Raw genomic sequence first — 144,179 nt, 5'->3', positions numbered from 1 at the left:
ATGAAGCCTCTGCAAATGCACCAGAAAACCATGATTGCCATTTATCAGAGAATTGAAATATTTAAAAAGGGGGTCTTTCCTAAACTCTCTGGAACCCTCATGGCTAAACCCCCACCCCAGTATCTTATGTCTAGTGTGTCTTGGGTGGATCTTCTGCAAATCTCCAAGCCAAATTATTATATTAGATTACATATTTTTATTGTCCACTCCTGTGGAGATTTGTTCTTGGCTTCACAGAAAAATTGACTTACAAATTTCTCAGACATACACACACTAAACACATGATCTACCATGAGTAGAGGAGATGAGTAGAGTACATTGAATACGACTGTAATAATAAACAGTTGATCCTTTCCTTTATTATTTATTTAAACTGCTTGAGTCCGCCTATAGTTCTTGCTTCCCCTGCCCTTCAACCCACCTCCACTTCTGTTCAAGGCAGAAATATTGTGCCGCTGTCATGCCACACCATTTGCATAAAAGGCGATGATTAGGATAGTACCTTTATTTTAAACATGGTGTGGTAGAATCTCTGTGTAAAAGTAGCAATTGGTAGACTTTGTTCAGCACCTTGGTCTTTGCTGCTGCTCTCCCTGCCTTTGGCTTTCCATGTATGCATGGGAAAGAACAGGGCTATTCTTAAATAGAGATATACTACCAATGCAAGCTACATCAAGTTAATTTTGACTTAAACATTCCTGACTGAAATAAAAGCACTGCAGCACACAGTGGCAATGTGAACAGGTTAATATCCTGAAATATCCATCCATCCATTTTCTTTTGCTTATCCTGTTTAGGGTCACGGGGGGCTGGACCCATCCCAGCGGCTTTTGGGCGAGAGGTGGGATTCACCCTGGACAGGTCGCCAATCCATCGCAGGGCCAACATAGAGACAGACAACCATTCATACTCACAGCCATGCCTACAGTCAATTTAGAGTATCAATCAGCCTCGTCCCCTCTTGATTTAGACAGAGTAAAATATATTACTATGTAATTATAAGAAATACTGTAGAGATAAGAATCACTAGAGCATGCCCAACCGTTGTATTTCATGGTGATTAATCAATTGTTGTAGCTGGTATATTTTGACAAGTAGTCCTACGCAGTTGTGTGCCGTATGCTGGATTTCTTGGTAAACTGCCCTGATTTGATCGTTTTGTGATTTAGCAACCCAGATGTGCACATTTGCCCACTTAAATGATCTATATTATCAAATTTCTCTCCATCTTGGCTCTAAATGTTCAGACAAAGTAATGAACAAAATGCTTGCAGCAATATATGAAGTTGAAATACTACAACAGTACACGTGCAAACATACTAACTCCCTTCTTCAGTTCAATGGCGCTGTTGACTGTGTGTAAGCCCTCTAGAATAAACACTCAGTTGTGGGTGAGTGCAATGGTAGTCACTCTTTCCAAGCCAACCAGAACCATAGGCGGTGAAAACTGGCGTCTATAGAAAGTAGACAAGGTAACTGAGCTGCGATTTAAACTATGGCAGCTCCACTGTTAGAATGGTGCTTGACAAGAGATGCTAGGTTTGAAAACTGAAAACAAGATGTGCTGGAGACTAAGTTCTGTTGCTCCGTGGGATATTCATTCCCTTCCTTTTTAAGAGAACAATATGGACAACAAAGAGAAAAGTAAACAACCTCAAAGGATTTCACAATGATAATGAAGTTTATATGTTATGTTGGTTATTGCCCGTCAATAAGTTAGCTGCACTGAGCAAATGCTTTAATGTAACACCGCGCTCTCACGCAACACCATTGTGAGGAATCCAGTCAAAATGAGTGGTATGTGGAAATCCATTAGATTCCATTACAGCTTCCAAACAACTGCGGATGACTTCATTGATTTGTTGACATCCATTTAGAAAACGATGAGAGGCCTTAGCATTTATATCAACACCTCATGGCCTTAAGTGAAAACAACCACTTTAAAGGCAAAGTGTTGAGCCGCTATGGTGAAGCTGTCACTGAGGCTGAGTGGATCTCCTAGTGCCCAACTGTCCTAACTTCTGCCTGAGACTGATCCATCCTGAGCCAACTGTGGCACTGAGATAAACACTTACCAATTAGCCTACTTTGAACCTGACCCATCATCCCCCCAAATCTGCTCAGCTGATGATGCAAATATCGTGCAAGCAGCTGCCTCTAATCTGATTTACAGTTATTCAAAACCACATAAGTCCTCATATGGCCCTCTACCAAAATGCTGAAACGTGAGTCCCTGTGAAAAATTTTGTCCCCTTTGTAAACAAGCCCACAGATTGTCTCAATGCTCAAAGATGGCCTTGATGATGTCCTTGCCTTAGAGAGCCCCTTTCGGGGAAATGCAGTGAGGTCATGAGGTCATCACCTGGACAGATGAGTTGCACAGCAGCCTCATTGGCTAAGCAGGCCCTCAAAGCCCTCCAGTTGCTCAGATGACCAGAGGGATTGTTTCTGACGGGTCTGTGGAGAAACTCACCTCAGCAGATACTTTACATAATGCACAAGCACACAACTACAACCTTGTACTTGCTTGTCTCTTCAGTGCTAAGTTGCTAAATCATGAGCTGATTCGGCTTCTCTGAAGTGGAGGCCTGTGTCATACAGTTTGGTCCCTCTCCAGTCCATGTGTCCTGATAGAAAACCACATGCAAAGGCCTATGAGAAGTATTTGTTACTTGAGTGTTAATCCAAATGTGATGCAGTTTACTGGCTGTAACTACTCTATTATTAACTCTGCCACTGTCCCTTTATACAGACATCATTTATTAAAGTATTCCTGTTTGTGTCTATGTTCATGTCAGGCTCTCCAGTTTTACAGGAAACGTACATTTAACAGTGTTTATATCCACCAAACAGCACCTGGACAACACACACATAGACAGACGTGACTCACAGTGCAAACGCCAGTATTTTTTGTGTGCTTTTTTTTTCACATATATTTAACATTTATTTGCTGTGGAACTCCCTGAAAGATGACAGTATACAGTATTTAGTCTGCTTAACAACAGAGCCATCATTTATGAAGGCAAAGTAGGAGACAAAAATAACAATTTTTAATTTCTAATGTGAATTTTTGTCACAGAAAAGTGAAAAGGCAAGTAAAGACCCACTTAAAAAGCAACCATTCTATGTCAAATGCGTTCTCATGATAGGAAATGACTTTTCCTTGTAAATGCTCAAACTTTCGCTGTTTATTTCATCAAGGAAATGGTGAAAACACATCAACCGCACTGGCCTATTATTCATACCTTTGTCAAAGGGATGATCTGGGGTAAAAACTTTGAATTCAAGACTGAGTTTGAATGTGTGGTATCTGGCCCTTTTTTTTTTAATTGCCCCATCAACCTTTGAGAATGGACAGAATGGGGTCCTGGGAAATCCTGCACTTGCTGTTGTGTTTCATGATGTTGAACAGTTTATCTTTTCAGTGGCAGTTGAGGCAACGTTGCACTTCTTATCTACTATAATACTCAGACTTAAGGTCAGATATGAATCAAAAAATGAGCGGGCACAGCTCAAGGCCAAAAATAAGATTCAGTGAGGGTGGGAATAGCCTTCTAGAGCCACGTCTTCTTTCACCTATGAGATGTTTGTCTGGAAGCAATTGAAACTTTACATCATGTCTGAAGGCAAACAGAAAGGTATCCACAGACATCAGTGTTTTCCTCATACATCATATTTCAGGCATCAAGGTTGCTCCACTGATTTAAATGTTTTAATGAAATGGCAAACAAAAAAAGGAGGAAAGTGGAAAAAAAAAGAGCATGGGCTCTTGTCCCACTGCTCAAGAGTGGACATGTGTGTGAGGACATGCTGTTGAGATTTGATGGATGAATGGTAGGCCTAAATATTTTCTCTCCTTCTTTGGCCTGATTAAACATTTGCTGGCATTTCAGACCACATGTTTTCTCATGATTTTCTTGGGAAAGGGAGACAGTTTGCCATAATTAAATCAATCATTATATCATGTGGCCTGTTATAACAGGAACAAGTAAAGTAGTAGGCTTATGTGTTTATACATGGGGCTTATTTACGTTAATGTTTGTCATTGTATATTTTTATCATTGTAAATCACCTAGGATATTCAAGATATGAATTGGGCAATATGGAGAAACTTGCACTTGAAATTTGAGACCCAATATATTTCTATTGAGCATCCTGGATTTGTGATTAAGGGACCGTCCTGCAAAGAAGGACACGTGTCAGTAATTCCTCACAAAAAAATGTGCCACTAATTGAGAGTTATATCTCCTGTGATATCTGTAAAGTCGTTCATTCACTTTCCATACCACCCCCCCATCCCCGTCCCCTCCTTTTCAGAATCACAAGAGGCTAAAACCTATTATTTTTTATTACTGCAATGAGCTAATATCCCCATGTGGATGAGTAAAGTATCTCTGCACTCCATGGAAAAGATGGGTAATACATATTGACAGGTCCTCATGTGATACTGATCTGGTTTCAGCTTAATTTCACTTTGCATGCAATGTTTTAATGTGATGGTCAAATTTATACTGATGGATATTTAGCTCTCCTCCTCTGGGATTATACTAGGCCCAAACAATTAGACCAATATATTTGATAGGGGATGTCATATTAGCTGCAGTCTAATATAAAAACTAATATAACACTTTAATCTATTCCAGAGTTAAATATGACTTTTTTTGGGGAGACAACTCAAAGACAAAACTCTGGCAGAAGACAGCAATGTCTCGAAGACATTCCCTTGTAGTGATTCATAGATTCCTCTGTCTTGTCTGGCTGGGGTGAAATAGTAATTTATTTATTTATTCTTGAACAATTAAGACAGTTATGTAGGTCATCTTTGACTCTTTTAATCAAGCTTAATATTTTTAGCATTATTTTTTAAATCATTTTTGATGTATTTTTCCCTGTTATTTGTTAGATGACAATAGGAATTTTTTTTATCAGTGAAAATATTTAGTATAGAATAAATGTGATACAGGAAAATTCACCTGATGATTAAACATTGACTCTTGCAGTAGGATGTACAAGATGAGCCGAGGGGAGATGGTTGCCATGGTTTACTGTCTGTCGTCTGTCTACAAAACAACATTATCTTTGGCTCATTCAGCTAGTCCAGGGGTGCTCCAAATTTTTCCTTTCCAGGGCCAAAGCTAAAACTTAATGGTGGGCTGCAGGCCAAAAGCAAACAGACGCTGTGTTGCTTAAATGCAAAAATGATTTTCAATTGTTTTTAAAGGGATTTTACCGACTGCTAAATCGGAGTAAACAGAGAAAAGTGAAAAGATTAAATAAATACAAAATTACTTGACTTATAATAGTTAAATGACAAAAAACAAGGAATTCATTTAAAATTGTAGAGCTCCCACCTAACATTGTCCTTCATCAACTAGCCTGACAAAATGAATCGGTAAAGCAAAACAGGTCACTCTAGCGCCCACATGGACTTCAAGTCTTACTGGTTTTGTTTAGGATCATATGCATACCTTATCAAAGTGATGGGAGTGTCTTACTTTGTTGACTGCAGCTAATGTTTTTTCAGCTGCTGGAAACAGCTGCACGGATGGGACAGATGTCCTGGGAGAGCACAAACACTGTGTTGCACCAGAAAAATCAGCCTTGGAAAACTTCTAAACAAAAATTCCGCTGTTGAAATGCATTTATATTCAAAGTGGCTGGCCGTCACCAGTACCGCTAATCACTTCATTTAATTTTGCTGGAACCACATGTGTTTTGGAAACTGTTTGTCTTCAACAGTTATGCTGATTCTGTTTACCGTCAGCTCTTGCAACAACCGGACAGTAAATCGAGGACGTTTTGTACGTGACTTCTAAGTATTTTTATCAGATACTGCAGGAGTCAAAATGAATTGGAGTTAGTATACATTTTTCAAATCGAGATATATCAGGTCGACTTGGGCAGTTTTTTTGTGTCCATAGTTGTTGATGCAGAAGAGGTGAGGTACAGATTGTGATCAAAAATACAAATTTACAGCAATGGTGTATTTTGCTTCATTAAAATCCACAGCGCTAAGGCGTGAACCTGCTGCACAGACCACTTAGCTTTTATATGTCAAGTAAGAGATTTACAACTATATCCTATGAGTCACACCCCAATTTTACCATTTTAAGGGCAATACCTCTTTGTTGTTTTTTGGGGGCCACTTTCAGTGCACCAGGGCATCATGTAAGGAGATCATGACCATCAAGTTGATCAACATGTTTAAGATTATTTGCTTGAATGGCTACATGCTTGACTAACCTCATAAAGAATATACTGAAAGCAGGGCTGCCCAGTTTGTAAAGGAAAATATACAACAATAAAAGGTAATAATAATGATAATAATAATAAGTGAATTATTGCTCAAAATGCTCTTTGCTAATGGAGTGTTGAGAGTCAGTTGTATGCAGACAAAAGGCAAAATTTTAACAGCACAATAAGAAGTTTGCTTTTGGCAAAAATATTGAATTTTTAAGATTTAATTTGAGGCTTTTTTTTCACTCCAAGGGCAAAAGTTTGGCCATCCCTGCTGTAGAAGATACATTTTTATTTTGTCCATGAGAGGACGCACTGGGAGAGAGAAACAGATGCCACTTCCAGTTAAGTTCAATGAGTTCACCTACTGTTTAAATGCTAATTTGCGGTGGAGGAGTTTGATTTTGTAACTAAAACCTGGAAGTGGGCAATATAGCCCTCCCAAAAAAATGACTTGATTGATTTTTGGAAAGGTGTGTATTTGATAAACAATTGATTTTTGTTAAACAGCCATAAAATGTCTCATTAAGAAGTCAAGTCATGCATTTTTTATTGACTTTAGTAAATTATGCATAAAATTACAGATGCTGGCATATTTGAAGACGTTGAAGAGAGGAGAGCTCTGCTGTACTGTCACGTGATGTGAAGTGAAACAACAGATTTTGACCACAAAACTAAGACAGGGGGTGATGGAAACATACCATGAGGTAAAAAGATTTGTGGTCCTACTGATTCATCCTGCATGCTTAAGGTTGATCTTATTTCAGTGACTGACAGTATCTGAACTCACAGCAGTAGTGTATGTATTCAAATCCAGTTGTTGATGTCTACGTGTGACATCCTGACAACCAGTGGCTTTTCTACAATCAACATTTGCATTCCCTATTAAAGGATTTGATGGACTAAAAGTTTTCCAATCTGTTTCTCTTAAATGATTCTTGATGGGAATGGAAGATTCCTGGACCTCAGACTGATGGATGATGCCAGTAATTTGAAACTATTGTTATGCTCATAATGGCAGCATACATCTTTTTGCAAAGTTTTTGGGTCCCAAATAAACACTGAACAAAACAAGTTTCCACAAGACAGAAAGGCAACTGTACTTGTCAAAGCATCTTCTTCTTTTTTTTCAGAATAAATAATTTAGTCTCCCTCTGCACTGGTTGAAATTTCCTGTCATGCCATAATATGTCAACATTGGTGTGTGTGTGTGTGTGTGTGTGTGTGTGTGTGTGTGTGTGTGTGTGTGTTATTGTGAAGAGTTCACTTACAACCATGATTAAAGTTTTCACTGATGATGACACAAAGTCTTTATTGAATGCAGGTGCAACATAAATGTCAACCAGCCTGTTACTATTACAGCCTATTAACTAAATATGCAGACTGTGCTACCAACAACTGTAAGTCACATATGACTGTTCCAGGTGCTGAGCAGACACAGTTCAAAAACATTTTGTTGACAACATATGCAACAGCACATTATATAATTATTGCATTTCATTACGAGTCACAGCAGTGCTGCCCTAACACCATTACATTTTCCCAACACAAATAAGGAAAGCATTGAAAATAATGCTCATGTTTGAATGTTCAAGCTGCCAAACATTTAACTGGATTGTATTTGTGCATCATAATTTCTGTATGTGCCACCAGTCATAGGTGGGACCAAGTCTATACTGAACAAGTCACAAGTATTTACACCCAATTCCAAAGCCGAGTCCCGAGTCCAAAAAAAGCAAACGGCTGAAACTTTTGAGTCCTAAATAAATTCTACCTAATTTGTGCTTTACAAATGTGACACCAACACTTCCTTGTTCCTCGCTATAATCTTAGCTCACTTGTTGGAAAGACATCAAAGTTTGAAAGAATGATGTTTGAGGTGGTAGATTGTTCCCCATAGCCTTTAGCCTAGCTTGTTGCCCTATTGCATCCCATGCTTCGGCTTTGGCTGCCCGTGAATCCTCGGAGCTTGTAATCCAAACTGATCCCAGTGATAAGATGATCTTTGCTGGTATCTGCTTGCAGCCATTTGGCTGGAACAGTGTTGTGTTGCTCGGTCTGAGCCACTTTGATGTTTCCTATTCACAAAGCCAGGATTGTGTACCAGTTCTTTTTTTTTTCTTCAGTACACTTACTCAACAGCTTGCAGACCTGGAAGAGTCATTTGAATATGACACAAAGTGCACTGGATTACAATTACTGATTACACTTTTCACCAAGCAATAACATTAGCGCAGTTGGGTCATCATACACTGATGGATGTGAGAATTTAACTAATTAAATGAATTATGCATGAAGGTGAACGATAGCTCAGGCCCAGTCCTACAGTGATATTAGTTAAGAGGGGCACCTTAAGTCCTATCAACACTTCACGAGACACCATGTTACCTTTCACTCAGCCAAACGTTTGCAGTGTTAGGTCAGATGCAGTAGGCCTTTCAAAAGCAGCCATCCAGACTGCACATCTGAATTTCATTATCTAGAAACACTATTTCCCTGAATGAAATTAAGATGTATAGGGATAGAGTTTTCCTGGATCCAGACCTTTTAATCTCCCAACTCCATCAAGTTGACTGATATGACACTGGTGTCTAGCTAGAAAAATGACCGATCCGATGAATGTAGTGGGGGACTAATTAAGGCCCGAGCAGCGGCCGGTCGCTGTTCAAGCAAATGAATCACCTTTTTGGAAGGCCTAAACCTCCTCAAATCTTTGCTTGCACGTCACCTGGCCTGGTGAAATATGATATACTTTATGGGTCTTGTGCAAAGGTGTGCATAAAAACCCCCACCTTCATTGCGTCCCCAACAAATGTTTAAAGAATTAGCTCCGGCCATGAGTTATACCTATGTAAATGGAAATTGGTAGGAATGTTAATCATGACAAGACCTACAAAAAATCCATGGTACTATGACCTCAACCCGATAGAAAGTCCAACCTTTTGGTTTTAATTTTTCTAAGATTAAAGTCAAAATTTATTTGAAAAGAATCACATGTGGTCCTAATCCTCCATGTCTTTGTTTTTAGTTTTGTTTTCTTTAATTTTTCCCCTAAAATTTTTTCACATGGCACAGACCATCTTGGAAGTTTTAGATTGATTACTATAGCTATAAAAACAAGTGTTCATATCTAAATTCTAATTCTAAATGAATGCAGATTGCTGCATCACTTAATTGTTTTTTTGTTGTTGTCTAACACAAGAAAAATGTCTCTCAGTTCTAAATATTTTTGCTTGTTTGAAAGGGTATGATTTACAATTTAATTACTTCCCACATTATTGTCACACCACATCAAAACTTGGGAGCAAAAGCAAACAGGGACAGAAGCCGATGTAAAATTACTGATGCACATGAATGTTAATTGAGTGTTTGAACACTTGGAGCAAAAAAACCCCCCCAAAAACAAAAAACACTGCCCTGCAGACAAGTGTGACTCAGTCACTGGTGTGACTCACCGAGGTTATTTAATGTGTTTAAAAGGCTCCAGTTCAACTGATGAATGTCTCTGCAATCGACTGATTTTCTCTCTAGTTAATATAAACACTGTAACCTACTGTGTATGTGCTGTTGTGGATCAGGCTGAAGCTGGTTTGCGAAGGCGACTACCAAGAGCTCGGTACTGGCAATGTGAAACAAAAAGAAAACAAAATGAAAAACTACATGAGAATCAGGTGGCTCTGTTGAAATACTTTGATGGAATCAGCTCCTGCTGCATCAAGAACATTTGTTAGATGATTGGTAAATAAATAAATATCTGATTAGCGTCGGCGGTGGTGCTCAATTGGATTCAAACAAAACAAATTACAAGGATGTTGCGTTTTTCTTCAATGAAGTTTTGTCACTTTTCTGGTCAAAAAATAAAAATCGTTTTCAAAAGTCAGAGGAGTGTCTTCAGAAGGATTATTAATAGTAGAATATAACAGATGGTTATACTTGTAGGGGAAATCCCATAGGGTTTAATATTCTGTGTTTTTTATTTGTTCGATAAACTCCACTAGGTCTTTACTGTTTATTATGCAGATACACGCATCTCCAACTAAAAGAGTGTTCCAATAAGATTGTGAGAAGTTCCTCCAAAAGAGATGATTATGTCAATATCATGGAAAGAAATTTTGACAGAGTGTGGCAAACATTGCCTCCATATGAAAGTAATTTCCTGCTTATGCTCAAAGTCAACAATGTCAGAAGGGAAAAATGGCCCGAAAAGTCAAAAAGCCATGTTTTCCTTTTCTTTCGCAGCAGTGATAGAGATACATCAAATAATGGCCTCTGAATTGAAGCAGGTCAACCCTGACAAACTCCTAAGCGAAATATATCAAGATGGAATATAGCTTGAAAGATACATGAAATGATGCTGAATATGACTGTGCTGTTTGGAAATGCTCTAGCTTGTGCTTACATTTCCCTCACGAACACAAATAAAACAATAAAATGCCTCAGACCAAAGCTGAACCTGCAAAATTAGAGGTGACAGTTTACCCTTCATGTTACTACGTCTCCATGTTCTTGTATTCTCAAAAACCTAATTCACTGATGATGATGATGATATGCACCATGTGTGAAATGGTGCCGTTATTTGACATGCACATTAATCAGCAAAGCTAATACTTGGACGGGAAAACGTGTTTCCAAAACAGCAATGTGTATTTTTGAGGGCACAAATGTATTGCAGTGTTCTAACGTTGCCTATCAACACAGGGAACAACTGGTTTGGTTACCTAATGTTTGGTCTCTGTACAAACACAATTAGTCATGTAAACTGGTGGGAAGGTGGGTGTCCTGGTTATGTTTTGGGAGGAGGAACTGTTATGCCCCCCTCCCAAACTCTTCAGCTTCAGGTGGAAAGATGCAGCTGATGATTCCATGTGATCGGAGGAATCATGTGGAAATCATGTGGCAGGTACAGGGGGAAAAAAAGCAACAATACATTAAAAAAAGTAAACGAATGTGTTGTTTTACCATAATTTAATCAGCGTTGTTTGTGTAGAATGCTTCTATTCATTGTGCACACTGAGTAATAGCAGCCTCACTTACAGAACTCCTCTTGAAGGGATTGTTCTGATTTGGATTCTTCTGGGTTCTGTGAGATCATCACCCATAAACCCTCAGCAGATTTGAATCAGCTGATCTCCTCAGCGGCTCTGACGCTCAGCGTTGTACTTTTTGTTGACAAATTCAGGGAATATTTTTTACCCACCAGATACATGAATAACATCTATATTAATATTTGTTAACATAAAAATGACATTTGTAACATTTTCACTGCTTTATTTTTGCCCTTGCAGGCCCTTCACTGCAGCAGCCTCAAACTGCTGATCTGTGAGGCTGTGGGATAACGCAGAAGACGCAGTGACCCAAATCTACAGAGGGAAAGACCCTGTGACTGCTTGATACAACCCCAAATTTAAAATATCAGAACTATCCCTTTAAGTGCCTGTTATCCCTCACTTGTTGACATGTTCACCTACATTGTGGTTAGATACTTACATGCTAATCTTCCCGAAACCACACCTCATGGATCGCAGCGTAATTAGATTGGCAGTCCAACAACACGAGCCAGGGGAAAGTCCTATTACACCAAGCATTCTGTTATCATATTGGCAGGCATCACAACCACTAAGAAGGCAACTATGACTTGAACTTACACTTGATTTACCAATATTTTTCCACAGAAATCATGACCACAATGTTTTGGTGCAGTTTGTCAACACATTACATTCTTTAGCAAAACTGTAGTTGGATGTTATTTGACAGTGAATTGAGCTTAAGAGGCGGCCAACCCGGCTTTGATGTCTCCAAGGCAATTTCAACATTTAAGGCCAAACACTCAAACTGATGTAATCATTCGGTGCACTATGTGCCAACACGACCTTGAAATGAAAGAGGATTGATTCAGTCTTTCGAATATGATGCTACGCAGATGTGAATCATTTTATTCTTAACAGGGCCTTAGTACTCACGAGAAAACCCAGGTTGACATATGCATGTTTGTCTGTTTTTCTTCATAAACATCATTTATGTTTATGTAAGAGCTTAGCATGTATGTAATCCAAATTTGCTCCTTTTCACACATCAGTACTCTGGGTTACACGCCGCAAGATTTTTCCCACAGACTCAAAACGCGTCAGTCTGCAAGCACGTCTGAGACGTGACACCTTGAATACATATTGTGTTTGGATTTTAGATCGTCTATCAAAAATATGCTCTGTCATACGTGCAGAAAAATACATACTGTACTTACAAAAGTGTGATAACAAATCACAAATACAACAGAAATAGCAGAGTTAGGGTTAGGGTTAGTTCAACCCAATATACACTTAAATGTCACACCGTAGCTGTCCGATCCATATAAGATAATTACAACTGACACATAATATTAATGGTTGACTGCTTATTCCAAAAGTTTATCATAAATATATTTAGGTTGAATAATATTGACATTCTCAGAGACATTTTAAAAATAACAGTAGTTGGTGTGTTTGGTGCCACTTGCCTTGCCAGCACTGCGCCTGGTGTCTGATGATTTAAGAACTAAGGCACGAACGGACACAGATTTCCATGTGATGATGTAAAGACAGGAAACAGGCGCCTCAAATTTGGCCACAAGCGTTCTACTGTTGTTTCACACCTTGTTCGCTGTGGTGACAGATTATAGCTACGCTTGCCAGGAACTTCCAGAGTAAGGAATCGGACTGATTAAAGTAAACACAACATCAATTTTCTCTGTTGTGGTGGGTAACAGGAAATTTGAACGCATTATAACACCGCTTTGCAAAGATACTTGAAAATGTAACAATTAAGTGTAAGAATTGAGTGGTGGAGATGATAGTAAATGCCTGGATGAATGGCAATAGTTGAAATTGCTGAGTAATTATAGTTTCTAAGGTAAGAGATGACAAGCAGCATTTTGCTGTTTTGTAAAGCTGTTTTACAGACCACACAGCATGGACGAGCTGGGTTTGGACATGTGCGTTCTCAGTACTCGGCATATTTCACTGCCGCGGTGTGTGTGTTGACAGTTTCATTTTATAGTGAGACTGGTTTTTGAATGTATTCTTTAATATTGTTTTCGTCACATCTGTCCATATACACGACGGAGGCAGAGAGAAAGAGTCCTGATTAATTCATGTTATCAAACCCTTATTTCTTGGAATATAAAAAAGTCCCTGCCGTTGCAAGGCTTGCTGTTTGTGTGTATCGAATTCTCTACACCGTCTAGATGTCACCCTGACCACGACTCCACTCTTCATGTGTGCATTTAGGCAGAAAGCAGACAACTAGCACACCTATGGAAGAAGAACAGGAGGATGAGGGAAACAAAAGAGTAACTTTTCATTCAATCTCTGGAACTTTATTATAATTTTAAAACTCCTCTGTGGTATATTTACCACAACATGGCAAATGTAATGCTTTAAACTCCTGTATTTCTGTTTGAAGTCTTACTTTAAGAACGTTGCATGTCGTAGGATTTTTTTTTTTTCTTTTTTACTACGGAAGTAAAAGGGAGGGGAAAAGATTTGTTCTGGTTTTTTAATTTCTACGTTGCATAGAGCATTGAATCACCAATTTTATGTAGATGGTTCATCTAGGAAAAATTTAGAGTTATTGTTAAACATTACATGTTACTTTTCTGTAACTAGAAGACAAAAGTTCATGTTTAAACTGTGAGCATGGAACCAGCATGCCATAAGTGCTGGAGGGACAGTATGACTGCATAATGAACATCATACCCACTTTTATAGACAAACTGCTTTTCCTACGATCGATCATGAATCATTTTTTCTGCACAAAGACATATGACATGAACAAAGAAAAGCTTCAACTTCCTTCCTCAACAGGGGAGAAAGGTTGATGGGAGTCCAGCGGGAGTCAAGCTACCTATTCATCATGAGACAGGAAAGAAGGTTGTCAGAGCAGGTAGAACAAGAATTATAATTTTTAAAAAAAAGTCAGTTCCACAACGAAAACTGTCAGCAATATTATATATAAAGTGTTCACTACCAATATGAAATTGGTAGTCAGATTGGTAAAATCCTTGATTATACGGCACGTTTTCTTATAAAAATGCGACGGAATATGCAGAAAATGTATGCGATTTTATGCGATAAAATTGCGGGAACTTGCAAAAACTGCAGTTTGATGAATAAGAATTAGAATACTGCCTTAATATAAAGGGTCATTTCTAATGCCTCCCTATGATAAGCAAGCATGCTACGTCACAGAGAATGCTGGGAATAATGAAGGTCTCATCTTGTTTTGTGTCAGACCTAAATAAAAACATTATTTGTGCCGTTTGCGGCTTTCAGATAGCATCACTTCACAGCGTTCCCAAGGCAACAGGAGGAAAATGGCTGCTTCTGACTTTTTAGCAACTAAAGTGCGGGGATTACAAAATCATGCAAGCCCTGCATATTTCACGCATTTTGCGTGGAAATCTGCGATTTATGTGGCATCTTTGAAAAAATTGTGGCCCGTGCGTAACTGTGCAGACTTTGGCTGATTATGTGTTGAATTAGCCTACGCAATCGCATATTTGTGTTTTTCGGGAGGGACTAATAAGTGCCTAAGTTCTTCTCAGGACCCTTGTAACACTGACTGGAATTCAGTGACTTAAATTCATAATGACTACATGTGGGACTCAAACCCTGACCTCAAGTACTCTGCTACCTTCTTCCTGTGGACCAGCCTTCCTACACAAGTAAGTGGAAACATGGCAACTTGCCCTATGGAGTTATCAGTCCTAACTTCACGTTTAGCCTGAAGTATATATTTGTGTGGTTATGCAAAACAGAGTGTGCCATCTCCACGAGCTGATTGGGCCACCCACTGCCAAATCCCGACCCGACTCCGCCCCTGACTTCTCCTACGTCCGCAGCACGTCAGCTTGATTACGTCCAGCTGCGCTGTTGCAGCGGATGATTAAAATGATGTGGACACGCACACTCAGAGCGGCTGGGATTTGATGTGAACATAAGCCGCACCAGTGCACCTGATTAATACTGTGCGCTTTGTGGTTGATTGTTGTACATGCAGCTTAGCATTCTGGAGTACAGCCCAGACAAACGACCAGGGCAGGTATGCAGGCAAACTGTACAAACACTCCACGTCAATATACACCCAAAATGTGTTCCTTTGTGTTTTGTTTCATGCCTGCTAGGTTCGTTTTAGTTAATGTGTTAATTAGTGTTAATCGATTTGATTCTCAATATAGACACATTTAATCAGCTCGTGGTTTTTTTTCCCCCATAAGTGATTGCTAAGCTAGCTGTTGCTGCTGTTTTAAACCTTAGCGAAAAAAAACAAATACATACTCAACCTAATTAGGTGCCAGGCTTTCCTAACAGGCCCGCGATGCTCATGGACTAACTTAAAAAAAAAAAAAAAGACCCAGTGGATCTCCAGTCCAGTAGTGCCAAGTGGATCAGATAGAATAACAGGAGCAGCAACCTGCAGAGGTGCTCTGCTGGGCTGGTGAAAGCTTTACCTCAAGAACAGATCACTGTGTTCAATCTGTACCTACTGATAATAGAAAGTTCGCAAGCTGGTGTCAATTAACATTGCATTCTTGTTGCCTTCTTGGCTTGCCTCTGAGGCTCATGCAGGGTGATGTCAAACAGGACCTCTGCCAGTTGTCAAAAATCAGACTGAAACAGCATCCAGCTGGAAAGAGAGCCTGATGATGAGAATAATCAAATCTTCACTGAAAACCCTCCATATGCACTTCTGGATATGATTTTTTTTTTTTTTTAAAACAACGGCTGGTAACACTTTAAACTAAGGTACAAAACTAACAGGTTAAGTAAATGTGTTTGTGTTAACTAATGTGTTAGTGTCTGCTAATGAAGGAGTCATCTAATGTGAGCGTGCAAGTATCAATTCAACATTTCCACGTGTGAGTACGCAGGCTTGTACTTTATTGTGCCTGTGATCAAAACTTTCACATTTTGTTCCGCAGTAGTACAATAACTGTCGTCATAAATACTCGTTGATGCAGCACGTGCAAATGAAGCATGGTTAATGCTGGGGCAGTAGGTTGGATGGATGGTGATGGGTAGTGAGGCTGACAGTGGAGCGCGCGTGAGGCGGGGGACCTTGATGAGGCTGAAGTCAAGAACTCCACTGGGAGCTCTCAGTGGCAGTGGTTAAGGACAAACACCCTTTTAAAAGGACGAAAACTGGAGCCGCTTGCTGTTTGACAAAAACCCAACTCTTCCGAAGCCTTAAAAACTCTTACGCCTTATCACTTTGGTCTGAGCTCAGTCCCTGGATTCAACAGGAGAGGGCACTTTGTTTTAGAAATGTATCAAAATTAAAAAAAAATAAAATAAAAAATGATGTTGCCTGTTACTGACATCTCACATCTGCGGAGAGCATCAACCGCCTGTTACCTCAGTCCATGAAATATTGTGCTGCTTCTTTTTTTTCTTTTGCCAAAATCCATAAAAATGTGTCCTGCGGCAGAGAAGGTCGATGTTCTGTTCAAGGTTCCTTCAGGATGTCAGCTGTGTCAGATTATCATCGAAAATCAAATGAAGGGAATGTCTAATACGAGAGATCAAGACAAACATTCGCTGTCGTTTAATAGCTTATTTTGTGTGTAATCGCCATGACTTAATGCCACTTTCGTTTTAATATTATGAATCACAATTCAAGTGGTTTGACTGCTCATACTGCCACAGATATTCACCAGTAAAACAGATACCGGAGTTCAGCGAAGGAATAGACTGAGTCAGTGGTGGTCCTAACAAGATGTGTTGATAAATATTTTAGGATATGGAGAAAACTGACAACAGACATCAGCTACTACTGAATAAGGAACAAAAAAAAAAAAAACCTGGCACATCCTGGGCATATCTTTGTTCACATTTTCCTTTCGTCATTCCCTCCCAGGCAAGCGCAGCTGCTGCAAAACAAGAGGCACTTCAGGAGAACTGGAGTAACAAAAAACATGTTGGATGTTTTTGTTTCTCCAATGCCTACAATCTGACAAAGCTGGCGACGTTTACTTAATTAGCTCCCATACAGAACAATAATGCCAAACCCTTCCTGAGCATTTACAGTGGACATATCATAGACATGACGCAGTGGTCGTACCCCATTAAACATCCACGTCTTCATGCCAAGAACCACATCCAGAAATTAATTGGCCAGCTTATAGCTGTATGAATGACAGTTGCAACAATGTAGCTGAAGGATTGTCAGGAAAAAGGCCCCTACTGTTGAACAGTGCATCTGTTTCATTTGGAAATTTTCACTCCTAAAGTATTTTCTCTCTTTTTTTTTTGTAACTGCCACCCCTAGTGAACAGGACTAAGGTCTGTTGAAACAGCAGTGCCAGTAAGCATTGGCTGAATTGTGTAGTTTAAAACAAATTAATCATTAAAAACCTGGCCAAAAGGTATGAAGAATATGTGCTACAAAATGTCAAGTTCCATGATACACAAACTTGCTTTTGTGTTGAAAATAAAACGAAATAAAATAGTCCGGCCTGTTGAATGTTTGTGAAATCAATGGAAAATGTGACAAGAGCACAAACGGTGATGAAAAATGTACTAATAAATAAAAGCAGGAGTAAATCATGGAAATAACCCCGCGAAAAGTCAGTTTGTGATGGATGGGTGTGACAATGACTTTCATGTCTCGTAACCTGGACTCAAATCCCATAACGTCAAGAAGATTCCAATTATGAAACCGCAGGGAAACGTTTCCATTTTAAGATCGTTGTCCTTATTTAACCATGACAGAATTATTTAGTTAACCTCAATGAACTCAATTTAGCCATCTTAACCTAAAAGCCAACCCTCTTTGAAATATTTTTAAAATACATTTCTGTGGCAGCTGTTTAAGGGTTGTGGTGAATCAGACGTGGAGCACTGGGTGGAATGGATTACCACCAAAGTGACCTTTAAAACTTGGTAGACCAGCCAAACCCCAAAGAAACGGGCTTCCTCCTGATGGTGGGTCTATGCAGACCTGTGATGGGTCGGTCCAAGAGTTTGAAGCAATCAGAAGAAGAAGAAGGAGTGATGACATCATAGTGAAATAGAAGATGAAGCTGATTCAGCTGGTGTCATCCCACTGACCTCGCGTCTGTATGAGCCCATTCTTTTGACCTTCTACAGAGACACGCATCCATCCCCACATGCTCACACACCTCTGTGGTCTGCATTTATACATGTGTGGGAAGCCAAATGCACCAGGAGAAGATGGAGAAATGCGTCGTGCTGATGGTCACGTCTGGTACTACATGTTGCCTAACATCCTCCGACAGCTGACTCAGCTGGTGAGTAGCCTTAAATTGTAGTCTAATGGCCACGGCTCTGACCGTGGGCGCTCTGGCAAAAATAACGCCACCGCCGTCCAAGCTTTTAGTGCACTGAATGGAAGTGCGTGACAGTGCTCGGCTGCTGTTTAATTGCACTTAATATAGGCACATTTATTGGTGTTCAAATCCAATAAAACAAAACCAATTCAATGAGGGATTTAATTCTATGGCAGTGCGTCGAGTAGAAATGAGCTAAAGAACCTGGGTCCTAGTGAAGGGATCGCAACGGTCTGACACAATGGCACAACCACAGTATTTGAGTAATCTGTTGTACCGCCATCTAAATGAACTCATTTATCTTCTTCCGAGAACAGACTTGACGGAAGGCGAAATGAGCACTTTCTGAATGAACCTGTTCGTCCTAGGCAGAGAAAAACCATTTGCCTCTTATATCATGAGTCCAAAAGGGTCTAATACACGTCCAGTGGGAACTTTATTGTACAACTCAGCTGGTTCTGTTTGAAGTTCCTACTAATTCACAAACTCGGCACGCTAGATGATGCACAGCACAATCTTTGTCTAGAACATGGTAAAAATCATGCACAGCACCTCTAGGGGAAATTTGAGAACATGGGTCATAATTAACAACAGGACTGCAGAATGAGTTTTAGGCTACATATTTCGCAATGCTAAGCTGTGCAAATCGGAAATATCACAAGAATGGAAAACTGGAATGAAATTTGTGGCGCCTTAGAGGATTATAGTTGGATGATCAAACAAAGTTTATTCTCTGATTTTTCCATGAATGTTCATTTCTGAGGAGCGAGTTTGGTCATTTGTGTGTCAGTGGACAGAATCTACGAGGCAGTGGCTTTCTTAACCAGATATGAAAATGGTTTTGGTATGGGATCCAATATTCTTTGCCAAAGGTTTGATTTCCTCCGTTACACTGCAGCATTTTAAGTCTCCGTAATCATCCCTCCTCTCCACTTGAGATCCAATTGTCAATTGGTTTGCCAGATTATCTTCCAAAATCATCTTTTTTGGGGGGGGGGATCTTTTTTTTTTTTTTTTTTTAATCCTGACAGGCTTTCCTTTCATTTAATGTCAGATTTTCTTGAACAAATTTGCGGTATCTTGATAGAATAGGCAATATGGAGAGGTAAAGAAACATGCCCCTTCGCATCATATTTCAGCGTGTAAGCCAGTGTTGCTGCAGTCCGAGCCGTCTACATCCATGTTCGAATATGTCACTGATTCTTTTCATTCTGTGTGTCAGACGTTCCCACCCAGATTAAACCCCTAATGTTGATGCAGCTCGAATTTCCTAAATTTGAGTCTTTTTTTAATTACATCATTATGTATGACAAATGATGATGTATGCATATAAAGGAAATGTTTTCAGTGTGAGTGCATATATAAAGCAGTCACTGCTCGTGTCTTGGGTGTGTATGAAGAGGGTTGAGCGATCATTTCCGCAAGCAACATACATCTATACAGAGCTTGTTGTGTCCTTGCTCGCTCCAACTTCAATAAATCACTACAAAATTAATAAATCAAATCAATTCAATAGCTGTTAAATTTTTTGATTCGTGTCCCAACACAACCCATCTGTTCAGCAAATACAGATCTGACCTCAATAAAGCATGACAAGCAGATAAAAAATAATATTTATTTGACAACAGGTTTCAAGCTGTCTTCTACCAAAGAAGGAGAGAAGAATTTCCTTCAATCTTTTTCCTCTTCAAAATTTTATCTGTATTCCACATCAATAATACAAGATTGATGACAGCCATTTACAATTCTGATACTCCAGTCTGGCTGCCATCATTCAGTTTGCTGTTATTTCTCAGTGGGAGCAATTAAGTTAATTTTTGCAGGGGATTTAACTGCTCTTCTACTTTGATAATGATTTATAGCAAACATTCAAGTATAGGCCAGAACAACATTTGCTAACGTGTTTGAGCTCAGTTCACATTCTTACTTTACATTGTTCTCTCTACAACGTGTACAGAATCACCATGTAAGTATTCTGTAAAGCAATCCTCCCTCCACCCTGGGCATCAAACTGTGTCATGTAAAAATTGGATCTAATATGCGAGAGAGCACAACTTAAAAAGAGAAGGAGGCAGGAGAGCTTAAACAGAGTGCATTGCAAACAAAACTGGAGCTCCCGAAGCTGGAAAGATTCAGACTTCTTTAGAAATTAAGATGCGATGTCTGGCTGCTGTGTTTGCCATCACAGATTAAAACTTGCTGGATCAGTAACTTTGAAGCGATAAAGTTGCCAAGCACGACAGATGACATTTGTCTCCCTGTGCAGCAGACTATGACATGAGGGTGATGTGGGACTATCAAGAAAGTGCAGCACCGGCGAGCAAAGAAAAGTATGCATGACAACTTTCAGTTACACTGTAATGAACAATTACACTTTTGTAGAAACATTGTTTAGAATGTGAATATCGTTTGATGCACATGTGATTATGTGAAAAATATTCTTGGAACAACTAACTGCTGGCTCATGGCTGCTCCCTTTAAAACAATCAAATAAAGGATGCTTGAAAGGATGAATAAGTCACAAGAGGTCAAAACTGCTTGTCTTGATCTACGTAATCCTACCAGTCAGCTACTGAAAAGGTCAATTAATGGCTTTTTTAGGTCGACTTAAAATGGTGTCAAACCAAATCATTCACCGCAATGTGAAACTAACCAAGCTCAATGAACTTTTTATTACGCTTCTTTTGATTTAAAGGTCTCATAAATTGTGAACAATGCAACTGGCAGCTTCCGCAGACAGCAAGTTCACTACGCTTTCACTGCTGTACTTCAGCGTACCTCTGTGGAGTGAGCTGGAGTGAACGGTGAGATGAAGAGAGATTCAGAGAGCAACATTTGATTATCAAGTGTCTCTGATTGATTAGAACAAACATTTTTGGAAAGCGTCTCCTTCGAGGGTGTGATCAACTCACCCACCGTGTGAGAACTTACTGGCTTATCTACAGTTTGGAGTCAGTTTGTCACATGACATTGATTAATTTCGCACTCTCGGCACACAAGTAAACTAATGTACTTATCACACATGGTAAACTCCCTTCTGTTGGCCCCGAGAGTTCCGTTATGGAGGACATTAGGAAGTTATAACAATGTTGAGGAAGTGCGTTAGTGTGCATGCTGGAAATTCGTGTCACTGCACTTTACGTTGCCCTGAGAAGTGGGTTATACAAACTGCACCCGAAATTCACCCGGAGGTATTTTGTGCACTCATACCTTTGATATGCAGCAGGAAATTTTAGCAGTTTAGTGCTTTGCTGATCTCACTGTTGGCTTTTGAAGCTGTGAAAAGTTGGTGAAATGCATGAGAATACAGATTCCTTTAGCCTCACTCAATCAGTGTTCCCATGTCTAAGGTAGAGCCACAACAGTATCTTGTTAAAAATCTTACTTAATTGTCGTGGCATCCTAAGCATGTCTTTCACTGGGCACCAAATTACATGATGAAAAGTTATTTCAGCAACATTTTACACTGCCCAGGAATTCCACTTGTTGTGCACTGTCTCATTTTTTAGTGGCATGTTGCTAGAACTTTCCAACTCTCAGTGCTAAAGACAGCCTGAGAAATGCTGTGATGAGCCCCAAATGAAATATCTGACACACATTTAAATGGCTAATTGGAATGTGCTTTACTCTGTTTAATCATTGTAGATGTTCAAAATGTAGCTCCAAAATCTTGTACAAATTCATTGGTGTTGTTGTAGGTGTTTATCAAATCTGTCTATGACTCAATTTTTTTTTTAAAAAGTAATATTTTTATTGATTGGGGAAAAAAAAGTTAAAAAAACAACAACCTTTAAGCGTAAAAGCATAAAAACTTTAAAACTTAAGCGTTGGTCCTAAACTCCTTTCATAACTGAAGCTGCTTTGTGTCTCTACCTGAGCTTATACTGATACATGAAATGACTCCAACATGGTAACAGGGTACATTATGTGGTAGAGACACAAAATCTGTTAAAAATGATTTGCTGGTAAAATAATGATCACAAATTCAAATAGATTCTTTCAAGGTGGACCAATAAAGTTCCCAGTTCAACAACTTGCTTTACGAAGCAGCCAGTGTTTTTTCTTTTCTTTTTTGCAGTTTTGAAAAAAAAAGTTTTACTACTACTCACCGACAGCTTCTTGAAATTATATTCACTGTTTGGAAATAATGTTTTATGATGCGTCAATACAGTCTAGGTCTGGTTAGATTTAGGAACAAAGAAAAACAAAAATCAACCGGCTAAGATGTTTGTGAAACATAATATCAAGTCTCCTGCTGCAGAATAAATTTTGAAACAAAACTGACCTTTCCAAAAGAAATAATATTCCCCCCGACTCCTCTCTATTTTGTGAGTTTACCACCAAAAATTTGGCTGATTCTTGATTGCTGGGACCTCCGAAGCCTAAATCCAACTCCAACTGCATGTGTCGCTCCCAACCACTGTGCACTTTGCATAAACGCACAAACAAAAACAGACCCACACAGTTTCTGTTGAAGTGCTCCTCCCATAGAACTGAGTGGGAATTACTGTCTCAGTAATTTGAGGCAGGTGTGATGAATTTATATTAATCATAATATTTTATTTGCAAACTGATAAGCCCGTTTATCTTGGTAAGCCCTGCTCTGAACGGAGAAGCTACACATGTAATACAAACGGCTTTATCATCATCAGTTTTTTAAAGCTTGCATTCTTTTCTTTGGATGCATGATATATGTAATTGAAGTTTGAGCCTGCTGCGTTTGCATTTGATCACTGAAAAGGTTGAAGGACAATGGATACAGAAAGTTGGATGTTTTACTTGAGTGCAAGCAAGTCTCTCTTAAAGATCAGTCGTGAAACTTTAATGCCAAACATGAGTCACCCTGCTGCCTGGTCTGGCCCACACTAGAACTCATCACTTTTCCCTGGGTGCCTGGGCTTGGATATGATGTTCACTGGAGCCTGTTTCAAATGTGGAGTAATGTTAACTGCTGAGAAACCACATCTGGAGTGTGGTCTGGCTGTGTGTTTCATGCTTTGGAGGGAAGCCAGTCTGCTTGTCTGTGTTTCTTAGTGACACCACAGGTCATTAAGAGAGGGGTGTTTGCACTGCGCCGCGGCACTTGTCACCTGCCAGTCTGTGGTTTTCACTGTACAGTATCCCACTGGCCCTGGACAGCAGCTTGAAGAATGCTCTCATTGGTTGCCTAACCATGGTGAGTTTTTCTTTTATATGTTTTAGGTAGCTTACTGTATAACACATGCAGCCTCAATAGGCCTGAAACCAATCTGAACAGTATCACTTGTAGCTCAAAAGACAATCCAAGAATCTTGGCATACCGTGATGCATATTATGCTAGAACCGCCCAAACGGGCTGGCCAGCTTCGCTCTGTGATCATTGCATGATAACGATCCCAGAGCTGATCCAGTGCAGCACCCCACGGCAAGATATAAACACTTACCCAGTGAACAAGGGTTCCTTGTACCAATGGCTGTCCATGTGTGGAGTTTAACACAGTAATTTCCTCTCATGCTACAAGGAATACACAAGAAAACAACACCATCTGTGGGAGCATACTCGATGTTGAACCTGAGAGCATCACAGGCAGTGAAATCAGTCCACCATGGATGCCACCAATACAGATAATATGTTACTGCTTAGAGAACAGATTTTGGTTTTATCTCAGGACGTCATGTCCATACATGACGATGAGGCTAGAATGGGAGAGTGGTGTGGTTGGCGCCATGCTTTGTTACCTGTCTTTACAATTTACATTCAACAGAATGAAATTGCAGCTTATGGTGTAATTAATGACGCAAAGCTCTGTTTGACCTCCTGTCATTCCTCACCAAAAACGATGTTCAATCTCAGCCTTTTTGGCAAAAACACGATTCAGCTTAGCCCAAAGGAGGAGTACCAGACTAAGCTAAAATAGAATGCAAATAAAAGAAGAAAAACACGTCCCTCATCCAGAATACACTTCTGCTTCCCAAACAGACTAGTCAGCTGAGCCCATTGGTCTTAAATCAAACATGGAAAGAATACTAGCATGCAGACTCCAACATTAGGTCAATGTCCTCTTGATGTTTGGTGTATAACTAATGATTTACTATAATCATAAGAGCAAGGTTCAATATTTCCCATTTGTTGACTATGAAAGACTATTTGTACATATTCAGTGTGAGTTTGAGTTTGTTGCATTTGTAAGTTTGGCTGTAAGTGGTGTGGTAACCTAGCACAGTGGGACCTTGGGTGTTCACTGAGAACAGCACACCTAAATTGAATTGATTCATTACATTTAATCAATTCAGTGAACTTAGAAACACCCACTAATTCTTAGTCAAAACCAGGTCTGGCAACACAGCGTATTAGTAGGCCTCTTTGTTTGAGTGGTTGAGTTTCTAACTTCTGGCATTTACGTCACAGGCCCTTCTCATCCCCCCCATTGAGATTCAATGGAACAATAATGTTATTTGGCCTCTTGCAGTTCCTCAGTCTGTGGTAAAGTAATGATGTCATAATTTACAACATGGTTGTTTGCTTTACATGGCATGTCTCTAAAGTAGGAATTGCACGATATTGGATTTGTTTTTGCAGATATGCCAATTTTTTTTTCAACTGGTTTACCTGTGTCAATATTATATGAAAAAAGGTTATGATTTTTTCTACATGAGGCACGGTAATATCAGAATGCCAATATTTACCCTATCTCAGCCCAGTTTTTAAGTCTTATCATTAATGAGGGAAAAACTGTAAATGTATAATAAATGGGCTGCCAACTATTTGATTTTTTTTAAGTTCAGTGTGTTTACATGATTTTTTTCAGTAAGTATAAAATGTGAGTATCATATGAACTTGCACATCAGTTGTGAAATATTAGCTTATTGGATATTGGCAATAAAAATCTAATGTTTTGCTTTCATAATATTTATTTTTGAATACTGAAAAACAAATTAAAATGGAAATTTGAAAAAGCAATGCTTTTTTATGTTTCTTACATCACATTGCATCCTCACATACACAATAGAAGAAGGAACTTAAGCAAAAATACCAGTATGTGCTAAGATACATTTTGGGTTGTTTCAAATGTAAGTCAGTGTGAAACAGAAAGTATTGGAGGTGTGCCTGCTCAAGTTGATCTTGCTTCCTCTTTGGTTAAAAGCAAACCTCAAGCTGTGAAACTCAAGTAAAATGTGCTCTGCACTGAGCTGATATGTGGATGCCTGACTTAGCTCTAAGGGAGCGCTTGAACAACATCGAGCCAGTCCCTTTTGTGTTTTAATGAAACTTTGTCCTTCTTAAGGACGTAAGCATATCCTATGTAATGCCAAGGAGCTGTAGCTGCACCAGAGGGTTGCGCCTGTACTCGTAAAACCTGGAGTGGTGGTATATGACAAACTATCTCTCCCATAGCTCTGCATGCTGCGGCAGTTAGAATGTAGCAACAGGAGGGAGCCGTGGCCAAGGCCAGCCACCCTACAGACAAACTCATTTTGCTCGTTCACTCACTACTCAAAGCTCCTGAACATATTGGAAGATAAATCAAGTGGTAAATTTCACCCTCAGCTCATCTCTTTAAGTGTGAGTGGACACCCAGATACCTGGTAATATGCCTCTATTTGGAGTATGATAAATTACCAGTTTATTCAGATCAACTACAAATTGTGCCTTTAAAGAAATAAGCGTAAGGAAGTGTGCACACTAATGGGGGATGTCACTACTATGAAGGATACTGTGAGTCTTGGAAAACACAACCCATTAACATATGTGCAACAGACACATCTGTCAGGTTTGTATCTGAAGGAATTATGACTTTGGCTGCTGCTTTCGCCAGTAAAAAGTACCTCTACTCAATCTCTTCCACTTAAAACCCCCAGAATGTAGCCCAGGGTAGAATAAAAAGACAATGACGGCTTTGTCAGTAGTGATGTGTTTCCTAAGTAATTACTGCAGCTCGAGCCAAGCAAAATCAGGTGTCTGGAGAGGATGTGGCCTGTTAGTTACAAAGCTTGAGTGCAAATCTCCTTTTGACACAATATCTGTGAAAGTCAGTCAGGGATTTGTTGATACTATTTGTCATTATATCTAAAATCCCATTGAAAACAAAGGGAGGTATCTTTTAAGCTGTCCGCTCTCTGGAGTGTGCATATATTTAGCTTGAAGCTAACAGTAACTTACGACAGCTAAAACAACTACAAAATACAGCAAAACTGCCCAAAAATATTGGTTTACAAACTCTAAAGTGCATCTTTCAGTATAGCCCAAATCTTCTGCATCCAACCGCATGCTTAGTAATCCCCAAACACTTTGATTTGAGCTAAAAACAAACAAAGCTGCGGTTCAGCGCCATATACATGGCGGGTTCTTTCTCCATTGTGGTGTCACAAGTAATAAAGCAGGGAAAGACATCTTTGTGAGCTCAAGATACATATTTGTGAAGTCTTTAAATGCAAAATACACTTTCTGGGTTCAGTAATGCCTTAAAAGCACACTCAGAAGGTTCTACTAGTTGAGAAAGAATTCATACAATACAAAAATTAAAGATTGCAATCAATTGACTGTTGATAAGCGGCTCCAAAACCCTGCAATGACTAGACCACTGGTGTTGCGTGGGTTCTAGGCTTGCTGTCTTTGCTGTGTGATGCCAATAATTTTGTCATTTCTTTACTAGGACCTCTAAGGCTGGCTCCCACCCATGGACTGCCACGCAACAGTGCGCCGCTATTTCCAGTTTCTTCATGCAGCCAGTGACTTCATAATGTCTTGTTCTGATATTTTGTGGACACATGCTGACTGTTGCTGTGTTCTTTTCCCCTCTGCCTCAACATTTTCTGGACGGAGTCCTAAAGAAAAACAACGAGAATTAGTGTTAGTGCTTGTGCTGAAAAACAACCAGCTGAAAACGTAGAAGGCCAAAGAGAACAGGTAATTATCTGGGTATGTAGTTTGCTCTTCCCTAGTTTCTTTCCTGACTTTTACAGATAAGTATGCTCTGTGTCCATGCAATTGCTTGGCAGACAGTTCAATTCCTTCTGGAGGGGGACGGGGGGGCTGTCTCTCACTCTCTCCCTTTTGAATGTGTCTCTTTCCCTCTCTCTCTCCCTTTCCTTGCTGGCAGCAGCGTCTGTACTGTTGGCAGGAGTGACCAGAATAAAAACAGCAACACCAGACATAGAGGGGGGAAAAAAAGCAAAGTGATCCATTGAACCAGAGTCTTTGCCCTCTTTTAATTACGTCGAGTCCATATTTTTTTCACCTTTTTTTTTCCTCCCACTCTTTAAGACTTTGGGTTAATGTTAATTAGCTAGAGGAGAATAAAACCAGCTGATCTGGAGAGGGGTGGTGCATTTTGGAGCGAGATGGCTAACAGAAACATTCCGTTGCTCTTCTGTGGACTCTTCCTCCTAGCACTGATTCAGCCCTCTCTTCAAGGAGGTAAGTGTGTGTCACGGGGAAACCGAGCAATGACCTTCGCTCCATCAATCACAGAGTAAGAACAGGTGCAATCTTGTTGTGCCTCTTTGTCCTTGTCAGACATAAAACATTAGATCTCCAGCAATTATAGCAAGTTTGATTGTTGCTTATCAGCAACAAGTAGAACCTTAAATGAAACCTTTTCAGTGTTTGAGCCATATAATTTATTGTTTGCAGTTTGATTTACTGTCAATTGCATGATATAAAACAAATGTATTCAGCGCTGGATTTTATTGTTTACAACATTCCCTGTTCATCTTTACCAAAGAACATTCTGTAGTTGCATTATGTCTTATTTTGGGTTTGTTCGGTGATTTAAATGTATTTGTACATTTCAGATCCCTTGCTGCAGGCATGAAGCATGTTAAGTCTGAGTTATGTCCTGCACGCTTACTGAATCCCTGCAGTGTTTACACTGAGATAAATAATTAGCATCATATTCACACTAGTTTGAGGTACAGTTCATTATCACCCAGCCCTTGGTTAGATATCGGTATCCACAGGCTTGTCATAGCTCTATATTAAGTGAGCCGTTCTATGTTGTGTCCAAACACACTTCATCCTTTCTAAAGTTTTTTTCTCACTATTTATGGTGAGATAGTTGCAGGGATGCTTTCTTTTTTGTGGGTGGGGAAACTGAACACATTGTTGGCCGCCATTTGCACATATTTCATCCAATCTTCACCAAGTTTGGTGCTTACTATATTTAGGTGTCCCCAAACATGACTTATGAATTTGTTTTGGTTTTGATTGTTTGTTTTTTTCATTTGATTGTTCTAATGTTTTCAATCCAAAACTAGGATATGCAACCAACCCCATTGGACACAACTAAATGAAGTGAGGCTGCTACGTCAATAATGCTACTAAAAGTGCAGCTGGAGAGAGCAGACCTCCGCCAAGGTCCATATAATATTCCCTGAGAAATTAATGAAAATATCCAGAGAAAAGAGTTATTGCATGTTTAATATTGTTTTATGAAAATTAACATTATGATGCAATGTCTGATCGCCACAGCGATGTTTGAGTAACACGGGGTAAAGTGGCCCCATCCCTGGGATGACGATGGAAAGCAGAACTGCAGCTCATTACTCAAAGTAAAAGAGGATGAAACGTGTTAAAACAGTAACATGAGTTAAGATACACAGATCTCAGACATAAATGTCAGTCAAGCATTTGGCAGAAGCCAAAGACATCAGAGACGCACTTCAGTCCATTGATCTGAATCAGCTGGGAGGCTTCAGAGCACTTCAGTTACTGAGGGAGACCATGAATCAGCTGAGAGACACCTCGCAAGCGTTGGCTTATCACTGAAAGGCCATTACTGCCGTTGCCTAATTTTTATGTGAAGAAACAGGAGGTTGCTTGACTCAATAATATTATTTTCATGAATTGGAAGAAATAGAATGTTTCAAAAGTGTTAGTAATATGTGTATTTTCTGCTTTGATAGCAGCGTTATGCAAGAAGACAAATTTAAGCCTTTTGGCAAAAAACAAAATCTGAGTGGAGGAAAAAAATGTAGCCGTAAAAACAGAAAATTGTGTTGTAAAACCTTCTACGGCACTAGTCAGGTTTCCATTAATGTATTTTTATGCACATTTTGAAATATTGCATTTGAAAAGATAATCTTTTGATATTTTTTTTCCTTTTCAAAAAAAGTGATGGACAAAAGTGGGAGATAATAGCGTAAAGCATAATGTTGCAGTCTTTGATTTACGTAGCCTATTTGATACGATCTTCACCAGTTGATGGAAACAATACAACACAATATTGCAATGCAATAATTTGGCGATACACATATTTTTTTCTATCTTGTTTCTATCTTGTTTCAAAATTTTCTTGGCTCATTCTCCTTCCCTGCACCAACTTGTACTTAATGGTATGTTTCGCACAATCCTGCAAAAAGACAAACGTATAAATGACATACTAAAGTAAGTAAGATAATTTACATTTTCAATTTAATCAGTAGGATGGAACTTGGCGCACAGCTTCTCCCAAAGCATGGTACCAGTATGTTGGCATTGGGTTTTTTTTGTGCAATGAATTCTAGATATAATTTAATCTCCTACACACACACACACACACACACACACACACACACACACACACACACACCAATGCGGGTTTACTTGCCTCCAGGCAGTATATATGGGCCGTGTGTAAAGCTCAGGGTCAATCCTACGACGTATTAGGGAGAGAATAGTCATACCCTCGTTGACCTTGCAGGTGGACTGACAGAGAGTGTGAGTACCCACATTGACAGCTTGAAGCTTCCCAGTCTATCAAAAGCCAGGAAGCAGCAACACACAGATTTGACTGGTTCATTTGAAGTGCTCAAGTGCAGTTTGAAGCTATAGCTTATCTGTTTCCGACAGAGAGAGGGGAGGAGAAAGCAGGGCGGTGGTGATGGTGTGTGGGGGGGGTCATGCCTTTCCTCCCTCTCTCATTCATTCGGAGTTTGCTTTTTCTCTCTCTTCTGCATCATTTTGTTTTTTATCTCTGTCTTTGTTTTGGCTGAGATTCAATTCATTAAGAACTGGAAAATATGTTTAGCCTCTCAGACTATTGGTCAACTCCACTTTTGTTGTACTTACTTGCTTAAAAGTCTGAACTGTTTATGTTTCTTATCTTCTAGTAGCCTGAAGGAAATAATTTGTCCATATAAACCCTTACTTCTGCAAGCTGCTCTGCTGAGTTGCTCTCTTTAGAAGACAAAGTTTTATCGAAGTTGTTCCTGTCGGATCACAGATTGTATCGTCTAAAAGAAAGGAAAAAAAAGTGCATTCCCCGCATCTGTCTCATGGCACATTTAATCCTCTTTTCTGTGCCAGGTACACTTCACTCAAGATATCAAGATGCATTCAGACAAAATATGGAGCAGGAAATCAGCCAAGAAATATCGATATTGGCTTCGGACCACAGCGTCACATAAGTGTTGAATCTATCCCTTACATTTATGTGGTACTCAAACCAGCTCCATCTGTGCTCTCTAACTTGGAGAAAGGGAAGAAAGAAAAAAAAAAACCCTCTCGACTTGGTCCAAGGGTCAATTATCTGTGAATAACATGAACCTCATTAACACCCAATCTACTCATTTAATGCCTCCGCACAGAAAACACCTCATCTGCTTGTGAAATTCAGCGCTTGAATTATGATAGAGTGCAAGTCCTATCTGAATGTTTCCCTCTGTAGAGTTTAAATGAGTTATGGTCCGAGTGAAAACATCTGGGAAGGGGGTTTGTTAATAGATATGCCCCCTGACATTTTATTAAACCATGTGCAGGTACTCTATGTTTGGTTCCCCCTCATGCGATGAAGGACACATGGTTGCAGTGAGTTGGATGTCATTCTTCTCGCAATGATTTCATGCTGATGCAATTTAGACTTGGTGACCACAGTTTTGTTTTTTTTTACCGCCGCATGAGATAGCTGAAGCCAGGCTTACACTGCTGATAGAATTATTTGAAAAGATTCCCAAAGGACTTAAATCGAGCTGATTTTTCAGTGCCTGAATAATAAATGATTGAGCTGAGTCTTTCAACCATATAGCCAACAATAAGTCTGCTAATAACAGAACACGGCTCGAAGAGGTGAAGTGAAATTACCATAGTGCTTTTTGTTTGAGGGACCCAGCCGTAGGTTATGTGATGATGCCACAAAGCATTAATGCTTTGAGTCTTGACGGTTATCTCTGCTTTTTCCTTTAACTTTTATCTCAGAAAAACTCAGGATCAAATGGGGGGGGGGGGGGGGTAACTTTTGGTTACAAAACAATGGGAAATGCTCATCCAAAAAAACAAACAAACCAAAAAAACCCAACCTTTTCAGCACTGACATCTTGTGACATCAGCAATGCCCAATTTTGGCAATGCTCAGATGGCCGGCTCTTCATATAATTGAGAGACAGTCAGACGAGCACAGAGGGATTCCTTTATGGATAGATGTAAGAGCGTGATAGTGTGTGTGGCTTCTGGCCGGAGGAGGGGGAAAAAGAAAATATTAGTGGAAAATTTGACACAAAAGCCGACAGAGATTGGTCATTATGTATTGAAGTATTTGTACACAATTAAGAAACTGCAGCAGATACAAAAATTTCTACATTTATCAACTATTTTTATGAAAATAATGGACATAAGTGATATATAAATTGAGTCCATAAAATTTGTGCGATCGCCAAATGAAATGACCACGAGAATCATAATTTTAGAGACCCAGGGTGGAATTACGACATTTTTACAAAGTTTTTTTCCTACTCTTAAGTCATCCTCCAACCATCGAGTGTATGTCTGTCTGATGGTCTATGATTCTCTTTCCTCTCATCCTTCTTTGCGTGGTTCTTTTTCCTTAGAGCAGGACTGTTTTCACAATTCCCCCCGTTGAAGCCATCCCCACTAAGTTACCTGGGGAAAGTTAACGATTGCTAATGGGAAGAAAACTTCACTCTCTGTCTGTTTCGGTTGGCATGATATGCAGTGCCATAAAGTTTGGATTGCAGGATTACATGTAACTTTTTTTTTTTTACCTTGATACATGTTGCATTAATCCAGACAACCTCAACAACCAGCTGATGGTCGAGCCAAAGTTATTAATTCAATTTTTTATGATGGACACATTTAATGGTGCACTTCTGACAAGCCAAAGGAAGATGAAAAGAGCAAAAAATAGCTGCTCTGTTACTTCATTGTCTTGAAAGAATTAAAGAAGCTGTGTGAGCTTTAGTAGTACTTGAGGCCAGTTTGCCTCATTTGGCATTGGCCTCATTCAGCCCCGAGACTTCAGAGGAATTAAATACATTAATCAGTGACTGACAGTCCCCTGGGTATTACTGAAGTTTGATGAAATCAAGGCAAATTGGATGGCATGCCATGGGTGTCTGAAAACATTATTAACGTCAGCATTACCCTATGACTGCTGGTAGACACTCAAACGCTCTTTATTCCTCGAGTAAGTGCTGCTTCAGGCTTTATTGAGTGTGTTGTGAACACCTCTCTGGCTCTAATCCCTTTTTTGGCAAGAGTGAATGGACCACGGCATACTGGATGAATGTGACATCCCAGAGTGCAACAACACTATCCTGCAATTAAAGAAATAGACCAATTCAAACATCACAAGAAAAAGACACAGCAAGGGTTCTGTTGAATTTCCTCAGCTTTTTTTGTTTTTTTTAAAATGCTGGACCCACAAAGGCATTTTAATTTGGTGATGTCGAGTGGTTTGGTGTAATTTGCAGTGAGGTGACCTCATTCAGTGCTCAGCGAAACACTGAAAGAACTTGCTATTGTGAAAGAACTGTTATTCCACAGTTTTCATGTCCTTCTGGCACCCGTCCTGGGAGAGTGTTATGGGATTCAAAAGTTCTATCTGTAGTTTTATGTGAAAGCATATTGGTTGGCTGGGAAGCACCTCTATGCATCAAAATGTCGAGCCATAAGTGGTTACCAACACTTTGGCCCACAGTTTCTCTATCACCATATTCAGCACAGCTACTGTGAGGAATTTTGTATGATACAGGTCAAAGGTTTATGATTACTTGCTTTTGTAGACACATAACTCAAAAGGACTGCACTGTCGAGGATATGACACGAATGATTTTGGTATTGGTAGTTTTATTTTTGTGAAACCAATGGGCTGTTTCTCACCAGAATGCTTACCTGACAGTCCAACATGCTTGGGTTTGCCTTAAAACCTTGGCTTACATGTGTGCATGGTTATTGAGTTGATTTTCATATAAAGTTATCCCCACTGCTAAAAATACAACAGTTGATAATAAAAAATAAATGTCAGCTCCATTAACTGTATAAAAGAAGTGGACATAGCTTCCGGGCCTGAGAGCTTGTGCCAGTGCTTAAGTGCGTTAAACCTGCATGTATAGTATACGGCCAGCAGGGGGCACAGTAACAAATACAATTGATTTCACTTCATTTATTGCATCGTTGCAATATTTTCCTTCTTAGTTTATGGCCCCAGTAGCTAGCTTCAAATCTTTTTTCAATATTGCATAATGTCACTTTCATAACCACCTTGTGATTGTCATCTCACTACCAAGGTGATGTGGAGCCAGGATAGAGGTGCTCCACCTGTCCAAATGCATCATATTCCTAAAAAAAGAAGATGGTCTTAGACAAAACGGCAAACGTAATGCTTCCAAACTGCAGTAGATAAACCCGTGGGTGATATCATGTGGCTACGTCCACTTCTTTTAAACAGTCTGTGGTCGCAGTCAGATGTTTGGTCTGTGATCAAGCAGTGCCAAGTGTTGAACAAAGTAGCACATTAGCTAAGGTGATTCATTCCAGCCACTCGGAGCAGCCCCTTACTAGCAGAGGTCTAGCAGAAGTCTCTGCACTGCAGGCTTGCAGTCTGAAATGGCTCCTGTCAGGAATGTTTTCATCTGGACTCGCCAACCCCCTATTGATATCCAGTGTGCGTCTTTGTCTAGACACAACATAAAAACAATTCTAAATTAAAAGCCTGAACCTATGATGATAAACTGATGAGAAAGATGGCAATAAATTGAAGTCCTGAATAAACACATTACATCAGTACAATCAAAACCTTATGAAAACCATAAATGCTTTGTTGTATTAGTTTCAGTACATTTTTTTTTGGGGGGGGGGGGTCTTTCAAATCCTCCCAGGTAATCTTCAGTGTGCAGAGAATAAGTCAAGCATCCCGGAATTCTTGCTTCCTCAATTTCATGGGGAAGGATGATTGAGCCACTAAGTGATTTTTAAAAATTTAATTATTTGTTTTTTTATTTTGCTCATTGAAGAATGTGTTTGGTTAAACATTGCGGCTTTAGACAGTTGGCATCAATACGCTGGTCTTAGCCAAACAGTGAGTTTTAGTAACACGTCTACTGCAGAACATGACAGCTTCACTTCCCACAAACACTTTATAAAATGTCTGCATATTTTCAGGTGTTGGATCAATTAAGCAGAAGGGAAAAAGATATTTCACATTGTGTTTAGTCTGACATTTTGGATGGAAGTTATATAAGAAGGCTTCAGAAACCAAAAGGCAAATGAAAGGCGAAACAAAAAAACTATCTAAACAATTACCCGTAAATATATGGGACTCTGTGGATTAACTTTGCTTCCATAGCAGCGCCAGTTGTTCTATCCGATACAATCACATGAAACAGTTTCTGGGATGTAGTCATAATTTGTTTGTTCCACTCGCTTGCTCAACCATGGCTTATTCTTTCATCATGTTCAACTCTTTGAAACTTTAACAGGAGAATCCACAGCTATCACAGACCTTTTTCCTAGTTTACTAATCCTGTAATGATCCCCTGTCCACTGTCAGCTTCCATTAGAAAGGCTATACCCAAGACACCCAAAGGCAAGCAAGAGAACAACAACAAGATGAGAACCAGGTCCTCCTAAATCCTTAAAATATTGTCATCTGTGGGCTGTGTGTTGGTGTGCCAGCGCATACCTCACAGTGAGGCTCTGCTTCAGAGACGTGTCACTGGGACAAGTCTGGGCCATTGTAAAAGGGAATAAAGTTAGATTAGGCTGTAATGATAAGATGGATGTTCCCATTTAGATTTTTACCTCTTTAGATGCTCCACACGCTTTCCTCTTTTGTCTGCTGTGGAAAAAAGACAGTGCAAGGGTTGACTGATAGTAGGTCAGCTGTCACATGTCTGATAACCGGCAAATGAAAGGTTGCCAGGAGCCATAGTGTTTGTTTCACCACAGTGTTGCTTTGGTTCTGCAGTATGAAAGCTTTCCAGCAAGAGAGAACCAAATATTCTCTTCTGGGACGGTTGTTTTGGATACGTCTGAACACAGCAAACAGTTTTCCAAAATCATTTATTTTATCAAGAGTGATGGAAAGAGTGGTGCAGATTTGTGAGTCAGGTGGTATCAACACATCAACATTAGGACAAACAATGTTGACCGCAATGATCGAGAGTGGTAATGGTCCTGAAAGTCCTAAAAAAAAAAGCACAGGGAACGCGGCAATTAATGCTTGTGAGTTCTGTCCAACTAAATACTATGAGAATTCTTTTATCAAATCTTCTTCCATCCATCTTCCATAACTGTGTTCATTTATTTTGTAAAAAAACAAAAAACAATTACTGAAAAAACGTAGCAGCGGGTCAGAGAAATGTCTCATTACTCACTAGCTTGTTTTAAATGAGGTGAAACTAAACTCTTTCAGTTCAAAAAGAGCGTTATGTGCTATAGAAAAACACATTATTGGCTCTGGTTTGATCATTTCTGATATAAGATCTCCTATTTTGTCATGCTGTTCAGTCAAATGTGGACCCCTAACCTCCGTTGTGTAAGGTTTTAAGCCACTTTCTCTCCATAGAAACTTAAAATTTATTTACTAAACATGCATACCGGTATATTCTCTTGTAATGGCTTTATTTCCAGTATCAGTACCTTGAGGCCAATATATCAAACAAAAATACCTTGCCAGGAAAAGATTTATTGATGCAGAGACTCAAAATATGATACAACACAAAACAATATCTTCGAGGTGTTGTTTTAGATCTGCCCACCTTATTACTTGTGTGCGATGGACAATTTCAACTCATCAAAATTTGAAAAACAGTAAAATTTCCAAAAGAAGTGATAGAAACACTTCTTTTGGGAATAAGCTCTGATAGTAATTGCAAGCCTCACGTGATTGACCAGCTGTTTTTGCAGCTGGCGTCTTCCTGGATAGTCCCAAACTTCGTCTTTTTCTCCAGACAGCATGCAACATAGCTAATACCAGCTGGCACAAATGAACAGTTACAACTAGCCTGACTGAAATTAATTCCCCAAGACAAGTTTTTTTTTTTTCTGTAGATTGTCTAGACAGCCTTTTTTTACACCCTGTTACAGCCATGAAGAGCCTGGCCTATACAACCATCTTCTAACAAAAAAATCCCATGGCGTAGCTTGGTTTATTCACTCCAAATGAGTTGATGGAAATACACCAAATTTGCATTTCCTTTTTTGCGACATTTCCAGACTTCACTTAAAATTAGCAGTGAAATCGAAACATTACTACTGTCGTCTGGAAATTCTATCCTCTAAAAACTGGATTCTGATCATGGAATTTCTCAATTACTGGGTTGTACTATAATAGGAAATATATAATAATAGGAAATATAGTAGTTTATGACAATTTCAAACTGACAGAAAATTAGATTTTCTCCCCTAAAAATGTCACCCATGTAGTGAATGATCCAAAATTGTTAGATTTCTCATTAAATATAGGTTATGGTAGACAGATTAAAATTCTAAAAGAGACATATCCTACTTGGCAAACAAGATTGTTCATTCTGGACTAAATTCATAATCAACATGGCATTTTTGCTTCCCCAAAAGGGACCTCAATGGCTGCCAATCAATACCTCATTGGAAACCCATGTGAACATTTTGGATGGGAAACCAGGTGTACAATTCCAGACACTTGTTCTTCACATTATGATTGACACAGGAACTTCACAGCGAGTAGAAGTGTGTATGATTATGTGTTACTTCCCGTCTGCTGATGACTAGCAGACACTTCGTTCAATGTGAGCCCTGGATCACATTGAAATCCAAAGCAGAGTGCTGATAAATCTAAATCACTGTCAGGATTCCTGTGGGTGGATCAACACCATCATCCACTTAGTACACTTCATTTCTGTAGCTTTAAGAGTAAGCACAAGGGGACTGTCCTCCCGAGAGAAGACAATAACAGCTGTGGTAATTATGGCAGGAGGAATTCCATTAATGTGAATGTGCAGCAGCAAAGTCCCAATGGGTCAGAGAAACAATTTACTTGGAAACTTGCGTATTTCCATGGAAAGAAAGCTTTGCTTGCTTTAGTCGTATTTCAGTCTGAAACTACGATTTTTCCTCAACCTAACTACTCACAAGCAAACCGCAGGAGTATAATTTTTTTGTTCCTCAATTAGATTTTAACGTACATGAAGAAGACTTACTGGTCCCATGTTTTCCTTTTCTCACATTCCCCATCCAAACAAGTTGTAAAATAGTCCCACATTTCTTGCTCAACTCACTGCTGAACCTGCTCCAGACTGAATAATGTAATTTTAAGTAATGACCTTTACCGTGTCATGCTGAGAACACGGGGCTGTGTGTGATGACTGCTTCGCCTACTTCAGGAAATATAAGATCAATAAAATCACTACAAGGTCATTGATTTTCAAATCTTTTTCCTCTGTATCATTAATCATTCCCTAACACTCCAACTGTTGGCTCCAGTCAACTGTGAAATAAATCCTGCCTCATCTAATCCCTCGTGCTCTACAAGTCAATCTCCATCTTTCACATTAAATTCCAGGCCATTCTCATAACCTGGCTGAGATCATTACATACGTATGATGATGACGATAGTTTGAAGAAATCATAAATGTATTAATGTGGGTCAGGTCACGTGGCAGAGGTCATTGTGCGCCTTATTTGGATGTGTGGCCTCAATGAACTTAATGCACTCGGTGGAAGTGGTACAGTAGCATGATGGGATTCCAAGCAGAGGAAAAACGGAGCCTGGCTGCCGATGGCGAGACAGGAAATCCTCCTTTTGATTGTGAAACGAAGGAACAATCACTCCACCCTCTATGTGTGGTGCCTGCACCTGAGACGGAGGCAATGGCATCGGTACACCAACCCACAAACACACTTTTGGGTTTCAATTAGGTGCGTGGTAAATAAATACTGAACTATGGAATGGTCTTCATTTTTATTTGAGCATGAAAGATTTCCAGATCTTTTTAATCAGCACTCAGTACTACAAGAACAAACCGCAGTCCCCATGATCTGTCAGGTTCAGATGAGAGTCATCCTGCCTCTCATCTGCTTGTGGGTTTATTCATGGAGTCATTTATAATCCATGACATAATTCTTCCCATTTACCACAATGCTTTCTGCTTGAGCAAAGTTAGCCACTACTGATTATGTAGCTGGGTTAATATAATACTTATGTTTCTATATGGTCTACACAGGCAGCCATCGCCCAACAGCTTAGCCATTTCACTATCCACACAAAATCAGACAAAATGCAAATTATTGAGCTTAGCCGTTAATGTCAGTAGGGCAGAGCAAGAAAAAAAAAAAGATTAGAAAAGAAAAACTGCTTCCAGGCTCATTTGTTCTGTCCCGCCAAACAGCACCGAACAGGGGCCAAATCTGCAGACTTTATGTCATTATAAATGCCTGGAGGACTGTTGTTGCATGATGGGGACAAAAAAAGTAAACCAGCTGCAAAAAATTGTCTTGTTGTGCATGACTAACATGTAGCGGCTTCAACTGATTACAATGGAAATTGTCTGCACCAGCCACTAGTTGAAAAACTGACGTGTTATATTCTTGTCCTTTTGAAACGAACCAGTACCAAAACAATTTTCCCCAGGACTTACTTAGCTTACTTAAGAAAATAGATACATTATATGATCATTATGTATCCTGCATCCAAAATTTGTTGCATCCCTGGAGGAACGTGAATCAATATCTTCACAATACCATGCAATGATGGGCGTGAGAAAAGCAGACTTGGGAAATGCAGTTGCTTTTGGCCAGAGGAGGCGCCACTGAGTAGAAAAACTCAACATTCCCAGTAACAGCTTCAGTCAAAGGCAGGCCCATGATTTTTGTTCTTTCTAATCAGATTGGATTGTTGTCCTTGCTACTTCATCTTGGACAACTCCGTTATATCAACAGGTTTGAGTTAGTTTGAACTGCAGAGGAGACCTTCAACTTTAATGAAGAGAATATTGCAAACTTCTTTGCTCATTTTATTTGGGTCATCCAAGACTTTTTTGTTTAACTTAAATGTTGTATCCTGTATATGTTATAATTCCTTGACAACCTTTCCAGCAGTTAATTCTTACAGCATGTTTCTGTATTTGGCACCTCGCTGATTAGCACTGACTGCTCATCATCTTAACTGTACAACATAAATAATACAGACATTATTATGACAGAAACCCATTAAATATGTCAAAGCTTGTTAGTGAAAAGGGCAAAGCTGTCTTCATTGCCATGGACCAATATGCAGGCATGCTTAATAAATATAAAATTCTCAGTTTTTTATTCACACTTTAAACCCAGCTGACGCTGACTCATATTGGAAAGACACTGAACAAACATAAACCTTGAAAAATGACAATCACGCTGACATGAAAATCCAACATTGGAGCTAAAATATCCAAAGACATAAAAGTTTGGGTGTTAAAACTGTTTTGAGGGGCAAAAAACTTAAACCATAACCTAAAATAAAGAGAAATCTATGCAACCAGATGTGCATAGCACATGCATTTTGTCACCTGATGTCACAACCTATATTACCGGCTAACCACGTAGGAAGGAAGTCATGAATTGTCATTAGATCGGACAGTAACACTTTGTAAGATTCTTCCTTTAATGTACACAGACAAAATGCAAAGTGAAATTTTCACATCATCTTTGCTAATAAACACATGAAAGCCTTTTACATATGGTTTACATTAATTGGCCTTCCAACAATTGTAAGAGTCTTTAGTCAAATAAACTGTGGTCGTGCTGTCCCATTCTCTCCATTTTGTTGTGTTTTTAGTGATATAAACCAGGTTTCCCCCCTGAAAAAAATTTGACTTTGTAATTTTGGCCTTAGCTCACAGGTCCCACTGGATTTAGTCGTTACTTGTCCCAGAACAACTGATGTCTTTTTTTTTTTTTTGGTCCTCCCTCTCTTTTATTTCCGTTGTTACTTGTTCACATGAGGCCACCATGTCTGGGATCCAGAACGACCATCTCAGGAGTTGCTTCGGGCCCCAGCCAGAAATCAGGCAAGAAAAGAGTCCAGGGGATGTAGGTGGGGGTTGATGGTGTCCACAGAGCTGCAGCAACTTTCTAAAAGAGGGGTTCCAAATGCAATACCTCATCAGAATGAAAACAACTGGAATTTTCTCCTAATCAAGCCTATAAGGTTTCTGTTTTTTTCCTCCTGCTTGAGCAGTTGTATTCACGTTTCATTGTCCGGCCCATCACCGTCATGACCTGGGGCAGCTGCGTATGCCAAGGACAGACCTCAGTATCGCTGTCTGGGTCACACATGATGAATGTGTTTTGGAATGTTTGTCTAATAAATGGGGTCATTGTTTAGAACTGCTGTTTCAAGCGTTGCAATGAAAAAAAATGCATGGCTGTCAAGTATTTGGACACATTTGTAGGTTGTGTCAAAATGGTTGTTGATAGAGAATGACCTCTTGCGTTTTTTTCTGCTGTGTGTTCCAGGCGTGTATGTACCACCTGGTGCTGGGATAGGACCAGGAGGAGCTGGAACTGGATTCTTTCCAGGTAACAAAGCCTTCAATGTCCATCAGGATCGATTCAAAATAATCCAGAACAGCCACAACAAACAAAATCTGTTTGTCTTTAGCCGACATATTGCTGTTAATTCAGACTGCTGCGGACCAGACGTTTATACAGACAAACAAAAGCATAAAAAAATAACAGAAAGTGAACCAGAAAATCCACTAAAGCAAAGAGTATGTTTTATTTATCGCATTTAAAATGTGTTGTTCATGTCAAACAATAATAAAAATGTGAAATGTCTGTATTCCTCATCAAAACTAATAATAATGTACCTCTCATGGCCCAAAATAACAAACGTAATCTTGCAGAATGCCCACACTGATCTTACCCTTCGCTGTTCCCTGTTGGGAAACATTATTAACAATAGGACAAGTAAAATGTTGATAAAATGTCTTTGCCTGAACTGATAATTGCCAGGTGCAAAGATTGTGGTATATGTTTTGTAAAAACATGAATTGTATCTCTTTCAGTAATGCCCTTCATTGATATTATTTCCTCTTACATTGTAGAGTGTTTGGAGTTTCTTTGCTAACAGTTTTTTTGTATTAATATCAACTCTCTTATTGAATCTTGTGGATAGAAAAATGTATATCTACAGTGAATAATTCACAGCGCAGAACTTTCACTCATGTTCACGTTTGAAAAATATAACCTGAAATCGATATGAACGCCAAATGTTTGGAACTCTGCTCCATTTGAACATTCAAGCAATCACACATATATTTAAATACAGTGTATAATCATATAAAGACACATTACCCCAAAGGACACAGTATGTTATCCCGGTGTCCACGGAGGAGGAGGAAAGACAGCCGATGGAAGAAACGATGAATTACTGAGCCAAATAACTCCATGACATCATTACATGTAGGCAGCATACCATAACTCATGCTCTGTACGATTGTTGTTTTACAAGGATCCACTGGAGGAGTCCCTGCAGGCTATAAACCAGCCAAAGCAGCAGGTGAGTATAGGAGACTTTTGATTTATGGTTATTTTTTTCTTTTTCTTTTTCCTTAAAGAAAAAAAACGTTTTTTTGGAATCCCATCTGGTTCATCATGAACTGCTGCATGAGCTACTGCATCAGCTGTTTTGATCAGTGTGGTCAATTGATGAAAGAAATGATCAAATTAATTACATGCTCTTTAATTAATTAATCTATATGAATCACATTTATTGATTGATTGATTATTAATATTTCTGACAAGGATTTAAGAAATTTAATTTCAAACAAGAGTAAATGTGTGACTAAATGAAAGGATAAGGCGGCACGGTGGTGCAGTGGTCAGCACTGTCGCCTCACAGCAAGAAGGTTCTGGGTTTGAGCCCCAGCTCAGGCACAGGATCTTTCTGTGTGAGTCTGCATGTTCTCCCTGTTCCTGTGTGGGTTCTCTCTGGTACTCCAGCTTCCTCCCACAGTCCAAAGACATGTAAATGGGGACGAGGCTGATTGATACTCTAAATTGACAGTAGGTGTGGCTGTGAGTGTGAATGGTTGTGTGTCTCCATGTGTTGGCCCTGAGATAGACTGGTGACCTGTCCAGGGTGAACCCCGCCTCACACCTGCAGGCTGCTGGGATAGGCTCCAGCCCCCCTGCAACCCTTAACAGGATAAGCGGAAGAAAATGGATAGATGATAGGATGAATTTTAAAAGATGTTCTTCTTCTTTGAATTTGTGGCAGACAAGATGGAGCAAAGGCATATTTACTGCCCTCTATTGGTCAATTAAGGGGCAAAGTAAAATTATTTTTTTATTTTGCTAGGGTTTTAATTGAATGGAACTGAATCATTCTAGCTGAGGTACTGTAGGAAAATTAATTGATTAAAAACACTGTGAACATGTATGTCTAAATGTGCCATAACACTTAGAACCTTGGTATGAATTTGTTCTCACTGTGGGTGGGAATCTTTTTTACTCTCAATTTAGTCTTTCAGATGGAAAGGAAAGCCTCATGAGTGTTTGTAACTCCTTGCTCCTGACAGCTGTTATGTACCTCTTGTAAGTGTCAATCATTGAAGCTCTCAAATACTGCAATGTTACAAGACAATAAGATGTCAAAAGCAAGGAGTTAAAAATAATCTTTAGGATTTATTTTTTTATTGGTGAGACTCATCGAGGGTTAACAAAAATCTTCAAGAGTGTAAGAGCCAATTTCATGAATGAGACCTAATGAGCCTCGAGAACTGTGCAACTTCCTACAACCCACACGCCCAAAATCAGCAAAGAAAAAAATGGCAAGCTTTCTCCAGCAAATCTTTACGAGGTCAAGACAAAGTAGTAGAAGCGCTCCTGGGTCTTTGTGTTGATCACATACAGGTGTTCTTCGTAAACTTCAGGTGCACTGTGTTTATTCCAGCTTGTGAAGGGTTCATTGCATCGGTGAGGTTTCAGTAAAAATGTAGAAATCCAAGGCACACCCTGAGAATGAGTGTTGAATTAAAATGTCTTTATTACGCATGGCCGCATCTTCAAAATGACCAACAAGTTATGACCTCTCTCGTCTTCATCACTCAACCATGCAATGAACTCTTCACAAGATGCAATCATCTTTTAGAAGTTTTCTGTGAAATAAATGGTGTTGTCAAATGTAAAGAAATCAGTGTTAAAGGTTCATGTTAAGCCAGGTTGTCTTCCATATCGAACAATGGGAGTCTTTAGGTTTGGGGCTTTAGCTAAACTATTTTCAGGATGAAGTCAGTGTTTGATTCAAGTATGAAAGTAATCTAATCAACTTTAATCCCAAAATTTGTATTTGAAATATGCTCTTTTACTTTCTATACCTATTTCCCTTCTTTTGAACATGCTAACAGTGATAAGGAATTTGATCCGGTAAACTCTGTTTGCACTTTCTTGTACCTCAGCCTCATAATTCATCTGGAAGGTTAAAAGCTGGTCTGACCCCAGGGCCTTGACCTGGGTCTGGTAGTGAACCTGTGGTGCCTTTCATCATTCTTTCATAATCGTAAATATGTAGTCAGAACACTCACTGATAGTAGCTGACAATCGCTGCGCTAGCATTGTCCATGCTTCGCTGTGTGTAAACTAGGTGAAGGTCATATCAGTGCAGGATGTTATTGATCCGTTATTACCGGATCTTGCCCGACATTACAAGTATATGTGTTTACGAGGGGTCCAGTAAAGTGTCCAGTGGAAGCCACCTCTGAGTCTCCAGCCTGGTTCTTGTTTCTGACGGATTCCTTCATCAGTCAAAGTTCTTCTTCACCGTGCCCTCCAAATGGCTGTGGCCTACATTGTTCTTATTGCACAGCCACAGATACTCTATCGGGTGTTTGTAATTTCACACATTCATATCAGATACTCTCAGCTCTGCTTGAGCATTCCACTTTGGCATCAGTTCATTAATTCTGGGCACTGCCTTAGCATAGCATCAGCTGCCATTTGCTGGACAAGTTTGACTTGTTTTTTTTTTAGTTTGAAGTATCAATCCCATGAAATTGAACAGATGTTACAAGTCTATTAAATAATGATAGCTTTATGCTTAAGTTTCACACACAAGCTGAAGTTGGAATGTTTAAAAGTGCTATTTGTTTAAAAAGAAGAATAAAACAGATTGCTAATCTTTAGTCAAGTTCCCTGTCAACGCTCGACTTTGATTCAGTCAAATCTGGAGGAAACACACGGTGAGACTTCCTCTACACGTCACTGTTGGCAAAGAATAATTCAATCCAGGGGATATTGCTGTGGCAGTCAATGATGTATTCAGAGCCAGGCACTATTGTCAGGCCAGTTTAATGGAAGATGTTATGAGTTTTGAAAATGTGAGGTCAGTATTGATCTCACCTTTTTCTTTGTGGCCCTGACAGGAGGAGGTTATGGAGGTGGAGGGCTTGGTGGGGGCGCAGGTGGCTTGGGGCCAGGAGGTGGTGGGCCTGGTGGCTTTGGCTTTGGAGGCCTGGGAGCAGGTAAATTATAACCAAAAAAAACCCCTTAGAGCTGATACTTTTAGCTGTGTGTATCAGTGGGAAGCTGCACTTATGAACTTTCCCATCATGTTTCCCAACATCTCAATATATCTAATCAAAAACAGTCATGCTGCTAGAATAAAAAAAACAAATATACAAATTTTAACTGTCTTTTTCACTATGTCTGAAAACTACAACACATGCACTTACATCTCCCACGCTTGAACAATGCTGCTAATTCTCTATGACTTTACAGTAAATCAAGATCATCAGGGCGAAAGCATCTTACATATTTTAACCTTTGTCTCACCTCACAGGACAAGGTGGAAAACCCCCTAAACCAGGTGAGTTGGATCATTCATATGCTGTGTTCTGGAAAGTGGTGTAACATGTGACAAGAATGAACAAGGCTTATTGTTTTTCATCACATTTATGAAATATTTTTAGGATTTAGTCACAGCCCTGTTTTCTTTCACTGTGTACAGTCATAGATGTTGAAGTGGCCGCAATGGAAGGGAAAAGAATGTTGGGTGGATAAAGCGTGTTAATGTATGGACTGCATTAAGTTCACACATTAGCAGTATAGGACGACCTGCGCAGATTCTGGGCAAACACCCCTTTGACTGGTTGTCACCAGGTTTCTCTTATCACCCTGTGTTATCACCAGTATTGGTTTACACTGGCTTGGCAGCTGGTTGGGGCGTCCCGATTGGGTGGGACCTAACAGAGATTACCCACCTACATCTCTGCTGTATTAAAGAGTGATGACTGGCAGGATATAAATGAACATCAGCGCCTGCCAAAAAATGGTGCCAGAGTACTGATTAGTGTTATTGTAATGTTAGACCCTTACAATATCTGGAAACCTACTTGTTGAAATTCACCGTGGCCCCTCTTTGCCATACTCCACAATAAATATTTTCCTTTGCTGTACTTCTGTCTGCACTGCATTGGTGCTTTAGCAATGTTTAGCTATCGTTAAATTTCCGTAAGATCTGCTGATACAATCTCAGCCTTACCTCTATGTGTTCAGAAAGATAAGAAACCAAGCAAACGTCATGCAGTCCTGATAAAACCTGGAGCGGGTTACATAATAGCCCCTGCGGAGTTCCACACCCCTGCCCACTACCAAGATTTTCAGGCCAGCCGTTTTATGAATTTTGGCTGGGATTAGCAGAGTTTTACTTCAGAAGTATTGACCAAGCATTCCAGCTCTGCTTCTCTCTCACAGTGTAGCTATAAGGGTGACTGGGCCTCAAGAGACAGGGCAGGTCCCACTTCGATCCTAGGCTCCTCCAGAGGCTGTGTCCAAGTGTCCTTGAGCACGAAACGCATGTGTGGAATGAAAGAGGGGACTTAAATGTTCAAAATGGCTTTGATATGTTTGGCTTCATGGGTCTAATTATGTTCAGTCAAGTCTGAATGTTGGTTTCCAAACTGTAGTGACTTCATATCAGAGGAATACTGTATGAGTCAATACAAATTTGTATATGAGAACTTTCTACATACCAGTATGAAGTTTCCATTATTATTCACATGTACCAGCAGGTGCCTCACATAATGGCAGGTTGAATACAGTTAGTCAGTGTTTGGCTCCTTCTGCAGAAAACATGCCAGAATAAATTACACTCTATGAAACATCATTAGACCATTTCTACTAACCTTTAATGCATTTAACTGATTCTTTTACTAAAGACACACAGATGCAAATGCAGATAAACACCCTCAGAGGGAGCTGCCAATCATTCTTATGTGGAAGCCCAGCAGTGGCATTGCATTTCACAGACACAGTAAGCACCTTGCCTGGCCAGTAATAGAGAAAAACAGCTGGCGAAGTGAGTAGCGTGACTACAGTGAATCGCATGGAATTGCAGTGTCGCTCATGCAAGACCTTGTAAATGTTACACTAATTGTGAAGTCTGTCAGCATCCAGCTTTGACAATACACTGAAACCTGGAAAGATCTTTCTCTTTATGAACAGCTGTTGGACTCTGTCTTCTTTCCTGTGTTTCCTCAAGCAAAGGTGGATTCAATCCTGATGTTGCCATTGCCAAAACCTGGCTTTGAAAGACACTTTCAGGCAGTGTGATCTCAGTTAACAGGAAACATAGTGGTTACTGGTTTTTTTTGCTGTTGGGGTAGTTTTGTATCATTATGATTGTCTGTTTTATGTTGGGGAGGGATGGGTGGGACGTCGACATCATGTAACTAAGCACAGCGTGCCAATCTCTGAGGGCAATACAAATTGAAGATGATAGACGGACAGGGACACCTTTCTCTGTCTGAAAACACTAGCGATGTAATAAAACAGTACATCGATCCAGAAGTCAAGCAGAATTGTACAAACAGTACAGAGATTGATACCATAGCGTAGCAGAGGGAAGTTACAGTCAACACTGATGAGGAAAATATATCTTTCCCACCCGTTCAAATCACTAGGAATAAACTCAGTTTTTTTCCGCAGTTTGGTTAATGGTATTATCTAATTGCTGCTATACATACTGGGCAGAGCATCATAAATTGTTTTAGTTGCAGGGCCGAGAAAGTATATCATAATTAATATTGTGTTACTAAAAGGGAAAAAATGTAATAGACTTAAAAATATACGTTTTGCAATTGCATACATGAAGTGAGTCGGCTTTTACTGGCGCATGTTGGAACAACCGACAAGTAGACTGAACCTGGAGTTGATACATTTCAAAAATAAGACGTGACTTATGAATTAACTTATGAACTAACAACGAGCCTTATAATGAGCCATACCAGCAAAAGCAGCGAAGATTCTGAAAATGTTGGAAAAACAAGAATTTGAATTCTTTTTACTTATGTCAAGGAAGTATATTGTCACACAATTTATGCATCGATTGATTGATTGATTGATTGATTGGTTGCAGTTGGCCCACCAGGATGAAGAAAAACATAATTCAACTTAAAATTTTTAGCATAATTTACTGCAGAGTTGTGGCAAGTGTGAGTCTAAAAAAGTCCTTACTTCATGCATGAGGAGGTTGTACATCATTGAAGTGGAAAGCTTTTCTCCAATACTCTTTTCTTCAGTTGCTTTTTATTGCTAATAAATAAACACAGCAATGCATAGTAATGAAAATAGTACGTAATTAGGCGAAAGATAAAATCATACTTTAAAAGATGCATGGACTGCTGTATCCATTAAGATGATGGATTGTACTTTTCGAAGCAGCCACATGACTCAGAGAGTTGTTTTTGACATTTTAGAGATTTTGGATCCTTCTGTGAGGGCAGGCCTCAACAGTCTGTAGAGCAACCAGTTTTCTCTGCTCACTGAAAATATGTTTCACAGCATGCTGCCAACACTTGAGTATATTTTGACATTGGTACTAACCCTACAGCTGTTGCGAGGAATATCGCTCATATGCAATTAACAAAACTGATTATGATTTCCTTGGATCACCCATTTAACAAATGATCACTTTAATGAGCCCAGCCCATGGTTGTTTCATCTTCTAATGCTCTGGCTCTTACCAAGTTAACTGTGTTGCCCGCTTCCCAATAGCATGAGTGAACAGAAGGAAATAGAAAAGGTAGAATAGAAAAAGGATTCTTCATGAACTACCACTTACACACTGTCATATGTACATCAGTTTGCACGACACGTATGCTTAGAGAGCCTGCTGAAAGAAAGGAGACTGATAGATTGAGGTGAGGATGAAAGTGTTTAGCCAAAAGAAGATGAGCTTGGAAGAAGTCTGGTCTCCTGGAGCACATATGCTTTTCATTACCGGAGCTCAGACATGTCCTCTGAGCTGTCAGAGATTGGAAGCATCTGCATGTGAATGCGCTGGACTGTGAGGGTATGTACAGTAAATATGTTTATGATCTTCATGTGCATCTTATTACAAGTGTGAGGACATGTGTGCGTACACACAGATGCATGAATAATGAATAAATATTCTGACATTGGCTTGGGGACAGACTGTATCCCCTCCCATCCACAAACAGACACAGGCCATAAATTTGAATCTGTCTTACTCATACTCAAGAGCTATGACAGAGACGACACTTCCTCAATTTATCACCATCTATATTCTCTCCTAGTCTCCACTATCTGTTCTGTATGGAGCCTCAATGTAAACTGTAACACCCCCACACTTAATTCAACCCACCCAATATACACACAGGGCCAACTCAGCTTGTTTGTTCACGTTGGAAATGTTGTTTCCGAAACCATTTTTCTTGAATGAGGTAACCAGATCTTGTTAGCGTCTTCTATTATCTCACTAAATTATCTTGCAATAATAGCAGAGCAAAGATAAGATAAGGGCTTTATTTGTTTTATTGATGTCTAATCAATCACACATGCTGCACATCTTAAGTTATAACTGTGGTATTTTCCCTCATGTACAAATTATAGGAAAAAAATGCAATTCTATAAGAGCTCTGTAGCTTTTTCGCCAGTTGAGTTTAGTGAGAATGTAACCACCATTTTAATGTAATTTCTTCATGTTCTTTGTGTGATTTGATAAGCCATCACTTGGCATAGTCTCACAACCTCTCCGGTGGTCCATACTCCAGACACACTGGACCACTATCCTCGTCCATCTGGCAGAACAGACTGTGCTGTTTATACAGTGTTGGAGACATTTTTTGTCCATGAAGACAGATCACCAGTTGAACGAGCTGGTTGCAATCAGAGGTAGAGGCAGACTGTTAGATCTGAAGTCCTGTTTTGTGGATTTGTGGCTGATTTTCTGTGAAGAAGTGTTGTAATTACTAATTACAGACGATCAGTGGTGCTCAGACTTTGTGTCATGCTCTCTTTTGTAAGTTGCAAAAACTTCATGCCAAATAGGTGTCGTCACATTTTCCTTTTGGATCAATGAGAATAACCTGTTTTTATTTTCATCCCTGTCAAAACGGATCCACGTCACACCTCACCACATGGCTACGGTTTGGCTATCTGAATCCATTTTGCTACTCGTGCTAGTTTAGCTCGAGCATCCAAGCACTCTAGTAAATGTTCCAACGCTATTTCAATGAATGGTTTTGTCGCGTTTTTTTTTTTTTTTTTTGTACACTGAACACTCTTAGTCACAGTGAACAACTGAAAAATTAGCACGTTGCACTTTTTCATGAGTCATTGTTATAATCTTCCTAGATATCTCTGCACCTCTCCCAATCAGTGCTGCTCTGAATGACCTCAGAGATGGGACATTGTTTTTTTGCGTTTCCCAAATAAGTCACAAGTCTTTCCTCCTGCTATAAGACAACTGGCAAGTCTCAAGCAAGTGGAAGAAACATGTGCTAATGTTTTCTTTATAAATAATGTCATTTTACTTTTTTGAATTGGTACCAAACAGAACACAACCGCAAAGGACAAAGATCAAACAAAAATGCAACTTTTATATAAGCATTCATGCAGTTTTACCATTTTATACCACAGACTGAATAAAACATTTGTAGAAACAGTATATGTATAAAAGATGGCTTAAACTCCCATAGTGAGCTTTATGTTAATTTACAACCAAAATCTTGTTTAGGAAAAAAAATAGTGGCGCAATACCTACAAATTCTGAGTGTCACTGCTGTAGCTCACACTTACAGCAGTGACAGGCTGATGTGAAATGGAACTATAGTCAGAAGAATTAAACTGATGTGCAAGTACTTTTTCATGGCATAATTCTTAAGAAGTCAGTACTTCAGAGAGAGTGTCAGGTCAGTCCTAAGTCAACATGAAGTCACAGGTCATTCGGGAAAACGGGAAAACTCATGTTACAAGTCTTTTAGCCTTTTATGATTTTGTAGAACCTGATGTCAGTAGTGACACTTCTTTCACTCATGTGCCCTCCTCAGTTGACTTGTGAAGATCATGTAAATGTCTAAAGCCCTTGAGGGTCTGCTGATGATTTAGTCCTGAACATGTTATTCTTCTGGATTCAATTTTGCAACAGCCTTTCCTCCATCAATGACATAATTTATCTTCTTAACTTGTTTTCATCCATGTTTGCTACAGTGACAGATGGCTGTGCTATGCTCATAGCCTTTATAATGACTTAGGAACTTGGAAAATGCTTTTGAGGCTGACTCAATATATCTAACGTCAATGTTTCTGCGTGCATGTTATGAGTCGGGCCGACCTGTCGAACATTGGTCTCCTTTCTCAACCCTGAGTTGTCAGAAAAGTATTCAGCTGAATAGTAGTTAGATGCACATGTTGACCATCTGGGCGAGGAAATGACTTGGCCAACTTTACATACCATGACTACAGGCTGTGTTTGTTGACTGGGTTTTTCACCCCATACGTAGTTTGAAGAATTGATCTTCTCGAGTCAGAAATGCACAGCTTCTCCACATGTTTCTCTGTACTTTAATTGAATGCTTGCAGCCGGTTTCTTCCATGTCTGAATGTTTTTACGATACATCCTGTGAGCTTATGTGCTAAGCTAAACTGGTTGATGCTATGAGCACTGAGTTAGACACACTCCTTGGATATATTCAGTGTTGGCAGAGCAGATGTGACATTCCTTTGGAGGTGGATAGAAAGTAGAATATCGCTCAACTATCACAGACACAATGAGAAGGAAGAAGATGGCTTATTTAAAGTTTTTGGCATATTGTGCTCTGCTTTGTATGAGTCATGCACAAACAATAACATCAGAAACTCATTGTGTATGGTGTAATTCTTGGTGTAATTAAATAGAGCAGTATGAACAAGATGGGCTATCAGACAACCCTGACATCCACCAAGGCCAGTAGTCTAGTCCTCCATAATGCAAAACTGAACTGAAGATACTTTCACAACCCAGTATTTAGTCCATTTAAATTGACCCATGATGCTGTTGTTTTGGGTGCTTGTGACAGTAATCAGGGACTACCACTGCCGCTCTGTCTTGGTCCATTTCCAAATGAACCTTAGTTAGTTTGAGTGCATTGAGAGCACAACCCAGCCCATTAACTGAAAGAAAACCAAAAAGCAGAGAACTTTGCTCTTCGTGCGTGCTATATTTGTTAAGATCTAAACACAGCGGCAGGTACAATGACAGGGTGAGGAGTGACTTGGAAATCCAAAGTTTTCTGGACATGAGAGCCAAAGAGTTGACATGTTCCAGTGCTAAATTTTTGACCAATTACAAAGAATTCTGCGTGCGCATTCCAGGTCTGCTCCTTCGTACACGCAACATGTATTTTGCTATTTATTCCACTAGAAATTGCACTAAACAGAAAATGGAACAAATACAGCATTTTGAATTTGATTCTGACTAAAAGGGTTATAGGTGTAGAAGCAAATTAAAACCATTTTATATGTTGGGATAGATTTCCAAAATAATATGCCTGAGGTACATGTAATGTTTCCTTAGAATTGATTGAAAATGTTGTATTAAAAAAAAAAAGACTCAAAAATCTAATGTTTTCTTTCCTGGCTCTTGTGCAACCCCTGCACACCAACCTGGCAGCCTTCAGAATCCGACTGATGGACAGACAGTCAAACTAACAGGAGCAATTACGGAATTAAGAGACAGCAGTGGTCTTTACACATACGTGTTTGAAATAAAACATGTGTTTGCAGAGTTTTACTGAAGTAACAGACCAACAAGGACTCAGCGTGTTGAGGTCAGACAGCCACAGATGTCACTGGGCAAGGCAGCCTGTGTTGGCACAGTAGCACTTGACATATGAAAGGCGGCTTTTACAGTTACTGTTCATTTAGAGCCATTTTAAAGAAGTGCTCACTGCCTCAGAGATTATGTGTATGTTCTGATGCCCAAGCGCCCAAGTTAGGCCCTCCAAAGTTCGCCAAAGGTAACCACTTAGCAAAGCAGAACAAATTTTCTTGTGTAGTATGACGTAAGTGTCCCCCATAAAAGAAAAACTGACCACCCACTACAACTCTGACTAACCACTCTAGCAGTTTGGAAGTCCAGTTTTATTACAAAGATTTTTATCTGGATGCTGTTCCAAGAGCAGAGAATGAGGCAACTTTAAATCCTTTCTGTGATTGTCAGTAGGGGTTCTGACAACTTCAGGTCATTTGGCAAATTGGGTGTCATGACTCTGTGCAAATGGAAAGCAAAAACAATAAAAGGCTGGCCGCCAAAGTCAGCCAGTAAAGGAGAGACTGTGTGTAATGGTGTGACAGCGCGAATACTTAATTAGTCCAACATGTGAATAGCTCAGCTTCTCACAGCTTGGTGACCGTAGCTGACAGCATGGAGAACGTGGAGGTGACAAGGAGCAGCCGAGGTCACAGGAGAGGGAGGGACTGCGAGGGGAGCCTCGGTGTATCCACTTGTCTCACGCGATCTGGAATCACTGCAGCACCTCGCATCATTCTGCTTTCATCCAGCTTGCTGCGCGTCAGCTAGTAAGAATGCAATCTATCCACCAACTTGGAAGTGGAGCCGTGTGATAATTTGATACTGATAAAAATCTGGTGTCATGACTGTGAAGGACATAATGATGGGCTTAGTTTTCAAAGTGAACATTTATATGGGACCACAGCCGAAGCACAGAATCTGCCCGTCAGTCACAGTAAACTGATTCTTGGAGAGCTCCCAGAGAGACTTTGAAGATGAAGTTATCAAGTAGATTTTTCCATCAAATTACAGAAGCTGCAGCATTGTATGTTATATAGCTTGTCTCCATGCTTGCTGCACCGGTGCTTTTTATCCTAACACTCAAATCAAAATTTGTCATTCTTCTCTTACACTCCTATCACTTCAGGCACATTAACGCTGGTTTCTACAACAGATGGCGGTAACAAGGACACGTGCTATTTTTTTTCCCTTCAGATTCATGGTAAAGACATATTTGTCTCTGGACTACTTGTGTGGTTGTTTCTGAGGTAGAATAAAGAAAAAGTCCCCAACATTTCCTGGACACTTACGAGCTCCAAGTGTGCTCTCTCTGCATCTGCGGTCAGTTACAGTGGATCCCTGCTGTGGAATTCTTTGCTCTTTTAAATTAAACCCTTCACAAGGTCCAGCTGGTTCACAAAGTAGAGAAAAAGGAGAGAGGGAGGAGGGCAAGGGACAAGATGGAAGGGGGTGAGCAAATCCATTATTCACTCCTCACGTTTGGCTTCCTCCGGGCTGCTGCAATTAACACCTCATGTCTGGTCAGCACAACACCAATTGGAGAGGAAAGAGCAAAGGGAAAAGCGAAAAGAATGAAGAAACAAGGAGAACAAGAGGAAGGGGGTGAGGGTTGAAGACACTGTTTTGATTAATGTCTTTTGTATTCCTCTGGTTCCCAAATAGAGGATTGCCTTTCCCAACCCCAATGGAGAATGAGCAAGAGGTTTCGATGGTGAGATTGAAACCAGATATTTCTGTTCACACTGGCTCGTATCCATCACTTGTACTGGACCGGAGTTTGAGAACATGACTGGTGACTAAAAGAGCTAGCCACACTGTCTGGCCAGTGTCAGTCTTCATTTCAAATACCAACGGACATGACATGGCATGACAGGAGGCAATGAATATGGCAGTCTTCCCCTCATCACATTTTCGTTCCTCTGAAAACAAGTCTCTGTCAGCGATGTCTGGACATGCATGAGCTTAACGTCTCCCTACACCGACATCATGATTACAACAGTCACCAAAAATGAATTGCCACCTCTGGGTGATACTCAACTATTCACTGTTACGACATCCAAAATGACACCTCAACAACCTGCTGTTGCACTTGTCACGGCACAGCTGTGAATGCAGTGGTCTTTTCTGAATGGAAACTGGCTATTGAAGCAGTCACTCTGCTTCTTAATGGAGAAACTGGAAACTGTGATGCATCACAGTACTCCATCACTTACCTTCTAATTTCTCTGGCCCTCAGTTCTCTCTCCTGCGCCGTATTGAGTTTCCGTTCCTTCCATCTTGGATTTAGATCACTGACCTTTTGTTGGGTTCCTCTGTCTGAGGTCCAGAGAGATTTAGGGGTTCAAGTGGTCTCTTGGGCTTCTTTGTTTGCCCTGAGGGTCACACAGAAAATTAGTCAATACATCGCTGTTCAAAAATCCTTCATCTTGTCAGCAGTCAACATAAAACTGGGAGCAGGACCAAAGAAAAGCCATGATTGGATATCAGGGCCATGGTACTGACTTTCCATGTGTGTGATTCATGACAACAAACAACACTGGTGTAGATGTGTGAGCTAAGACAGGTCTATTTGTGTGAGTTGATGTGCTGTAGTAATAACAGTCCAACAAAAGCATGCTTGTTCGGGCTGAAACAGAGGTGTAGCACGATTTTGGATTAAAAACTCAGAACTCCATCCACCAAATATTTAAAACGTATATAAATGCCAAACCAATAAATGTAAATGATACCCGACCTCTAGGGTAGGGCTGGACGAAATGATCATATCTGTAGTGTGAAATGTGACAGGCTATGTGCTGCGTTATCACAACACCCCTGTGATTCCTCAAAGGCATTTGCCATACTAGAACAGAAGGATTTGGACAAACTTATAGGAGAAAAGGGAACATGTAAGTACAGAGCACAAAAAGAGTTGTTCTTGTCATATAATATTACATGATCGGTGAGGGACGATTGTGGCCATATCACCCACCCCTACTCCAGGGTAGTATCTTTTACTTCAGAGCATTTTGTTTTCCCACCGTCAGCTGATGTCAGAACCAACACAAATTAGGTTTCCTAATGTTTCTTTCATGTCTAAACCTGCATATCATATAAAGGCCTAATTTCTTACATGTCTGCATTTTGTCTCCTGACCTCAAATCAGAGTTCAGTGTGGAAGCAGGCTGGCTGTTCTCAGTCACTCTTATACTTAAGAAAAGAAATGAAGTATAATTCATATGTAGAACACTTCGCCAGAACAGTGACATCAGGATTTTTGCAGCTGTGTTTTTAGCGAGACATCGGGACATTTTCATTATTTATTCCTTTTTGAACACAAACCATGAACTTTCCTGACTAGAAAATGAAAGAGTTGTCACAACTGCCTTAAAACTTCCATGTCCACCATTTTGCTTGAGGACATTTCCCAAAATTAAATGAACTTTTCCTAAGATATATGAATATTGTGCTGGTTAAACATAGGCATACATGCTAATGCCTGCTTTCACTCTCTCTTCATGTTTTCATTTCATTAACATCCAATCTCTCCATATACGTCTATACGGGTTTCTAGCACTCACATGAACAAACACACATCCATCAGACTGTCCAACAAAGCATTCTCTGGTCTTGAGGGAAGACCGGAATGCTACAGTTAGAATTGACAGAACATTTCACGCTACGAGCATGCAAAAAGAAGACAAATGAGACAGATCCACTTCGTCAGAGACCCCGGGGAGAGGAAAGTCATTTATCAGTTTGATTTATATATATGAATTGATAACTGTTTTTATTGCTTCGAGGTGTGTCTGGGGATGGTTGAAGAATTGAGGAGATGAAAGCTTTATAGGAGATGGATTATCACAAGGACGCTTAGCTTAGTGTCTGGGCTCGGATTGCATGCTCATTGTGTTCGCCAAATGCTCAGCAGGGCCAGTGCCCACATTTGTTTTGACTAGGTCATGAAACTTCCATCTTTCTCTTTGCCTCTCTCCAGTCCTAACACATTCCTCAGAGTCAGTATCATTACCTGCACCCTGTACTTTGCTGGGCAGAATCAAAGGACTCGCCCCGTCTGTGTGTCTGTCCGTGTGTCTGTCTGGGTGTCTCTCCCTTATTTGGCTTGGTTCCTATGTTGAAGTCTGACCCCAGTTTTTGGCTTAAGAAAACTAGTTCCTTAGCCTGTTGGCAGCATTTGAATCCCTGCTTGTTACAAAAACAGTCACTCCTCTGATATGTTTGTCTCTGATTGGGGAACTTGTTCAACAGCTTTGTAAATACAGACATAGCTTATCCGAAATTCTTCAAATGAAGCCCCAGGACATCACTTTCACTGCGATCCACAAGCAGTGGAAATTTTTCCAACTTGAATATTGTTATTATTCTTTTACTCACTTTTTGATTACATGTCCATGATTGTTGAGTCTTGACTCATAATCGATTAAGGACTATAAAAGAAAGAAGGGTGATGAAAAAGTTGACCTTGACAGTCACAGAAACTGGCCGTGCCCCTTTAAAACAGGCACTGGCACAACGTCTTGTGCTCTTCAGTGTGAGTTATCGTTCAGTTGTCAGCCTGTCAGCAGCAACACAGGAGAAACTCTATGTGCCAGCTTGTTATTGATAAATATAATCAAGACAGACAGCAACTTTATTTCTCAAGGGCGTACTTAGTTGAAGAAATTACCAAAGGGAGGCACACGATCCAAAAAACGAAAACTATTGTTCCACAGCCTCACCAGCTGAACATATTATACCCTTTAAATCAAACCACAGGACACCGGACACACACACACACACACACACACACACACACACACACACACACACACACACACACACTTACCAGCCATGTTCAACTATAATTATTTGCCTACCAAGTGAATGTTAAGAAGAATTTATACTACACTATAAAAGTAACCTGCTCTGCAGGAAAGTCACATATGTAACAAAAGACAGCAATACTATTACCATCTATTTTATGAATTTTAACCCTGATTTATACTCGTGCATCAAGTCTCTGAGGAGCCTTTGTCATAGCCGAAGCATGGGAACTATGATGCAGAGGTATAGATCCGGCTTTATCCGTGAACTATAAACCCAAAGAATAACGGACATTAACACTAACCAAGTTCAGAGGGCCCTCTGATGACCTTTCTGCTAATTAGCATGCACCATCCATAGTCATGAACAGAGAGGAAATCGATGTAACTGTGGAAGTTCACTGAGGGGTCACATTTTAAAATTTCTGCCAAATCAAAGGTGTACTAATTTTTATTGCATCAATTTCATGAATTTCTAACAAAAGAGATTGCTTTTGTCGTTGTTTTAATTAGATGATAGCTAAACCATCAAACGGCTGTAGAGTCCAAGTCGCCCAAAGATTGATTTCTAAAATTTATTGACTAAACAGATTATTTTCATATTTTCAAAGTTCTATCCAGACCCGTAGCAGTGCACTTCCCCTTTAGAGATCTATATATCTCTCAATCTCTTAATCTGCGAGCAGGTGGTGAACAGTTTACTCCGTGTCATTCCCCTCCTTCCACACTTTTCCATTTCCCAATCTTCTCACATATTTTGTTCTTGTCAGCAAACAGAAATCCAAGCTGGGATATAACTTTATTCAAGCATCAAGCGAAGCCAAAAGCTTTTGCCGCCCACAGATTAATTTAGAACATCGGTTTTAGACACAAGTGACTGCTCCCTCCAGTGTTTAGAATACCACTCAGCTCTTTTGGAGCGTACTGTAAACGTGAGTGTTTTCAAAGAGAACACATGATATTGTGTCATATTTTGTGTTCATTCTCAACTGTAGTATTTGCATGTCCTGGAAAAAAAAAGGTTTTGAAGAAAAATTACTGAGAGTTACAAATGGATACAAATCACTTGTAACTCATTCCCTCTGTCCCCCTCTAAAATTTGATTATTTTACTTTGCTCACTTGACCAAACATCTCCTTCCCTTGCTAGGTTATGGCAATCTAGGGGCTGGTGGTGGTGGTCTTGGAGGTGGTGGTCTTGGAGCTGCAGGCCAAGGAGGTGAGTACTTACAGTTTAGACCTGAAACTGCAATTAGATTGTTTCATAAATTTGACAGTACAGTAATTGTGTTTGGTTATGCACGCTTTTTTTTTTCTTTTTTTCTTTTTGAAATACCCTAAGGATATTCTCTACATTTCAGGGCTTTCTCCTAATCTCTTACCCTTTGTTTCACATAGGTGGTTACGGAGGATATGGTGGCGGCGCTGGGGGACTCTTCCCAGGAGCTGGCCAGAAGGCTGCTAAAAGAGGTACAACTGATAGTAGGCTTATATCTATTCCTAAATTTGCCAACCCTTTCAAATAGCACCATTTGTTTTATTAGTGTCCCAACCCAAGCACGGTCGGGGTTAGGGATGTAATAAAAACAACCAATGGAATGGAACGGTTGTAGAGAAAATGAAATGAATGAGAAAGTGTTAAATGAGTAAAATGATGAGTTAACATAAAATAACAGAACTCAAGGCAAAAGCTGTCACACAACTCAAAGAACCAATTATAACAAAACACAAGCCAATCTAACTACGGATGATTAAATCCATGAACAAAACCTACTCTAAAACTGACTTAGAAGAGATAAATAAAACACACAAGGAGAGACACAACTAACTGGAATGAAACTGATACAAAGGTGTAAACTAGGTGTGTGTCAAGAACTGGTATAGGCCACGAGTGAAATATGTCGAATTACCTGCCCTGATTATCTGTCCGAGCTGTACTCTAGAATGCTAAGCTACATGTGCCATATTTAAAATACATAATATATAGAGGTACTGACATGTAGGGTACATGGCTAGGCTAGCTACTCATATCAAATCACAGCTGCCACTTCCCAAGTCATGCACTGCAATGGCCTGTTGTTAGGCTGTTAAGCACCCGACATAGAGGAAGCCAGGGGCAGAGCCAGGCGTGATGAGGTGGTGCGTGGCCATATCAGCTCTTTGAGATGGCAAATTGTGATTTGCATAATCACACGTTAAATGCAATGACAAGAAGTGTTGCACTCCAAAGCCATAACATTACTTTATATTGAACAATCTAACTTAAAATAAAAGTTCTCCTAAAAAGTGAGCCTTTCAAATACCCATGAATAAATGTCTTTAGCTCACTAACACTTTTCCCCCTCCTGTATCACCACTTTTTTTACTCCTGAAAGCACAAAGAGCCACATATGTTTTGCTTAAACATGACAAGTTTTGACTGATGATTGCTAAAGCAACAACAAAGCAGTAAAAAATGTCCCTAAAATGTCTGTTTAGAAACTCTCAAGCACATAGTCTAGTTTAATCCACATCTTTTTTCATCCAGCTGTAGGCTCAGTAAGCCACACACACTTTGATATGTGCTGAAACAAACCAAGCCTTCCGTTTTGGCACCAATTCACAGTAGCACCGAGGTGAACCGGCTATTTTTTGTTTGTGCTTTGCTCAAATTAGTGTTTGTGGATTTTTTAGCATAAAGCCTCATGATGGAAGTGTGGATTAAACCGGACGATGCACTGGAGAAACTGTGCTTGAAGTCACAGTTAGCTTCAAGCTAAATTAATTTGGCTGTCTATGTATGCTGGATTCACAAGGATGTGACGTTTGAGAGGGAAATGTCCTTGTGAGCTCTAGAAACCTATTTGTGAGTCATTGAAAGCCAAAATACTCTTTTTGGTGAAGTATCAGGAACTTTTTCACCTCAATGGTATGTTTGTGTGTGTCAGATGAGCAGTTTTTAGTGATGCCCATAAGTTGTGATTCTTCGCTGTTTAAGATTTTAAATGCCAGTTCAATTAACAGATTTGCAACAAGACCAGTTGGAACTTGCAAGATTATAAAACCATTGTGTAGTGTTCCGAGTCATCGACCTGAGTTACCTCTTACCTGGGAGCTAAGATGAAGTAAGCATCACTTAAGCTCGTTGTGTATTCTCTTCAATTCTTTCCACTGTAATATTATTTTTCAATTATAAGGAGATGGACGTGAGCTGTAGCTGTTTACTGTAAATTTTGATTATGTCATTTGTTTACGGATCCTGGTGAATCACTGGCAGTCATGCAAAACAAGCATACCCTCAAAACCTTCAGTCAGTGCGTAAAGCAAATAGCAGCTGCAGGTCCTCAAACAGGATGACAGTATGGAATATTGTGAGTCCACCAGAAGCTGAACATGTTCTAATTACTTATTGTGAGTTGTTTGTTTTGATGGTTGCTGTGATATTATGTGGCAAACTTTCGTTTCTCAGTTTCAGTAGATATGCCTAAAGTTCCAGATCCCCCAGTTTGGTTCTCATATTCCCATTGGGACTGTGAGGTAAAGTAACCAAACTGTGATGTGAAGGATTTAGTTTTACAACTGGAAAGATCGCATCTTCTGCATGTTAAATAAGCTAGTGTTAGATATATTACACACTCCAGCGCATTAAATTTCATATTTAAAGTATCATGATGACTCTAAGACTTACGCTTTTAACTGCACTACTGTTATATTGACTGTCATAGCGCTGGTTTTGCTGGTCACCTGTGCAGGAAGGCCTCTTGCCTTGTCTGGGAAGGTTTCTGAACTTGACGATAAATCAGCTTTTATTTAAGCACATAAAAACACACTGAAAACACGCAATTTGACCCCTGAACAAGATGTGCAGAATTAAAAACTGGAGGGTACTTGGAAAGTGCATACTCACATCAAGGGGCTATGATGTCATCAGCTCCGGTTACAGATCAATTCCTAAATCTAATTGGTTCCTCAAACTCTGCTATCATCCTACTTAATTGCATCCAAATCCCTCCTCAACATTTAGCTGCTAATAGACAAACCATCACGTTACCTCTCTGATGGAGGTTGTAATCGTCTCTGTTTGTTTGGCAGTTCTTTCCTAAATCTTACTGAAAGAATCTTCTCGCTGCCTCTGATATGAACATCACACTGAGATTCTTGTTGTCCTGATCGCAGGTGCTGGAGGCTCTCTGCTTCCACATGGAGGTAAGCTGAATCTTGGCCTACTGACAGACTTCTGTACACACTTGCAGTGCTCTCAACACTGACACAACAACTTGATTGATCTGCATGCTTGCATGTTAGGAAAGAGCCAAAATGTTCACGTTGCTTTTTACTCAGCGTGAAAAAATGCTATGGCACTGACAATTACATTTTTATCATGCACCTGTAAACTCTAGACACATTGAACTCTTGCAGAACCCAGAATGATGTCAAAGTCTGTGTTGTGTATGTACATGGGATTTGCTTGAAGTTCAGCAGACTGATTGAGCATGGACTCAGGAGGGCCCAGTCGTGACCAGGACTGCACTTTGGCAAACAGCCTATTCTTAAGTGTTGGTTGGCAAAGACAATACTTTAGTCCCCAGGATCAGTCTGTGCTCTTTTCATGACACACAAAATAACAACCCATTCATCTGAAAGAGCACAGATAAAGCAAACATGCCTTTGGCAAACGTTTCTCCCTAAATCTCTCCGGCCACATATTTACAGGTACTGCACAATGTCTGTTCAACAAAGAATGAGGAATTTAAGATTAAAATTTAAAAAAAAAATAGCTCAAACAAATAATTGATCTTGTTTTATCCTGCTGCCAAGCTCCCTTACAAATGAGGCTGACAGCTCATTTCCTGGAAGATAGGATAGCCAAAGAAATGAGGCATTTGATGAGGCAGAGTAAATGCCATGCATACTGGCTGCCTCCCATGATTAGATTAAAAGTCTGCCATGTTACTTTTGATCATGAGGTGATGACAGAGTAGAAACACCAGATTACCTGCTCTTATTACCAGTGGTCAGGCTGAGGATCTGGCTCTCCTTTGAAGAGGTCAAAACTGCCCCATACAGTTCTGTCTCTGTTCATTGTGATGTAGAAGGATTATGGGGACCCCTCGTGGTCACAGGGTGTAAAACAAGCAAAAAAAAAATTATAATAATGACGCTCACAAGTTTGTCTAACAATTACAACGTATACCCAAGGAATTTGCTGAGAGATAATTAACAGAACTATTTAACTAATGTGTTAATGACTCCAGTTTGCTGTTCTTTGAATCTAAAGTGTTCATGAAGGAGGAGAAAGCGGGGTTAATTGTCACAATTTTTACTCTCAAGTGACTTTAGTCAAGATTAGTACAGGTTACAAATTGTGACCTCTACATTACTAGTATTAATGTAGCAGTGACATGTGAACTACTCCATGTGATGAGAAATGTGTTGTTGTTGTTTTTTATTCTTACCAATTTCTTTATTATATCTTGTTTTAACACTGAGTTATTTTCTCAGACACTGTGACCTCATCAGATTATAGGATATCCATGGGGTTTTAGGAGGGGGAAGGGATTCCATTTTTTTTAACCTTTTAGTTTCTTAAATTGAAGACACCAAATAAGTTTTAGTCGTGAGTAAAATACAGTGAAAATATATTATCAACATTTAGCCAAACAAACATGGACCAGGCATAATTTGGGTTTAAAACCAGTGACAACAAGCCCACAACACAAAGGTTTTATGCTAGCTACCACATGGCTTTAGCGAGCAAGGCAAAAGTTGGCTCAAAATCAATATTTGATTTTAAAATCATCTACAAGCAAACTTGATACAAAAACATTATATTCAAAAGTTCCTCCGACACATTAAAAAAAAATCCCAAAATGTCTCCTAACTTTTAGATTTTGTGTGTGTGCCACAAAATGGTTCAACAGGAATGAGCATGACACCAGTGCTTGATATCAACATGATGAAACAGCGCCCTCTACTTTGATTTTAATCAGCACTGTGACAACCAACCTGGTCTCCTGTGTACTGTTTTCAAATACAGGGGCCGGAAGAGGACCTGGAGGAGCCGGAACAGGAGCTGTACTTCCAGGTGGAGGTAAGACAGACAGACAACCTGAATGCTGGGTTTTAACTCCAGCTTCTGTAAATTGTATGTCTTTCTTGCTCCTTCAGAGGACTCATGTAGCATTTTTCTTCTTGCTTTCAGCCCCTGTTATTCCTCACACTGGCCTTCCAGGAGGGGCTGGTAGTTCAGGGAAGAAAGCCTCCAAAGTGCCAGGTTTTGTTACTTAGCCAAAACAATAAATAATCAATAACTGTCAACACAGATTGCCAGGGGATGGACAAGATTTCCTTTTTCATCAAACTTAGGTTGTTTTTTTGTGTATAGGACAGATGTTTGATACTGTGGATTTTTTTTTCTTTATTTGAAAAACTAGAAGGTTCTCAGGTCATACATCCACCATGGACAAATGACATCATCAGATGTGGACGCGGTCCTGGATCGATTCCAAATACACCTACATACACATCTAGTTCCTTTTGCAAACCTGTGTCATTGCAAGTTACCCAGTAAATGTGAGGATGTCCGGCTTTGATTCCAGCCTGTGAGATGAAATTGGCCACAAAAGTTTGTAAGACCTTGTGCATGAGACCATTTTAGGAATTAGGCATACTTCTTCCTCAGCATTCCTGATAACTATATTTTACAAATTGTGGGTCAGCAATTTTAATTGGTGATATTATATAACTTGCTCTATATAAAGAAACAAAAACAGTAACGCTGATTTTGCATGATGGATTACTTTTCATTATATTTCAATAATGTCGTCTCATTGGCTGTGACAGGTGTTGGTGTGCCAGGACTTTACCAAGGAGGAGTGGTACAAGGGAATGGTGTGTCACATTCATTAATTCATGTCGAGACACTCCTTTAGCTGGTATCGGTTGGGCAAACACGCACTGTATAGGGATCTAATGTGTCTGTGTCCTGATGGATCCCTCAGGTTTTGGTGGACGTGGTGTTCTGCCAGGAGTGGCCACTGGTACTGATCTCAATCAAAAATCAAGTAAGGTTGTAGTCAAGTCAAAAGTATTGAAAAGATTCAATAGCTGCCGTTCACCTGAAGTGTATCACGAAGGAACAGGGTTGACATGGTTTGCTCATGGATGACCCAATCTGCTCTATGCAGCGTTTCAAGAGTTCTCCCAGTGTCAAATTTTGTTTGGTTCTTGCATTCAAACAGTGACCTGATGTTATCTGTGCATCTGATTGGGTGATTTGCTTTCTCTTCTGCAGTTGGAGGTGGAGGCCCAGGTGGTGCAGGAGCAGGTAGCTGTATTGCTGTATTAAAACTATTATATGTATTCTCGTCTGTATCAGAGCTTCGGCATTAAAGCATTTTTTTCCCTGAACAGGAGGCCGTGGGTATGGTGGACCAATGCAGCCAGGACTGTTTCATGGATATCCCCTGAAAACACCCAAAGGCCAAGGTGTGAATCTGATTTACGAGATGCATTCATTGATTTGTTCAGAGCAGCTGTTTAAATACGTTGTTCTTTGGAGATACTCACCCTGTGGCCTGATAAATAACACGACACTCCAATTGGTATCATTCAAAGGGTGGGTTTATAATTAATCATTCTCAGAGTAAGATCTGTCGTTTGGAATCCAGAAAGGTTTTTTTGCTTTAAACTTTACTGTAATGTTGTGAACCTTGTGTCCTTAATTCCTTTAGGTTGCTGCAAAATTTCATGACTAACATGATGGAGAATTTTACAAAAATGCATTTTATTTAGAATTATCGATTTGGAGAGGATTTACAGATGAATAACTGTTTTTTTTAACTGGCATTCTGCTTGGATTTGATCGTCCTCAGCAAAGTAAATGCAATATGTTAAAGATGTCTGAGATTATGTGTTATTAAATGCTGTTGAATATAATCTCTCTCTCGCTCTCTCTCTCTCTCTCTCTCTCTCTCTCTCTCTCTCTCTCTCTCTCTCTCTCTCATCGGCAGGCTATGGTGCAAAACCTGGAGGTGGCAAACTTCCCTTTGGTATAAATACTTAATTTTAACATTGGCAAAGATTTAGAATAATGATGGCGTCAGTGGAAAACCAGAATGTAATGATGTGTCATGTTACAATGTTTTAGGTTATGGGGGCTTTGGTGCTGGTGGAGCTGGGTCAAAGCCTGGATATCCCGTCGGAACGGGTAAGTATTTTTACATTACTTCTTTTAATTCGAGTGGTTCATGTTAGAGACAATTCCAAACTCCCAGACCATGACAGAGAATATGATAAAGACCAGAAAATAGCACATTTGACTTTCTATTTCTGTAGGAGTGGGGCCTGGGGGCATCTCCCCTGCTCAGGCTAAAGCTGCAAAATATGGTAAACTTCCATATTCAGTCCCCAGGACAGTGCATCATCAAAAGAAGGAACAATACTGTGGTTAATTGTTGTATTTGACTGGTTATGGCTCTCTACTCCAGGTTTGGGAGGTCTCGGGGGTGCTGGTGGTGCTGGTGCTGTCGGGGGTGTCGGTGGTGTCGGAGGTGTTGGGGGTGTTGGTGGTGTCGGAGGTGTTGGGGGTGTCGGTGGTGTCGGAGGCGTTGGGGGTGTCGGAGCTGTCGGAGGCGCTGGTGGACTGTACCCAGGCCAGCTGCCAGGAGGTATAATTTGAAGTCCTGCTTGGAGCAAATGACACAACTTTGTTAACTGTAGCTGCAAATGCTAACGTTTCACATGTTATTTTCTGGTTTGTATTTTCTCTTGATATATTGGTTAAAATGTAGTCTTTTCATTCATAAATAAATGTTCATTCATGTGCATTAAATGCTCAATAGGAGGCTATGGAGCTGGCGCCAAGGCTGCTAAATATGGTGAGAACTTTAATGTTTTTGTGCATTTTAGAACTATACAACAAATCTTAAAGTGTCTTTATCACATGAACTATACTTTCTAAATGTTGTTAAATCTATCTGACATGTTGGACCTGTTTGTTCCATTTGGGTCATCTGAGCAGGATTACCAGGAGGAGCTGTACCGGGTGGTGTACCAGGTGGTGTGCCAGGTGGTGTTCCTGGTGGCGTTCCTGGTGGTGTGCCGGGTGGCGTACCGGGTGGTTTACCTGGAGGAGCGCCACTTGGAGCAGCAAAAGCTGCTAAATATGGTATTGAAGCTGTATAATGACCTTGACACCATGTACATATTTTTTTCAGCTTATGATTATTATGTTATGAGCTTTCATTTTGTCTTCATAGCTTCAAAAATTCAAGCTAAAATCATCTTTCTTTTTGGCCTCCCTTCATCAAATGCGCTGAAGGAATTGGAGGCACAGGTGGACTAGGAGGCACAGGAGGGTTAGGTGGCACAGGACTAGGAGGCACAGGACTAGGAGGCACTGGCGGACTAGGAGGCACTGGTGGACTAGGAGGCCCAGGAGCAGGATTAGGAGGTGGAGGATACTCTCCTGCTTCCAAAGCTGCTAAATATGGTATTATATTTTTTTGTTTGGAGAAAATCATGTCAAAATCAAACCACCTTTCATTTTTTCAATTCTGCTCTCAATTGCAATAACTGAATTGATAAAAGTTTTACATATTTAATTGCCATGCTCTTGGACAAACACATAACTGTGAAATTTAGGTCAGGTGAAAAAGGTATATTATAAAGTATAATTGTGACTGTAGACATTAAAAGACAGAGTTGGCCTTAAGCCATGAACCCCTTGCTGGGGGTCATCTACACCCGGAGTATGCGCAATTACATCAGGGGCTACACTCTGAGCAGGATCCACTCACTCCAAACCCTAAAGGTACAAAGCACAAGCCAATCTCCCGGCGATGCACTCCCAGTAGACCTATTTCATGTTCCTCCTCTGTAAGAAAAATGAAGGCCCTTTAGCACCCAATAAACTGCATAACTCCCTCAAAAATTAATAAATGGCTGAAACAACCCCTCCCACTCTCAGAGGGGCAGCATAAACTGTCAGTAGACACAGTGCTGTACATCAGGTTAAAGCAAAGTCCTGACTGTGGAAATCATCTGCTTCTGGCCATCTACTAGCATATCTGACAGTGTTAATGTTAGCCATGCTAGCCCAGCCACTGTGGGTGCTGTCTCCATCTGTGGGAGTAGAGAGTGTACACAACAGGGGTGGATACAGGTCTCTAAAATGTGTGGGAACCACCGGCCTACAGGAACACTCACCTAGCAGGTATTGTCACAGTTTTTATAAAGCCCTACTGGTCCTTCATACTTGATTTTAATTGCCCACAGACTCACTCCAAGTGCACTTTTCTTGACCACAACACATTGAATACAGTTGTCTTCACAGGAGTTGGTGGACTGGGAGGCAGAGGAGGACTTGGAGGAGGAGGATTAGGAGGTGGAGGACTAGGTGGAGGAGGACTAGGAGGTGGAGGACTAGGTGGAGGAGGACTAGGAGGTGGAGGACTAGGCGGAGGAGGACTGGGAGGAGGAGGAGGACTTGGAGGTCCTGCTAAAGCTGCTAAATATGGTATGATTGATTATTATTTATGTCTCAAAATTATGTTATGGTGTCTCTGGGTCATTTGACTCCTGGAAGCAGTACAAAAGGAGGAGAAAGGAGGAAACCAGTTGTATGGTTGTGATCTATTTTCTAGCTCTCATGTATCTCAAAACACCCTGAAACTTCACAAGCAGGACAATGCTCAAACCATCTATCACACAGTCCTCCCTGGACATGCAATCGATGCTGCAAGGACATAGCAGATCAATAGAATCAATAGAATCATAGGATACAAAACAGCTGAAGACAAAAAAAAACAAAAACATTCGGATACATGTGAAATATAAATGTATGCATAAATCACAGATTTTAGCAGCTTCAAATGTCACTAAGTGGGCCCTGGGCATTGTAGGCTACAACCTCCTCTTCTCCCAGGAAATACAGTCACTGCTCTCAACCATACCACAAGCTTGTCCTGTAAATAGATTTACTCATCACAGGAGTAGGAGTACTGGGAGGAGCTGGAGGGCTGGGAGGAGCTGGAGGACTGGGAGCTGGAGGACTGGGAGGGGCTGGAGGACTAGGAGCTGGAGGACTGGGAGGGGCTGGAGGATTAGGAGGCGCTGGAGGACTGGGAGCTGGAGGACTGGGAGGCACTGGAGGACTTGGAGGAGCTGGAGGATACAATGCTGCTGCTAAAGCTGCCAAATATGGTGACAATCTTGATAGAAATGTTTGCTATTACATGTGGGGTCTTATGCATCATCTCAATAATTGTATGATATGGATCTGAATATAAATGTTTACAATTGAATGATACAATTTTGTATAAACAGGTCGAGTTGGTGGCGGGGGAGTTCCACATGGTGGTGGTGGAGGTGTTGGTGGTGGTGGTGTAGGTGGAGGTGGAGGAGGAGTTCCTGGAAGAGTCCCACTTTTACCTGGATATGGATGTAAGCTTCTTAAGATTATTAATGGGAGTTACTAGCATGAGGTAATGTTGTTGAGTCAAAAATAACATGTATCATTGTGTTGCAGCTTTGGCAGCTGGTGCTAAACCTCCTAAATATGGTGAGACTACACCCATATTTTCACTGTTTTGTTACCATGAAAAAAGTAGACGTCATATATTGCATACAGCATACACCATACAATAAGAATACTGTAATCTTTTTTTAAGGTTAGTTCTTCATTCACTCACTTACAGGAGTCCCAGGAGCAGGCATAGGAGGAGGAGGGGTCCCAGGAGCAGGCATAGGAGGAGGAGGGGTCCCAGGAGCAGGCATAGGAGGAGGAGGGGTCCCAGGAGGAGCAGGACAGGTGCTGCCAGGTGGTGGGGGCTACGGAGGTGGAGGTACGGCCGCCAAATTGTTAGATCAGTGTGAACAAAAAGACCTAGGCAAAAATGTGCCTCTGTTGTTTCCTTTGATCATTTTGATGCTTATTATAGGTTATGGTGTTGGTGCTGGTGCTGGTGCTGGAGTCAAACCACCTAAATATGGTAAGATACTCTTGAACTAAATCATGATATTATTTTGGTTTGTTTTCTTAACAAAAAACAAATGAAATAAGCTCATTAAATTTCCAAATATTGGAACCAAATCAAGCTTTTATATCTCATTAAAACACTGCTTGTAAGACAAATCTGTCTTACATTAAAGGGTTAGTTAAGTTTTTTTGGGGGGGGTTGGGGGTGAAGCGCAGCTCCATTTGTTGCTTAGTAATGGTGATGATTGGCAGAGTTCTTCTCAGTACAACCCAGGCTGCTCCTGATAGTAGCTCTGGAAAGATGGAAGAAAAACAAATGCAAAATGTGTATGTACAACATTGACATTATTTGGTGTGCACAGTGGAGGAATTTCTTAAATAATATTTTTGCAGTGCAATAGTAAGCTTGACTCAACTGTACTTTCTTGCAAGCAGCCCAATGATGCATTCTGATTCATTTGCCTGCCTAGGAGTTTCAGGAGGAACTGGAGCAGGGGGGCACAGAGGGACAGGAGGCTTTGGAGTACCTGGTCTAGGAACAGGAGGATATGGAGTACCTGGTCTAGGAGCAGGAGGACTTGGAGTACCTGGAGGAGGATACGGAGTGCCAGGTCAAGTAACAGGAGGAGTGGGAGGTGGACCATACTCTGCTGCAAAAGCTGCCAAATATGGTACAGTGAATTAAGCACATTAACACCTTAATTCTTAACATTCACCAATGTTGCCTTCAGCATGAAGGTTCCACGTTCAAGCCTCTGGCTTTCTGTGTGGTGTGATCCATACTCCCAATTCAGGAATTTCAACTGGAGGTGGAGCAGGGTTAGGAACAGGGGGACTCGGAGTACCTGGTCAAGGAGCAGGAGGATTTGGAGTACCTGGTCTAGGAACAGGAGGTTTCGGAGGACCCGGCCAGGGAACAGGAGGATTCGGAGGGGGACAATACAGTGCTGCCAAAGCTGCTAAATACGGTATCGTAAAATAAAGCACACAAACACAATGATACTAAACATTCCAAGATGCTGTTTATTAACAAACTCAAATATTGTAGTTTTTAACATTCTAAACCTGCTTTTACATTTACCTTAATTTATTTGCTCCTTTTTCCTGCACCAGGATTGTCAACAGGAGCTGGAGCTGCATTAGGAACAGGAGGATTAGGTGGGGCAGGAGGAGCAGGAGGAGGAGCAGTTCCAGGATTAGGAGGTGGACAATACACTGCTGCTGCTGCTGCTGCTGCTGCTGCTGCTGCTAAAGCTGCTAAATATGGTACAGGAACTACACATTCTGAGACACCTAATTGTTTATTAATTACACTTTTATAGTAATGTCCATTTGCGTAGTTGTAATTCTAATGTAATGTTGATTAAACTGCTACAGTATATTTCTCTAATTGGGAGTTACAGGAGGTGCAGGAGCAGGGTTAGGAGCTGGTGGACTGGGAGGGGCAGGAGGAGGAGCAGTTCCAGGGTTAGGAGGCGGACAGTACTCGGCTGCTGCAAAAGCTGCTAAATATGGTACAGTGTACTTCATGTATACATTCAGAGATACTCGACAGTGCGGAACCACACATTTATAGTAATTTCTTCTTGTATAATTGCAATTCCAATTTAAAGCTGATAAAAGTAAACATTCCCGAATTTGCTGTGACAGGAGCAGGAGGAGCAGGAGCAGGGTTAGGAACTGGAGGACTGGGAGGAGCAGGAGCAGGGTTAGGAACTGGAGGACTGGGAGGAGCAGGAGCAGGGTTAGGAACTGGAGGACTGGGAGGAGCAGGAGGAACTGGAGGTGTCACAGGAGACTTTGGAGGTGCAGGTACTGTGCATGAGCATTATATTGATTTCAGAGTTGTAAAGGGGCAAAGTATACTGTTAAAATGATTGATGGGGCTGTGCTTTCATGCAGGATATCCAGGTGGGGTGAAGCCACCAAAATTAGGTGAGAAGAGGCATTCAATCGCTGATACTCTCTTGATACACTCAGTCAAGGGGATTGATTAGAGGACCTAATTTATGCTTTTAAGGAGGTGTCACTGGAGTGGGACTTGATGTGCCAGGAGCTACACCCGGTACGGCTATTGTCAGTGGTGTTCCAGCCGGCGCTCCTGTTGTTCTGCCAGATGGCACAGGTCTTCCTGAAGCTGGAAAACCAGGTAAAGAGCTGGGGAATTTATTATTTTCTTCTATAAGCCTTTAGGTATAGGAAGTGTCTATGATTTATTTTTCATCTACAGGAAAAGATGAAGGTCCTGATGGAACTCCTGGTCCAGGTACAGCTAAAATGCCAAGATTTCTTTCAACACAATGTTGACACATTTAAGTCAGAGTTTGTAGCATTTGTTTACAGCCTTATAATGTACAGAACTCTGTTGCACATTGAAAAACAGCCTTGATCATTCAACACTGATCGAAAACATGAAACTATCTAAGTTCTGTTTTAACTCTCAGGGGCTTTTTTCAGGCACCGTCATCATTCTTTGCAGGATGTCTTTAGCAGCATACAGGCGGCTGACCTGCTACGCATTGCTAACTGCAAATTGCACTCTACCTTGGGGAGACGTACCACTGGACATCATTTATCCCCTGTACATTTACCCTCGCCCATCCCATCTCCTGCCCCCAAAACTCTCATGTCTTGCTAGTGCTACCAGCTATTGACCATCTCTAGCTTACAGCCTCACAGCTGTGGCAGTGTCAGTCCCCCTAATGGCTTCTACCTTTTATAGTTTCACCCCATCTGCTGCCTTTCAAAGCCAAATGGATGAAACTGGAACCTGTTGTCTTTTGACAGGGCCCACAACTATTGCCGCAACTGGCAAGGCCCCAGAGGTCCCACAGCCCAGTAAGACTTGCTGCTCGCATGAAATCTTTCCTAGTGTAGTGAAATCTGTGGTAATTTATATAGATCATATGAAGAATTTAGATGAAATATATATATACATGAATACATATAGTAGCCCACTCAGAAGGCCTGTTTGTGTGTGTCTGCTGAAGTTGTTTCAAGCAGTGTCTGAATTTAGTCATTTTAGGGTGCAATTTATAAACGGCCACTATCCGTTCAAGCACTATAGGGGGCAGTATTGGATCCAATTTTATTGCTTGCCCCTCGCACTCAGAGCGAACAAATAATCTTGAGAATATAATCTGTTTAGAAAATTCTGCTCTATAGGGGCAGCCAAAAAAGGATTGGTTACCTACATCAGCAGTGCTTCAGACACAAACCCTTAAATGTCAGGCTTCATGTAGTGATGAAAGAGAAGTACATCCCCATGCTGTTAGGTCTGACCACAGGTTGCCTCTTTTCCTCAACAGTACTTGTCTTGCACACTCTTTCCCTTTTTACTAACAGCTCACTGTGCTTGATGGATTACTTTAACTCATCTTTGCATCTTAACTGTAATTTTGGGATAATGGTACATCTAAATCAAGTCTAGTTTAACCCTGTAATCTTCACACACTTAATTAGTCGTGATGTTTTAGGTTTGTTTTGCCTGCATTATTTCTGATTAGTGTTGACGAAGTTCTACAGCAGGGGATTCCTGAGATGTTTTGAGGTTTTTACACTCATATAATCGTTGCCATAAAAAATACAACAATTGCCTCAATGTCACATCTATTTAACCCATGAAGCCCCTGCTCTAGAACGCTACCAGTCACTACTTTTTAAGTTATGTGCCTGCTGTCAAGATTTATATGAAATGTTTTTGTTGCACTTTTGAAAGGTATTTCTTGTTTTTTTTTATTTTTGTTATTCTTGTACTATCTTTGTAGAATGTTCCATCAAAAGGGAGCTTCTTTATAATTAATGTAATCAACCTAAAGAGACAACATTATTTGATTCTACATTTCAAATGACTATTTAACTAATTGTTTCTTTTATTTTTCTTTTATTTTGCACTTTGTACCTTCGTGGCGGATGTGATACAACAGGCGGTAGGTTCTTTTTTTTTTGGAGTTCCTTTATGTAATTCTGAAATGTGCTCTAACTGACTTTTAATATTTTCCTTCTTGACAGTTGCTGGGGGTATTATTCAGCCAAGTGGTGAGTAAGAAGTGCATATGACATCATTTTTAAGTAATCACTGTGCTAGCAGACATCCCAGCTTTCGTAATCTGTCTTATTTATGCAGTATTAAGATTTGAAAGATTTTTAAAGTGACAATACCTTTTTATGTATTTCACAGCTGGAACAAGTGTTGGTAAGTATGTGAAAATAAGCTTATTGAAAGACTCCCAAAAAATCGTATTTGTTTTTGAATAATGATTATGTGACAAAACATCAATTGCCTTGCTTTTTTAAATGTTACAGGTGGAGCAGGTGTTGCAGTGCCTATTGGTGGTAATAACAATTTTATTTTTATATACTGTATCAAGTGATTTAGTTGGTATTGAGAGTTTGTGCTCTCTTGCCATTAACATATTTTACAATGAAGTTTAAGTGACTTAACAGCCGCCTGTGTTTCTTGGTTCAACAGGTGAAGGTCTTCCGGGTAAGTGTAAACCTCTTCCTCTGCAATCATGAAAATTGCATTCAACACTGATCCTCAAATGGAATATCTTGAACCCTTTTACATAAAAACAAACTGGCGGTTGTGTCACCCAGATGCAGGTGTCAGCACGTATCTTCATTCACTAAACACAAATTTGCACACGTAACAGAACGTAGGCAAAACAGGCTAAACTGAGCAAGCTAGTTAATAGCTAAAACACCAGTCAGAAATGCGGGTTTAGTGTGTTGTTTAATTGAATCTAAATTTGGTTAAGTCAGTTCATGTTAGTCTCGTCTCTCCTTTAGCTGCACCTGTCGCCCAGCAGCCTGGAGGTAAATCCATATTTATTCTGATTTAAAAACATGTTACTTTTTTGCTTTCCCTTGTCCTCTGTATATTTTCTTTGGCTTGATGCCATGCACTATAACTGTTGTGGTTGCTGGGTGACTCGCTGAATGGCCAAGCTGAAATGCGCCTGTGCAGCATCAAGAGTGGAGTCGTCTCCTACGTCCGCCAGGGTGATACAGCACGCAGGAAGGAGAGAGTTGCTATCTTACGTTTCCTCGCACTGAAGTGGCACCAAATTTTGGGATATACATTTTTTCCTTTTCTGTTGACTTTTACATCTGGACTCTGCAAGCTGAAATACCACTGATTTAATTAATCAGACCCCAGAAGACAATTGGTGGTGCGCTCATCCTCCTGGCAGGATGGATGCCGTTCGAGACTTGCTGACTGTGAGAACAGAAAGGTAGGGGAGCTGTCACCAGTGTGAGGAGGGGAGACCTGTTGTCTCCCATAGCTAGCGAGGTGGGGAATTACTCAGAAGTGGATACAATCCACCACCACTTCCAGGTTCAGACCAGTGCGTTCAGCTGACCACCCACAAAGATGCTTCATCACTCAGCTGCTTCCCAGGCCATCACTCTCAGTGATACCCATACCAATCGGCTCCTCTCATCTCTTCCTAACACTGATGAACATAGAATATCCAGGAATACAAACTATGGACTTTTAATCTCTGCATCATTTTTGCCCTCTTATCATGCATCAAGCCATGTCGCAGGTTTCACCTGGTCTTATTAGATATACAATACATGCTCCTTGCCACATGGTGGAGACAAAGAGAGACACAGCAGTTGCAAGAGACAATAGCTGTGATGTTATGACTATATAATGATTCTAAACTGTATTGTTTTCAGGGGCTGGTGTGGACACAGCTGGAAAACCTCCTAAACCAGTTGTCCCAGGTACAGATGACCAATATATACCCTGTCAGAATAATATTAATCCGTCTCATAGTTCAGCCCCTGTTTCAGAGTAAATTTGAATAATATTGTAATAGAGTTAAAGCCTCCCTTTCAGTATTTTCTGTATAATTCTGCATTGTTTTTTTCATCACTGCTTTTTTGGTAACTTCTTGAAACAATCCAAGGATACTAAGGGTGTGATTAAAAAGATATTTTAACCTAAGAAGAAATACACATATTTCATCCTTCATTATGAAGGGGAAACTACTCATAAATGTGGTTTTTACTAGGTACTGGAACAGGTATCTTTCCAGGTGGAACTGGATATCCATATGGAGGAACCTATGGAGGCAAGTTCCTTTCTATTTCCACATAAATTTTATAGTTGTTTTAGATTACAGTGTCTCTCACTTCTCGTTTTCTGTGCTTTAGGTCCATATGGTCCTTATGGAACTGGAATAGGAACTGGAGCTGGTCCGCTGCCTGGAGCAAAACCTTTGAAACCTCCAGGTATGCATGCAAGAAAAAGTAAATTAATAAACAAAATACATAGAGGCATGTTCTATAAATGTGTAAGTGGATATCATGCAGCTGCTGTGACTAATAGGACACACAGACTTGTGACTGCTGTGTGGTGTATCTGCTCTAAGCCAGCTGCTCCACATTTGATACAGACAGTGATTTCTTATTGCACGTCAAATTACAGGTGGATTTTTTTTTTTAAACTCATGTCTGCCTGAGAACTCACATGTTTTGCGATATTGTGTCGTAGCTGTGGGTGGAGCAGGAGGCGGTGCAGGAATCCCACTGACAGCAGGAGGTTATCCAGGTCAGACATCACCGATATTCCTGTAACGTCATTTCTTATTTTATCAAAAACGTGCAGTCATACAGGCACACAAGGCAAGAAAAAACTGCTTTGAAGGTGTAATTGGCAGCATACTTCATAAAATATGTATCTGAGAGAACACTCACACGAGGAAGGTTAGGTAACCTACCAAACAATAATTCTACTTTCTTCTGTCAACATGATTCAGCGGGATACAGTCCATATCAACAAGGGTATGGACAGGGTATGTATGAGCACGGCAACGCATTCACAGTGTTCCCCCACCTTTAAAAACAAAAAAAAAACAGAACTGTTCCGCTCAGTGCTCAAAGTGACCGTTGGCCAGAAGATGCCATCGCTTTGCATTTCCTGTGCAGGAAATTATCCAACGTGCTAATCTTTTTATGGGGGATTTCATCAGGGATGAGAAGCCAGTTGGAAACTTCCTCAAAGGAAACAGCCTGGTGTTGAAATGAAGCACTTTTTACAAACATACAGGACTGTTACAGATGATCAGAACACATTTCCCGTCACATAAGCAGAGCAGTAATATGTTTATCATGTGAGTCTTTTTTTTTAAACCATGACAGGTGGGGTGCCGTTTCCTGCTGCAGGGGGCCTGGGAGGTGCTGGTGGTGGAGCTAAACCACCTAAACCAGGTAGTCTTACTCCCCAGTGCTCTTACAGCTCAGTGAAAATCTATATTGAGCTTGTAGAGTTTTCAGTTCTCAGTATCAGTACACACTCTCCCATCTTGAAACATTATAATCCCCTGAAACGTTATTCATTTCAAAATTTGTTTCAGATCTTATAAACTATTGTTTGTGCAGTTTTTGATTATTAGTCAGTTGTTGTTTTTGGTTGTTTTTCTGGGACAAATAAAAACTTCTGAAGAAATTACTGGAATGTCATTTGGTCCAGTGCAACTGTAATATATACAGTTAGTGTGTATAGTGGTTTCCTGCAGCACTGGTAGAGCTAATGATTTTATAAAAATCCAGCTGTGTTATAAATCCCTTCAGTAACTGGCAGTTTTGAAATCAACATCACATTTCCCAGTGGTAAGCGATTAGCATTAATGCTGTGCATAACATCAAAGTTGTGCACCTCCCTGGAGATTCCTGCCCCGAAATAGCAAGTCTGCCAGAGGAAGTTTGGACAAGTTGTTAAAGTGACATCAGTTGGCTTCATGTCACTTGAGGGGGTGAGGTGAAAATAGCAAGAAAAAACACGCACAACATAGATTATAAGACATGCTCACTGCAAAATGTAACATGACATATATCCTTAAACAGATTAACTCTTTGTTACGTGAATAGGCTACGGCAATCTTGGAGCTGTAGGTGCTGGTGGTGCTGGTGGTGCTGGTGGTGCTGGTGGTCCTGGCGGTGCTGGTGGATATCCGGCAGGTCTGTGTCTTTGCATGTTTATTTGAAATACAAAATTACTGGTAAATAATTCTAAATCAAACTCCGCTCAGTGCAGCTTCTGTTTCTGTGCCCCCCCCCCCTCCCATTCGTAATGGATGAGTGTAATCTCACATTAGCAGCCTGCAGTGCCCCCACACACACACAAACACACACACACACATACACACACAACCCACAGATGCTGCACAGGCCAGAAAGTCATGGCCTGAATCTTCCTCCCGACGGCCAAAATATGATAGCTGGGCAAAATGTTTCCACAGATGATGTTGATAAATTCTCTCATTTGCCTTGACAGTATCTCCAAAGAGCTTTGTGTCCTAATGTGTAATTAGGAGCTTTTTTAAGCTTTAGATCATTTTGGCATACTGCCTTTGTTTGTCATTGTGTGTTGTTTCCAGGTTGTTCTTTCCCAATAAGCATATAGGACTAGATGAACTTCAGTGTTTGAGTAGACAGCTTTGATTTAGAGCTGGTTGTTGGAACACTTGTTGGAACTGATATGATCAGTTAACACTGATGTTTCTCGATAGATTCTAAGTTTGTGGGTTTTTATTTTACAGGTGTGCCCCCTGGTTATGGAGGAGCTTACCCACAGCAGTTCTACCCAGGTACCAGTACCGCTCCCTGTAGAGTTTGGTAGACTTTCACTTACTAACATGTTTTGACACATTTTCTCAACTAATGTGTGTCATCAGTATGCCATCTCACCACCTCCACACACATGTACACAAACTTGCTTGAAAAAACCCTGAGGCATTTAGCATTTTCTGACTCTGACTACTGTGGTGATATTCAGTAGCCTCCATGAGCCTCCCCTGAAACTGTTTCAATCTAACCTGGGGTCCTACTTCTAAAACTTCTGGTGTAAGTGTTTGAGTTGGAGGGGTGAAGTATTGTTACCTTAAACTCAATCTGGGCTGTGCAATAAATCAAGGTCAGGCAACAGATTAGAGCCATTTATCTTTGGAGGGCGGAGGCAAGAGAAGGCATGTGGAAGTCGAAGAGTTACTCCCAAGAAAAACGGACCAAAACCACAAAAACTATGATGTAAACACTTACAGTACATTTGGATTTGTGTTCTGTGGTTTAGGTTTCTTGATCTTTATCCATCACTGCTCATTTCAGTATGCAAACATTGAAAGTGATTGATTTTAATAATTCCATTTTCAATCATTAAACATAAATTCTTTAGCCAGCATCCAAGCTTGTTTCCATATGTTTTGAAAGCACAGGGGGCCCTGTAAGTTTTCAGCCTTGCGTCTGAGTCAGAAGGTGGATCAGTGCCCAACTGTCAGCCGCCAGGTATCAACACTGCACAGATGAAAGGACTAGATCAGAAGATCAGACCCATCACTTCCTTTGTGCAGCTGAGAGCATAAAGAAAGGGAGAGCCAGTGCTGCAGAACGACAGGAAGTTTAATTTCCTCTGTTAATAAGATTCTCCACCTCAAATGAAGGCTAATCATGTGCTGAATATCCACTGTATGTTGATGATCAGCGGGTCTGGACCCATGTCTCCTTCCCTTTACACCATTTTATAGCATTATGACAAGTCAAACTAAACACAACACAATGCCCGCTTCTTTAGTATTTTACATAGCATTACCCCATTCAGTATTCAGAGCACTATTCATCCCCACTTATATGAAGAGTTCTCAAGTCATTGTAATCACATGACTGAATTTGATGGTGACCTTGCATAAAAAAACATTAACTAAAGACATTAATTTCTAAAATCGAAGAAAACAAAAAGGGTTCTCTCTTCATTTATAATGTATCATTTCATTTCAAAATTCTCACAATCAATTTTACAAATGAAGCTGTCTTCACATTAATTAATTAAGTTGTGTTTGAATGACAAAGACCTGTGTTTTCCTTGAGAAACTGAAAACAGTGCTAAACTTGTTTAGTGGAGCAATGCAGTAAACTGAAATTAAATTTATGTTATTTGCAGGTTGATCAATTATTTGTATAATAAATAAGAATAGACATTTTTTCACAACGGCCATTTTGACAGGAAGTATTAGGTAAACAGGTGTTACTAATCTCATGGATTAAGTCTGAGCCAGATTCTTCATATATGTGTTTGTGTGTTACTAACTACACGCAATGCAGTCTGATTCAATACTCAACAGTTAGAATAGTTTTTGTCTAAATCACTAAACACGTCATGAGACATTTCTGGATCCAACAGCACCAAAACCAAGTGCCCCCACATGTGACCTGCTCTGATGTCAGCAGTGTTCCTTACCAGCATCCTGGCCAGGAAACATATGTCAACCACAGTTTAACATTAGACTAATGGCTTTGTCTCATTTGTCTTCCACGTGGCTGCTGTCTAGGTGGATACGTACCAGCCCCACTGACTCCTCAACAAGGTACCAGAAATCCATTTCCTCCAAACACACAGACAGACATGATAATAACCTCAGCTCATTTTCCAAATTCTGTCTCTGCTTGATGGCAGAAGATGCCAACATGCCAGATTATCTGGATGAGGATGCAGTGTGGCGGGGTACTGTTTGTGCTCATCAGTGCAGATGGCACAACCAGTCTGTGATAATCTACATTTTCCTGAATATTAGAGATTACTGCTGGTGGGATTATTTCAAGGAAAGCATGTCTGGTTTCTTAGTTAGCGACAGTTAATGGAAGAGATCGACCAGACTGATAGTGGTATCAGTGCAAAACGGACTCAAATAGCTGAATCACAGTCATATACAGACCCAGAGGCTTCATTTTGCTTAAAGAATTGCTAATAGAATTTAGGGAGCTAAAATGACACATTTGTAGTAGTTCTTACAACCAGTTTGCTCCTGCAAAACATATGTCAAGTAACACTTGATGGGGCCTTAAGGCTACAACATAATACCAACCACATTGCACATCTGTATGCAGTTCATGCTCATTGCTACATTTATTCATAACATAACAGACCTTTAGTGTTGGTCTGGGGTTTGTCCACCACTGTCAAAATAGAGCAGGGGTCAGTGCCAGATTTTGTTTGGTGCTTGGAGGAGGACTGCTGATCCTTGCAGACATGGATGGATGATAATATTCACTTAATGCTCACCTGTTCAGACCCGACAAACACAGAACATGGCCTTTACACATAAAACAACATAGGTGTCAGATTTGGTATTTGGTATCAGGTGACGCCCTAAACCCATGTATCTGCATCAGTGTCTGGATTTTTTAAAAAGTCACATTGGTGTACCCCATTTTACCGAGTGGATGTGCTGAAGTATCTGGGACATTGGCCTTTGAGCTTATTGGAGCATTATTGTTATAGAGAATTGGTACATTCCTAATAAAGGTCATCTAATCTCCCCGTGTGACCTCAGGACTGTCCAGTCAGCATTCCTGGAGTTAGAAACTAGGGAGATTATTCTTGCCATTTTAAACGTCACAGGATAGTGAATCTGGTGTTGCTCCATTAACAGTGATTATCGGCTTATAAGATTTTTATGTGAGGCAGTGAAATATTATCTGTAATTATCAGCAAACCATAGTGAGCCCATTCAGCTGAACACATGGCATCAAAGTCACCTCACAAGTCACTATTCTCTTTTTTTTGTAATTTTAATTAAATTAAAAGTTGTGACATTTCCAAACTTGTCAAAACATACTTAATTCAGGATTGGCAACACCCTCTTTGAGAACATACAAGATTCAGTTAAATCTTTGGAGAATAAGGAGCAATAAGCATTCAGTAACAGGTCACGAGCAGTTAGCTCTTAACATTCAGCCATGCGAGGGAAGGAAGGAAACTGAAAATAGAAGCCTATGCTGAAATGCCTTAAATCTGCATTCTATCTAATGGCCAGCAGGTGGTGGGAAGTTATTGTATACAAATCATAGAAGCCAAATAGGAAAACAATGCTTCTCACCAAATTTATGACCTCCGAAGCAGAAGGAGGTTACGGTCACGACTGATAGTTTCATGGCCTGTTTCGTGCTGTTTTACCTATTTCACTTATTCCCCATTTAGACTAAAATAGATGATAAAGTTGGTTCCATGTAGACTGTGACTGTCACAGCAGGCCTCTTGCATCTCAGCTGTATCCACCTTCTCATCCAAAAACGGTCACCAGCTGCAAAAAACAAGGGGGCCATCACCAAAATGCCACACTCTAACCAGTGGGTGATGTCATGCTGGCTTTATACTGGGAGTGTGGAACCCAAGTCAGACAGCATTCGTACTCCAGATTAATCACATGGTTAAAGCAAATGGCTCATATTGATCATTTCCTTTGTTGTTTTTTTAGCCAAAGCGGCCAAGTACATTGGAAATCCATTGCAGGGCTTCCTTGGTAATGGTGGAGGAGGCATCTACAGAGGTGAAAGACAGACACACATTTCACAAAGTGATGTACTGTGTGTACATAGTTGATGATGGAAGATTAAACTCACATTCTTGATGGTCTTTGCTCCAGGTGGAATCACAGGATGCCAGGGAAAATACTGTGGGAGGAGGAAGTAGAGGATTTCTTGAGATCCGGTGTGACATCGAGAAACCATGGTGCTACTGCATGATCTAGAATGTACATTTTATATGCAAACAAATCTCCAATAGAAAAAAAGATTTTGGTTTTTACTTGATTTCAGTGTCTGTTTTGATACAAACCCACCGACCCAGAATTTTGTACTCTCGCTGATGTGACGTTTATTTTTGATTGTGCTTTTAATCATGAATGTGGTTGAATTAATTGGCTTTCCCCTTTATTCACCGGCCTACTTTAAATACAAAGCGTGCGTCACCTTGTGTTGCGAATGTTTTGTGTGCGTGTGTGTATGAGTGTGTGTGCCTGTGTGTGCGTGGGTGTGATAATGTGTGTTTTGAACATATGGGTGTAATGTTGTGTGAAAGGCTGTCTGAAGCGTCGACTGCCAATGTGACCTTTGAATGATTTCTCTTCCTGTTTTAACCCTAAAGCAAGGTGAGCTGTCCCCCATAGCGCAGCATACATTGTATCAACTTGCTGCCCAAAGCTCATCACCTCACCGACTCGCTCGATGGTTTGTGTTGTCCCAAAAACATACAATCTAGCCAATATCAGCATCATCCCTGGCTCTCCACTCTCTCTGCTGCTATTTTTAGGCCTGCTGGGTATGAAGCAGCAGGAAATATGGCTGCAGCCAACCCATCTGCTCTCTGTAACTTTGCTGATTCTTGTTGCTAAGCAGTTCAGTTTTCTCAGCATTTCTAATGTCGCCAAATTTGTGATCTATGAAGAGCAGCGTCGGCTCAGAGAAGACAATCAACGCGGGATGTGTTAATCAGAATATCATTCAAACAATGCTGGCATGGGCTTGATGTTTCTCTGAATGTTTTGTCATTGTGTGTTAGTCTAAGAAACAGCAGATGTTTAGTTTCAGCAGTTATTTGCATTTATGTAACATGTCCTTACATGATTATTCAAGCTTTTTTTGCACCATGCTTTGACTCATATCCTTATTGTTATCAGGAATGTGTGAACATAAAGTAAAACCCACATTTATCCACTGTTAAGAATTGTAATACAGATGTAGTCTAATGGGTGTGTTTGAGGCACAAACCCCCCATTATTCATTTACTTGAGCTGCTTTTCAAAAGGCTTTACTGACCAAAGGTTCATGAGCGCTGTTGCTAAGTGACCCCCCATCTTTCTGTAATTGTGTACTGTATTTTGTACTAATCTGATGTTAGCTGGCGTCACTCTGTGCTGGGTCAGACCTTGTCTTATGTGCCGTGGGATACTCTTCATCTTTATTTAAAACTATTTCTATAAGGAGGAACTGTGTGGTTTTGCACTTTTTATATTTCCACGACACACATGTGACTTGTTATATCCTAGCATTTGCTTTATTAAATAACTAAATAAAATGTGTTAAAGACCCTGTGTCCTTCTTTTTGTTTTATCTAGGTATTTCACTCCAGGTGTGTTAAAGTCATGACCTTAGTGGAAGAATCAGGACCCATGGGTCTATGATCAGACATAGTTGGAGAGAAGTCTCTTTCCCCGCCCCTTTTCAGAATTTGCATAGCTGAGCTAGCACATAGCTGATGCTATTATGAGCTATGACACAGATGATTAATAACCTTAGGTTAACTCTTCCACATTACCAAATGGTTGAGCTACTCAGATCAGTCAGATATCTGATAAGTTGTGTTGCAGCTGATCCAGCATCCTTTACACTACAGATGTTACATGCACAGATGTTCTTTCGTTTGCACCTTGTATCCAGCATCTCCAGTTAAAAGTAAGGATATGTATAATTTTAATGCACTAAATGAAGTTCGTTCACGAGTCCAGTTCCAGTTTTGGAGGACAAGTTTGGGTTAAGTCTCATGTCAAACGTGTGTGACTCACGTCCAGGTCCCAGACTGGAGTCCTCATCTCTGTGTGAGTGAACCACAAGAGTGATGTTCCGTCGTCTCAGGAACTAATGGAAAAAAAGTCAGGCTGTTGTCTGCTGAGATGAGCTCACGCACTCACAAACCCACAGAAGTGACATTATACTTTAATCCCCTGCTTCATGTACAACAGCCTCACTGTTGAATTGCATTATTAGTATATGTGCAGTAATCGAGTGGGGTAATGTTTGACCGTGAGTGTTTATACTTTGACTCAAATACTTAGGTTGTGTACGTTGTCCACTTCTACTTGAGGAAGTTCCACGTTAAAGGAAAATTACAGACTGTTATGATTATTAAATCCTCGGTGGCGTTTCCTGCTGCACCACCTTCCTCCTCCTCCCCTTCCCGCCCAGCTCAGAGCCGTCAGCAGTGTCGCTGGTTGGCCAACCCCAGCCTCCTCTGCCCGGCCGAGCAGCTCCATTGGTCAGCTGCTGTCTTGAATGAAGCGCCGCAGAAACGTGCTGTGTGGGCCGCCGCAGGGAGCGACCAAGCCGCAGCAACACGACCGCCAGGCAGAGGTGGTCGGACCCCGGTGATCTGTCGAGCAGTGGCGGCTGGCTCTCTCCCGGAGCTCGGAGAGTGAATGAGGTTGATGCTGCTCTGCTGCACCTGGAAGGACGAACGCATGGGAGAGGAGGAAGGTAAGGAGGAGCCGTGGGGTGTTGGGAGCTGCGGGCGGCGTACGGCGGCGGGGCGGGAGGTGCAGAGACGGCGGAAGATGCTCACCCATAAATAAGATGTATGACACTGTTTCCTTGCTGTGGGTGTAGTTTCTGGACCGCAAGCAAGGGTGTGAAATCGAGTTACCTGCAGGGAGCTGCAGATTTTGCTTCAAACGAAGCCATGTTGTCTCCCCGGAATGTTTGCATGCAGTGTTCCTGCTCACTCTGCATCTGCATCCATTACCCCTGCACAGTTGAAGTTGAAAAAGCGACGCCGTAAGGTGGCGAAGAACGCACACATCCGCGGAAGTTACAGACGAAACGAATAAGTTCAAGAACAACAAAAAGCCTGTTCTAACTGCACCACCTTTCAAGTCCCATGTAGGTCAAAGCCTAAATGACCTCTCCTCATCTGCGCCCCAGTGGGTCAACATTCATGATGGCAACCTAAAATAAGACATCGGAACCAATTCTACACTAAGAAGACACGTTAAAGTAACACATTACTACAACACAAAGTTATGCTAATTTCTTTGGACTAGCCATTTTTTTCTGCTGTATTTTTTAAGTTGCTGTGTTATTATTCCTTTGTTAGAACTGGGAACAGCTGTTAAACATTTGCAGCGAACTTAAGCATAAAGATTGGAACTATTTCTCTGGGATAATACAGTTAGTGTGTGTGTGAAGGGTTCACACACACCATCAGCTGTCACTCAGGTTCACTGAACCTCATTGTGATGACTCACTTTGCCTTGCAGTGGCATCCCAAGGAAAAATGCTGCAATTCAGTGTGTGTGTGTGGTTTTGATACATATTCTGTTAAAAACACTATAAACCAAAAGCATTTCCAACATGTGAGTTTGGGTGTGTGCAGGCGAGTCATTTTAAATGTAGAAAGTATTAACTTAGATTATGTTTGTTACATCAGGCTCACTTCCTGTAAGCACTAGGTGGCGCGTTGCGTATGATTTATATTTAGCTTGTAGTTGTCTTCAAACCACGACTCTCATCCACTGGTGAACTTTGGAGAAGTTCGGACGATGTAGAGTGTAGCTTCAACAGTGTCTTGTAAAATTGGGCCACATCGTCACGGTAACACCGTTCAACGAAAACTCAGATTTCACAGTGACCCATCAGTGTATCCGTGAGTTGTTTCCAATCAGGTTTGTGATGGATCTGGTCGACCCACTAGGAGGAGTTCATCTCAGTGTAGAGTGAAAACAAACAAAGATGTAAGTGAAGATTTAAACTACTAAGATAAATGAACAAGTACGGACTGTTGTTCACTCTTTGACAGTCAGATGCTATCATTGTGGTCGAAGTGCACTTTACTGGCTGAGATGTTTGTTACTTTGCATCTCGGTGCAGCGGCTCCTCCCGCCCTTCTACCTCCATCATGAAAGAGGTTGTGTGATGTGCTTTAATGCAAAGTAACTGTAACATGCACTTTGTACATGTGTAACGTCTTGTCGATTGATGCAGTTGCCTCCACAGCCCTCCCAACCGAGACAAGCATCAGCATCTGTTCAAGTACGAGTCTGAATAAACTGTCCCAAGTCAGCTAATTGCTTTCTCTGTCAGACTCTAATCATAATGAGTGTTTTCCTCATTACTGTTGAAGAAGAGGATTTGTGGTTTGCAGCTAATGGATTTTTCTCACAAGAAGCAAGAACAATCTTGAACTCCAGTTGCTCTGATGTGCGTTCGTGGCACTTTTTTAGCATCAAAGCACTGGCAATGTGAAAGTGTGGACAGTGCCAAACAGGAAAAGTCAAGTAGGGGATCACACAAAATATCAAAACCAAGTTCCAAAGATGTTTGGCTTGACTGAAGTGGCTGGCTTCTTCTTAGCTTAACAAGAGACTTCATGGAAATGTGTTACATTTGTTGTGTGATTACATTAGAAGCTGCAGATTTGTATTACATTTGCTAATAGTTATCAATTTTATTTAGATGACTTTGGAAACAATCTGATTCAGTTGGTCCAAATATTTTTCTTCACATATCTCAGCAATACTGTGATACTCCTATGGTTCTCACTGTATCAATGAATTAATTACTGATTATTATCAATACTACAACCTTGACGACTGTGATATGCTTGTGTGTGTGTTACTCTTATTTTGTTCTAGCCGGGGGGAGTTTGCCCGTCTGCGCGGGGTGCAAACAGAGGATCTACGATGAACAGTATCTGCAGGCCCTCAACACTGACTGGCACACTGTCTGCTTCAGGTACAGCAGCCGCCTCAACACGTAAATGTCATGGGAAGGTGCTCGGGCTCAAACGGATAAGTAAATTAATAATTTAGTTGCTTTTGTTATTTCTTATAAAGTGGAACCGTATTTTTCCCCTCATTCTGCAGTTATCAGTATTTTTATCTGAAACTATCTGCTACTATCTGTGTGTGTGTGTGTGTGTGTGTGTGTGTGTGTGTGGGTGCTAAACACATCTTGAATCACTCAGGCAGGAGATAGCTTGTTTCAGTGCAATTTGCAAACATGATGCATAACCCATCTCCTGTGACTCTCGGGGTGCTTTCTTGACAAACGTACACAAAAGTCAACGCCCTCATACACACGCTCAGTTTAGCATCAGCCACTCCAAAGCTACTGCCTTGCTTTACATTTCCACACGTTACTCATCCCTGTCAAGCTGTCGTTGCCGTCACGATGAGTTGCTTTTGTTTGAGGAGAAGAAAGGGCAGTTTTGTGTTTCAGCCTACATGAGCCGGCGCTAGAAAGGTTGATACATGTCAAGTCGCTGACACTTTAAATTTGAATCATGTGGATTTAATCTGTCTTATTTGGAGAGAGACAGTGAACAATGTGTCTTGTCTCAGTTCTCGGGTAAAGCATACTGCAGCTCTACGTGTGTGTTATTCAAGTCTCTGAGCCAGCATTGACACAAGGCATTAGTTTTAATTCTGATGTCTATATTCATGATCATATGTGAATAATTCCTGCCTTTCTTGACATTTTGAGTAACGTGACAAGCTCTCTACCTCATGTTAGTGAACATCATCACAATGGAGGAGGCTTCTGTTTCAGTCCTATCTGGACTGTCTTTACAGTATTTTCTGTTTTTTTGGTTTTAGTTTGGATACTTTGTTTGTACCTTTTACTTTTTTTTTTTAACAATAAATCTTCACAACCCCGCCTCTCGCCCGTTGACGCTGGGATAGGCTCCAGCCCCCCCGCGACCCTTAATGTTGGAATAAGCGGAAGACAATGGATGGATGGATGGATCTTCACAACCATGACTGATTTACCTGCTGCTCACTCTCTCCTCCATTCACATCATCCATCAAAACAGCGTTCAGTTGCAAGCATGAGTCACCTGCACTGGGGTCACAAAACAATCCGTCCTCTACCTCTGTCCACAGGTTTTCCTCCCTTTTTACTTTCTACTTTCCTGTGGTCATAATTCCTACAGCCACAAGCTGGCATCAGTCACTTATACGTGATTAGAGGTCGCTTTGTCACGATGTCTCTGCTCGTTCCACCTTTCGATCCTGGACAGCTGATATTTACCCATAATCCAGTTCTGTTGATCGCACAGCCAGAGTCTGCTTATTACATACCTCTTCTTAGTCAGGTTATAAAAATCAAACTTCAGCGTTTCATCACTGCACCAGCAGTGAGGCTGCACGCCATCTAAAAATGTAGGTCTTCTCTCCTCCAACAATAACCAGCTGTCAAACTTGAAATGAACGTACATGGGAACTTGTTTCTCTGAAAAAAAACAACAACAACTCCCAACAGGGGTAGATATAATCTAGTCCTCTGCATCGTTTTAAGGCGAAGCTGCTTCGTCAGTTTCCTCTCTTCACAGCACATTCAGGTAGAAATGATCAGGCTTCGTCATCACTTCTACTTTCACCATATAAGCCGGTTGGCAGATTGACTGTCGCCGTGGGGAAAACTTGCGTCTCAGTGTGTCATTAATGATTTCCGTGGGCAGGATGTCTGAATGGGTAATCTGAGGAGCACTGGTTTTGTGTGTGTGTGATACAGATGGTTGCATCTGGCTGTCTCACAGGGGATAATGGATTACTGTAGGTAACAGTGGGGGGCTTTTATGTATGTGAACTCCTTTTCACTATTTATACTCTGCACTGCTTTGCATCTTTCTGTGACTGCACCATCATTAGGTGTGAAGTCTGTGCAGCCGCTGATGCAAACCTGGTCGTCTTGGCAGCTGCCTCGCACTCCTTTTGAGGTGTCAGATATCAGCCCGCAGCTTCTACCCACTTTTTCGTAACACAACACTCATCACAACTCTTGGATTAGTGGGGGTATAGCCTTGTGATTTACTAAGTCTTTTTAGAAAAGACTTGTCGTCTCCTAGAAATTGTGGCAGTGTTTCCCCGTGAAGTGCCTCGTGTCTTGACTTTAGAGGGAATTCGTATTCTGACACAGATCCAAATCCGCAGAGGAAGCAGGATTGTCATGGAAAAGCAGGATTTAGCTTGGCTAGTCAGACAAGACTTCTGTGGAAAATTGACTCGTGGGAGCTTAAATCCACCCCCCCCCCCCCCAAAAAAAAAAACCCGTCTTGAATGGGACTGACCAGCTACAGGGACCAGTGATGTGACAGTTCCTTACCCGGGTAAAGAGGAAGTAGAGATGAGAGGAGAAGAGGGGAATGCAAAAATGAAAGTGTTTTATTCTGAGATTGAAGTCCCTTGGGTGGAGGAAAAAAATGGCTCCTTTGAAAACAGCTGCTGTAGGTTTCATGGGAAAATGCAGCAGGGTTCTGTTTGTCTGACTTCTGTTTGTGTGCACCCAATGAAAAAGCTCACGGGAAACTTGGACTTCGTTCTCTTTATCAGGAATGCAGCCGTACTAATGTATTCCTCCTTGTTCATTACCAACTTGGCTTTTATTGATCTGTTTTATGACTGGCTAATCCAGCCTGCGAGAGCTGTGTGAGAAAGGTCTGCATGTCCCACACAGTCTCATCATCTCACTCCTGCAACTCTTTTGCCAGTTTCCCACAAATACTAACTGGAACCCAGTTTGGAAGATATTTTAGTGATTCGCTGTGGTACTAGCGTGGCGTTCATGGGAATTTAACGAGCTGCATATAAAAACGGATTAAATCGCTGTTGTTTTGTAATAAAACTGGGCAGTGACAAAGAAACACACTCACACAGAGCTGCAGTCAACTGGCCTCAGAAGTGTTATAGTAATAAATTCACACAGATGACAGCTGCACAGATGGTGACCAGTATTCAGTATTCAAAATTCTCTTCACATAAAGAATAGATAGATGATTATTATTTTGGCCTTTATCGTAACCGTAAAGACGCCCAGCACGAGAAAATAATTCATTGAGGAGAATTCCGTTCAGAAAAATGGAACAGAGATGTTGTCTTCTACGATGAGACTCAGCCATCTATCCAGCTTTGGCTTCTGGTTCAAAGTCCAGGGAAGCAGTCCCACGGTATGACCCCACGCGTCCCTTTTTCCAGTCTTCGTTAACCAACTCAGTGCATTCTGAAGTCAGACGCCAGCCGCCCCCCTGAGAGAAGCAAACCCTGCTTGTTTTCCTAATCTCATCCTTTATGCCATGACCCACATTTCTTGACCGTAGGTGAGAGTTTGATGGATCGAGAGCTTTGGCCTCTGGATCAGATTTCACTCTGTGTCACCCCCTTCAGGACATTATGTAACTGGGAAAAAAAGATAAGACTTCCCAAAGGAGGCAAATTGTAGAATGATCCAAAATATTTGTTGTAAAAAAATACCAAAAAAACAAAAACATGATTCACAGTTTACAGATGGAACTGCTGCTTCCACTATCACTGACTGTACTTCCTAAAAATGTTTTTCCTGTGTATGAGGAACTGTTACAAGCATTTTGGTTTCCCTCAATTTCTATTGAGACACCTGCATAGAATAACAGCTGGTGGTGCATCTACAGAAGAGCCCAGCGAGAGCTTCAATGGCAGATTGCTGCCAAACGGAAGAAAAGCGATATGTCCTTGTAATGACTGTAGAAGAAGTAGAAACAATGGCAATAACACGTTTTCATTCGCTGTGTCACATTTCATGCGATATCCCCGTCAGTTCTGAACTGCGACCAACACTTCACTGAGTTGCACGTCATTATTTGTCATTTATTAATGTGTTAAATCTGAAGAGGTGGCGAGGACTCACACTAAAAGCTCTCTGGATGTTTCTCAGTAAGTGGCGCTCTCATCTGGAAGCCCCGGGTGAATTTTATAGCCTTTGGTGTGGATTTCGGAGGATTACTTATAAAGCATCTCTTGACATTTGAGAGAAGACACAACACCAGCTGGAGGAAGAAGGTGCGCAGCATCGTCATGATCCCAGCCCCTCTTCTTTCCCTCGTGGGAATGACGTCTAAGAGGATTTCTAAGCTAATGCATATTAGCATCCCGTATGATCCAGTTGGTTTCATGCTTTTTATCTATTGTTTGACGATTTTATGCGATTTTTCATCGACATTCAGACTACACTATACAATGTAGTCATTAATTTAATTTTATCATGGTAATTATCCTCTTTTATGTGGCTACATGTGATAATAAACTAGCTTCAAAACGTGCATAGAGCTCTACAAAGCAACACATCATGTTTTTAATTTCCCCTCTGTTCATCTAAAATCTTGCCCAGCGCTGCAGTCCTTCTGCAGCACTGTCCTACCCCCCACCAAACTGTTTCTGCTTGATAGGCAGCACTCAACAGTCGTCCCAGAGGTCTATAAAGGCTTCTGCTTTGTTAGCACTCTTTAGAGTCCTGTGTGTGTGTGTGTCCGATGCTGATGCATTCTCTTTTCAAATGCAGTCCCATCTGTGTACACATGCAGTTAGGGTACAACTATATGTTGGTAAGATTGCCCTTAAAAGGACCCTGCCACGTGTTTCTGTCTCTATCTGACTGGATTCCAATTACTGCAGTCACGTTGTTTAAATAAGCAGCTAATTTATCGCGAGGTGCTAACTAGCAAGTAGGGGTTTGACAAAAAGATTGAAGTTTAGTGAAATAGAGGGATTGTGATAGTGTGCTGGTTTTTCTCAGATCTGGCCCGGCAGTCCTGCTGCAGTGACTCGGCTGTTTCTACCTGCAGATGAACTCTGCCTGGCAACACAAGCTGCAGTACACGGCACAGGCGGATTTGTTGCGTATTCAGCTTGTTAGAAATCTAAAACCGTGACTTGTGACAGTTAACGGTTCAGTAACATTAGTGTGGAGAGAGTGGCTATTCTCTCGGGAACTTCTTTTCTAGATGATGATGAGCCTTGAGGAAGCTCAGACAACATAAAGAGGTTGAAGTGAGGTCTAATAACATGTTTGACACTGCATATCTCACAGGTGATGGAACGAATGAAGACACTAAATGAAAGACTGGCATGAAGGGATGAATGCATATAGCAATAGATATTCCCGTTCAGCCAGAAATAATTTTTATGTTTTTGCTTTTAATTTCTCATTTGAACTAAAATAAGGCCCTGACTGAAAAGCAATGTAGGCATAAATTCACAGTTTGAGTTTGTGCAGCATAATGTATTGTATGTGTCCTAAATCGATCTGTAGAGATTGTTGCTATAGCAACTCGTGGCTGAGGGATCCACAGGGATTCCACCGCCATTGTTTCCTGATAATTGTCCTCAGAGAACACCGCTTTTTCATCTGTCTCCCTTTGTCAGTCAGCTTCACCTGTAAGCTCCTATTGCTCATTAATTGACTTTAAACACATTGAACACAGCAAACTCAACAGCTTTAAACATGTGTTACACAAGGAAAAGGTGTGTGTGGTGTTACACAAGGGTGTGTGTGGGTCGAGAAGTTGGATCCTTCCCTGCTGTCAGCGGATGGCCCTGATCTGACCCTGCCAACTTGTCCAAGGCAGCCTAAAGCCTTCAAGGATGACATTCCTTGTGTATATATGATCTCCCATTACATGATAAAAGAGTAGACGTTGATATATAAAAGGGCCTCATGCCTTCCTGCTGCAAACTGAATTACAAATGAATAGAGAGAAAGTGGAGGGATGGATGTATTGAATTTCATTGAAGAGGAAATGGATAGTTTAAATTAGAAATGCAGCGACAGCTACTTGCAATTTAAAAAGTCCGGTTTAATTTCTGCCTCTAGGGGGCGTCTGAATCAAATCTTAAAATAAAGAAGTAGGGCCTTTCCTCCTGTTTGCTGAAGGCCCCGGCTCATTTAGGGCGGTCCCAAGCCAAGAAGCAAGGAGGGGGAGTGGACAATAAAAGCCTTCATCAGAAAGTACGCAGCGATTCCATCAATACCACTCGCCCTCGGTGCGACTCTTATTCGAAAATGGAGGAAACATTTTGCTACATACATAGTTGCAGTCATGCACAAGAACATGCTTTATCACATGCAGTGTCAGTTTTACTTTGTCTCAAAATACAGCATCAGTAAAAACTGTTCATATTTTTAGTGGAGGTTATGCTCATTGTTTTGGCATTGCTAAGGCTAAGGACCAAGCATTAAAACATGTTAAGTAAATGGAAAATGGAGCCAAGCAAGCTTGAGGTTACCGTGGTGATAGCCTCATCTAGTGTCTGGGAAAAAGCAGCAAGAGTCTCCCAAAGTTTTTGCTTCTCACTCAGAAGGAACGCCCTCCAGTGGCTGTGAGTCGTCATGCTGAGAGACACTGGTAGTGAAGGGCAAGCTGACAGCCCGATAAACAAAGGTTCGTAGTTGGATGACGTTGTGGAGGAGAGCGGGACCATGGGAGTTGTTGTTGTCCACTAGACAGAAGTCATTTTCACAAATGAGGTATTCATTTTTCCTGCAGACCAGGTTGAACAGCTCCAACATCAGAATTGAAGTCCCACAGTAATATGCCGATGTACAAAACATTTCATCAATCAAGTCAGTTTTTCAATCATCAAAAATATTTGGGCAGAACACAGTAGTGTGCATATCAGTTCACATTGCTATAGCATTTTAATGAAAAGGCCATGAGTAACGTCAGCTATTTGTAACACTTAACTGTTAAGTTTCCATTAGATGACTCCACTAGGAGCGCAGTTCATGTTATGTTTCCAATTCAAGAGCCATTATCTTTTGAGGACCAGAGGAAATGAACTGTTAACATGTATTAAATTAGCTGTTTCTCTACGTTTGAACATTTCTGGAAACATTTTGAAAGATGTAAGTATGCAACTGATGCGTAAGTGTTACGTTTTGCAGCCGACCTTGAACCAAGCCTGGCCTGGTTTGCTCGGGACATTTGCTGCATGTCTCCTCCCTTTATCCATCACCACTCTTCTGTCAGCTGTTTAATAAAGGCATTGATTAAATGTCCAAAAGGTAGGAAGTGGCTCCGTGGGCCAAGTTTGTGATGTCACAGGGTCAACTTTGCTCCCAGACGACAGGAAATAGTTGATAACCAAGCAGCTGCGGTGAGAGAGAAAGAGGAAATAGAGGAAGGGAGAGACTGCGTGCAGAGAGCGAGTGGCATTGATGAGTGTGACAGCGAGGCTGTGAGGCTGGTCAAGCCGTGTTAGGTCAACATTGGGCTGATGACATGAGTCTGTCTTCTGACTGTCAAAACAAGACCCTCAGTCCCGTGGGCAACATGTCACCGAAGAACCAGCTCAGCAAGAAGCGGCTGCAACACACAAAGTAAGTGGATGGAGGAGTTTGTGTGGGTGGATGTTATTTTATCAACGCTGAAGCCTTTTGACAAAAGATTTGCCTCTTAATGTCCTCTTACTCACTCGTTTGGGGCTTTTGACCGCATTAAACATTCAGCCTCAGCAGACGGTAATGTACGTGTGTAATCATTTTGAAGATAAAAGCTCAGAACTTTGTATCTACTTTGCTTAAACTGACAAATTTGTTCAACAGCTTGAGAGAAGAACTTGACATGGCACATTTTATGAAAAAAATTGTTTGAATGTAAAAGTCAGAAGGTAAAAGCTAGCGATCTTATTTGGGTGGTCACCCCTTATCATTTGCATGTTCACATTGTTAATTAATTTCTGAACAGAATGTGTGTGTGTGGGGGGGGGGGGCAAAATGACAAAGCTATACATTTTTATGCTTCAAAGGATGAAAGACAAGCATAAATTCTGGTATTTAGCAATGTTTCTTGATAATGTGCCTTAAAACCCAACTGTAAACCTCAATCTGTGAGATCATTGGATGACCAGTCAGGTGGCTCAGCTGACTGCCAGCCTGCGTCTCACTTCCCTTTATGGTTTTACACTGAAGCTCTTAATTTTACATCATGGACTGAAAAACCCATGAGCGTGAAATGAATATATGTCTGTATATATGAAAAAAGACGATATATTAAAGTCAGGGTGCTCGTTCAAATTTATCCAGTTCTATACCGGCCCTCCCAGGGGGATACAGACACTAAATGAGTAAGTCTGTTAGTTCACATCGTTTCTCACTTCCCTAAATACACCGATCGTAGCAGTCCGTACACTTCTGCCTGTTGGATTTACAAAAAAAAAAAACCCTCTACCTTGTTTGTTTATTTCCCTTTTTCTTGACTCTGCAGTTGTGATCGGCAATGTTTGACAAGCACAGATGAAAATGTTCCAAGCTTACAGACTCATTGGTTGATTCAAGCAAACAAACTGTTTAAAGCGTCCTTAAATGGAGCTGCTCTGACTTCAGGGTTATTGGCCGATTGCTTCTATCTAAGTAGTAAAACTGACACAGTATGTAATATTTTCAGGCACAGTTAAGGATTACCATTTTGAGCACCTCTGCTGACGATGACTCATCCATTTATTATTTATTGTTAACCAACATTATGCCAATTTCTCTGATCCATTGAAAAAAAAAATACACAAACACATATAGGGTTTTATTTTAAGTGCATATGGATTTTCTGTGTGCAAATCGAAGCGCAGCTTAAGCAACAACGGTACACGATGACTCACACATCCTCACGTCATTAGAGACCTGCAGAGCGAATGTGAACTGGGTCACATGAAATGCAAGTGTGTTGTATAACTGGCATTAATAGATCTCCCATTTAAAAATTAAGTAACTTATTATCAGTCATAACTTGTGAGTAGCCTGGTATGCATGTTATGATCGACAAAACACAAACTCCTTGAATCCTCGCATTGGCCTTGGGTCTTTTTTAAGGCTCCGTAAAAATCCAAGTTGTTGTTATTGTCTTAACCGTGTCGCATTAAGCTGTTAAAATTTTTCAATGTCATCACAACACACAATAACTTAATAATACTTGAACATTTTTGCAATTCTTCAACGGGAAATTCAGTTGAAGTTAAAGTTCTCCATTTCAGTTACTGGACAGAAGAAAAAAATTTCCCTGACTGGGTTAAAAATTAGGATTGATTTGGCAAGGGTTGACGTTGGAGACTAAATTCTCAGGTTATTATGTCACTAAATATTTTCACTCTCATGGTTCTCTAATGACTCCCTTAACAGATGTGTCTCTTGAAAGAACTGCCATGAAATTTCGCTCTCCCAGTCATGTCCCTCGGGTCCCTCTTGGTGACTCTGTTGAACCTCTTTCTCAAACGCCACCATCAGGCTCAAATTTGCAGAACACCGTGATTTTTTTTCACCAAATACTTCCAATTAGATTCCCATCATACCCATCGGCTGAAGGTAAAGCACCACAGAGCCGCTATCAGAGCAGTGGGCTTGTGCTTTATTGAAAACTACAGTTGCCTCAAATTGAGTCCATCCCACACAAGCAACCTGTGTGCCATTTAATCTGTGAAACAGCAGTGGACTTTGCAAGAAATACTTTTTCCCCATGTGGCCTGTCTGCTCTTTGTCGTCAGGGTTCAAGCCTGCTGATAACACATGCAGAGGGAAGAATAGTCCTCCTGTGCGTCGCTGCATTCTGATTAATCGTCTGCTCTGGAGGGATAACCTTTTGACTCGCATGGCAATTTTAATCCATTTTGGGAAATTCAATTCTTTTGCGCTGGGAGTAGATGGCCTCCAGGCTTAAACCCGCATGTGATTAACAGGAGTAAGATTGACACTCTCAATTTTGTGAAACCTTTCTCACTCATATTTGACCTTGATGATTTTAGACCTGACAATCCTTCAGTCTTTGAATTCAGACAGGGGGCTACTGTAATAGTTCTTAACTCCCATTTTTATTGAATTATTTAACTATTTCTCCAGCAGGAATTTGTCACAACTAACTAGAAAGAGCGACGAAGCTTCTGTTTTGGAAGCAGTGAAGACGATGGCTAGTCTTAGGCCTTGTAGACCCCTCCCCTCCAAACCCCCCCCCCCCCCAAAAAAAACCATACATTCGTATGGTTCGTGTTGTTGACCATATTTCCCGAATATGCTACATATGAAAATTTAAGGAAATGATTGCAACCATTTACTCATTTAATGTTTTAACGTTTAAAGTGGGAAGTAGGATTCTTCAGATGTAGATACAATCAAACCTCATAGAACTATTATAGTAGCCCCCTGCTGGTAAATAGTAAAAAAGAAAATGTTCTTTTGAGTCACTGAATGCATTGCAGAAAAGGAGGCAATGATTACTCTCTTTTTATAGTCGATTTCAAAGAAATCAAAGAGTAATCAATGTTAAATTAACGAGGAAACAGTCAAGAATAACAAGTCTAGGGCATTAGGAATCCGTAGGTAACATCATCAACCAACAGATTTTTGCTCAGTTTTAAGTGTTGTGAAGTGCAGCAATGTTTTTCTTCAATTTAATCAGGTCCTTCATCCTTGTTGCTGATCACACAGCATAATGCGTTTCAGAGGTTCTTCCTCCTGCTCGACTGGTCTGCAGCAATTTTGTCTTCATCTATATTCTATTGTGTTGTTGTTATTTGCTCGAGCCGGACACACAGACTATTCTCTAAACTGTGAAAGAGACCTGCTGATGAATGGGGGGGCGGGGGCTCCTCTGTCTCTCCTGAATCCCACCGTGGTTCCCAGAGCTGGCTCAAACCTTTTATCATTTCCCTGCAGTGGAACAAGTGAGAAGGCCCCAGACTAACCGTACTGGCAGCTTAACGCTCTACAAAGGAAACTGCTGCCGCGTACATCATTCACTCCCAGTCTGCTCTGGCTCCTGTTTACCAGCTGAACGCACCACCGCAACGCAAATACAGAGATTTTCTTTCAATGAAGCACTTGTTAAGCAGCAGAGACACTGTTTTGCCTCCTCTCCTCTCGCTCTGTTTTAACTGTTATCAAGCTCTGCAGGGGTTCATGCCAGGGGGGGGTCAATGTTCACCAAGGTCATGGGAGCTAACTGAAACCCCATTGGCTAAAGGATTTCCTGCTTTGACAGCACCCAATAGGGAGCAGGCGCCGCGGGGGGGGGGGGATGCCAATATGATGTGGTGATGAGGTAATGCCTTTTTTCTGTGAAAGGGGTGACATCATTGCTTTGGCATTCCCCGTTGCCATGGGGAATGAGGAGGGATGAGGGGCACAAAAAGGGGCATGTATTTTGGGGATGAAACTGTGAATGTGAATGAATCCAACCGGTTTAATGCAGATAAAGGCTTGTTTGGTAGGATGACATCTCATCTCTGTTTTGGTTTGGGAATCCGTCCTAATATTTTCCTCCACGAATATTCACAGGGGTAGAAATCTTGGCCTCAATCCAGGAATCCTTGTCTATTTATGTGTTCCTCTAAGGGATAGAGAGGGGTCTTCCCCAGCTAGTCTGCCACTTCCTCAGCTGGATGTGTGTGTGTGTGTGTTTGTGTGTTTGCGTGTGTGTCCAATCAACATTCTCCTTCCCAGAGGTTATATTTCCTCTTTGTCAGCGAGGATTGTAGCTCAGCCTGCAACAGACAACAGTCACATTTGTGTGTGTCACGTCATTCTCGTCATCAGAGTGATGATTGTCTTTTTTTATTTGAGCGTAAAGCTCAACAGTGTATTGACTTATTGATCACATGCATTCTTACCTTCTCTGCAGATTGAGGGAGATGGATGTCCTTCTAAGCATGATGCAAGATGAAGGAAGCTTCAATAATTAATGCTACGTGTGTGTGTGTGTGTGTGTATGCATACAAGGTGTGTCTCCTCGTAAATGTTTCAGGTTTGCATCTGTCACTGTGTTGTGATCCTGCTCACACCTCCATCAGGACAGTGTTCCCTTATGGCTCGCTCTGCTTCCTGAGGCAGTGTCAGTCTGTACGTCATTTAATGACCTCGGGCAACACCCTCCCCCACACACACACACACACACACACACACACGCACGCACACACGCACACAGTCAAATGATGCTCACTGGAACTGCGCAAGATTTGCTTGATCCTGGTATTGTGGGGTATTCACTTGCAGTGTTGCAGTAGCTTTGTGTTTAACGTACAAGCAACAGAAAATTGCATTTTGAGCACAACTGAAGCTGAACATCCGCATGGTAGATTCACATATGAGGCTTAAAAAATACAACAAACCCTAAAGTTTAGGTCTCAGTACAGCTTTGTAGACAAATTATATGTCGTGAAAAGAAAAAAAGGTGAGCACCATCTTAAAAAAACTAAAACTAAATGTTAGTTGTGTTTGTCTGCGATTCTGACACGCCTCTACTTTTGTGACTTTGACTTTGTGACTTTCAACTTTGTGAAGACTGAGGAAGGTGAGTGGCCCGGGACCCAGCAGCCTCCTCTTGACCTGGAAAAAGGAATTTATTACTCTGTCAGACACTTTTAAGCCAATTCCATGGAGGATTTGAGCGGGAGGGAGCCGACAGTGATAGACTTACTACTACTACTCTTCTGTCATTGGTTGCTTCCTCACCCTCAGGAGATCCAGCTGGGTTTCTAAAATCTACTCTGCTCCCTCGCAATTTTCCATGGTCGTAAATTAAATTCTTCTCAGCCTTCTCTTTGTCATTTTCCTTCTCTCCCAGGTCCACTTTTACTTAAAGAATCAAGCCAACCATATTAATTGTTGTTTTATTGACCTTGATATTAACATTTTTGTGTGTGTATGCGTGCGTGTGTGCGTGTGAGAGAGGCTAAGCCTTTCATCCCGCCAGATTTTTGTAGTATTGTAACTGAACGGGCAAAGACTCCTGAGTCTTCCACATTGATAATCCTCTTACACATGCATGAAGATGAACACACACTAGCACAGTCACGCACAAAGTGTGCATTAACCGTCAACCACCATTCCTGCAATAAGCATTCATTTTATTGCAGTGCTGCTTTTATTTCACTCATGCAAATCATTACTTGTCTCCTCCCCTCAAGCCTTCAGATACAAGTCTTGTCCTGCGGGCAGAAATGTGGCATCTCCACCTGAGAGACATTAATGTATGCACTTATATCATTAAGACTCTGCTGCCGCTCCCCGCTCGACTGGCAGAGGTTTTACAAGTGAAAGAACTGAACCTTGGAGGAGTAAAATCAGATAAGAAGCATGTGTGTGAGTGAATACATCTGTGTATTCTCTGCTGGTATGACTTTGCCTCAGCAAGGGGTTCACAAGATGTGTGTGTGTGTGTGTGTGTGTGTGTGTGTGTGTGTGTGTGCGTGCGCGCGCGCGTGTGTGTGTGTGTGTGCAGTGAAAGCCAGTTATTGAGTGGCAGAGAATCAAGACAGCTGAGTATCTGCTGGTGTGGTGTGGACATCTTCTGAAAGCCTTGACCCACTTCCAAGCGCCCTCCCCCCCCCACCCCCACTTACCCAAACACGCTGCATACTGAAGCCCCTCTGCCAAAAAATCTGCTGAGATGTTTGCTGCAGTGAAGCCCTGCATGCAGACAGTGGAGGGTGTGTGTGTCAGTGGATGCTGCAGGGTGTGTGCGCGCACATGTGTGCGTGTGTGCAGGTGCAAGTCGACTGAAGGTAAAAGCCTTGGGCAAAGTCATAGGAAGTTGCTGCCTCTGCTTGAATATATTAATGAGTCCTTCATGGTTACTTTACCAACTGGCAGCAAAATTCTGAGCTGGACGTCTCATTTGATCGCAGGAATTAAAACACTGCACGTTAGCTCAGAGTTAACACCTGTTCTGCAGGACTGACAGTAAAACACAGAAAATACAACAAGGAAATAATGAAAAGACGTAGGGGCATTCGCTCAGACAGTGAAGGGGTGCATAGACTAGGCCAGACGGCCATTTGATGGAAAAGAGGCTCTGCTGGGAAATGGGGGAGACGCTCACTTAGTCACGGCTGCTGGACACAGAGATTTACAGAGATTACAAGTGCACTAAGTCACACACATATCATATGAAGTGGAGATTAACACACATGTTAGTTATGGACACAGTGTTAATGTTCCTACTCGGCTACATGAAAACACTCTTGAAGACGCAATTGCAGCTCTGACCATATTCAAATCCATGAAATGATAAATCAGTGATTTCCCTGTTGATTATCACTGGCAAATAAGATGGCATTCACAGCTGGCAGTGGCCAGGGATTATTTTTTGGTTTGAAAGGTTACATTAAATGTTTGAGAAACATGTAGATTAAATTTTTCCTGAAGACTGGTGCAAGAAAGTGCGAAAAAGACTGAAAGATGCTAAAGATTTATTGTGATTTTTGGATGTGTCTCGCACAAAAAGGGAATAAAGAGCAACAAAAACACCCACAAAGCCATCAGCAGTAGCTGATGGCCAAATTATTTGTTTAAACATCTCATTGATATCGGCCCAGAAATTTCACGATGGTCGTTTACTCAGTTACTCAGAGGATTTTTCCATTCAACAGAAGCACCTCAGTCATGTCAGATCCTTATCAGCCTTGTTCCTGTGAATCATCATCCATCATCTCCCACCATATCATTGTTTTGACTATCACCGCAGCCTGTGAATCAGCCTGTGTTGGATTATTTGCATAAACGGTAACAGGAAGGGTGTGCTTGACGTGTCACCACATCAACACCCTCAGCGGGTCTCCTCTTTATTTACTTTAGCAGTTCAACTTTATTCAACTAGGAAGTTCCATGAGATCGACATCTCTTTTCCGAGGACATTTTGTCATCTAATCTTCACTCAGCCCTCAGCTGATGTCTGGATTTTCAGTCAGACTACTGAGTCACATATAAGCAGCAGGAACAACAAATAATCCAAAACAATAATAATATTTGAAACGATCCAGCTAGAAACAGGTGAATTACTGTCATTTGGCATAGAATGTGTTGAACGCCAGTGCATAGTGTATTTGGAGTGCTCTCAGCAAATTATGTTTGGTTAGCATGTTAAGGTACGTTGATTCACACTTTTTCAATATTAATTGGAAGTTGAATTATTTGAAGATGGTCACTACTTCTAAAGTTGAGTTTTTTGTTTTCAGTCTCGGAGGAGGGTGTGTTCTTGATTCAAGGCTATGACTGAGTGATGTGATCTGTGCAGACAAGGAACAAGATTCCCCCACAGTTTTACAATTCCCCAAACGGAAATCCACAGGTCACTCTGCTCGGAGTAGCTGTCAATCATGACCCTCCTTTTTACAGACTCAAATAACTAATAGAAACTATTATCTAAATATTAAGTGTCTCAAATGAAGTAAAACATATTTTTCAAGTCCCACCCACAGACATGAAAGGGGCAGGATTCATAACCTTGGCAGGCCATGGGCCTCTGTCTGTCATTATGCGAATTGGAATGTTCCATCTCCAAGAGCTGATTGGACCATCCATCATCAACCACAACGGCCACTGGCTCCACCCCTATAGTGCCTGGCCTGATTAGAACCAGCTGTCTGTTGCAGGTTTTACAGTGTTTTATTGTGGTACATGTAGCCTCGTGTTTCTGGAGAGCAAGTCAGACGGACGGTCAAGGCAGCTATTTAGACGTGTTGAACAAACATACACATAGTAATTTCCCAACCTTTCTGTCTGGGTTTTTTTCATGATGTTCCTTATCCAACCGAGCTGGAGTCGTACTTACGGCATCCATCTTTATTCATCTCACTGGTTTGTTCTCATTACTGGAAGTGAGTGTCGCATCAACACTTGTTCCTTTCACTTACACACTTTACTCCATGATTCAAATCCAAGCTAATGCACTTTAATTTCAGGTTTCAAACTTATCGTGCAAAACTATAAATGCTTGGTATGACGTGTTGTTCGTCTGAGGGAAATGGTCAAGAGTTTCTGTTTTCCAATGCTCGGTCATAGTTGTGTGTTTTTGTGCGATCTCATGGGTTGAGGTGGTGTATGACAGAGTTACAATAATATCATGAAAACTATCATTTTGGGCCTTGAAGGGTGTTATTATGAGACTGAAAGCACAGTTGAAAGTGTGAGATAATGTTTTGTCAACACAGTAACAACTTAATTTGGTCCTGAACCTCTCAACTGCTCATTAGGTGATGTATACATGTCGGCAGGGGTTTTACCCAGACTACATGTTTGAGTAGTAATCCTGCTCTAGTCAGAGTATTAGAGATCATGTCTGGCATCAGTTTCATTGACAACATAATTGTGTAACTGCATTCATGTTGAGTCTTGGTCTAAACACTAAAGCATTGATTTATCACACAACTTCTCAAGTATGTCCTTCCATGTCGTCTTTGCCAGGTGTTGTGAGTGCAGTGCCTCGCTGTCGCACTGGTACTATGAAAAAGATGGACGGCTTTTCTGCAAGAAGGACTACTGGGCCAAGTTTGGAGAATTGTGCCACGGCTGCAATGACCTGATCACCACCGGCCTTATCATGGTAAGAGGATTAAACTGCTGACTCTCCTCTTTCCTCACCTCCCGGATGCTTTGTCTGTAGATCAACCTCAAGTTACAGTTACAGCACAAAGACCTGAGACCATTTATCCACAACCTCGCCGTCAATGTGTGCAAACATACGTAGGTGCACGTAGGATCGGTGCCAGACCTGTAACTGACCTAGAGGCCGGATTGTCTTACAGACCACCGGTGAAAGTTTGGAGCTTTTGTTGTGACACAACAGGAAAGCAGAGAGGTTCATGCACAGAATAGATGTGGTCACAGCAGCGGAAAGCAGAAAAACAACGGACCGCTGATAAATGATGCTGCATTATAGAAGAGACGCGAAACGGGAGCGTTGCGACTCTTTGTTAATTAATGATGGAATAAAAAACAACCATGACAACTGCAACGATGAGTCATTTTGAAAAAGAGGCAACAAAGTCTCTGTTCTACCTTCTTAACTATCTTTTCTAAATGTTTTTTTTTACATACAGAGTGTCAACATATCCATAAAAAGTCTCACAACATTGAATTTAAGGAATTTGATAATTAGGTTTTAAAGTTAAGTCAATAGTCTAAAATTTAAACCTGTCACCACCATTTAAACCTGTTTCATTCCTCCATCTTTTAATTTGATTTTGTCACAATTACTTGAACCCCTGAGCCTTTTTATTTTATATTCCAATTTCTATGTGAACCCACATATATTTCACACTTATAAGCAATGCTTGAATAAGAAATAAATACAATATGCTTGGACAGACCATTATTGTACATCAACAGTGGCATGTATGAAGTGAAGCGCATGTCGCCCCCTGCTCCTCCATCACGGAGGGAAGTCATCCTTGTGGAGTTCGCCGTGAGGTAAAAATAGAATTAGCAGGCCTGGTAGCAGATGATATGAAAACCGTCAGCTGTATGAGGAAGTATGTTTGGATCATACGGTGGAAAACTACCGCCTGCCTTTTTTTTTGCATGAAGGCGAGATAAGACAGACTTTTAGAGAATGTCACTCACTATACAGTAGGAACTTTTGAAGTGGGTCTTTACATAAATTAGTTGAACACCATGGATTCAATGGAATGGAGTGGATGATTCCGATTTTGTAGGGTTACATTTAGGGCAAAATACATAGTTTTAAATGATCTGCATTTTATTTTTAATTGTAGTTTATGTAGAGGAATGAAAACTGCCTCTGGATTCACCCCAACCCCAGATGAAATCACTAAGTCACTGCCATGTTTAATCTTTTATACTGAAAACTGTCACTGAGTGCAGTCACTGCGCATAAAACACCTTCACTGACACTTTCACCTCCTGGTCAGCAGCTTCTGGCAGGTCGTGTGCCACGATGTGTGCATTTGATCATTTACTGCCTCCAGACAGGGCGCCCTTTCCACTGCAATCTCAGTAATGAAACATAAGAAAGACTAAAGTGAATTAAAGGAGATCTCGCTGCACCACTTGCCTTAGTTTCTCTGGTTAATTGGTCTTCATTGGGTGCCAATACTGACTGCCTTAGTACATTCGACACTGGTGAGCTGATCAGGCTTTATCCCAGAGACAGACCAGCAATTGTGTTAGCATGAAGCCAGTCAGACCAAGGTCATTGCCTTGTCTTGTCCACTCCTGCGCCGTCCCGCCAGCAGATTAACAGTGCAGTGCCTATTTTTAAAATTCATTGACACTTTTACGCTTGAAGACGCCGAGCACTTAAAGTGAAAACACTCAATGATGCAGTGCTGACTCAGAGTCTGCAGACAGAAATGGGAAGATGATGTTCAGCTAGAGACAAACAATTCATGATGAAAGATGGAGACAGCCGGCGGCGGCAGTTGTCTTTCCCCAGTGGTGACTTGAGCTTCATTCGCCCCTATTGTAATTTTTTGTCACTAAATGTGTAGATGTCTTTGTTACATCACCAGTGCTTCTGTTTTTGTTACCAGTTAGTAGGGTTATCATTAATGATAAGAATGTTATCGTAGAAGTTATGAATTTAGTTGCAAATCTTGACTCATGTGCGCATCTATATTTTAATAGCGCATTAAAAACATTTGAGTAGTTTTACTAAAGTCTCGTCCAGTCTGGCCCGTTTCTGGTGATTGGTTGTATACTTTTAAGGCATAGCTGCATATCCAGATGCAGAGATCTTGGTAGCCTTGTATATCTGTGTTGCATTTCATCTCCTTCCTATCCTCCCGCGCTTCCTGTGTGGCTTCCCATGAAATCATATTCAGTTAGGTGTAATAATATTAAAATGCCATGGCTTGATGAAAGACAGAGATGAGCTGTCAAACGTAAGTAAACTCAGAGTAACTTGTACGGCGGAGGTATTTACGACCTCTACCGCGGGGGGGGGATTTACAGTCTCAACGCTGAGCTCTTCTCCTGCAATTGAATTGCCCCCTGCCCCCGCCCCCCCCAGTGTCCATCATGCCTCCATCTAACAGAAGGATCCACATCTCCACATTCAGCTCAGTCTCTGTCACCGGCTCCTCCCCACACTTGTTTCTCATCGTAGGGGATTCACGCATTCAACCTGGAGGGACCAACAAGACATTGTGGGTGGCTTTGATTTTTTTTACATCATCAACTCTTGTAGTTGAGATATTCGACATAAATGCAGGAACATGTCTAATCTGAGAGTGGAGTCACTCTTTAGAGGGAAGGAATGTATTGGTTGGTGGTGAAGGATGAGGATTGAACTGACTGGATAAGATACATTTTGAAATGAAAAGGAAAGGGGGGGGAAAAAATGTCATTCCCTCATGCCACTAGGTGGCACTATGACTAATCCACCACAACATTCTATGGGTTCTTCTTTCATCCATACCACACTCTTCCTCCGTGTTTGGTAAAAATTGTCCACATCATTTTTGTGTAGTCCTGCTGACAGTTGGACAAACACCACCGTCCTTGGCTGAGGGAACTGCAGACAAGTACAGAATGAAGTAGTTTCTTGTTGTGGATTAAAGATGAAAAATAGATCCATAATAAGATCCCTTATTGAATGATTTTAGAGGAAGACTAATTAAACTGTTTTCGTTTTGCCCCTCTACTAACTGCTTAAGCTTTTACAGGAAAGTGATGAGTTCATTATGTCCCCAGCGTTACTGTTTTCTAAAAAAGGCTTTGTAATATGGGGATTGTTTTGATGGACTATGTCAAAACTTTGGGACTTTCTTTGTTTCTGTTTTTGTTCCTCCATAAAAAGAAAAAGAAATACCCACACACTTTTGAGTCCCTGAAAGTCCAAATCACATGTTGTCAAAGTTACATAATGTCCTCACCAGTTATTGTTTCCCATTGAGGAGGTGGATACATTTAGAAATAATAAAAGTCAAGTAAGCTTGTTTTTTGAATGAAGGAAAAATATCTAAAAAGGGAACATTGTGGATCGGACCTGACATTTTAATGTGTTATTGTGACATCACAGATGTTACTCTGGTAGCAAGTCTGTTATGGAGGCGGGAGGAGGAGTGTGACAATTTATGAGTGTTTGTCACATTTCAGAGCTGCTAAAGGACAATTTCAATCATTATATTGAGTTTCCAGTAAAACCTCAGGCTGTTTTGTTAATAGGCTTCATTGTCCTGGTGAAAGCATTCAGTTGCTTCTTTCAGTCATTTTGTTCCGTGCCTCTTTAACTGATACTGTCTGAGCTTGTGGTTACAGTTGAGAAACATGGGCTGGAAAACAAACCGCTGGAAAAGTCCCTAACTGATGGTGTAACCACTTTATCAAGGTGTGTGGTTCGTGGGACTCTGCCCATTGTTTCGGAACATGCTCAAGATTGTTTTGTGTGTGTGTGTGTGTGTGTGTGTGTGTGTGTGTGTGTGTGTGTGTGTGTGTGTGTGTGTGTGTGTGTGTGTGTGTGTACATGAAGACAGACGAGCAAGTGTTGGGAAAGTGTATCAGTGATTGTTATAATATTTGTCATAGCAACCAAAATCAGCTGGTGATGATCTCATCAGAGGATCATTCTCTGTGGAGACACAAACCCTGTGTTTTCCAGTGAATTGGAGTGTGTGTGTGTGTGTGTGTGTGTCTGTGTGTGTGTCTGTGTGTGTGTCTGTGTGCGTGCGCACGCACACACACGTGCGCGAGTTTTGGGTGGTCATGTTTTAAAATGTCCTTAGTTAATTCAATGTGTGGCTGCCACAGGAGGTACAATTTTCAGGTCTAAAATGATGCTAATATTCTGCTGAATAGATGACAAAAATTTGAGGAAGGATAATGTAAAAAAATATATAATCTGACATGGCTGCTAGCTGTTAGCAACAGCAAACAGAGATGGTGGAGAATTCAGTTTAGAGGATTATCCTGAATCCATCAAATGTGTTCATGTGGATTAATCCAAAACAACGCCGTTACAAGATGGAGAAATAGGAATCTATTTTGAATTGCAGATAGAACCGTGGTTTCAATGTCAATTGATAAGCAGACACGAGCAGCCTGGTTACGAGGGCAAAACAATATTTCCTTGAAACACGTTTTGGCAGATACATGCCATACCGATGATAATAAAAATTATAAGGATAATTGTTAATTTTAACAATTCACAATTCCTATCCTCTATTTAGTCTGTGTGTTTGATCATGTAAATGACTGTTTCTTCATATTAGACAGTAGAAATGAAAATAGCATTTTTAACCCTATCAAATCTTAACCAACAGTTGAAGACTGGCCTTATTTCTGAGTCCCTTGATGTAGAAATGCCTTTCCAGCAGCCATGTTTCTCTGCAGTCAGTGCCCCCAACGTAAGAACCAACCAGCAGGCATCTGACCGACTATTAATATCGGCCCACTCAGATGTCCTCCAGCGCAAGTTTGTAACAAGGGGAGGGGTCGACACTCGAGCAGAATGAGACAACAAGGACAAGCAAGACCCTGAGCTGGCGTGGGAGTGACGCAGGGAAGAGAGATTGAAGGAGGCAGGAGAGAAAAGGGAGAGATATTGATAATGAGCTCACATGACAGCATCACATGTCCGGATGTTTGCTCAGTGATTCCTGATGGTGGCCTGTTCCTCTAACATGCTAATGTTAACACCCCGGTCACAAGTTTGTTTGTTTTTTTTTTACTGATGAAATTAGACATGTTGGATGTTTTGAAGGAGTGAAATGCAGCTAGTTTTAATCTGATTTTCATTGTGTGAGAACAAGAACACAAGAGAACCGCGGGTGTACCAGACAGTTAAGAAAAACAGTGTCCTGTTAAACACAAGAAACATATTTTAGAACAGGTTTATTTTTAATCTCAGCGGTGCATGATAATATTGGCCCCAGATATTGGTCATCTTTCATGTATCAGTCTGATCATCATGTTTAAGTCAGTGGTAAATGTATAATTTATGGGTTTTTCCCAAATGTTTGAAAAGAAAGCAAAGATTATAAACTTATTTGTATAAAGATAATAATGACATTGGTAAGCCGAGACTATCGTCCAAATCAGTTGTGGAATATCAGATATTTCCCCGAAACAATCCAGTATCCCTTTGTTCCTGGTACATATTATTGCTGGACAATATGAGATGAAACAAATCAACTTGGTTTCTCAGTACTCCAATTTATACTCCTTTCTGATATTTTAGCTCTTGATTGCAAAAGTAAATAATTGATTATGGACAAGAAAAAGATATTTTCTTGTATCAGGACATTTAAGATGAACAGAATAAAAACTTTCTCTTGAAAATTTGCCAGAAATAATCCTTGGATAGCTTTGTTTACCTTCAGCATGTAAATAACATGACATTATTCTTACTATTAGTAGTGGTTCTAGTAGTAGTGGTAGAAATGATACATAATTCGACTAGTTTTCAGTGTTTACGAAGTGGGTTTTTTTTTTTCTCAGGAATGAGGGCAGCATGGGAAAAGAGGAATTTACTGAAGACATCAGTGGGGGTGGGAGGTTGCCGGCGCGTGTGCAATAGTGGGAGGGGCCAAGCAGGAAACGATGAGGTCATAGCAAGAGTTAGAGTAGGAGGAAGACAGGCAGGCAGGGAGGGAGAGGGAGGTGTGAGATGAGCTCAGCTGCAAAGGCGTGGGCTGCTCTCTTGCTCGCTCTCTCTCTCTCTCCTCCCTCTGCCGGCTTGACCGCTGCCAGTGTTTTGTTGTGACAGTGGGGGAATCGCCTGTCTCATTAGAATGAACTAGAACAGTGCAGAGAGACGCCGGCTCTCGCTGACATGGTGGGAGACTTGTTTTTCTGGAGCTTTTGCTGTCTGAGGTTGTGGAAAAGAGATAAGAAGGTGAGTGTTCGCTGCTGCTGCTGCTGCTATAGGTCACTGGGTGAAATGTGTGTGTGTGCGTGTGTACGTGCGTATACAGTCATGAGCCGGTGAGGAGGAAGAGAAGCGCTTCTGGTTAGGATGGTTTGCCAGCTGCTGCATGGACTCTTCCCATCATTAATCCCTTTTAAATTTCAAGCATGATACTGTACTCTGCTGGGTTTTTGTGTGTCATCTGAATCTGGGTCAGTGTCTTGCTTTGTAATTCCAGATCTCTCCTCTCTTCTGCGAGGCGCTCCAGCATGTTCCTCTCCTCATGTCATAAAAAACTGATGAGCCATGGCACGCGGGCTATTTTTAGAGGATTCGTGCATAGATTAAAGTCTGTGAATGCAGTTTTCATGACTAATACACGTGTGATGATTTTATTACACCAATGTAAAGAACTTCCTCATTTCATCAGAGTGGATGTAGACATGCAGCGAGAAGGGAAGCGCTTGAACACATTCTGAAGCTGCTTGTACTGTGGTTCTCTGCTGTCAGTGGCAGAAGGGGGTTTTCACTCAGACCATCAATGTGGCCTACTGTCCGCTCTCCCTAATTATATTTGTGTGAATGAGGTCCTCTGTAGTCTATGATGGGGATCACTTTTATTTCCTCTCCAAAGGCCTCCATCGCTGTGGCGTAGCACATCTTGATCACATTTTGTGTTTTTAAACTGTTGGATCCAGTCGTAGCTCTCTATGGGGAGGATCAGTTACCGAATGCAGGTTTTGTTTTTACTAAACACTAGCATGAGATCATCTTGAGTGTCAAACCATGCGTTGATTCTGTGAGCTCGGTCACATATGGACTTTGTTTTAGAGTTTAGCCAGTTGAAGGCAGCCCATAGTCAATCTCATCACGTCAAGCGTGAGGTTAAGCAGAGCCAGACCTGCTATCGCTCAGTGAGACCATTCAGAAGCACCTTGATATGAGATCATTGTTCCACATTTAGCCAGAGCTGAGTGAAGTCAGAGGGTCCTCAGGGTGTTTATGAGAGACTTGAAGAGATGAAGAATGCTGGAAGCAGTCATGATGAGGTCCACATGCACTCACACACATATGAACTCTCTTTTATACAGAGTGCATTTAGTAACAAATCACAGCAATGTGTGTTTAACAAGCGCTTCTACTTGGCGTAAATTTTATTAGCTTTTAATAGAAGACAGTTTAAATGAATAAAACAGGTTCAACCCTGGTTGTGCGCTCTTGGATGGACGAGTGTGTCGGCGCGAATCCCAGAAGCGATGGATGTCTGTTAAAAAAAAAAAAGTTTATATATATATATGTGTGTGTGTGTGTGTGTGTGTATAGATAATAATATATAAAAATCTGAATACACAGACGAGAAAGCGGTCAGAGAGCAAATGCCTCCGCCAAGGAGTGAGATAATTAATAGTGACTGTATGTCCTGCCAATGAACTCGAGGAGACTTCAGAAACCTCTTACAAAGTGATCACTTGTTCCTTGTAAAATCATCCGCCTTTCAAATTTCAGCAAAGTCCATTTATTAGTTTATGAAATATCCTGCTAGCAAAAGAACACATCCTCCTTAGTTGAGGCAATGACAGGTACTTTTATAACAGTAAGAATTTAAAACCTGAATATCGGAAAGGTGTGGTTACCTGTGATATGGAGATGCAATCAGGTTATGATCGTAGGCTCCACAATCGTCACGTTTCCTTTTAGAATCTATTGTGAGTTTTAACCACATTTTCTAGATTCTCTGCAAAAATGCATTTCCTTCAAGTACTGTTGTAGAATATTAACAATGATTACTCCAGAATTGGATTGATAGTCTATTATCGAGGCATTTTGATCAGCAATGCATCTCAATTTCGGCATTGTATGTTTGCGTCTTTAATTTGGTTTTCTATTTTAATGTAGCTCTTAGCATTGAAGCACCCAGGCCCCATAAAGCGTCAACATTTCTTGAATTCTATAAGGAATCCGTCAGATATTGAAATGAGCACCAACAGTGTATCCACATATATTTCAGTATTAGAAGAACTATAGCCCAGCGACGCACTGGCAACCCATCCAGGGTGAACCCTGCCTCTTACCCAATGTCAACTGGGATAGGCTCCACCCTCTGTGACCCTTAATCGATAAGTGGTATAGAAAATTGATGGATGCAAGCATTTAAGACTTTGATGCTGTTTTTTTTAAGCAGTTGTCACTTGTGGCCCTCCATGTATTTCAATACATATCCAAACATTTGGTCTCATCTGCAACTAATGACTGTGCCACGGAGGTGATCACTCAGGAAATGGCTACATGGGTGACTGATGGCCCGAAGGAGCTGTCAAGGGACCCTGACTAACTAACAACATGTTTCTTAGATTTTTTAGCGTTGCCAAAAACATCAGACCGTCGTAAGTTCCTCCGATCGACTAGGAAATGTGTTTTCAGTCGACAGCCAACGTGAGGTCAAAACTATAAATCATTTAAAAACAAATAAACCTCAAGACAGGCTGAGTCTGGGGTTGCACTGGCAACTGCAGCCTGTCCTTGCTGACCTGAGTGTCAAAGGGAATCAATCAGAGTGCTTGAATATTTAACCTCACCAATCAGTGATATCAATTATTTAGTGCAGTGTCTTACTGATTTTTCCCATTAGCGTTTCATTTTTCATAAGTGAAAGTCCCACCTATATTACCTGTATCATAATACTACGGTATTACCATTCTGTGCTGTAATTAATTGTGTGTACAAAATTTTACAGTGCGTCTTGTGTTTCCAGAGGAAATATGCACATTAACACCATAAGTCATCAGATCACAGGAGTTCAAAACTGCAGAGCAGTAGATTTAATGTTTGAAATATTTTACCTCTACTCAGAATGACCTGGTTTCTCCTGGACCTGTAAACTCCCCTCCCCTGGAGAGACTTGCGCACGATTTTTTTTTCTTTTTTCTTGATGTCACTCAAAGGAGCCTCGGGTCTGAGTGACCGATTCATACACACTCATGAGCATGACGAGTGAATGTAGAATGAACTGAATAAAGAGGCTCGAAGACACACTCATTTCCAGTGTTGAGAGAAGGTAAAGTGTAGGGCTAGTGGTGCGTAAATACATGAGGTGTTTGTTGAATCTGTCCTTTGAAACCTGCTGGTCAAGTAGGCATGTGGTTGGATCCCAAGAGGTGAAAGTAGAACTAAACAAAGCTTTGTTCTTGCTGTATTTCTCCTAAATCTCACTATCCAGGCCAGGCTAGCGTACTAACACTTCAGGGTGGATGCACTCCCTAAATGTGAGGGCAGCAGCTGTCGCCTGTCAGATGGCTGCCGCGGTGCAGAGCCACACACCCTTTTTATCTCCGTCCAGCTGTCCTGGCTTCCTGTCCTCCCCATTTGTGGGGCTGCACCTAAGCGACTGTCACACTTACAGACATGCCTGGCCAGGGGCAAAAGTGTCCTTTTGTCTGCGTGTATGTGGATGGAAGAGGGGGGAACACACCCCAGGATTCGATTCCCCCCTCAAAGGGGCTTTCCTTAGATGAGGAATGGCCAAAACATCAGATGAACCTGGAGTACACTACTGAGCACGCGCTCCACAACCTCAGAGAGGTGGGCGTGGGAATGTTTTGCTTATGGCTGTGCAGTCACACTTCTGTATGGTCAAAACTACCTGATAATCCTATACGTGCTACTACATAATCCTCTTGACTCAGTAGAAGCTGTACAGTATGCATACATATGAGAGTAATGTGTGGAGATCAGTGGATGACACATGTGTCAGTCAGCACACATTATCCTAACTGCTGATTCGTGGGATGAGGCGGGGTGTGTCATAGATAACTCCAAAGCTCTTAATCTTATTTTAATCTTTAAACAAGTCTTTAGCCCAAAATTTAACAGTGTACAACAATGGGACTCGCACCACAACATGCAGAGCACCTGGTACACACACAAAGCCAAGAGCAAATCATTGCCTTTGACCATGGACACGCTTGTCCCACAAGTCTGCAGTCTGGTCTCTCTTTTCTACTTTGTCACGTTTACATTCACTAAGTCTCCTGCCGATGTCAGACAGCAATTGTTTATATCTCCTTTTTATGAGGCGGCTTGGAGGATAAATAAAGAGATTAAATTCTTCAATCAGGCCTGCAGCTGCTTTGGTCCCTCGTCCATTACGACCCTGCTCTCTCTCTTTCTCTCTGCCAGCACAAATTGAAGACTCTTCTTAATCTAGTTGAAAGTTCTGTGTCCTCTTAATCTGATACAATATAGTTTTTTCTGTTTAAAAGCAGGAACATGGGCACAAACATTTTTTCAAAAAAAATTCAAATATTGTGAGCGAAGATGTCATCTGAATCCTTTTTTTTTTTGCCACATCCAAGCGGTGGTATTTGGGGATTTAGCTGGAGGGAGTTGTTGTTGTTCAAATGAATTACTTCAGAAGCAGTTAATTAATATGCTTGTACAGTGTCAGCCTCCCTGCAGCCTCGGGGTCTCCGGCATGTGTTTGACTGTTTGTGTGCGATCATGATGTCGGCGCGGGTCTCCCAGGAGGGTGGGGTTGGAGGCATATGGCTGGGGAGGCAGACAAAGATTTTATTGATTCTTTAAACTGCATCTTTCTCAGTTTACCCATTTTTTTTCTCTTTTCAATTTGATTATTTTAGAAGTATTACGAATTTAATTTCGCGTAAGGTTTAACTTTAATCTCACATCTGCTTTATGTCTGCATCCACGTTTGCACATTATGCTCGTTACTGTTTACTATAAGCGAGCCTTTTTATAGATATGATCTGTAGTAGTTTTCAATCGAACTCGATTCTTTGAAGCATCATTTTAAATGGGCCTCTTCAATGAAATTATCTTCAAGTATCTCTTTTATCTTTGACACGATGCAGTAGAATATAATAATTACTTTTTACTCTCTATTTTAATTGCCTTTTTTCAGTACTCTCATGTGATTCCCCTCCTCTGTCTCCATGTACTGAATTAGAATTGCAGATCACTGCAGTTGAAAAGTGCTGTCAGGGGGACACTCCCTCACCAAAAAATTTTTTTTTGCCACTCAAAGCACGCAATAAAACCTCAAGCGTGGGGGGTTGTCACTGATGTGACCTTTGGCGGTAAGTCCCTCATGTTTAACCACTGAAGGTGGCGAGTGGTGGTTCATTTGCATCAGTGGGTGCGAAATAACCTGAAGGAATTAAAAAGAGTCGATGTTAATATGTGAGGGGGTGGCCACTTAATCGATTTCCTGCAAGGACACAGACTTAATGAGGAGCGGTAAAAGTGGGAGGTGTACAGTGTCTTTCCATAGGTAGTGATTTATCTGATCCTATCCTTGTTGGTCTGCAGAGCTGAAATCTCCAGTGGGAGTGTCATCCCAACATCCGCCGGGCAGTTTGATTAATCTGGTCACTGTCTGCTCTGTTTTTGGCAATAACTCAATTCCTTGTCTTGTTTGCAAAACTGCCCTGAGCTGTGGAACAGATCTGGCACCAGCAAACTCAATCTCCCAGCTTGTAATGCTGCATTAGCACCAGTGTCCAGACCTTGCCCTACATCTCAGACCAGTTAATCAAGCCGCATGTTGCTTGCTGAATTCTTGCCTTTAGGGTGTTTTCACTGTAGATTAGATTATAATCCGAAGTACGTGGATTTTTCACTCAGTGCAATGTTGTGTTGGTTGAAAGGTTTTATGGATAAAAGGTAGAATGTTTATTTCTTGTGTGTGTGTGTGTGTTTTTCCTCTTGCAGGTTGCAGGGGAACAAAAGTATCACCCAGAATGCTTCACCTGTCTGAACTGCAGGGCGTTTATTGGTGATGGAGACACATACGCTCTGGTGGAGAGATCCAAACTCTACTGGTGGGTTTGAAACATCATGTTTAAATATGAGAATCATATTAGACTGTCGAGCATCTGGAATGCATGCTATGTTTCCTCTCTCCTCTTAAACCGCACGACATGCTCAGTTTCCCTCTGCTGCTGCGAGCTAAACCCTTCTAATCCAAGCGCACACAAAACGACACCAGGAAGCATCATAGAGTGACAGTATCAAGAATGTCTGCAGCTTATTTGGAACTTCAGAGAATGTTATATTTATTTTACAGCCAAATCTGCAGCACAATGCAAGTTTCCCCCAGTGTTACCAAAGATGTTTGAGCCCGTGATTTGGTTTATTTGTCTCTTTCGGGTGAACGAACAGATGATGCACACTATATACACACACTTTTATGCCATTTTTTTCCTTTGAGCCCATTTGAAAATCTGCATTTGGTGAGAGTAAGCCTTTTTTTAGCTTGATAACAATATTCACCGTTTTTTATGGAACTCATACATTAAATATTCTTATGCACATATTGTTTGGCTTTTTAGCCCTCGATTTATTCTTACAGTCAGGGGGCCTGATGGCATTTGTAATATCTTGCCTCTGACAGCTATTTTGTACCTTTTATAACTGTCAATCAACCAGACTTTAACGTTACCAGAGGAACACAGGAGATATCGGGAGCCAAGAGTTACAAATAGCCATCAGGCTGTACTTCCTGTCTGTGAGACTAAATTGATGTTTAAAAAAACTCAATACACACAAATCCACAGTGTGTAAAAACAAATTTGTAAGTCGAGCATTTCATCAACAAGGTCCAGTGTCTATAACAGTGCATATCTGGATTCAGATCAGCAACAGTGTGAAGATCAGATTGTTTAGCCTGCAGCCAAGCACAGACTCTCCTCACTTGTATTCATGAGAGATCAGATCAGAGTTTTGGGTACAGATATCATCAGCCCATCTGAATGAGTTGCTGTGGTTACGACGTATGTGTGAGTAATTTTGGAGGTGACGCAGAGACATGAGAGCAGCACCAGCAGACAAGCGCCCTGCTGCGTTTTCATCCTCCTGGACTCTAATGTCGTCATGTGGCGCATGTGATGCAAAACGCGCTTTGAAATCTGACTGTAGAACTCTAGTTGGAATCCCATTTTAAACCGCAACCAATCTAATTTGCGAAAATCACATTTAATGTTTCTAAATGCAATCTGGAAACGTGAGTTCAATGTGAATCACGTTGTACGCCACAGAGGTGCACACACAGTGCTGGTTTTGTCCCCTCTGAATAGAAGTGTGTGATGTTATTGACAAGTTGATGTGTTAAAGGCTCAGCTGTCTGATGTGACAAACACAACTTTCCCATTCACCGAAGTACATAAGTGCATTAATGGGAGGGTAATATGATGCTCAGTAGTTTCTGAATCACTTCAAGTATATGAGCCTTTCTCTAATTCTCAGCGTTCTTCTTGTTTGGAGAAAAATAGCTGTTTTTGTAAGTGACTTACGAAACCGATTTTGAGTTATCAGAGGTCAAGTTGGCCATCAAATCCAAACAATGACCTCATAGTGCTTCCCTGAGCTGAAGCAGCATCTGGTCAACAACATGTGATGCCATAAAAATAGTATTAATGAGGACTCAACGTTCTCTGTATTTGCACAGGCGGATTTATATTCTGAAACCTCACAAGGATTCCTCCTTCCTCTACTTCCTTCCTTTCCTCATCATCAATCTCTTCTCTTTCTCCTCTCCTTCTCCAGTGGTCACTGTTACTACCAGACCATCGTCACCCCCGTGTCCCTACCGGACTCTCCATGCTCTCGGATCCCTCACACGGTCACGCTGGTGTCAATCCCTGCCTCGGCCGAGGGGAACAACGGACGCAGAGGGAGGGGTTTCTCTGTGGCCATTGACCAGCCGCTCAGTCCGCTTAGCCCCACCAATGGCTACAATGCTGAACAAGAACGCACTGTCAGAGTCTCCCAGTGAGTCTATGTATCCATGTCTTCAAGGCAAATAAAGCACTATGACAGGGAATGATTAAAGGTAGAAGATAAAGATGAAGGACAAGCTGATGGATGCTATTCACAGTCACTGAGTCAAATAGTCAAATGAGCACAGTCTGTATCAGATAGAAGTCCTTTTAAAAAAAAACAAAAAACAAACTCATTGTCCTTCTTCATCCAGGGTGGACGCAGACTGCATCAGCCCAGATGTGAAGAATTCCATTCATGTTGGCGACAGGATCCTGGAAATCAATGGGACGCCAATTCATAACGTTCCCCTGGATGAGGTACACAGCACATAGTCCTCACTACAACTTGAGAAATGATAACTGATTAACGTTTCCCTCTGTGGATGAAAAAGGGAATTTATTTCAGAGCTGTCCCACGTGACACAAACATTATTAATGATTAACATCGTCAAATCTGTCCAGCAGCAGTTTTACAACATAATGAACAAGAGCTGCAAGCCATCTGATGCTTAATTAAAGAGAGCTGACAATAGCTAATGTAATTGGCTAGTTGAAAAAATACTAATTAATTTATGGTGCTTAATATTTACTGTTTATAGACAGGAAAATATTCATACGTCCAGCTGAAGTTAAGCAGCCCTTTTACATTTCAGGCTATGGTTAAAGACTGTCACCAGGAAAAAAAAAGAACATACAAATACAGTCCGTATGCCATGTTTGTTCACCCCCGAACACCCTCGAACTCTAGATTGACCTGCTGATCCAGGAGACGAGCCGGCTGCTCCAGCTCACTATCGAACACGACCCTCACAGTCAGGGGTATGAAGGGGGCTCCTCAGAGGCTGAAGAACAGGTGGATGGCCCCCTGTCCACCCCTCTATCAGAGGGTCCCAGCCCCATCCTGCCCATCACCCAGCCTCCAAACCCAGACATCAGCAATCTAAGATCCCGCATCATCACGTAAGAAATTTACAGAACTGGCATTACTTAGTTTTGTGTTACGCTTAATCAGACATCATCGTGGTGCTTATTGTCTCCTCACCGTGACTGTCCTCCTCCCCCCCCCTCCAGGCGGAGCTACAGCATTGATAAGTCACCATGCTCCAGCAATGCAGCGTCGCCCATCTCACAGAGGAAGGACATTAATCGCTCTGAGTCGCTTCGTGTCGTCTCAAACCGGACACACCGCATCTTCCGGCCATCTGACCTCATCCATGGAGAAGTGCTGGGGAAGGGATGCTTCGGACAGGCCATTAAGGTATATTTGTGGGCAAAGCCACCGCCAGTGTATGTTCATATCTTACCATGCCTTGTTGTCATACTCAACACGTCCAGCAGATGGCAACATCGAGTCATGTAGATGGATATTAATGGTCCAACACTTACTGGACTTTTCATCTGGTCTCTTCTCCCATGCTGACATATATCAGGTGTAATGAAAATGTCACAGACTTAATAGTCAACCCTGCGCCACAACGATGGATGTCAGCTTGATTTGTTGTATCATTCCATCTCAGGTGACCCACAAGGAGACAGGGGAGGTGATGGTGATGAAAGAGTTGATTCGCTTTGATGACGAGACACAAAGAACATTCCTTAAAGAGGTGAGTGTTTGTAAATGATCCCAATTCATCCATTATCTAGATGTTATATATTAATCTGACCCTAAGCAGACAGTAAAGAGAGATCTAATAGAGGGGTGTATTAAACAATGATTGTGAGAAAATGGGAAGAAAGAAGGGGTTTGGTCATTAGAACCTATGGCTAAGAATACACTTCTATCTTTACCAAAGTTAAATTTGCAAAGGTGAGAGGTAGATGGAATTCCCCGGGGTTGAGTAGTGTCAGTAGGTCAAAGCTGAAACCTCTAGGAGACTTTGAGGGGAGGAAGAGGGTTGCGCAAACGTCATTCTGAAAGAGTGACAAATAAAAACCCCAGGATCTTTAAAGAATAGTATCCAGCAACTGATTAACTCAGTGAGCGCGAGCAGAATGAACTTTGATCATTGATATACTGATGTCGGAGCTGTGAATCAAATGGATTTTGACTGTCCGGGGAAGCAAAAATGACAAGCTTAAGTTCAAGAGGGATCAAAGCAGGAGTTCCCAAGAGAAAAAAGTGAGAGCTTAATTTCCTCACACACAAACATGTGTTGGATGTTATGGCTACAGGTTCAAGCCTTTAAATGAGGGTAAGGGGGCTCTGCAGGTTTAGCTCTTGTTTTTGTGTTTGGAGTAAGAAAATGAAAAAGAGCTTTTGATTAAGTCTGTGAGAACAGATTCTTGCTGCTGTTAGCTCTCAAGCTACAGTTAGCTCCACTCATCTGTTCCAATCATGTTATCTGTCAAACGTTGCACTGTAGCATTTGAATATCAGTGGAATATTCTATAAGAAGGGCACCTCAAAAGATATATTCTGTCCATGTAAGCACAGCCAATGAAAAGCTGTGTTGTCCCTCCTTTGTCCACACAGAGAAATGATCAGGAATCACTAAACCAGAATGATACGCTGAATCTTGAACAAGCTGAAGAGGATTCACGGCTGTGGAAGTCAAAGACCACAGACTAGCAGCTTCCCTGGCGCAGTGTAGAGCACAAGTGGATGAAGTAGATTTCCAGTTTGAATAAATCAAAGATAAATGAAAACATACCAAATTATCCTTGAAGTAGGAAAAATGGGGTATTGATCGTTCTCTCTGTCAGCATTGATGAATGACTGGAACTTTTTCCTTCCACGCCGTGTGTTGTTTCATCTCATTCAAGTAATGTGAAACAATAGGAGAGAGTGACTCATCGCGGTGATGCCATCATGGTCTATCGAGTTTTAAAGGACCCCCGAGCTCTTTATTTTTTGTGTCGCACACCTCCAGCTGGTTGATGTCGGTATTATAGACTCCCAGTTATCAGCCTTCTAATTGAGACATTTGAGGCTCTGGAAAAGCCTTTCAGTGGGGTTTTGTGTGTATGTATATGTCAAGTTGAATTTAGTCTTTGCTTTGTAACTCATGTGGAGGGAGTAAACGGGGTCATAAAACATCCACACAATGAGAGGGTTTATTACTCCTCCTGGCTGTTGGTGTGTAGGTGGCCAAATGTCACATTACACGTGTCTGTGGTTAAATGGCCCCACAGCCTTTCCAGTCAATCTAGATGATATATGGCATCATAAAATATTTTATTTCAGTCTATTTATATATATTTAATAAACACGAGGAGAAAGAATGTGAGCTATGATGTTAGCTTTACTGGCGTTATTTATATTTGATTCAAATCCATTAAAAACTAAATCAGAACAGACCTTTTCCACTGACAGGAAATACGTTCCATGCCAATTTGTGAACCTTATTTTTTTGACTCTAGGGAGAGATGCAACACATGAGAAGTAGAGAGTCGCTCTTTCACATTTTCTCACACTGAAGTGGCTCCAAAATGAGGGATATTGTTCCAGAAATACACACTAGGGACCGAACTTATCCGTGCAACAGTGTGTCCCATCCTAGAAACCGTAGTGCCAAGGCTGAGTTCTATGGGGATGTGTAAAAATATCTGATGTGTTTTCTTCAGGTGAAGGTCATGCGTTGCCTGGATCACCCCAATGTGCTTAAGTTCATCGGGGTCCTCTACAAAGACAAAAGACTCAACTTCATTGCTGAGTACATAAAAGGAGGCACCTTGAGGGAAATCATCAAGAAAATGGTGAGTGTAGTGTGCGTCTGCATGCATGTTCAGAGCTCAAACCTCATGGAGTTAAGTTAGTTAATTCAGAAACTGTTTGCTCTCTGGTGGAATCTGTTATTTTCCAGTGTAAAACAAAAAAAAAAGGTACAATGGTGACATTTTACTGGTTTTTCCTTCACAGGATAGCAACTATCCTTGGAACCAGCGGGTCAGTTTTGGAAAGGACATAGCGGCTGGGATGGTGAGTGCAAAGACAGAGATGTGATGTGATTGAACTATTCACGAGCAGTTTCACCGCCATAAGCTCGCCAGCCAGTGACATGCTGTCTCCCTCTAGTGGTCATGCTGAGGAGCTGCAACGTTTTGGTTTCAAACGTGCACAGCTGTCTCCATCCCCCCCTTAAGGAAATAAGAGCATGAATTCCTTTAGGATTAGACCATGTTTTCTCTTGATATAGGCACAATGGTGAATGTCTTGCGTGTCTGCGTTACTGTTATTACAACACTGCTGACTTGACATGAAACAAGGCACAATTGTTCTTCTTGTCTCGGGCTTTAGATTATCAATTAAACCTCCTCTTTTTTTCCTGCTTGTTTTTATTGCTCTGTGCCTTCCTGTCTGTCATCCAGTCCTATCTGCATTCCATGAACATAATCCACCGAGACCTGAACTCTCACAACTGTCTCGTCCGAGAGGTAAGATCTGCCGCTTGTGTGTGGTCCTGAACGTAAAGTAACACTTGTCAGTTACATCTTAATATCAAACAAAGAGCTTCTTAACAGCAACAAATCAACACCAAAGGTCTATAAAGCTGAATCTCAAGCAGCTGTAAGAAGATTAAAACATTCTCACTCTCTCTAGTAATAAGTCTGTAAACAATGACCTGTTGTTTCCGTCTAGAACAACACGGTGGTGGTGGCAGACTTCGGGCTGGCTCGGCTCATGGTTGACGACAAACACGAGGAGAAGTTGTCGCAGGGTAAACTACCAGGTCTGAAGAAACCTGACCGTAGGAAGAGGTACACCGTGGTGGGAAACCCCTACTGGATGGCTCCCGAAATGATTCATGGTACAAATGCACATTTGTTGGATATGTGTGGATATATTTCTCACAATATTTCACTATAACATGTATGCCAAAATAAACAGCGGCCTAATTTAGTTCTTTCCCGTTCCCAGGGAAGAGTTACGATGAGAAAGTAGACATCTTCTCCTTTGGTATCATGCTTTGTGAGGTGAGTGGCCCTCCACTATTTGTAGTCATAAAAAAGACTAATTGAGATGTTACTCTGTCATTAGTTCAGGACAAAATGTTAACTTTGGGTAAATGTACCTGCAGTTGTAAAAGCTACTACCCTCAGTTGTAAAAGCTACTCCCCCTTATCATTTAATTGCCCTCAAAGCCCTCGAGATCGAAATGTATTGTTATATTGCAACGCTCCGACTTTTTCCCGTTGTTTTTCCTGTCTCAAGTTTTTACAGTTAAGTTCTTATTAAGTCTGAGTTTTAGTTTTTCAGTGTACTACAATCTACATCTACTCTTTTATTGATAACGTTTTTAAAAAATGAGGGGGAAAAAAGTAAAAATATGCTTTTTACACATAGGATATGCTATGGAAGCCTATTTCTGTGAGTAGAAAAAAAATAAAGATAAGGCTTTCGTGATCCAAAAAAAAATAAATTAAAGTAGATTGTCAAAATTTTGAATAAAAAAGGTGAAAATCACAAAAAGAGCTATAAATTCAAAATTAAGCCTGAATTTAAGACATTTTCTCATATGAGTTTTATCTTGTGATTTTTTTCATGTGTATCTCATATTTATTAAAAAGCATTCGAATACTGTTATTATCAATGCTACATTGTATTTTTCTAAGGTTTTGCTCACAGAAATGGGCTCCAATAACATTCTGACTTGTCACGGTAGGAAAATCACAGATACCAGTAAAAATAACAGCGGCTCACATTTTCCAGTCAAGCTCAACAGTGCGAGCCAGCATGCCCAGTGCCTGGACTTTTCAAAACAAGCAACTCAACAAAATATACGCTATAATTTTTTTTCCTTTTTGACACCCCACTATGTCATTCCCTGTCTATAATACTGTATAACCACTCCAAATTGCCACATTTTTTTGAGTGGTCTTCCAAAGCTCCAAGAGGGAAAAGATATTTAGTTTCCAGCTAATGATCCAAAGTGTTGCAGGCTGGTCACACACCATCTGCATAATTTGAACTCCAACATTGTGGTCCAGCTGCAGAGAAGCTGAAGAGTGTGACTTCACTGGATGGACAGAGGATGGAGAGGGGATTAGGTGGTCAGGCAGTTGTGGTCAGCAGGGAACAGACCGGTAGGGGGCTTGAATGCTTCTGTGCTGCCAATGAGAGGTGTCTAACACCACAATTTTCTTGCTCTCCTCAGATCATAGGCAGGGTCAATGCAGACCCTGACTACCTCCCCCGGGCGGTGGACTTTGGACTGAACGTGTCTGGCTTCCTGGAGCACTACTGTCCCCCCGATTGCCCTCCTGCCTTCTTCCCCATAGCTGCTGTGTGCTGTGACCTTGATGCAGACAAACGGTCAGACATCAACATTCTCAAATGGAAATGTTAGCTAAAGGAAATATCAACCCAAAATGAAACACATTTCTGATCCCTCTCGAATGGTGGGGTAGCTCAGCCTATGTCTATTGCTCAATGGCGCTGGATGGAGACAGTTAAGCCTCCAAAAACTTCACTTTTAATCAACTGTCAGTTAAATTTACGCTGTTGATTTTGATACCATCCATTGAGTTGTGTTAACTGGTTCACAAATAACCTTGAAAATACCAGGGTTTTATTTTGTTTATGAGTCCACTTTTTATTTGATATGCCCCAAAAAACAAATCTGAAAATGACCTACCTGTTCCTTTAATCCATAGCCCTTCTTTCTCCAAACTGGAAGAATGGCTGGAAAACCTCAAGATGCACTTGGACATTGGTCTTCCCCTTGTTTCTGAAGTGGAGCAGCTGCGCAAGGCCTTCTGGGAGAAACACAGCGCCACACACTCAGAGAACGGCCTGCACGTACACCCCGAACAGCCGGAGTAAGGCTACCCAGGAGGAGTGGGATGTCAGGAGATACCCCACCAAGGGTATTGGAAAACATTCAGTGTTGGTCAGCTGTCACAAACGACCCACGGCCTCGTGCAGTGCAGTGGCTGGTGATGCTTTTTGTCTGAGGAGGAGTCATGTAAATACCCCTCCGGGTCCCAAGCAGTGGGCGTAGGCTGGCTCAGGCTTAACTAGTAGACTCAGGGGGAAAACGTGGATCTGAAAAGCCACCTGTGCAAGACACACACACATTCAAATCAAGAGACTACCATAGTTTGATTCTGCTGCACCCGAAGCTAACGTGGAGCATGTATGCAATCACAACCAACAATCAGAACAAATCTTGAATCGAGAAAATTTACATTAGGGATTTTTTTTTTAGAAATCAAAACATTCAAGAATACTTACTGTAATGTGTATATTTATATGGATGATGTCCAAAAAACAAGGTATAAAGCCTCCTAAGTTTGGGCCTCTACATTGTACAGGTGTGTTAACAGGTGTTCACGTGTGATAACTTGATTTGAGTTGCTTTTGGTTTGGATATGAAAACTGATCTTCTGAAACATGCAAAGGAGAGAGGCCCATCTTAACACATGACGCTTAAGATCAACTCGCTGTACACTTGCACAAGTCAAGCAGAAACTTCTAGCTTTAAACCGCTTAACTGTAGAGTGCATGAGTGTATATAATGCTGTCAGGTCAAATCCCGCATCAACGTGTCCCTCTGACCTTATTTGGTCTTCCACGACAAGACCTGCTTGTGTCTTTGGCACCGTCCTTCTGCCTCATTGTTGTGTAGCACGGACTTCACTTTGAGGTACACATTTGGTACGTTGTCTCCCAATTTTAAGAGCTGTAGGCATTCATAGTGATGTGATGCATTTTGACTTGTGTACATAGCTGACAACTGTGTAAATGTGTTATATATTGTAAATGTACAGACAATATTTTATATTGGTATGCAGCATCGCCATATTTTTATTGGCTAAACAGTTGAAATTAAGGAGAGTTGAAGTTTGAATGCAGTTAACAACTGAAAGTTTGTTTTCCAACCAGTGGAGCAAATTCAGAGCCTCAAATTATACTCAATACACTCTTTCATCCGAACAAGTCTGCGATTGGTCCTCGGAGTTTTCATGTAGCTGGTGTAAAATGAATCCTACAACTGGATCATCTGGAAATGAACTCATAGGCCCATTCACCTTGCTAAATGATAGATCAACTCTAATATCAGTGATATGAGGGTCAAACAGTCTATGAATTATTCACTATGTTGTGTACAGTCATTCAGGTACCATGTACTGCCTCAGTGTGTCAGTTGTTGTTGTTGATGTTTGTTTACATGTAAATGTCTGTATATATTATAAATAGGTGAGCGTGTGTGCGCATATATATATATATATATATATATATATATATATATATATATATAATCTTGTCTGCGTGCATTGCATAAACTATGGGACTCCTCAGAAAGGATCTCTTCCACTGTCGAATTTCTCTCTTGCACCTTCAATCTTTTTTCTATGATGGAAAGATCTTAATTTCCTGCTGATGTTCTCACGAGCTGCATGATATACTAGCTAGAACACAGCTACTTTAGTCTCTCAGCATTGTGATTTTAAATAAGAAAACAATTTGACTTTAAAGAAAAAAGAAAAAAAGACCAAAAAAAAGGGTCACAAGACAGCCAGGCTGAAAAGGAAATGAGGACAAAAAAAAGATGGCATCTGTTTTCTATATAACCACTGAAATCTTTTTGTATGGATTTGAGTACTTTAATTTGCACTATATTACCAAATGGCTGGTTTACGCCATGTTTTTTTAATTTCTTTTCTTGGGCTACTTGTGATAAGGAAATTTAAACGTCTGTTCAGGTTGATATATGAATGCAAGACACTGATAGAGCCTTTCAACTGTAGAAAATCGGTTCTGGGAAATTCATCCTCTTGATGTCAAACTGGACCATTTGAAGTGTGAAATAATGTAGTTTTATATTTTAAAATGAAAACTGTTGGATCAATTGAAGTCATGATGATAATGATGATGATGATAATGATTACTGTACTTTCATTTTCAAGATTACTGCAAAACTCTCCAGAATTCAAATGTGAGCACATCCAACTGGAATGCTCCAAGGAGTTGCAGTGTCCTGTTTGGTTTGTTTTTTGTTTTTTTTAATCAATTTGTCTTTTTTGTTGTTGTTGCTTCTAAGAGGATGTGATATCTCAGCTCTGCCTGCTGCCTACAGACTGGTCCTTTGTGAATGATGTTCTATGTTGTTTCTGACAGCCTGTTTCCATATTTGACACCCCCCCCCCCCCGAGGCTGCAACCACTGATGCTCTTTCTTACAAAACAGCACTTAAACTGGCCCGTCTCACCTCTCAGCTCTTCATCATACTCTTTTTTGGCTCAGGGCCATAATATTCTGGAGCTTCTTCACAACTCACTCAATTCAGCAGCATAATAGGGAGGAATTATCCAACAGTTGGACTCAAAGAGCATGTGACTTGTCAATATGTCGCTTGATACACGAAATACGCTTCTCTAAAGTGAGCCTCTCCCAGTTGTGTTTGTCCCTGGGCATTCGCTGCACACGTGGACACGTGTGTGTCTCCATCCTTGTCTGAGCCATGTCGAGCATGTTGGATGTGTCTGAGGATGTTCTGACGATCACTGAGAATGTTTCCGCAGCACTTCTTTGCAAAGGATCAATACCTCTGATCAATGCTGTGCCTTTGTTGTAAGCTAGCCTTGCCAACGACTTGAAAACGTGAACTGATTTCCTTTTTTATGTATCATAAGTGCAAGCCTGATTCAAGTGGATTGAAAATCATAACTGATACTACTTGTATGAGATTTCATCTTGTTCTGTATCATATTTATATTTTCCAGATCGTCATCGTCAGTTTTGATATTTTAATATTATAGGGGTTTTTTTTGTCTTATTTAATTTTTTTTACACAAACTGTGAAAACAATTCTGCACTTTAATCCTGAACGTGAACATTTAGACTCTGAGGAGACGACTGTTTTGTTTTGTTTTTCCTTCTGTCACAGCTATAAAATAAACTGTTGCTCCTTAAACAAAGCGCACTCAACCTGTGGTTTTATTTAATGATGATTTTATTGAAAGTTTCGGGGACAAAATCTTATTGTTTGATTTTAAAATGTAAAATTGCAATTATTTTGTACAAAATTGCAATTTGCAATATCATAAACAACAGGGATCACAATTGGTTACGGTCCATTTTTTTCACAGAAAAAAAATTGTGTGGGGGTGGGGGTTGGTTTTCCATCTAAAAATGTCACAGAGCAAAAATACGTAGAGGCTGGACAAAGTTCATACACTCCAGGGGAAAGAGCTTTTATTGTGAAATGACAAAACAAGCCCTCGCTGCTAGTGATTAGCACAATAATCACCTGTGAGTAGCCTGCAGGATTCCGGGGGCTTTCACAAGGATTTAAAGGTATAACTGAGGCTGGTATTTTAAAGTAAATTAGAAGTGAAGAAAATAACTCGTGTCTCTACGGCTGAGCCTAATAAACACAATAAATTAGAGCATTTCTAGTGTTCCAACAAGATCCACTGACCTATTTTCCTCCGTTCTCAATAATAGTGTAATATGCTCGTTAGCGTCGGGCAGGTCATTTTTCCTCTTGCAGGTGCACGTGACCCCTCTCTCCCATCACGTCCACGTGCGATTGTTTTCATTCCGACGCTGCTGCTGCAACAACTGGTGCCTCGTGACGTCACCGGCACGGCAGGAGGCTGGCTCGTCAGTTTGAAGGCGTGCATATGCATACACACACACACACACACACACACGGGTTCGTCGGGTCAAACACTACAGTGTAGTGACAACACTATCATCTCTCCGCTGCTATTCTCAGACTGAGGGTAGAGGAAATACAGAGGGAGATGTAGCAACCGACAGCTGAAACTTTGAGAGATGGAACACTCGTGGAGGCACTTTTATTAATACACCAGGAACTTGACAGTCATAAATCGTCCAGGGTCCTCCCAAGATCTGACCCAGCTCTGGTCTTCAGCAGACTTTGTAACAGAACGCAGTCGCAGGCCACGTCAGCAATGGAGAAGTCCTGCTCTGTTATCCAGTGGTTCTTGCTGAGTGTGTAGCTGAGGGATGTGAGGACTGCAGCTCACTCCTTTATGTTTCCTTCAGCCAGCTGGAACGAAGCGACATCCACCCAGCTGTCCACCAGTTTGGCGAGAATGGGGTCAGCCGGGTAATCATGGAGTAGCTTATGAAGGAAACATGCTGCGTTTCCCTCACCCTCAAGGGTGCACATATTTGGCAGGCTTAAATCCATCTGCAGCCTTGGAACATCTGAACATATGAGGGTGAACCTGAGATGAAATAGCTGCTTGGCACGAGGATCTGGGTGATGAGGCCCAAGACTATTCAGCAGCTTCAGACAGCACCAGCTACCACTGAGGCAGCTGGTGGTGGAGCACCAGCAGGGTCAATGTTGGACAGTAATGTCTACGTGGTTCTGTCCGAAATGTTCCTCCAGCCTGCACAGCATCTCCAGATCAGCATCTGGTGTGGTATCCCTGTTGATGAGGTCCTCCACTACAGCCCTCGTGTCACACATTGTATGCATGATCCTCTCCAGCCAGTCCTCCAAAGCCTGGATGCCTGGATCAGTTGGCCCCACCTGCTAGATGGACGTGGCAGAAGACAGAAACTAAACTGTGAGAGGCTTGATTTCCATGTCTCTGATGTTGTTATGAAGTCCTCTGTTTCAACCTTTACATTTATAAATAAATCAATTCACAATTATTGAGGGCAGGACAACACAAGAACCACAAAAACAAACTAAACAAGAAAATGCAGAACAGGAGGATGGGAGGCCGAGCCGAGGGGCACGGAGACTCAGGACGGCGACCCGGGGGCCGAGTAGAGGGGTGAAGAGAGTCTGGAAGTGGGTGTAGAGGCTGGGCAGGAGAACACAGACAGTCTTGGGGACATCCCAGAGGCCGGGCTGGGGGTTGGCGCCACTTTCAGGACTGGAGACCAGAAGGGGGGCTGACCCCTCACTGATGACCTAGGGGGTGGCAGACAGCACCCTGAAGACTCAAGGGACAGCTGTTCACTGACTGGAGTCCCGGGACAGAGGTAGGCTGGACTACCAGCTGGACACTGAAGATTGAGGGTGGGAACCTGGCCAGATAGGCACAGGAATCAGGAGCCAGGCACTCTACTGACTGGACACAGGAATCAGGAGCCAGGCACTCTACTGACTGGACACTGGGAACAGGAGTGGTACCTGCCAGAACCCTCAATGCCGGAACAGGAGTGGCGCCAGCCAGGACACTCAGTGCCAGAACAGGAGTGGATGAGCTTCTTGGAGGGAGGCTGGGAACCAGAGACTGGTTGCCACCAGGTTGGAGAACGGGAACCACGAGCTCTGACACACCAGAGCTTGGAGAGTACTGAAGATCGGTGTCCTTGCTTCCTATGTCTCCTCTGTGCCCTGACCACTACTGTAGAGCTGGGTGCCCCATCACCTGATGCCAGAGCAGGGGTGGCGCCAGCTGGAATAGGAGTGGCGTCTGAAGGTGGCTGCAGCTGGGCATTGGGGTGGCTAGCAGGCCGGGAGTTTCTGGCTGACCTCGAGGGGCCTAGCGCAGCTTTGTACGCCCGCTGAATTGAGTGAGGTCCCCCCAGGCCAGCTGGGTGCCCGCAAAGTCCGATTAAGATGACTTCTGTCTGGCTGCTGAGTGGGATATTGCAGGCTTTGTCTTCAATGTCTGACTTTGATCATTTTGGGTGTCATTCTTTGAGCTCAGATGTTGCTATGTGGGCTCATGTTTTAGGAAGGAAAATAAGAACAAATATGTGACCTTCCTGTTGTAAGAGTATGAAAACCAACAATATAGACAATCAAGTCTCAATTATTGGCCCCAACTGTTAAAGTTTAACTTAACATTCTGGAATTGGAATGAGAACATTAGAATAAGTCAGTAATCCTTATTTCAGGTCAGTGTGCAAAGGCAGTGATCGATTTATTTCAACATGTAATCTGTAGTCACTTTATCTACATCAGTTTTACTATTTGCCAGCATTACATGAGGCAGGTGGCCATGGAGAGCTGCCCTGAGCAGACATCGCTACCAGTGACTGCTGTGCCTTGCTAGTTAGGTTACATGTACTTGCTCGGAGGAGCTAGCATCTCTGACAACATGCTTCACCACTACAGGCCCATTTGAGCCAGGAGAAAACCTCAGTTTTATTCTGCTGTATAAAAACTGAAACAAGACAAATTTTTGGCAGTGCAACATCTGTCTGGATGAGCTCCTAAACAGCAGAGACTGCTTGCGTGCTGAATCCACTTCCAGTTTTTGTTCACCAGACAGACAGCTCCCACAGTACCTGTTCACAACACCTCCAGGCAGGGCTGCCAAGCCTGTGCCCACATTCCCAAATTTTCCAGTGCAGTTAAACATGTCAGCTGTGGTGCACAAACACTGGAGAGTGTTTAGAACATGCAGCGATCAGTGACGACAGCTTATGTGTGATCACAAACAACAGGGAGTAAGTGAGAGCTGATCACTAAGACGCTTGACATGCATGTGGAGACGCATTGTAAAAGGGGAATAGGTGAAGCTAAATCAATGCATCATGTTTAAAGAACCATGTTGAAATTTGTTGTAAAACTTGTTATGATGTGGTGAATAGAAAGAGCAGCATGTACTGCACTGTAAATTCAATTGATGGGAACATCAGACACAAAAATTATACAATGAAAACCTTTCTTCGCTGTTATTGTCACTCTCAATACTGTAGAGGAAGTTTGTGTGATAAAGGGATTAGTCAGACGCAAGAAACAGGCTGGAGACTCAGAGATGCACAAGGTTCACTGTGAGATGAGGTTGAGTCAGCTTCCCCAAAACATCTTAGTTCCAACCCTCGCAAACAGTCATACTGGTAATGTCAGACAATACCAGTAACACCTAGCTGAATGGAATTGGACACACACTGAACACAGCTATGCGTCAGGATAACGCTGGCGTTGAAGGTGTCAGCTTGACTATGAGTAAGTATTCTAACAACGAATTTACGATTATAAAAGAACCTATGGAAGACGCCTCAGGTTCACTCCCAGCCCAGGGTCAAGGCCCGGGGTCAGATCAGCTCTTATCCTTACAGACAAATTATGAGGATGAGACCAAGAAAGTTAAAATAAAGGATACTAGATTAAATTCCTTATCCAATACCAGTATTGATCTGGAGGTATAAAGCAGAATTGATTGAGCTGAATGAAGGAATCAACCGTCTGTGTTTAGTGGTTTTAGTTCCTCTAACTTACATGTGAAGAAACAATCTGTGGTTACAGTATTTACCCTGAGGTTCTGCGAGCCTCCAGATCTTTCTTGGGGCTGCTGCGTGTGGTGCAGCTGATGTTTTTTTAAAAAAAAAAAAAATTTTAACATCAAGGGAAAAGTAAAACTAGTCAGTGTATTTATGTTGGCCTGCATGCAGCGAAATCACTGCTTTGTGATGTGATGCCGAATGATATGTCCCAAAAATCGTTACCATTGTCCTGATGCTTTACGTGGTGGAATTCAATCCCCGGCCTAGACAGCCTTTGAAGAAGCAAATACTGCAGTGGAAGAGAGGTCACTAAATCACAGATAGAGTTAACATGATTAAACTCTATCATCTGTGGTCCGGATTTGGTGTGTTGTCAGCAGCGTAATAAGGAGGAATTATCCAACAGTTGGACTCAAAGAGCATGTGACTTGTCAATATGTCGCTTGATACACGAAATACGCTTCTCTAAAGTGAGCCTCTCCCAGTTGTGTTTGTCCCTGGGCATTCGCTGCACACGTGGACACGCGTGTCTCCATCCTTGTCTGAGCCATGTCGAGCATGTTGGATGTGTCTGAGGATGTTCTGACGATCACTGAGAATGTTTCCGCAGCACTTCTTTGCAAAGGATCAATACCTCTGATCAATGCTGTGCCTTTGTTGTAAGCTAGCCTTGCCAACGACTTGAAAACGTGAACTGATTTCCTTTTTTATGTATCATAAGTGCAAGCCTGATTCAAGTGGATTGAAAATCATAACTGATACTATTTGTATGAGATTTCATCTTGTTCTGTATCATATTTTTAGCATTTTCATTGTCAGTTTTGATATTTTAACACATTTTGTCCTTTTTTTTTTTTTTTTACACAAACTGTGGAAATAATTCTGCACATTAAACCCGAACGTGAACATTTAGACTCTGAGGAGACGACTGTTTCCCCCCCCCCCTTCTGTCACAGCTAAAGAATAAACTGTTGCTCCTCAAACAAAGCGCACTCAAAGTCCTATTTTCTCTTATGATGATGTTACTGAAAGTTTCAGGTATAAAATAGTACTGCATGATTTTGAAGTCATTGGAATTATTGTATACAGAATTGCGATTTGCAATTACATGAACGAAAGGCATCACACTTTGTTATGCAGATAAATCTGAGAATTTTGAAATGTGTATTTCTCAACTCAAACACCCAAACTAGCATACAAAAAAAAAAATCTAAACTAAACATTTTTTTCGGAGCTTTCCTGTTTTACTAAATTAGATAGCAATAAATGAAATGTCTGGCAATGTCTGTAAAATTTGTGCAGGCCTATAACCCTAACTACATAGTTCATCACAGTTTGCTACTTTAATATCCCTCAGCATATTTTCTTGTGGTGTCATACAGAGTACAAAATATTGTAATTTCAATCTTCTGTGTGAAATCTGCTTCACTCAGCCGGTTCACACTCGAGGATAGCAGCCATTCATGGAAAATATATTGACTTTTTTAATGTGGTTGCAGGTAAAATGCTTGTAAGAGTAAATACATGATTCCATAGATGATCGATGCAAATGTGGAAAATCAACCACTAGATGTCACTTTTGTTATAACTGTCCATGTTTTCAATGAAAGTTAATGTAGATATCAAAGATAAATTGTGTACGTGTGTGTGGGAGGATGGTGGGTTCTATTGTAACAGAGCAAGCACAATTGAAAAGCTGGACAAAGTTCATACACTCCAGGGGAAAGAGCTTTTATTGTGAAATGACAAAACAAGCCCTCGCTGCTAGTGATTAGCACAATAATCACCTATGAGTAGCCTGCAGGATTCCGGGGGCTTTCACAAGGATTTAAAGGTATAACTGAGGCTGGTATTTTAAAGTAAATTAGAAGTGAAGAAAATAACTCGTGTCTCTACGGCTGAGCCTAATAAACACAATAAATTAGAGCATTTCTAGCGTTCCAGCAAGATCCACTGACCTATTTTCCTCCGTTCTCAATAATAGTGTTAATATGCTCGTTAGCGTCGGGCAGGTCATTTTCCTGTAGCAGGTGCACGTGACCCCTCTCTCCCATCACGTCCACGTGCGATTGTTTTCATTCCGACGCTGCTGCTGCAACAACTGGTGCCTCGTGACGTCACCGGCACGGCAGGAGGCTGGCTCGTCAGTTGGAAGGCGTCCGTATGCATACACACACACACATACACGCATACATACACGGGGGACGGGTTTGTCCGGTCAAACACTACAGTGTCATCTCTCCGCTGCTGTGTTCAGACTGAGGGCAGAGGAAATACCGAGGGAGACGTTGCGACCGCCGGCTGAAACTTTGAGAGATGGAACACTCGTCTAGTAACAACCGCTTTCGGTCCGCAGTCTTCAACCACGGTGAGTACTGTTTCGTGTCGCCCAGGTCACGGTACGCATGACCGGACTCAGAAAAATGAGCCTTTGAGTCGTGTTTTATTCATTGATTCGAGCGAACGCGTTGCCCGGTGGCACACAGCTGCTGTCGCCGTCAAGGTGCTCGTAGAGGGCCTGCTTTTGTCAAATATTCGGGTTCGTGGACTGTGGACCGTACCGGGGGACAGATGACACTACATCAGCGGGTACACTTCGTCCTGCAAAAACGAACATCCACGAAAAGCCCGGCTGGCACTTTTCGCTCCGCACGGCAGCAAACACACTGTAATTCCCCCGTTATGCAAGAGTGGTACCGAGACTCGCCACACACAACTATTTCTGGAGCATTGCACCAATAAACTCCGGGCTGCAAGTCTGCATGAAATGCCACTAACAAGACTCGCCCCATCACTGTTTACTCTGCAGCAGCAAAACAAGCTGCTCCGGTGCATTTTGTTTTGCTGTTAGTTGTTAGACTTGTCGGGACAGCAAGGGATGAACTCCGCCTGTCATTTTCTCTCTTAGTCACATGAGGATGAAATGTTCTGCTGCTGTCTTGATTGACTTACATTTGATGCTTTTACACGGGTTTGACAGTTTGGTACATTATAACATAATGGATGTAGTATTGTTGTGACCAATGTCCCAACGAAGCTCTATTCACAGTGCAGGCCCTCGTCTGATTTTTTTTTTTCACCAGACCTGTGTGAACAGCTCACATCCCATGGAATTTGATCTTTTCATATCAGATCTGGACTACTTTCTGATGTCCTAAATCGGTCGCCCCATTTTTGTTGTTGTTTTGCTTCGTTTTGTTTTTTGCAATGAGACCTCAGTCTGAAGAGTCAAATCAGAAACAAGGTTATTCTGACATCATTTTGGAGCAAGAACCTGTGCAGATGGGGGTCACTGTGGAAAACAAACTGTGGAAGACAGCTACAGCAAAGGTATTCAGGGGAAGGACAGTGAGCTGACTGACTTCATAAGTATTTGGGTGACACTACAATACAAGTATATTTGAGGGCTTGTATCCTACAATTCTGCCAAACTTCCTCCCTTCATACCTGCATTACCTTCAGTAAATACATGCTGAAACATCGACCTAGTTGATGTATTGGTTGAGGCCCCTGGCCCGTTGCATCAAAGAATTTTTGACTTTGCTCCTCAAACGGTATCAAACACACATCACCTGCATCTTATCATGTCTGAAAACTACCATCTGGTTGAAGAAAGAAGTTGCATGATGTAGAGCACTCAAAGTCTGCCTGCTTCAGATGTAGCCAAACTGAAGCTAACATTGCCACGGGTTCCCTCTGAATTTATCTGTTGGATTTTGTATTATTGCTAAAAAAAACCAAAAACATATCTGTGGTAAAAACAACTTTTGAGACTTATGAGTTTGGTTCAAAACCTTCAAAAATGAACACTACTATTATGACTTTTTTTAGGCATCAAGGCAATTGTTAGAACAAACTGCTCCACAGACACGTGACTACAGCATCATGTTTGACCTGATACTGATATCTGGCACATTTTGTTTTATCCACTTATGAACAACCACCTTTTTTTTAAAACACTTAAAACGCTTCTCTTCACTCATTCTGCGATACTAACGGACTTATTTTATGCTATTGAACAAAGTCTGACCCGCAGACCTTATTTCAGGCATTTAACTGAAAACCCGTTCAAAGAACCCCATTGACAGTAATGCTAACTTACCCATTCCTATGCAACTCTAAAGTTGTCCTGTAGCTAGAAGTGATGGTAGGATGGAGCTAAAGGTGTAGAGGAGAACATAGGAGATGATGAGAGCTTTCATGCAGGCATGCGTTCTCTTTACACCTCATGTCTTTTAATGTGCGGCAGATGTATGAATATTGATCATAAATATAAACTAAAGTAGCACTTTAGAGCAGAAACCCAAATGTTAAAACAAATCAGTACTACAAGGAATATAATTTACCATTTTATTGTGTGGTTTCATAAGTGTGGACTTTATTAATAAGTTTGGAAAGAAGGCAGATATGCATTCCATTGGAACAGTGACCTCTGTTTTTTATCTTAAATATTTCCTAAATGCATATATGTATGTGTGTGTATATATATATGTGTGTGTGCGTGTGTGTATATATGTGTATACATATGTGTATATATATATATATGTATGTATATATATATATATATATATACATGTGTATATATATATATACACACATGTATGTATGTATGTATATATATATATATACATGTGTGTATATATATATATATATATACACACATGTATGTATGTATATATATTCCTATATTACTTGCAGTTTTTCTGTTCTGCTCTCACCTTTTTTCTCTCTGCCTCTTCATTTTTTGTGGAGCCTCTCTAGATTTAACATCCAGGTGATGTGTTCAAATGTTGGTTTTTACTGTGTTTCTTAACGTGTGTTAAGAGTGCAGGGACTACCCCATAAAAAAAAAAATGTTGCCATCAAGACAGTAAAATGAAACATTCGGCTACTCAACTCTCTCCATTTTTAGCTGAAGTGTCCTGAGGTGTTGAGGAAATCTAGGGTGGCTTTATTAAGAGCCCGTAACCCATTTAAAAAGTAAAGCAACTCATCCTTTTTTTTTTTTTTTTGCAGCAGACAAATCTAACCCTCCCTAGGCAGAATCACTTAAAGACGAGGTGTATAGCTGGAAAAGGCACCCATGTAGGAGAGAGCGTGGTGTGGATGGGTGGCACAGTCAGCAGCAGCTAACATTCCTCAGGGAAAGCCTTGTGGAGAGATGCGACCATCCTCGCTGCTGTCTGTGGCTTCACTGACAGCATCGCTTGTGGAAGACCTCAGCATGTAGGTCAAGGGAGGGACCACAAGTAGCAAGCCAAGCAAGTCGCCATTATAGTGCAGCTGAGGAATGTGATGTAGATCGCATTTGTGTTGCATCTCTGAAATAAGATGGTTTGGGCTCTAAATGGGCGTTACCGGAGAGCTGTTGAATGTATCAACCTGTGTGTTTGCTCTGTCAACAGTTTGCACGAGTCTTTATTTGTCATCCTGACTCAGTCATTTCAGTCAGAACGCATCCGGACTGATGCACACTGACGCCAGTAAAGAGCAACAGAAATATGCAGCTCATACATTATATATTGTCCATCTGTAGGTATTCCTCCAATACATCTTTGGTCTCTTGAAGTCTGCAGCAGAGGTTACATCCCCCTACTCAAATGTGAGCTTACAGGCTGACGGTTCTGACTTAAAAGTCCTGAATCAATACTTGTAACACTGCCAGTGTTACAGTTACACTCCCAGGATGGGATGCTCGGAGAAAAGAAATTTGTTTTGCCTCACAAGAATGGGAAAGAATCCTTAAATGACAAACATCATGAATAATTTGTAGTGGCGTATGCTCCTGACTAATTACTGGAGATGCCACCTGATTTGTCAGTACCTAACCTTGAGATAAGTGTGGCACATTTCTGCAGTGTTCCCTGAAGGCAAACAACTGTGTGTGTGTGTGTGTGTGTGTGTGTGTGTGTGTGTGTGTGTGTGTGTGTGTGTGTGTGTGTGTGTGTGTGTGTGTGTGTGACCACTGGCAGTATTCCAAACATATTGTCCACTAATTTCTAATGTTCTCTATTGTAACAACCAAATTCCTTGGGAAGTGACATATTCCGTCACGGCTCCCTGTGAACACCACATTGTTTGGGGGAACCTAAGCACACTCAGCTTTTAAAGAAGAGCTTGACTGTGACATTTATCTCATAAGCAAGTTCAACATCTGTAGCCCATGTGAAGCGTCAGTGATAACAACATGCAAATGCACAAATAATATCAGTGCTGAAAAAGAGTCAGTACGGAAATCTGGTGTTCATCTCATTCATCTGTTGTGTTACATAAACCATCTCAAAAATGTAATGGGATCGCCCTTGGACCATTCTACACCTCTCGACTAAGTTCCATGAAAATAGTCCAGGTCATTTTTACACAACGCTGCTGACAGACAACCACACCAACAAACCTAGGTAGAGGCAATAAATGTTCACATGTAACATGTTCACATGCATGTAAAGTCATGTTTTCAGATCATATGTTCAACATATTGACAGAAATGTGTTTCTGCTTCTCTCCTATGTATCTGAACGCTGTGGGATGTGGATGTTGCCCTCTTGCTGATCATTGTCATCTGACCAGATGATGAGGTAAGAAACTGGTGTTTTCTCTAATCTCGCTGCTGAGACTGAAGTCTCTTTGGTTGTGAGGGGAGATTTGTCCTTAAATAACAAGTAACATTATTTTTGTCAATGTCAGTGGCGTCATTTCATTCCTTGTGGCTGCTGTTATTTGGGTGCATTCAGATCTCATGGGGACTTGCAGCTTAAACTGAAAGATGTATCATCACGCACATGACAGAGGTTAAATGCTCTCCGAACTTGTGATTTTTGCTGTGAATACTCTGTTTGTGTGACATCTATGTGCGTTTGTGCTTCGGGCTTTTAGTAGACACAACAGATGAATATTATGTGTGAGACAAGGTGTGTTCTCATCTCAGCCCAGATTTTCTTGTTCTTCATTTCACAAAGTGACAGCAGAGAATTTGTCTATGGGTGTGTCATCTTTGTTTGTGTACCTGCTGCTGTTGTTTGAATCACAATGACATTTTTAGTGGTTTTAGTTGTCTCCTGTCCAAGCGAACAACTCAGCCATCCTCCATCAGTCAGCAGCCGGCCTCAGGCTTCTTGTAATTTAGGAGAGATGGTGCTTCTCAATCGTCATCTTTCCTGTGGTTAGCAGATGCCTGTCACCTCAGTGTCAAAACGGACGCCCTCCCTCTTTCTCTCTCCCCCTCTCTGTCTATATATCTGTATATCTGAAAGGCTGGCAGCTGTGTTTGGCCCCCGTTGGGGATGAAAGGGGGGCGTGTTTGTTTTCAAGATCTGTATGGGTGTGACAAAACCGGGTTCCTTCCTCAGCAACATTCCAAGCCTATGTGACAAAGCTGCTGTGTATGTAGAAGGAACACCTTGTGTTGGATTGTACGTCTGTCAAACGTCCAGACGCTGCGGCTGCTGCTGCACTCGGTGATGGCATTCACCAGCTCCTCTCATGACAGCTTGGTAGATTTGTGATTGGATAAACAGATGTGCAAGCCTACATAAATGTAGCTCACGCTCTTTAAAGCCCTTGTTGTCATTAAACACACTATGTTTCATCAGTCCACCCTGACATAATTGAAGTGCCCTTCCCCAGTGCCTACACCCCGTGGCTGCAAACCACGCAGGACTTGGGGGTGTGGTGGCATTGGATGATTGCTGTGGTTTCCTTTTGTTAGCTTAAAAATGCCACACAATTTTACATATATACACACACACACAAGCATGCAGACTCTGAAGGACATCGTTCCACCTGGGCGGTGCCAGCGTTGGACAGAGAAGCATCGAACTAGAACGTCTCGAGTGAAGCTCTCCACATATACATCCGCAGCGGTGCCTTCCACTGTGGCTTTTACTCACCCAGCCATTAGCTTCCTTTGCCTGCAGTGCTGTTAGCCACTGCAGCCAAAGTGTAGTCAGGCTATACTTGGACTTTATTAGCACATTAGCTTGCTAGCTGCTGCAGCAGATGCCAGTTTTCCCCTTTCTTCCCTTTTCCCTGTCTGTTTTTCTCATTTGCTGTCACTGCCAGCCTTTGTGCTCATTGCACTCGCTTACAAACTGGAATGGGAGATGTACACCACCACCACACCCTTTCCTTCGTGATTGGCTTCACATTGTTGAAAAAACACTCACATCATCAGGAATTGAGACACGGAAATGTCAAATGATGGGTGTGTTGTGCATGGACTCATAAAACCCTGAACAGGTGTACTTAATGTCAAGTCCTCTCATCCTCATAGACGTGCGGTGAGATCAGAGTACACTATCAAATGTTAATATTACACTCCCGCCTGCTCAGTAATTCTATCATCCATTAGCTTATCTGACTGAAATAATGCATCAACAATAGTGCCACTCTAGTGTGTATGTGTGTGTGTGTGTGGGGGGGGGGGTGACTCAAGCCATCATTCTGAATAACTCAACACCGCATAAAGTGTGGGCTTGATCCTCTGAGTGTGTACTGCATGGCACAGTTGTGAGGACAAAAGTGAGGCTGGGTGGGGGGGTCGGTGGTGGGGTTGGCCTGTGGGTTTTGCTTTGACAGGCAGCCCTCTAGGCTTTTACAGTTTGATGCAAGGGCAAACAATCGGGTTAGGGAGAGGGCATGCACGCAACACTTGACTTAATGCAAGGCCCCGGTAAGACAACACTGATGAGTTGGTGAAAGATGAAAAGAGGATTTGTTGTGAGTATATGACACCATCATGTGTTCAGTGCACTTATATAAAGGCCTGTTTTTTCCATAGGAACGTCCATGGGAACAGTAAGCTCATTGTAATTCTGACAGTATGAATTATGCAGGTTAAACCATCTACCACGAGCACAAGAGTGTAAATTATTTCCACAACATTACCAACACATACAGTCTTTACAATTTTTACAGCCATACATGTTTTGTTTTGGCCTCATTTGAGATTGTGGCATAGCTTCAGGTAACAGATTATAGAATGTTGTTGAAGTCTAAAATAGCTCTAAACACAGTAGTGTGTCAGAAATAACATGGATAATGGCTGGATTCCCTTTAACGGCTTTGATATTGTGCCTGCTGGCTTGCTGTCCCTTTGCCAAGGACACTTGAATAGAACACAGCCATCTGTGCTCTTTTTTACTATGACAAGTCAAAATGTCTGCCATGAAAATTGCCTTGACTAACACCAACTATATTGTTCAGGTGGACAATAACTACTCATGACCAAAGCCAAAGCAGTCTGACAGCACAGTCAAGAATTAAAGGTCTTATCTCAATATGACCAGTTAATAATAATGTAATAAACATAATACAGATTAACTTTGTATTGTGTAGTGTTGCTACTGATGTGCTGCAAACCTCTCTGGAATACCTGCATGAAAACACTGGATAACACAGTAGTATTTGACTTGTATTGCTTCAAAATTGCCCTATTTGGTCCTCCTCTGACATTCCAACTTCCTATGCTCACCACTTCCTTCCTGTCCCTGCTGGGCCTGCTCACCAGACCCTCAAGCTAACTGGCTCACATCTTCATCTCTGCAGATGTCTTACATCAGCCCAAAGCAGGCTTCCAACCTCCAGCCCCTGCAAGATGCAGAAGTTTTGGTCCAAGGTTGACCTTAGACATTCCACTAAAGCCTCATAGAAGTGGCCCCTGCCAAGCCCCCCACCCGCTATAAATAATCACAGCCCAGTTCCCATGGCCCCCAGCAAGGTCCCAGTGCTCAACTAGGAAAGCATGAATTTCTACAGCTACTCCAGAGACACAGCCACCCCTTTTAACCAAAGACAGTTTAGATTGTAGGAGGCAGCACAGCAGGTGATGAGGTTCAGACAGCAGTTTTCAAATCAATCTGAGTTTGCATTTTTTTCTACATAAATATGATATGGGCTCTTCTTCAGGCTGTCTCTTTTTTCAGAGACTTGAAGTTGTCCATTTAAGGACCAAATGTCTTTCACATTTTTCCACCATGCTGACAATCAGTGATGTAGACTTGGAGCTGACGTCATGGCTTGAATCATTATGTTTCTAATGAGGTTGTTTTCTTTTTATCTCTATAGAATCCATTTTCACATTGGACAAGTATTTGCAGTGTCCATTCCTAACCTTAACGCCCAAGGGATAAATTTAGAATTCCTCTCATATTTGGATATGTGTCTTGGAGAACATTCCTGGAGTTTTTCAGCTTTTGAAAATCATCAGCAGTAAATGTGAGTTTTCATCTTTGCATATGGATATTGCAAGCATATGGAAAGTAATTCATGAACCCAAAGATGTCACTTTAATTGGCTAAAATAACCACAGAAACCAAGAGTACGTTTCATCACCAGGTCACGCTGCATGTGGAATAGGCCTGCATTTTGATGAAAGAGACACATTCTGTTGTTGAAAGTTTTGGAGAATGTAGGAAACCCCACATGCATGTTGCTCTTCTCAAGGATCTTAAGGAACAAACTGACTGCAGCGAAGCACAACACAGACCATGTCAGCATAGACCATAAGGATGGTCTGGGCCAACTGCCAGGATGCCTCAATCTAATGGGAGTAAAGTCTCAGCAATTATTGTAACAGCAGGGAAGCGGATACTACATGAAGACTTTCTAAAAAAAAAAAAAAAAGTCAAAATGGCTACATGCAAACAGTCTTATGAAATCCCTCATAATTAAGGCTTTGCTCAATAGTTTTGATTTATAGTTCAGCTTACTGAGAGTGCGACCGTCTTTAGTATTGGGATATTCGATGTGTTCCACATCCACAAGTTCATATTTCAAATGTTGAAGCCCTTACTCAAACACCAATATTTGGCTTAAGTTGTATTTGGATTTTATAGAAAATATCAACCACCAAAAAAACTTCATTACTTCAATTGCAATACCCCAAATACATATGCTCTGAAAGTAACAATTGTGAAGGGGTATTTTTTCCACTGCTTGGGGAATACATGGTGGTCAAATGTTTTTGGAAGGAGGTTCGATCATTAAGTCCAACAGATTTTATGACTCAAGTGTGAGTGTACACATTAAAAACCTAAAGAACAATAGCACAAGGATGGGAAATTCGATACCTATGAATCAATATTTTCAGGAGCATTGATCCATTTAGTTACTTGGGTTGATTCAGTTTCCCACGCGTTTGTAGTGAGTGTGACCATGCTCGGTGTGTGTGTGCCAGTGCTAACGTGAGATAGAGATGAGACAACAGCTCTGTTTCCAGAACCAGCATGGTCCTCCTCAGCTGCAGCTCCTTTCACTCCCCTTAGTAAAACACGTCCAGATGCTCCAGCGTTCTGCAGGGGAGCGAGAGGAAATGCCAGGCAAGCCGAAAGGAAGAGCGCAAGAGATGGGAGAGATCTTCTTTTACAACATAGGATGCAGCAAAGGGTGGTCAACGTCCCTGGAGAAAATAACATTTCTGTCTTTTCTCTTCTATTGGTAAAAAAAAATGGAGTTTAAATGGAACTCATATCTTGAAGATCTGGGTGTGAAGTATGAAAGAGGATTGTATGCTGATAGAGTTAAGGGAGAAAGAGAGCAGAAACAACTGTGTGGGAATGTGGTTGAATGTGAGCAGTGAGGCAAAGAATGAAGTTTGATGGACAGAAAAAAAGATAAGAGCTCACAGACCATAAGCATTTCATAACATCTGATTTCTACAAAGCATATACACCAGACTTATACCTTTTTATATTTATGTGTATAATCACAACCACAAACTATTGAATCTGTTTTATTCATCAAACTACCAGAGTGAACTATTCACACATCAGCATCACCACAACCAGCAGACACACGTACAAAACACACTTCTCCAGACATGCAGTGGCATGATGATAGATGGAGGAGAGAGTGTAAGACACAACCACAATATTTAGGGAATGTTACTGTAATTGGCATTTTAGGAAGTGGTTCATTAAAAGAAATAGATGCCCTCTCTATTTCTCTGCGTGCGTCAGTTATTTCATCGGTTGAGGTCAGGGATCTGAGTTGAATTTGCAGACTTTGTTTTTGCCGTTATAGCCTGAAGACAAGAACTGTGGCAATTAAACCCTCTTAACGAACACTAACACATGATGGAGCTTCTCACCTAGTGAGAGAACAGTGTCAGAAATAGCTATTCAATGTAATGTGTTAGGCAGACACTATGGGTGGGACAAAAATACTGCAGTACATTACAACATATCCTCATGCTTTAAGGATACACACTTTGGTGTGTGTGTGTGTATGTGTATGTGTGTGTGTGTGTGTGTGTGTGTGTGTGTGTGTGTGTGTGTGTGTGTGTGTGTGTGTGTGTGTTCAAAAGGCTTAAAGGTAGGAAAGCACTTTCTGGGACATTGTTTTAAACTCAGTTGTCATATTCCTTGAAACTGACATCACAATGCAGTACAAATGCACAATTCCTCCCTTTTTTTAAGAGATATTTCTTATTAAGTTACACAGATTTCACAATGCGTCATTGATGAATTGTCTTGCAAGGTATCGATTATCACACATTTGCCGGATCGCTGTACTAGTGTTATTGCAGGTGAACTGTGGTGATAGTATCCTATTTTGGGTCTCTAAGTGATTCCCACCACTTGCAGACACCAGGTGCACTTTAATTGACCATCAGAGCTGTGTGTGAATGCAGACTGCGCACGTGTGTCACATAATCCACATCACTCCACCGCTAGCAGCCCTTTTTGAAACCAGAAACTGAAGCCCTAACAGCAGCACGAACACACCACTGTTCAGCAAATACTTACCACTCTGAGAGGTTCGATGTCAGCAGTTTCATTATTTTACTGATCTTTTCTTCT

At 41.2% G+C, this 144,179-nt stretch overlaps 3 protein-coding genes and 2 long non-coding RNA genes across 6 annotated transcripts; 4 read left to right on the top strand and 1 right to left on the bottom strand.

The window, feature by feature from the left end:
* Positions 1–27,644: 27,644 nt before the first annotated feature.
* LOC147254235 (uncharacterized) lies at positions 27,645–42,268 on the top strand. Its single transcript, XR_015118024.1, has 3 exons — positions 27,645–27,956; positions 41,223–41,285; positions 42,220–42,268. It is a non-coding gene; the product is annotated as an uncharacterized LOC147254235 (long non-coding RNA).
* LOC147254236 (uncharacterized) lies at positions 34,221–35,606 on the bottom strand. Of its 2 annotated transcripts, XR_015118026.1 has the most exons (4): positions 35,553–35,606; positions 35,434–35,477; positions 35,055–35,316; positions 34,221–34,428 (listed from the first exon to the last, which is right to left on the bottom strand). It is a non-coding gene; the product is annotated as an uncharacterized LOC147254236 (long non-coding RNA). The 2 variants fall into 2 exon arrangements; XR_015118025.1 differs by lacking the exon at positions 34,221–34,428 and having other exon boundaries at positions 34,922–35,316.
* Positions 42,269–44,374: 2,106 nt separating the features above from the next.
* elna (elastin a) lies at positions 44,375–67,937 on the top strand. Its single transcript, XM_086215722.1, has 19 exons — positions 44,375–44,441; positions 45,131–45,229; positions 45,547–45,573; positions 58,752–58,820; positions 59,000–59,071; positions 61,757–61,786; positions 63,618–63,671; positions 63,783–63,854; positions 64,424–64,471; positions 64,582–64,644; positions 64,875–64,907; positions 64,994–65,068; positions 65,593–65,631; positions 65,730–65,789; positions 65,918–65,968; positions 66,070–66,249; positions 66,424–66,459; positions 66,603–66,749; positions 66,903–67,937. Exons 1-19 carry the CDS (start codon positions 44,375–44,377, stop codon positions 67,154–67,156), a joined length of 1,476 nt encoding a protein of 491 aa, XP_086071848.1. The 3' UTR covers positions 67,157–67,937.
* LOC147254233 (uncharacterized) lies at positions 67,299–83,427 on the top strand. Its single transcript, XM_086215721.1, has 29 exons — positions 67,299–67,332; positions 69,111–69,143; positions 69,280–69,426; positions 69,523–69,573; positions 70,031–70,231; positions 70,355–70,528; positions 70,674–70,826; positions 70,964–71,074; positions 71,211–71,372; positions 71,463–71,495; positions 71,581–71,709; positions 71,791–71,826; positions 72,348–72,398; positions 73,572–73,598; positions 73,741–73,755; positions 73,866–73,895; positions 74,032–74,046; positions 74,352–74,378; positions 75,249–75,296; positions 75,587–75,646; positions 75,729–75,806; positions 76,069–76,125; positions 76,334–76,369; positions 76,716–76,784; positions 77,445–77,534; positions 78,116–78,163; positions 79,898–79,933; positions 81,824–81,895; positions 81,992–83,427. The coding sequence occupies exons 1-29, from the start codon at positions 67,299–67,301 to the stop codon at positions 82,036–82,038; spliced, it is 2,070 nt and encodes a 689-aa protein (XP_086071847.1). The 3' UTR covers positions 82,039–83,427.
* A 948-nt stretch (positions 83,428–84,375) lies between these two features.
* Positions 84,376–124,164, top strand: limk1a (LIM domain kinase 1a). Its single transcript, XM_086215833.1, has 16 exons — positions 84,376–84,596; positions 86,750–86,849; positions 103,092–103,230; positions 115,222–115,331; positions 117,055–117,279; positions 117,482–117,587; positions 118,018–118,229; positions 118,341–118,527; positions 118,787–118,873; positions 120,834–120,965; positions 121,129–121,188; positions 121,578–121,643; positions 121,849–122,017; positions 122,128–122,183; positions 123,365–123,522; positions 123,864–124,164. The coding sequence occupies exons 1-16, from the start codon at positions 84,539–84,541 to the stop codon at positions 124,030–124,032; spliced, it is 2,034 nt and encodes a 677-aa protein (XP_086071959.1). The 5' UTR covers positions 84,376–84,538; the 3' UTR covers positions 124,033–124,164.
* Positions 124,165–144,179: the final 20,015 nt, after the last annotated feature.

The sequence above is a fragment of the Aulostomus chinensis genome, chromosome 10 (assembly GCF_037954235.1).
Source record: "Aulostomus chinensis isolate RoL2024-O1b breed Wild chromosome 10, RoL_Achi_v1.0, whole genome shotgun sequence".
Taxonomy (NCBI): domain Eukaryota; kingdom Metazoa; phylum Chordata; class Actinopteri; order Syngnathiformes; family Aulostomidae; genus Aulostomus; species Aulostomus chinensis.
This window is presented reverse-complemented; position numbering and strand designations above follow the sequence as displayed.

Excerpts from the sequence above, each read along its gene's own strand:
- elna (XM_086215722.1), top strand. The coding sequence starts at position 44,375 with ATGTTATTGATCCGTTATTACCGGATCTTGCCCGACATTACAAGTATA. Across the intron at positions 59,072-61,756 it reads CCAGAAGGCTGCTAAAAGAG|GTGCTGGAGGCTCTCTGCTT; the intron begins GTACAACTGATA and ends TCCTGATCGCAG. Across the intron at positions 61,787-63,617 it reads CTCTCTGCTTCCACATGGAG|GGGCCGGAAGAGGACCTGGA; the intron begins GTAAGCTGAATC and ends TTTCAAATACAG.
- LOC147254233 (XM_086215721.1), top strand. The coding sequence starts at position 67,299 with ATGAACCCCTTGCTGGGGGTCATCTACACCCGGA. Across the intron at positions 75,807-76,068 it reads AAAACCTTTGAAACCTCCAG|CTGTGGGTGGAGCAGGAGGC; the intron begins GTATGCATGCAA and ends ATTGTGTCGTAG. Across the intron at positions 76,785-77,444 it reads AGCTAAACCACCTAAACCAG|GCTACGGCAATCTTGGAGCT; the intron begins GTAGTCTTACTC and ends TTACGTGAATAG.
- limk1a (XM_086215833.1), top strand. The coding sequence starts at position 84,539 with ATGAGGTTGATGCTGCTCTGCTGCACCTGGAAGGACGAACGCATGGGA. Across the intron at positions 117,588-118,017 it reads ATAACGTTCCCCTGGATGAG|ATTGACCTGCTGATCCAGGA; the intron begins GTACACAGCACA and ends CTCGAACTCTAG. Across the intron at positions 120,966-121,128 it reads GGGAAATCATCAAGAAAATG|GATAGCAACTATCCTTGGAA; the intron begins GTGAGTGTAGTG and ends TTTCCTTCACAG.